Below are 130,868 nucleotides of genomic sequence, written 5' to 3' on the forward strand. Positions count from 1 at the left end.
TTTGGAGGGGGAAAAAAACCCTGAGGTTTAGAGGGAGAGTTTCTCTCCATGGCCCTACTTTCAATGCTGAGGTTTTGCCACGGGTTCGAAATCCACCCCTTTCCCCAAGCGTTTTAAAAAGAATTGATTGTGTTCGTTGTTGGTGATTGTTGGTCCTGTACTTTATGATTTCACGTTCTTGTGATGCTTTAGCAAGAACGTCAAAAATTGCTTTGCAGGATCAGGCCAGTGGCCCACAGATCCCAGTATCCTGTTCTCACAGTGGCCAGACAGGTACTCCAGTGAGAGATCCATATGAAGGTCTTGAGTGAGACAGGATGCCTCCACATTTGCGAGTCCCAACAGCTCGCATTCGGTGGAATATAGCTTCCGACAGGGCAGGGAGAACTCCACAGTTTAAGAAGGATGTTGACAAGCTGGACCGTGTGCAGAGGAGGGCTACAAAGAGGAAGAAGGGTCTGGAAACCAAGCCTTACGAGGAATGGTTGAGGAAATTGAGTTGGGTAAGCTTAGTAAAGAGGAGACCGAGAGGAGATATGATGTTGTTGTTTAGTTGTTTAGTTGCGTCCAACTCTCTGTGACCCCATGGACCAGAGCACGCCAGGCACTCCTATCTTCCCCTGCCTCCCGCAATTTGATCAGACTCATGTTGGTAGCTTTGAGAACACTGTCCAACCATCTCATCCTCTGTCGTCCCCTTCTCCTTGTGCCCTCCATCTTTCCCAACATCTGGGTCTTTTCCAGGGAGTCTTCTCTTCTCATGAGGTGGCCAAAGTCTTGGAGTGTCAGCTTCAGGATCTGTCCTTCCAGTGAGCACTCAGGGCTGATTTCCCTAAGGATGGATAGGTTTGATCTTCTTGCAGTCCATGGGACTCTCAAGAGTCTCCTCCAGCACCAGAATTCAAAAGCATCAATTCTTCGGCGATCAGCCTTCTTTATGGTCCAGCTCTCACTTCCATACATTACTACTGGGAAAACCATAGCTTTAACTATACGGACCTTTGTCGGCAAGGTGATGTCTCTGCTTTTTAAGATGCTGTCGAGGTTTGTCATCGCTTTTCTCCCAAGAAGCAGGCATCTTCTAATTTCATGACTGTTGTCACCATTTGCTCCCCTAGTGGGCATCTGGTCAGCCATAGTGAGATCAGGATATTGAACTAGATGGGCTATTGGCCTCATCCAGCGGGCATCTGGTCAGCCATGGTGAGATCAGGATATTGGACTAGATGGGCTATTGGCCTCATCCAGCGGGCATCTGGTCAGCCATGGTGAGATCAGGATATTGGACTAGATGGGCTATTGGCCTCATCCAGCGGTCAGCAGCTTCTGATGTTCTTATGGAACCTCCAGGTTCAGAGGCAGTCTATCTTGATCCCTAGGTTCTGAGAGGTATTTGTCCACCATGAGAACAGGAGGCTGGTCTGATGGACCCGCTTTGGCCTGATCCTGAAGGCTCTTCTTAATTTCTCTCTGCTTCCCATTTCTCCAAGCCCCAAGCTGTCTGGGTTTTGACACGGCTGTGATACATTTTTTAAAACTCCTCATGAAAATTCATCAGCGTTTTAGTGTGAATTTCTTCTAATCTGCACACGCTCCGATGCAATTTAGCCTCTTAAGGCACATTTTTACAAAGCAATCTTGCCTAATATGATGCACTTTTGTAGGTTATTTTCACTAAAAGAGGACTTCCAGCTGCGCATTCTTGGAAGCAGCAAAAAAGAAAAAGGAGTCTCTACTACAACTGTCCACTTGTCAGAGCTTTAGCCTTCTTTAAAATGTATTCGTCATATTTGTATTTTCAATTAACTTATGCAGGGGTCAGCAAACTTTTTCAGCAGGGGGCCGGTCCTCTGTCTCTCAGACCTTGTGGGGGGCCGGACTATATTTTAGGGGAAAAAATGAACCAATTCCTATGCCCCACAAATAACCCAGAGATGCATTTTGAATAAAAGGACACATTCTACTCATGGAAAAACACGCTGATTTCCGGACCATCTGCGGGTCGAGTTTAGAAGGCGATTGGGCCGCATCCAGCCCCTGGGCCTTAGTTTGGGGACCCCTGATCTTATGTGTAAATAGCCTTGACGGTGGTTTGGAAGGCACCTAACAGATCAATGGCAATAATAACAACTCCATCTTTATTATTTTAACATTTATTGCAGAAAATTTACACACTGCTTCATTGTTCAAAAACCTCAAAGTGGATTACAAAAAAGTAAAGCCATGGCATCACCAATAAGAGGAATTAATGACAATAATCTAAGACCCTTATATATAGTGAGAGGGTGGGGAGGGGTATTACTCAGAAGGGTGGTGGGAATGGGTTTTTGGCTGATGGGTGTGGGAAACCTGTTGACGACTGTTAACGACTGCAATTGGTCTTTCAGGAAAAAGCAATGGGTCATCTCAATTGCAGTCGTTAACAGTCGTCAACAGGTTTTCCACACCTATCAGCCAATCACCCATTAATAATAATAATAATAATAATAATAATAATAATAATTAATAACAATTTATTATTTGTACCCCACCCATTTGGCTGAGCTTCCCCAGCCACTCTGGGCGGCACCCAAACCAATGTTAAAACAATACAGCATTAGATATTAAAAACGTCCCTAAACAGGGCTGCCTTCAGGTGTCTCTTAAAAATAGGATAGCTGCTTATTTCCTTGACATCTGATAGAAGGATGTTCCACAGGATGGGTGCCACTACCGAGAAGGCCCTCTGCCTGGTTCCCTGTAACCTCACCTCTCGTAATGAGGGAACTACCAGAAGGCCCTCGGCGCTGGATCTCAGTGTCCGGGCTGAACGATGGGGATGGAAACGCTCCTTCAGGTATACAGGACCGAGGCCGTTTAGGGCTTCCCCTTTTCTTGCGAGGAATCCTATTCGGAATAAGGGAATTTCCCTTTAAAAAAGGGGAAAGTTGACAGCTATCCACCCGTTCCCACCCCCCTTCTGAGTAATACCCCTCCCCACTCTCTCAATAATAAGGGTCTGGTGACTTCTGTTTCAGTGTATCTGAAGAAGTGTGCATGCACACGAAAGCTGATACCAAGAACAAACTCAGTTGGTCTCTAAGGTGCTACTGCCCACCTGGCAGTTCGAAAGCACATCAAAGTGCAAGTAGATAAATAGGGACCGCTCCAGCGGGAAGGTAAACAGCGTTTCCGTGCGCTGCTCTGGTTTTGCCAGCAGCGGCTTAGTCATGCTGGCCACATGACTCGGAAGCTGTCTGCGGACAAACGCCGGCTCCCTTGGCCTATAAAGCGAGATGAGCGCCGCAACCCCAGAGTCGGACACGACTGGACCTGATGGTCAGGGGTCCCTTTACCTTTTACCTTTAAGGTGCTACTGGAAGGAATTTTTTTATTTTTCATTTTTGTTTAAGCTGCTATATAGACTTTTGAAATTTCCCACCCTGCAGCTCAAGACCACCACCCCCAAACATCATGCATACATCACAGAAGGAGGCGGTCTACAGCAGAAATCCTGTCTGCCAGGATACCTGATAATGGTCACTGATTGCTTTCCTTGGCAGCCTGGCCATTGTTTTGTGATGGTAAATACTTTAATTCCTGAATCCCGGTCACAGGCTCACCCTATTCATACACAAAGATGCCCTAAGCACAGGTAAGCAAAAGACAATGGAGAGGTTTTCCCATTTCCTTCCTCCTTGCAGAGGAATATTTGAGGTCAATTTGAGAGTCAAAATGACTTCAGGATTGCTCTCCTGTGGGGACTCGGATGGCGCTGTGGGTTAAACCACAGAGCCTAGGGCTTGCTGATCAGAAGGTCGGCGGTTCGAATCCCCATGACGGGGTGAGCTCCCATTGCTCGGTCCCTGCTCCTGCCCACCTAGCAGTTCAAAAGCACGTCAAAAGTGCAAGTAGATAAATAGGTACCGCTCCGGCGGGAAGGTAAACGGCGTTTCCGTGCGGTGCTCTGGTTCTCCAGAAGCGGCTTAGTCATGCTGGCCACATGACCTGGAAGCTGTACGCCGGCTCCCTCGGCCAGTAAAGCGAGATGAGCGCCGCAACCCCAGAGTCGGACACGACTGGAACAAAACAAACACGAACGAAGAGAAAAGAAAAAACCCATAGATTTCTCACTCACTAACCCAGCCCCCCACCCCACCCCCACCGCCTCGCATTCTCCTCCGCCCCCCCATTTCCCTCCATTCATTCCCCTCGCCTGGCGGGGTTGTTTTTTCTCTCCCCGCCCACCTCTTTAATCCTTTCTGTGTTGTGTTTGCCGGAGCGTGAGCTGCCTTTCTCTCCGGAATAGGAGGCGGGCGGGAGGGGGAGTGCCCAGAATGTAGCACTACGCACACCGACAACCGCTTTTCTCTCCCGACACCGGAGCTTTCTCCTCCCTCCTCATCGCGCTTTCCTCCTCCACCTCTCTGCAAAACTTACCTGGAGCAGGGAGGCAGCGGAACAGTTTTCAGACCAGATTCCTGGTTTTCTTCAGAGGGGTGGGATTCGTAGAAATGTAGAGTTGGGAAGGGATCCCCGGGGGTCATCTAGTCCAACCCCCTGCAATGCAGGAATCTGTTGCCCAACTTGGGGCTCGAACTCACGACCCTAAGAGTCTCCTGTTCTACCCCACAGGGGTAATGAGGGGTAGCGATTAGAGTCAGGATTCCTGCTTTTCTTCATTGGGGGGGGGGGTCATAGAATCACAGAATTGTAGAGTTGGGAAGGGACCCCCGGGGGTCATCTAGTCCAACCCCCTGCAATGCAGGAATCTGTTGCCCGACTCGGGACTCGAACCCACAACCCTGAGATTAAGAGTCTTCCGTCGTAACGAATGAGCTATGCTAGAGGGGTAGTCAAGAGCTACAGGGCAGAGGGAAGGTTGTGTTCTGAGCTTGGGGGCGGGCGGGTAAACTTCTTGAAAAGTGGTTTACAAAAAAGCATTAGACGTCAGGATTATTAGTAAAAGCAACACATTCAAATAATTATAAGTTAAAAGCCTCCAGTGAGTTGAAAACAAATCAGCATTCTCAATATCTGCGTGGGCTTGTCTAAACAGAGGTGTTTTAAGCAGACACTACAATGAGTTCAGTGAAGATTCCTGCCTGGTGTCAATAGGCAGGGAGTTCCAAAGGTCAAGTTATTACAAATGCGGATACGGTGTTAAGGGCTTTATATACGAATAGGAAAACCTTGAACTCGGCCCGGTATCAAATTGGCAACCAGGGAAGATCTCTGAGGACAGGCGCTATAAGCGGACAAGGTCTCTCTCCTGTCAGCAATCGTGCTGCAGCATTATGCGCTCACTGCAGCTCCCGGACCAAGCGCAAGGGAAGCCCCGCAGACAGCACATTGCGGGAATCCAGCCTCCGCGCACAGTGTGCCCCAGTTTATGCATTCTAGCGCACATCACTCGGCCTTAGAACCGGGTGGGAAGAGTTGGGGAGGGAGGATTTTGAAAGACTGGCTGCGTTTCGGTTGGTAAGGTGTTTCAGAAACAGGTTTGAACTGCGTTGAATTTCACCCCCTGTTTCACACACCATTGCTGTTGATTTGATGGTGCCTGAAAGGGCGGTGGGCTGAAATGGCAAAGTACCAGACTTGGGGTTCAAGTGGCTGTGCCCCTACTCCCAAGTAGACCACCCTAGGGCATGGGGAACCCTGCACCCCTTTCCCCTAGGTGACAAACAAGCCGGTATTGGCAAGAAGAGAGAGAAATATAGGTTTGTTGTTGTTGTTCAGTCGTTCAGTCATGTCCGACTCTTCGTGACCCCATGGACCAGAGCACGCCAGGCACGCCTATCCTTCACTGCCTCTCGCAGTTTGGCCAAACTCATGTTAGTAGCTTCAAGAACACTGTCCAACCATCTCATCCTCTGTCGTCCCCTTCTCCTTGTGCCCTCCATCTTTCCCAACATCAGGGTCTTTTCTAGGGATTCTTCTCTTCTCATGAGGTGGCCAAAGTACTGGAGCCTCAACTTCAGGATCTGTCCTTCTAGTGAGTACTCAAATATAGGTGGCCCCTTGCTAATGAGCTACCCGCTGCTTCTTCTTTGGCGATCCCTCGTAGCCAAGTAAGATTGTCTTCCATAAACACTGTTTTAACAGTGAGTCCGTAAGTGACTGTGAAGGCCAATTCTGGATCCACACGTCCTTCCACAGTGGGGACATGGGTTTCTGGGCGGGAGTTGATCACGGTGTGGATTTGCCAAGCGTGCCTCTTGGCACGTTTCTCCCTTGCGTCCTGAGTTCGAGTGTCTTCCAAGCCCAGGACACCTTTGGTAAAGGCTGTTCTCCAATTGGAGCGCTCGCAGGCCAGTGTTTCCCTGTTGTCAGTGTTTATACTACATTTTTAAAGATTTGCCTTGAGACAGTCTTCAGAATCATAGAATCCTAGAATCCTAGAGTTGGAAGAGACCCCAAGGGCCATCCAGTCCAACCCCCTGCCAAACAGGAAACACCATCAAAGCATTCCTGACAGATGGCTGTCAAGCCTCCGCTTCAAGACCTCCAAAGAAGGAGACTCCACCACACTCCTTGGCAGCAAATTCCACTGTCCAACAGCTCTTACTGTCAGGAAGTTCTTCCTAATGTTTAGGTGGAATCTTCTTTCTTGGAGTTTGAATCCATTGCCCCGTGTCCGCTTCTCTGGAGCAGCAGAAAACAACCTTTTTCCCTCCTCTATATGACATCCTTTTATACATTTGAACATGGCTATCATGTCACCCCTCAACCTTCTCTTCTCCAGGCTAAACATACCCAGCTCCCTAAGCCGTTCCTCCTAAGGCATCATTTCCAGGCCTTTGACCATTTTGGTTGCCCTCCTCTGGACACGTTCCAGCTTGTCAGTATCCTCCTTGAACTGTGGTGCCCAGAACTGGACACAGTATTCCAGGTGAGGTCTGACCAGAGCGGAATACAGTGGTACTATTACTTCCCTTGATCTAGATGCTATACTCCTATTGATGCAGCCCAGAATTGCATTGGCTTTTTTAGCTGCTGCATCACACTGTTGAATCATGTCAAGTTTATGGTCTACCAAGACTCCTAAATCCTTTTCACATATACTGCTCTCAAGCCAGGTGTCACCCATCCTGTACTTGTGCCTTTCATTTTTTTTGCCCAAGTGTAGTACTTTACATTTATCCCTGTTAAAATTCATCTTGTTTGCTTTGGCCCAGTTCTCTAATCTGTTAAGGTCATTTTGAAGTGTGATCCTGTCCTCTGGGGTATTAGCCACCCCTCCCAATTTGGTGTCATCTGCAAACTTGATCAGGATGCCCTCAAGCCCGTCATCCAAGTCATTGGATTAAACCTCTTTTGTTGACCACCAGCATTACGCTTTCCATTTTTAAGTTCGGAATAGAGTAGTCGCTTTGGAAGATGATAATCAGGCATCCGCACAACCCTACTGGGTTGTCGCTGGTGCAGCAGTACTCTCCATCATTGAAGGCTTAAAAAAACCAAGGTTGGATGGCCACCTGCCAAGGATTCTTCAGCTGTGACTCCTGCATTGTAGGGGGTTGGACTAGATGGCCCTTGGGGGTCCCTTCCAACCATTTTGGTCCCTTCCAACCCTTCCAACCATTTTTTTAATTCTAAGAAGGAGCCTGGCACTGCTCCATTTCCCAATGGGCTGTGGCCCAGGCCTGACTGAGCCCAGACTGGAAGACACCGCAGGAACTCAGTAGGGTTCTCCTTTTAATTATTATTGTCTCTCTCCTCCCCGCACCCCGTATCTCTGGCAAGGCAGCCCTTCAGCTCCGCAGGCTTAAGTGGCGCTGCCAGCCAAGCGCTTTCCGCTCAATTAACCCGCAGTTGAAACTCGTGCGCCGGAGACTTCATAAAAGGAGTAAATTATCCGTAGAAGGCTGTCAGTCTCCCCTCGCCGAGGGTAATTTCGGAGCGCAGAGATGGGCCGCCCGAGCGGTAGACCCAGGTCCACCTTCTCGCTGACCCGTCACCACGGCAGTGGGGAAATTGTCCTGGCAGCTTGATGGAGAGACGTTGGGTGGGAAGAATTGTAGAATTGTTGAACTGAAGAGTTGCGAGGGACCCCAGGGGTTCATCTAGTCCAACCCCCTGCAAGAGTGTGCGCGTGCATCTTGGCCTGATCCAGAATTTGGCCCAGAAACACACAAGACAGTCTAGAGGTGGCATGCTCAGGGCGAATTTCAAGCTTCCCAGAACTGTTGGAATATAGACTTATTCTCCGTTCCTGTTTTAAAGCCGTCTGGGTTGGAGGACATCCCTGCCCCCTGTGGGAGGGAATTCCACAGTTTAACTTTTTTTAAAGCTTTCTTTTATCCATCCTGAATCTTCCACCACTGAACTTCATGGAACATCTGTGAATTCCGGCGTTACGTGAGAAGGGAGATAGTTTTCCCAGATTTTACCTTTTGGGGCTCCATGATCACTGCAGATGGTGACAGCAGCCACGAAATTAGAAGACGCCTGCTTCTTGGGAGGAAAGCAATGACAAACCTAGACAGCATCTTAAAGAGCAGAGACATCACCTTGCCGACAAAGGTCCGTATAGTTAAAGCTATGGTTTTCCCAGTAGTAATGTACGGAAGTGAGAGCTGGACCATGAAGAAGGCTGATTGCCGAAGAATGGATGCTTTTGAATTCTGGTGCTGGAGGAGACTCTTGCGAGTCCCATGGACAGCAAGAAGATCAAACCTATCCATTCTGAAGGAAATCAGCCCTGAGTGCTCACTGGAAGGAAAGATCCTGAAGTTGAGGCTCCAGTACTTTGGCCACCTCATGAGAAGAGAAGACTCCCTGGAATAGACCCTGATGTTGGGGAAGATGGAGGGCACAAGGAGAAGGGGACGACAGAGGATGAGATGGCTGGACAGTGTTCTGACCAAACTGCGGGAGGCAGTGGAAGACAGGAGTGCCTGGCATGCTCTGGTGCATGGGGTCACGAAGAGTCGGACACGACTGAACGACTGAACAACAACAGACACTTCTATAATGTCCCCTCTTACCTTTCCTAAGCAGTCCTAATTGCTGCCACTTTCCCCCATAGGAAGCAGGACAAAGAGGGCGAGCTTCCCACCAGTCACTAGTTTAAAGGGACTAAGACACGCCCCTCCCAGACTGACCACATCGGTCGGCCTGCTTGAGACGCGGGAATAATCTACCAATCCCGCAGGGGCTGGGCTCAGCCCCTACGCGCGTGGTCGGGTTGTGACGCCCGCTGTGCTGGCCCCAAGGGTTTGTCCATGAAGCGAGGTCCAAATCCAGTCCTGGGTCTAGGGGTCCAAAGGAGGTCAATCCGGCAGGGAGCGAGGCAGGGAGCAGATCAAGGTCCAAGGCAGGTTCAGGCACAAGGTTGCAGGTTGAGCACACGCTTGCAACTAAGTTGCTCACGCAACTTGGGCTGGGTCTGGCTGGCTTTTATCTGGCCCTACGCTTAGGGCGGTCCCGATCCTCCGGAGACTCGCCTCTCCTCCGGGCCTGGAGGCGAGCACTCCTCCTGCAGACACTTAACTCCCTTCGCCTCTCTGCCCTGAGCCTCTGTAGCTCAGGAGAGGATGGTGGGTTACTGGACCCAGGGGATGCCTCAGCTTCCTCTGAAGAGGCTGGGAGTGGAGCACCTGCAGGCAATGGGTCCTCCCTCCCATCAGGAGCCAGAGCAGACTCTGCTGATGCCTGCACCTGGGGATCCAGCACAGGTGGGGATCCTTCAGGCTCAAGCCCTGGCCCCGGCTCAGCTGGTTCTGGAGGCGGGGAATCCCGTGCAGGCTGGGATCCCTCAGGTTCAGCATCAGAGTCTGACTCCCAGGCCATCACACCATCCCCCCTCCCAGGCCCCCCCCTCAACCGAGGGGCCGGACCAGGCTTGCTGGGGTAAGCTGCATGGAAATCACGGAGGCAGGCAGGTGCGTGGACGTTTTCCGCTGGTTCCCATGAACGATCCTCAGGCCCATACCCCTTCCAGTCGATGAGGTATTGGAGCTTCCCCCTGCGGTATCGTGAGTCGAGAATGCGTTCCACCTCGTACTCAGGCTCCCCCTCAACCAAAACTGGCTGCGGTCGTGGATTGTCTGGGTGGAACTCGTCGGGCGGGGCGACTGGACTAAGTAGGGACCGGTGGAACACTGGGTGAACCTTGAGCGATGGAGGTAACTGGAGGCGAAACGCCACCGGCGACACCTGCGCAGTGATGGTGAATGGGCCGGCAAACCGTGCATCCAGCTTTCGTGAGGGCCGAGAAGGATGCAGGTGACGGGTAGAGAGCCACACCCGATCGCCAACATGGAGTTCTGGCCCCTCCTGACGATGTCGGTCAGCCTGGGCCTTGTATGCGTCCTTGGCCTGGCGCAGTTGCTCCATCAATAATTGTTGCTGGGACTGAAGCTCCTGAAGCCAGTCCGTCACTGCGGGGACCGCGGAAGCTGGCAGCATGTCCGGGAACAAACGAGGATGGTAGCCGTAGGAGGCCTGGAACGGGGTCTGCTGGGTGGAGGCGTTCACTGCATTGTTGTAGGCGAACTCCGCCAATGGCAAGTGATCGACCCAGTCATCCTGCTGGAAACTGCAGTAACACCGGAGGTACTGCTCCAGCACCGCATTTGCCCGTTCCGTCTGGCCATCGGTCTGCGGGTGGTGGGCCGAAGATAGACAGACCTCCGTCCCAAGGGTCTGGTGCAGGGCTCGCCAGAAGTGGGATGTGAACTGGACGCCGCGGTCAGAAACCACACGCTCGGGCAGGCCATGCAGGCGGAAGATGTGCTGCAAGTACAGTTGAGCCGTTTCCTTAGCTGTGGGTATGGACGGGCAGGGGGCACAGTGCACCATCTTAGTGAAATGGTCCGTGAAAACCAGGAGGCAGGTACAGTGACGAGATGGGGGCAAGTCCACCACAAAGTCCAGCGAGACCGTGTGCCAGGGACGCGGTGGGACTGGTAATGGCTGGAGCAGACCGGGGGGTCGCCCGGTAGGACCCTTGGCCCGCCGGCAGACATCGCAACCAGCAACATAGCGTGCCACATCAGCCTTCAGGCGGGGCCACCAGAACTCCCGGCTTACCAGATGGGTGGTCCGGTACCGCCCAAAGTGCCCTGCTGCTGGGGCATCGTGGGACATCTGGAGAACCTCAGCCCGCAATGGTCCTGGTGGGATGTATAGACGACCCTGGTGCAGCAGTAGGCCCTGGTGCAGGGCCAGCCCCGGATATCGAGGGCATGACCCGTCAGACAGTTCCCGGAGCCGTTCCTGTGCCCAAGCGTCGACCCGTTGCTGTTCTCGCACCCGAGCCTGCAGCGGCTTGGCCTCCTGAGTGGCCAGGAATGCGGCTGGTGGTAAGATAGTCGTCGGTACTGCCTGCTGTACAGTGTCTGCGACGTCCTCAGGTTTCCGGGACAGGGCATCCGCTTTCCGGTTTTGGGAGCTAGGGATGTAGCGGATCCGGAACTGGAACCGGGAGAAAAACAGCGCCCACCGGATCTGCCTTTGGTTCAACTTGCGGGTGGTCTGGAGGTACTCCACATTCCGGTGGTCCGTTCTCACTTCCACCGGGTGTCGTGCCCCCTCAAGATGATGGCGCCAGACCTCAAAGGCCACCTTGATGGCCAGTAGTTCCCGCTCCCACACGGTATAGTTACGCTCCGCCGGAAGGAGCTGCCGGGAGTAGTAAGCGCAGGGTAACAGTGGCGCATCGGGTCCGTGTTGCTGAGACAGGATGGCACCGAGAGCCGTACTGGAGGCATCAGTCTCCACCACGAAGGGACGAGAGGGATCAGGATGCTGTAAAATCGGCGCCCTCTGGAAACAGGCTTTCAACCCCTGAAATGCCACTTCAGCCTCCTCATCCCAGGAGAAGGGTGTCTTGGGGCGCAGCAGTCGGGTTAATGGGGTGGTGCGATGAGCATAATCTGCAATGAAGGTCCGGTAATAGTTGGCGAACCCTAAGAACCGCTGTAAGTCCTTGCGGTTCCGGGGCGCTGCCCACTCTCGAACCGCAGCCACCTTCCCAGGGTCCATCTGCACCCCGTCAGGGGAGAGTCGGTGTCCAAGGAAGTCTACTGACCGCTGGTGGAACTCGCACTTGCTGAGCTTGGCGTACAGTCGGTGCTCCCGCAAGCGCTGCAACACGGACCGAACATGACTCTCGTGACGGGCTGGGTCACGGGAATAAACCAGAATATCATCTAGGTACACCACCACGTATTTGTCTAGCAAGTCCTGGAACACGTGGTTGATGTACCGTTGAAACACGGCGGGCGCGTTGCATAATCCGAACGGCATAACCAGGTATTCAAACTGCCCATACCGGGTCCCGAATGCAGTCTTCCACTCGTCCCCGGCACGGATCCGAATCAGGTTGTAGGCCCCTCGGAGGTCCAGTTTGGTGAACATCTGCGCCCCCTGCACCCGCTCCAGCAATTCTGCAATAAGGGGCAAGGGGTACCGGTCTGGGATGGTGATCTTATTCAGGGCCCGGTAGTCATGGCAGAGGCGAAGCTCCCCACACTTCTTCTTAACGAAGAGTACAGGAGCGGCAGTGGGTGAGGTAGAGGGCCTAATGAACCCGCGTTCCAGGTTCTTGCGAAGGAAGTCCTGCAAGGCTTCACGCTCTGGCTCCGAAAGAGAATATAAGCGGCTCACAGGCAGGGGCGCCCCAGGCTGTAGGTCTATGCCGCAGTCGAAGGACCGATGAGGCGGCAGCTTGTCTGCTCCCTGTTCCTCGAACACGTCTAAATAGTCCTGGTACACAGCAGGGAGCGTTGACAAAGCCTGACCCATGGGGGCAGCTGCTACTAACTCGGACTGAGCATGGGAACCCGGGTCTGGGAAGCGTACAGTCCGATTGACCCAGTCGATCTGAACATTGTGCGACTCCAGCCAGTCCATCCCAAGCACCAGGGGAAACCGGGGCATGGTGGCAATGTCCAGGGTTCGCACCTCCCGGTGCTGCTGGTAGCACAGGACCAAGGGCTGGGTCTCCCGAGTAACAGCGCCCGAGCGTAGGAGCCGTCCGTCAATTGCCTCCACCTGTACTGGTTCCGGCTTGTTCTGAAGCGGCACCTGATGCTGAGTGGCGAAGGCAGAGTCCATATAGGAGCGGGTTGCCCCCGAATCCACCAGAGCGTGGGTGAGAATCCAGGGCCCACCGGGGGGGTATAGACGCACCGGTATCATGAGGTGTTGCAATTCCACTGGTGAGGGCCCATCATGCGATGCTTGGGACCCCAGGTAGCCTGGGCCATCGGCTACTGGGGTTGGCCGTTTTCCCTGCGGCTGGCGTTTCTCAGGGCAGGTTCGGGCGTAGTGTCCACTCCCACCGCAGTAGAGACACAGGTTCCCCTCCCGACGCCGAGTCTTTTCCGAGGGGGAGAGGCAAGGCCGCGCTGCCCCGAGCTGCATCGGCTCCTCCAATGACTCAGCTCTGGCCACGGAACTGCAGGGAAGCACCGGCGCCGGGAGGCCGGAGTGCCGGCGGCCCCGGGCCTGGCGACGGTCCTCCAACCGATCGTCTATCTGCAGACTCCGTTGGATGAGGGCATCCAGTGTGGCAGGGCGATCCAACGTGGCCAGCTGATCCAGTATCTCGTCTGAAAGTCCCTCGAGATACTGGTCCCGCAGGGCAGAGTCGTTCCAGGTCAAGTCCTGCGCCAGCAGCCGAAATTCCGTGGCATAGGTGGCCACTGTGGACTTGCCCTGTTTCAACCGCCGAATTGCCCGATTGGCTTGACTCCCCTTCTGAGGGTTGGCGAACGTGGTTTCCAGATGATTGCAAAACCCCGTATAGTCTGTCAGCAAGGGGGAGTCTTGCCGGAGCAGCGGCAACGCCCACTTGGCCGCCTGGTCCTTCAGCAAGCTGATCAGGAAGTGCACCTTAGTGCGATCGTCAGGGAAATCCCGAGCTCGCCCCTGAATATACAGCTTGGCCTGGGCGAGAAACATGGGAAAGCTGGCTGGGGACCCATCAAATTTCTCTGGCAGGGCCACTGGGTACTTGCCAGGAGCTGGGGCGGCGGCCCCAGGAGCCAGTAAGGCATCCAAACGCTGCTGAAGCGCCGTAACCACATTGCTTAGCTGCTGCACGGTGTGGGTCAAGGCCTGGTTCTCCTGGGCCAATGCCACCAGCGCAGCCGCCTGGTCAGCCATGGCTACTAGTTCCTCCCGAACGCACCCCAGCGAAGGGGGAGTGCGGGTGTGGCGTGAGCAAACTGTGCTGGCCCCAAGGGTTTGTCCATGAAGCGAGGTCCAAATCCAGTCCTGGGTCTAGGGGTCCAAAGGAGGTCAATCCGGCAGGGAGCGAGGCAGGGAGCAGATCAAGGTCCAAGGCAGGTTCAGGCACAAGGTTGCAGGTTGAGCACACGCTTGCAACTAAGTTGCTCACGCAACTTGGGCTGGGTCTGGCTGGCTTTTATCTGGCCCTACGCTTAGGGCGGTCCCGATCCTCCGGAGACTCGCCTCTCCTCCGGGCCTGGAGGCGAGCACTCCTCCTGCAGACACTTAACTCCCTTCGCCTCTCTGCCCTGAGCCTCTGTAGCTCAGGAGAGGATGGTGGGTTACTGGACCCAGGGGATGCCTCAGCTTCCTCTGAAGAGGCTGGGAGTGGAGCACCTGCAGGCAATGGGTCCTCCCTCCCATCAGGAGCCAGAGCAGACTCTGCTGATGCCTGCACCTGGGGATCCAGCACAGGTGGGGATCCTTCAGGCTCAAGCCCTGGCCCCGGCTCAGCTGGTTCTGGAGGCGGGGAATCCCGTGCAGGCTGGGATCCCTCAGGTTCAGCATCAGAGTCTGACTCCCAGGCCATCACACCCGCAAATCCACCTCCTGCTGGTGCGGAAGTGGCCTTGCCCAAGATCCCTGTCTTGATGGATATACCTTTAGGATATACCGTGTTGTAAGAATTCTAAGGTGTCATAAGAAAAAATGAATGTTCGCAAGTGCGCGTGCACATACATGAGTACATAAAACTACATGTCTGAAATAGTTACAGGTAGGTAGCCGTGTTGGTCTGCCATAGTCAAAACTAAATTAAAAAATAAATAAAATTCCTTCCAGTAGCACCTTAGAGACCAACTAAGTTTGTTCTTGGTATGAGCTTTCATGTGCATGCACATTTCATCAGATACCAAGAAGAAGTGTGCATGCACACGAAAGCTCATACCAAGAACAAACTCAGTTGGTCTCTAAGGTGCTACTGGAAAGAATTTTTTATTTGGTCTCTAAGGTGTTACTGGAAAGAATTTTTTATTTTGGATTCAGCAATCCTGACGCCATATTGACTCTTAATGACCCCAAATATATCTCCACAGCCGGAAGTATCTTGGAAAAACCTTTCCCAAGAGCCCTTTTCACTTGCAAACCCTTCAAATCCTGTCTTGAGGGCATATTTTGTTTGTGAATAGAGTAGGTTTGTGAATTGGATTCAAGAACTAAGCTATTTCAGCATCTCAAAAGAGTAGCCCTGGCTTACCAGAAAATGCAATCATATCTTGACAGACAGGAAATAATAGGCTTGGCATATTTCAAAAAGTGGATGCATGAGGAATTCCCTAACTCACTGAGGGTCTGAAACCAGTTGGCTACCTTAATCTGGTTTACCTGGCCGGCTTCTAGGAGACACAGGTGAGAGCTGAGAGCTCACCTGTATCGGAATGAGGCTCCCAGCAGTGGCGTAGCAAGGTGGGGGCGTTGAGAGCGTTGCGCCCCCGTTCCAGCCTGGAGGGGGGTGACACTCGGCGCCACCCCCCCTGCAACTCCCATGCCGCCGCCCGGCACCCGACCCGTGCGGCGGCTGCTCACGCGGCAACTCCCTGCTCGCGCGCTGCAGCCGCCGCACAGACGGGTGCCACTCGCACCCGGCATCCGGGACGGACTGCACTCCATAGCATGCATGCGTTGTGATGTCATGATGCATGCGTTGTGATATCACAATGCATGTGCACTACGGAGCGGCACCCCACCCCCGTGCCCCCGTGTTTACCGCTCCGGCGGCAAAGCACCTCCGTACGCCACTGGCTCCCAGGGTTAGAATCCTTTCCCGCTGCTCGTCTAGTGGGGCAGTTGGAGGGCATGAAGTTTGGCCACAGCAAGATGGACTAGGCCTAGAAATCCAAGGTTCCATCTATATATATATATATATAAATGTTCCCATTGTGTGCGCAGCGGACACCGATGTTCTCCGTAACCGCTGGACCAAAGTGCATCAAATTAGTACAAAACATAACATGACCATCGAGGAAGGATCTGGCATAATAAAAAATTTTAAAAAACGCACCTGTCATGCCTAAAATATAGAATAAAGGCAAAAAATGGCGCGCCTATTATACCTCACCAGCAAAAGGAATGAAGACTCCAACAGCATCCAATAGAAAGGCAGATGGCCCGTCAACATCATCAGAACTGGCCAGAGCAACAATGCCTGTGCCCTCACCTAAAATGGCCGCCGCAGCTTCGCATGCTCCGAGAGGAAAAAAAAGAACACGGAGCAGGAGGCATGCCTGAGAGGTCGCACTGAGTAAGACCGGCTCTGAGGGGATTGTGTCGCTGGGGTGCGTGATTTTGGGACTGGGTGATTTTGGGACTGGGGTGGGGGGAGAATGCTCTTTAAGGTCACGAGTGCCCTCACCTAAAATGGCCGCCGCAGCTTCGCATGCCTGGTGTTTTTACATGAGTAGAATGTGTTCTTTTATGTAAAATGCATCTCTGGGTTATTTGTGGGGCATAGGAATTAGTTCATTCCCCCCCCCCAAAAAAATAGTCCGGCCTACCAAGAGCCAGTTTGGTGTAGTGGTTAGGAGCGGCAGACTCGTTATCTGGGGAACCGGGTTCGCGTCTCCGCTCCTCCACATGCAGCTGCTGGGTGACCTTGGGCTAGTCACACTTCTCTGAAGTCTCTCAGCCCCACTCACCTCACAGAGTGTTTGTTGTGGGGGAGGAAGGGAAAGGAGAATGTTAGCCGCTTTGAGACTCCTTTGGGTAGTGAAAAGCGGGATATCAAATCCAAACTCTTCTTCTTCTTCTTCTTCACATGGTCTGAGGGACAGTGGACCGGCCCAAGGCTGAAAAAGGTTGCTCTAAAGGGACAGGGAAGGATGAAAACAGGAGCTTCCAGAATACTCTCGGGGTCAGGAGAATTTTAAAAAGCAAATAAATAAATAAATAAATAAATAAACCCACAGCAACGCGTGGCCGGGCCAGCTAATATATATATATAATTTTTTAGCATCAGTGCTGTGCTCTCCTGCCCACAGAGGAACACTGAATGCATCACACCCCTTGACAAGTGATGTACGAAAGCTGTCTCCACACGCACCGCCGACCGGTGACTTTCTCACACCTTCCCCCGCCTCTGTGAGTCCGCAGGGAACACGATCGCTTCCGGGAGCCGAAGAAGAAGACCGCTGAGTCACCGGCGGTCATCGGGCTGAGTCGGCACAGAAGCTGGAAACTGGGGAGGGGGCGGCAAGCTGCTTGGGAGCCAAGGTTCGAGGGAGCGCAGATGGAGTCAGGCCGGTGAAAACAACGAGGAGGAAAGCAGAGAAGCTGGTTTATTTGTGGCGCCATGTAACACCCGTTCTTGCATTCGTAAGAGCTTCATCGTTTAATGTGGTAGCCCTTTGGAACTCCCTGCCTATTGATCTCAAGCCATTCTTGTTTAGACAAGCCTACCCAGATGCTTCGAAAGCTGAGGTCATATTAATCTGTCCCAAGTATCTTAACTTGTGTATGTTTTAAAGTTTGCAATCAAGCGGTGTATAACTTTTTAAAATGAAATAACTACAGGATTAAATAAAATTATGAAGTTGATCTCTTGCCCCATCCGTAGCATGCATATAAAAAGAAAGTGGCTTCCCCCCCAAAGAATCCTGGGAACTGTAGTTTGTCGAGGGTGCTGCTGGGAATTGTAGTTCTTTGAGGGGTAAACTGCGGTTCCCATAATTCTTTATGTGGGTGTGCGTGCTTTAAATGCACAGTGGGTGCCATCCGAGGAAGATTCAGGGCAGAGAAAAGAAAGCCCTTCTTCACCCTGCACAGAGTTAAACTATGGAACTCCCTGCCACAGGAAGTAGCGATGGCCACCAACTTGGATGGCGTTCAAAGAGGATGGGAGGGCTACCGATGGCTGCCAGCTATAATGGCTGTCCCCTGCCCTTCACACTCAGAGGCAGCAGTGCTCTGAATAGCAATTGCTGGAAACCGCAAGGGCTCTTGCGCTCAGATATTGCTCACAGGTGATCCATGCTGGGCATCTGGTTGGCCACTGTGAGAACAAGAACCTGGTCTTGATGGGCCAGACTCCTCTTACATTCTTGGGAATCATTTTGGACCCACAGCCGTCCATGGAGACGCAGGTCCGTTCTGTGTCCAGGGCAGCGGTCTCCCAGCTCCATCTGGTACGCAGGATGAGACCCTACTTGTCCACAGACTGTATCACCAGAGTGGTGCATGCTCTGGTTATCTCCCGCTTGGATTACTGCAATGCGCTCTACGTGGGGCTACCTTTGAAGGTGACACGGAAACTACAACTAATCCAGAATGCGGCAGCTAGACTGGGGACTGGGATCGGCCGCCAGAGGCGTAGGAAGCCTCTTGGACGCCCGGGGCGGCGTTGCCGGGCGGAGGCACCCCCTGGGGGTGGGGCGTCCTGACACATGCGTCGTGATGTCATGACGCATGCGTCAGTCCATCCTGCCGGTGCTGCTGTTCCAGCGACGACCCCCCTGAGCAAGCGCCGGTTCCTGGGGCTTCCCCGTCCCAAACGCGCGGGTCAGCCCCATAGCGGCGCCGGCAGGCGGACCCTGGACAGGCCGCAGGGCAGAGGGGCTTCGCTCCACGGCTTGCTTGGGTCCACCAGCGGGTCGGGGCTGGCCCAAGTGTCACCCCCCTCCCCTGGAACACGGGGCAGACTACCCCCACTGCCACCCCCTCGCGGCGCCCATGGCGGCCACCAAGATCCCATAATACTGGTCCTGAAAGACCTACATTGGCTCCCAGTAGATTTCCGAGCACAATTCAAAGTGTTGGTGCTGACCTTGAAAGCCCTAAACAGCCTCAGCCCAGTAGACCTGAAGGAGCGTCTCCACTCCCATCATTCTGCCCTGATACAGAGGTCCAGCGCCGAGGGTCTTCTGCTGGTTCCCTCACTGCGAGAAGCGAAGTTACAGGGAACCAGGCAGAGGGCCTTCTCAGTGGTGGCGCCCGCCCTGTGGAACGACCTCCCACCAGATGTCAAGGAAATGAACAACTATCTGATTTTTAGAAGACACCTGAAGGCAGCCCTGTTTAGGGAAGTTTTTAACGTTTGATGTTTAATTGTGTTTTTAATATTCTGTTGGGAGCAGCCCAGAATATTAAATACAGGATGGGTGACACCTGGCTTGAGAGCAGTACATGTGAAAAGGATCTAGGAGTCTTGGTAGACCATCAACTTGACATGAGTCAACAGTGTGATGCAGCAGCTAAAAAAGCCAATGCAATACTGTGTCCAGTTCTGGGTACCACAGTTCAAGAAGGATACGGACAAGCTGGAACGTGTCCAGAGGAGGGCAACCAAAAAGGTCCAAGGCCTGGAAACGATGCCTTATGAGGAACGGCTTAGGGAGCTGGGTATGTTTAGCCTGGAGAAGAGAAGGTTAAGGGGTGATCTGATAGCCATGCTCAAATATATAAAAGGATGTCATATAGAGCAGTGTTTTTCAACCTTTTTTGGGCAAAGGCACACTTGTTTCATGAAAAAAATCACGAGGCACACCACCATTAGAAAATGTTAAAAAATTTAACTCTGTGCCTATATTGACTATATAAAAAGTAATTCTCTTGAATAGGAATCAAATAAACACAAAGAAAGTATTTTATAATTACTTTATTATGAAATAGTAAGTAAACAGAAATATGAAAAATTATAGAATACTTTATTCAGTACGCAACCAGGGCCTGTTTGGCTGAACACAAAGCTGATATTCTGGCTGGAATTTTTCCCACGGCACACCAGGCAACATCTCGCGGCACACTAGTGTGCCGCGGAACAGTGGTTGAAAAACACTGATATAGAGGAGGGAGAAAGGTTGTTTTTCTGCTGCTCCAGAGAAGCGGACACAGGGCAATGGATTCAAACTACAAGAAAGAAGATTCCACCTAAACATTAGGAAGAACTTCCTGACAGTAAGAGCTGTTGGACAGTGGAATTTGCTACCAAGGAGTGTGGTGGAGTCTCCTTCTTTGGAGGTCTTGAAGCGGAGGCTTGACAGCCATCTGTCAGGAATGCTTTGATCTTGTTTCCTGCTTGGCAGGGGGTTGGACTGGATGGCCCTTGGGGTCTCTTCCAACTCTAGGATTCTAGGATTCTATGATTCTAAACCTAGCCAGATGGGCGGGGTAGAAATAATAAATGATGGTGATGGTGATGAACTTCCAGTTCCAGACGCAGTCTATCTGGGCTCCTAAGGTTCTTGGGGTATTTGGCCACAGTAAGAACAGGATGCTGGACAATATCTGCCATTGGCCTGATCCTGCAAGCTCTTCTGCTGTCATCTCAACTTTTGTTACGCTGACGAGAGTTTTGTCCAAATGATATGAAGGGCACCAGGAAGGTTAAACCTCTCTAAAGCAGGGATATCTTATGGAGTACAATCAGTGCCAACTTCAAATGCCCCTTTGCCTCAATTAAAGGCTCACATTAATAGCTGCTATTAGAAGGACCACAGATTTGGGTAATTGGTTTAATCTGCAGATTAATCCTTTCACGCTTGCGCTGATTAATCGTTTGGGGGCCGGTTTTAACGGGGTTCGTATTACGAAGCAAGGTGTTTTTTTCGTAAGGAACCTTAAAAGTGGCTTTCCCCTCTAATAACGGGCAATTTAGCTTATACGTTATAAATTCATCATCTCCAGAAGGAAGTGTGGGGGAGAAGTACCTTGATTGAGGTTTCGGTAATAAGCAAGTTTATTTACATTTAATAGATTAATTAATCAGTTAAAGAGCAGGCGATTAATCAAGGAAAACCTCCTTAATCAGCCGACAGCCCTAATTATGGCAAACATTGTTTCCATAGCGTTTTTTTAATTTGCAAAGGGCGTTAAAATCTCAAGGGAGGCGCCCTTGCCACCCGCTCCGTGGGGGATCCCTCTTCCCTTCCTGGGGCGGGGATGAGAGGAGATGATGCGGGAAATGTTTGTATCTCAGGATCTGAGAGGTGTCCCCCTCCTCTCTTGTCACACTCAGCGGGAACGCCAGGATACAAGAGCCAGCATCTGGGGAAAGGCACGCAAAGAGCATCAGATCTCATCTCCGTAATGTATGTGCAGGCAGGCCTGGGCATCAAGAGCCTCCTTGCTCACTAATGCCGAAATACCGGTACATTTTCCTTGCTTGCTTTTTAATTAAGTCCCTTATTTGCAGATGTAGTCCAGAAAGGGGTGTGTGTGTGTGGAATAAATAGATATATATGTTATGAGAATTATAAGGTCTAAGGTATAAAAGAGGGACGCGGGTGGCGCTGTGGTCTAAACCACAGAGCCTAGGGCTTGACGATCAGAAGGTCGGCGGCTCAAATCCCCGCAGTGACAGAGTGAGCTCCTGTTGCTTTGTCCCAGCTCCTGCCAACCTAGCAGTTCGAAAGCACACCAGCGCAGGTAGATAAATAGATACCGCTGTGGCGGGAAGGTAAACGGCGTTTCCGTGCACTCTGGTTTCCGTCATGGTCCTCCATGCGCCAGTAGCGGTTTAGTCATGCTGGCCACATGACCCGGAAAGGTGTCTGTGAACATGTGGGATGTGAAACACGGGAGCAGTCAAGTACAACGTCACTAGAGTGGATATAGAAAGGAAATGTCTGGTCCAGCAAGTCGGGAGTTCCTGTTTCTCCTGGGCTGGGACAGACTTCCTCTGCATATGACTGGAGGTGGGTGTGGCCTCACCTGTGTGCAGGTAACAAAAGAAAAGGGGCCAGACTCCATCTTCCCTCTTTTGACTTCGCTCCTCAAGAAAGCAACATCTGCTTAGCTAAAGATGCTCTCTTGGCCTCCAGCCAAGAGAGGATAAAAGGAGCTATCTCCCCTATGGAATAGTCTCCAACAAGTATGTTACTTTTTCTAAGTTAAAGTCTGCCTTCTGGGATCCTATTGTGAACAGGATGTCTGTAAGTAAACTTTTTTATACTTTTATAGAAGACTGTGTCGTGTCTTACCTTTTATTTATTTTTATAAGAATTTTTTTTATTAGTTTTATCAAAATACAACAATAACAAACAAATACATCATAACATACAATAAAGAGAACAACGCAAATAAAAAACGAACACTTAAAATTGAGTATGCCTAGCATCCTTTCTTCTCATTGTGGGTTGACTTCCTCACATCCTCCCTTCCTGCGTTCCTTGAACATCATCTTTAGTAATTTCTTTACATTGTCAGAGTCACTTTTTTGTTAACTTTAACCTCTGTTCTTATCTATTATCCTTGACATTATTTCAAACTATTATACACTCTAAATCTATCTTCTAAATCTACAGCCTAACTTAACTTTCAGCTTACTTCTAGTCTTTAATATTGCAATAATTTTTTAGGTACAATTTGAATTTCTTCCAATCTTCTTCCACCGCGTCGTCCTTCTGGTCACGAAGTTTCCCGGTCAGCTCAGCGAGTTCCATATAGTCCATTACTTTCACCTGCCATTCTTCTGTCGTTGGTAATTCCTCGGTCTTCCAGTTTTTAGCTATCAAGATTCTACCCGCAGCCGCGGCATAAATAAAGAACGTGCCTTACCTTTTAAGGTGGAATAAGGGGGAAATACCAGGACAGCATTATTACAGAGGTTTTAGCGAACCTGAGCAAGCATCCACTGTGTGTGTGTTTTAAAAGGGGAATGTAAACTCTGCTGATATTGCGGAACTTGTAAACACAAGTTGGAATAGGATATCTTTAAAAATGTATCCTCTCCTGCATCCCTGGACATTCCTACAGAACAAATGCCGGCTCCCTCGGCCTGAAAGTGAGATGAGCGCCGCAACCCCATAGTCGCCTTTGACTGGACTTACCGGTAACCACCCAGGGCTCCTTTACCTTTACCTTTGATTGACAAGCTGGGAGGTGTGCAGAGCAGGGCAGCCAAGATGATAAAAGGTCTGGAGACCAAGCCTTATGAGGAACAGTTGAAGGAGCTGGGTATGTTTCGCCTGGAGAAAAGGAGACCGAGAGGAGATATGAGAGCCATCATCCAATATTACAAGGGCTGTCCCCATGGGAGATGGAGCAAGCTTGTTTTCCGCTGCTCTGGAGGGTAGGACTCGAACCAAAGGCTTCAAGTTACAAGAAAGGAGATTCTGACTCAATGTTAGGAAGCACTTTCTGGTGGTCAAAGCTGTTCAACAGTGGAACGGTCTCCCTCAGGAGGTTGTGGGCTCTCCTTCCTTGGAGGTTTTTAAGCAGAGGTGAGATGGCCATCGGTCATGGATGCTTTAGCTGAGATTCCTGCATTGCAGGGTGACACCTGGCTTGAGAGCAGTACATGTGAAAAGGATCTAGGAGTCTTGGTAGACCACAAACTTGACATGAGTCAACAGTGTGATGCAGCAGCTTAAAAAGCCAATGCAATTCTGGGCTGCATCAATAGGAGTATAGCGTCTAGATCAAGGGAAGTAATATTATCACTGTGTTCCGCTCTGGTCAGACCTCACCTGGAATACTGTGTCCAGTTCTGGGCACCCCAGTTCAAGAAGGATACTGACAAGCTGGAACGTGTCCAGAGGAGGGCAACCAAAATGGTCCAAGGCCTGGAAACGATGCCTTATGAGGAACGGCTTAGGGAGCTGGGTATGTTTAGCCCGGAGAAGAGAAGGTTAAGGGGGGATATGATAGCCATGTTCAAATATATCAAAGGATGTCCTATAGAGGAGGGAGAAAGGTTGTTTTCTGCTGCTCCAGAGAAGCGGACACAGGGCAATGGATTCAAACTCCAAGAAAGAAGATTCCACCTAAACATTAGGAAGAACTTCCTGACGGTAAGAGCTGTTCGGCAGTGGAATTTGCTGCCAAGGAGTGTGGTGGAGTCTCCTTCTTTGGAGGTCTTTAAGCAGAGGCTTGACAGCCATCTGTCAGGAATGCTTTGATGGTGTTTCCTGCTTGGCAGGGGGTTGGACTGGATGGCCCTTGGGGTCTCTTCCAACTCTAGGATTCTATGATTCTAAATCCAGCGAATAAGTAACAAAATAATCTGCTCCCCTGTCTTACATTCATGAAAACACATGAGGTGGGGGGTTATTACTGCTTATCTACCAGGCACTGAAAAACATTTCTACAGCTTGAAACTCTTTGACATCAAACTGCCGTTTTAAACTCTGCTTGCTGCGTTTATTGTGAATGTCATTTTCCTTTCTTCTGGAAAAACTACATTGAAGTCATTCCTTTTTAAAAATAAATAAATAAAAGGGGCCTGTCTATCTAGAAATGCTTTTAACACACCCGGGGGTCCAAGCTGGCCTGGAGCCAGAACCTTGGCAACGTTTCCGCTGGACCAGAATCAAACCTGGAGAGCCAAACAGACAGACACATAGAAAACACACTCCCCCCCAAATCCGGGGTGTTCTTCGCAGGGCCGCGTGTGAAATTTCTAACTCCCAAAGCTCGCTGCTCCCATCCCGTACCAACAGGGCAGATCCTGTTGTGCTTAGTTGTGATTCCTGAGCTGCAGGTGGGGGGTTGGTCTTGATGACCTTTGGGTGCCCCTTCCAACTCTTCAATCCTGTGATTTCATGATCTCACAGAGTGTGATTGGGGATGGGTGCCTCCTCGCACCCCTAGGTGGCACCCGCTTCTATTGTTTCGTGCGCTCTCGCTCTCTCTCTCTTCCACGTCCCAACCTACATTCCCCGGCAGATATTTTTAAGGGGAGGAAAAGAAGACGCCATTGTCTATTAAGAGAGAGGTATTTGTGCTCAAACAATAATTGCTCCCTTGTTATCTCTCTAATTGCAGGCTGTCGGCCTGAGCTGGGCACAAAGTGTCTTCCTCGGGGGGGGGGGGCCTCAGCCTGCAACGTGCCTCCAGGGAGCCCATGCACTCGCCCCCCCTTCGCCCCCCTGCCGGGATGGATCTGGTGGTAGCAATTCTGCCCCCAGAATTGATTGTGTTATGAGAATTACAAGGTCTAAGATATAAAATAAATGATCATAAATGTACCAGGCGAACACATACATGAATGTCTGAAACAGTTCAGGAAAAACGGTCCTAAAGCCATTTAATTTGCAAATATTCCTCTTCAGTTTGGATAATAATAATAATAATAATAATAATAATAATAATAATAATATATTGTTTATACCCTGCCCATCTGGCTGGGCCTCCCCAGCCACTCTGGGCGGCTTCCAACACAATATTAAAATACAATAATTCATCAGATTTTAAAAGCTTCCCTAAACAGGGCTGCCTTCAGATGTCTTCTAAAAGTCTGGTAGTTGTTTTTCTCTTTGACAACTGGTGGGAGGGCGTTCCACAGGGCGGGTGCCACCACCGAGAAGGCCCTCTGCCTGGTTCCCTGTAGCTTTGCTTCTCGTAATGAGGGAACCGCCAGAAGGCCCTCGGAGCTGGACCTCAGTGTCCGGGCAAAATTATGGGGGATGGAAATGGGAAAAGCCTCTGCATTGTCTCTGCTCACAAATCCTGCCTGAAGGGCACTTTTGGGTATGAATAGGCTGAGCCTGTGACCTGGACTCAGGAATTAAGTTTTTACTATCACAAAAGAAAGATGGAGGGCACAAGGAGAAGGGGGCGACAGAGGACGAGATGGTTGGACAGTGTTCTCGAAGCGACTGGCATGAGTTTGGCCAAACTGCGAGAGGCAGTGAAGGATAGGCATGCCTGGCGTGCTCTGGTCCATGGGGTCACGAAGAGTCGGACACGACTGAACGACTGAACAACAACGTCACAAAAGAGTCTGACCAAACTGCGGGAGGCAGTGGAAGACAGGAGTGCCTGGCGTGCTCTGGTCCATGGGGTCACGAAAAGTCAGACATGACTAAACGACTAAACAACAAAAATCACAAAAGAATGGCCAGGCTGCCCAGGTAAAGCAATCAGTGACCATTGTCAGGTATCACGACAGACAGGATTTCTGCTGCAGACTGCCTCCTTCTGTGACGTATGTTTGATGTTTCAGGGGGTGGTCTTGGGCTACAGGGTGGGAAATTTCAAAAGTTTATATAAGGGCTTGCACCCCATTGTTCTGGGTTCCCCTCCCTCCTACCTGTAGTGAGTGGGGACCCTGTTGCAACAGTTCTTTTTATAAAGATCAGGCTTACTAACTGCTTTGCTTCTCAATATACTCTTGTTGGCCTCTGTTGTTTTCTTCTACCGATAGAGAACCTAAATAAGGACTCAATATGGGTTCTTGGGTACCCCATAAGGGATAAAGGAGCAGTTTTTTTCTTATAACAGATTGCAAATGAGATAATTTTAAGCGGGGAGAGGCTCGAAGGAGCTGGAGCCGACTCTTGGCGGCTCTTGACATCCAGAACCAAGCTTAAGGTTGTGCAGCCTTCAGAACTATGTCTAGTTTTACTCAATGGGCAGACGTGCTTTCGAACTGCTAGGTTGGCAGGAGCAGGGACCGAGTAACGGGAGCTCACCCCGTCGTGGGGATTTGAACTGCCGACCTTCTGATCGGCAAGTCCTAGGCTCTGTGGTTTAGATGGAGCCCTACTTGGTGCTAAAGGGGAGCAACCAGATGTTTCCAGCCCAGTGCTGAAGTCCCTGGGCCGTAGCTCAAAGGTAGAGCATCGGCTTTGCAAAAAGGAGATTCTGGGTTTTGACCACTGGCATCTCCGAGCAGAGCTGGGAGAAACTCCGTGTCTGAAACCTGGCTCAGGTACTGAAACAGCTCAGGACCGCAATACCTCCAGAACCGCCTCTCTCTATATGAACCACCCCAGATCCTGCAATCATCACCAGAGGCCCTTCTTCATGTGCTTCCCCCATGAGAGGTCCAGAAATCAACAACACAAGAACAGGGCCTTTTCTACGGTGGCTCCCCGTTTGTGGAATGCTCTCCCAAGGGTTGCTCGCCTGGCTCCTTCATCACATATCTTCAGGTGCCAGCCAAAAACATCCCTCTTATCCCAGGGCTTTGGCTGCTAAACAATCTAGGGCCTTTTAGAATCATAGAATTGTAGAGTTGGGACCCCAAGGGTCATCTAGTCCTACCCCCTGAAATGCAGGAATTTCAACATACATCTAATTTGAAGCCATACTCGAGCCTGCTTAGTTTTGCAAATATGCAAGCAGTTTTAAATGTGCTGGCAATTTTAAAATGTGGGAGGTGGGTATTTCCCCCCCCCTTTTGTGCTATACATTTTGCGATTTTATGTTTTAAACCGCCCTGTGATTGTCCAATCATTATATAAATTTAATAAATGATAATAATAACCCCGGAGAGCCACGGCCAGTCAACGTAGACTGTAGCTGGAACCAAGAACTGACTTGCTATAAGGTCGCTTCCTTTGTTCCTATCCAATCGTCCTTTTACTGGGGTTCATGAGGACTGGGACCTTAGCTCATTTTTTAGGGGCCATAGAAGACCTCCTTCAGCGCTAGTCACAAGAGCCAATGGTGGCCTAGCAGTGTCGGACTAGGGTCTGGGAGAGACCAGGGTTCGAATCCCCACCGAGCCAGGAAACACACTCTGCGCCGCCTCTCAGCCCGACCTCGCAGGGTTGTTGTTGCGAGGAATAAATGAAGGTGAGGGAAATAACCAGGTGTGCCAACATGAGCTCCCGGGAGGGAAAAGGTGGGGTACAAAGGCAGCTAATAAGCAAACCTATCGGCCAGCCGTTTGCCCCGAACCACGCAGCGTTGCTCCCGGCGACGTGGGCTCATCAATCACGCTTAGGGCTCCTTGCAAAGCAGAGTCGGTGCGCCGGAGACGGGAGTACATTAATCATCGGAAGCGGAGTGGCAGAGGTCCCCGGAGTTATTGTGCAGCACAGGATCCTCACAGAGGTGGGAAAAGAGAGAGAGAGAGACGGAGAGCTAAGGAGACAGGCGCCTGCAATGAGATCAGTCAGCTCGGGGAAGGAGAGAAGCAACAAGGCGTACGGGATTCGGGTTTTCTTCTTCCTCAGCTACAAGGAAAAAGGAGAGCGGGGTGTCTCTTTGGATCAGATCTCCAGAGCTGCATCTCATTAAATCCCTGGGATTACCCCCAGTACAAGGGGCACAAAAGTGGCGTGCCGCTTCACACCTTAATAATTCAGCACCGCACACCCCAACGTAACAGTATTACACAAGTCCTCACTTATTCTCGTACATTAGACACGCTTGTTCCGGGATGTGACATCCCGCAGAAGACAATGCACAACGTCGCAGACAACTCTTAAAAGTGTGCCGCACTCTGTATGTGTCGGTGAGCTTCAGAAGAGCCTGGCTGCTGGATCAGGCCAAGGGCCCGATTAGTCCAGCATCCTGTTCTCACAGTGGCCAGCCAGATGCCCATTATGGGAATCCCACAAGCAGGATCTGACCCCAAAAGCCGTCTCTCCCTTTTCTGTGCCTTCCAGAAACTGGCATTCAAAAGCGAGTAGCCATGGGCATGTTATGAGAATTATAAGGTCTAAGTCAGGGGTGTCAAACTCAAATTCATCGGGGGCCGCATCAGCAGTTTGGTCACCCTCAAAGGGCCGGTTTTATCTGTAGGACTATGTGTCCACTCCGTGCACTACGTCAATCATTTTAACTCGGGGTGAAAGGAGAGCACGGTGGCACTGGTGTAAATCATGGCCCTTCTGATAGGACTAGCATACACAAACCCATTAATTAGTAAACAAGCACCATGCCTACTGAATAGTCACCATGTGAGAAGACCCAGGCACAAAGCAATCTGTTACATGCAGGAGGGAAGCTGAAGGGCATTTTCATAAGTGATGCTATACAAGCCTTTTAAACCACTTCTGAAACCGAATGTGAGACACAAGCTTTAAATCGGATGTGCTTGTGACTTTCCAAGGTGACACAGGTTTCACACTGCAAAAAATGGTCTCGGTTGAGTGTGAACCAGCAGAATTGGGGGTGCAAGGGAACCCACGTGTGTGTGTGTGTGTGTGTGTGTGTGTGTCTTATTGGTTTGCTTTATTATGTATGTTGTGCTTTTTCATGTCGTGAACTATCCTGAGATCCAGGGGCAGCAAACAAATTTAACAAATAACAATAACAACCATAACAACCCCAAACTTTTTCCTCAGGGCAAACCCCGTCGACGCCCAGTAAACTCGCTCCCCATGCAACATGCATAGCTGTCAACTTTTCCCTTTTTTAAAGGGAAATTCCCTTATTCCGAATAGGATTCCTCGCAAGAAAAGGGAAAAGTTGACAGCTATGAACATGTGCACCATGCAGTGGTGTTGGGCGAGGGCAGGGCCGCCAGGGGTCTACCTCCCAAGGTTGTTGTGTTGAAGTTGAAGCAGCAGCAGCAAAAGCGCGCCATGGTGGGTGGACGAAAGAAAGAAGAGAGAGAAAAAAAGAAAGAAGGAAGGAATGGAGAGGAGAGGAGAGGAGAGGAGAGGAGAGGAAAGGAAGGAAGGCAGCTTCTTGGATCCATCCGGTCTTCAGCTCCATCTCCCCGGCCCTCACTCACCTCGTCGCCCCACTTGAGCACGTCCTTGTGCCTCTCGCCCACCGCCCGGTAGATGTGCAGGAACTGGAGGATGCCGTGTTTGCGCACGTGCTCCGCGTGGCGCTGTATCTTCTCCCAGCTCAACGGGGAGCCCTGCGACAGGAGCCCCATGGCCCCCCGAGGGAGCAGCACAAGGGCGCGCGGGGAAAGGGAGGAGAGCCGGCCGGCAACGCCAAGGAGAAAAGCTACCTCCAGGCGGTGGCGGTAGGAAAGAGGAGCAGGAAGGAGAAGGATCCTCCGCCGGTGGCGAAACAGGAGGAGGAGATCGGCGCCGGCTGCTACTTCTCTCTTCCTCCCCGCCGCGGCGCCACTTTCTCCGCAAGGCTCCCGGAGGGGAAGCGCCTGTGCCGGCTGCGGACGGAACAAGAGAGGCCAGCTGCGCGGCTGTGTGTGTGTGTGTAGATGCAGGGAGGGGGTGGTGCTGGTGACCGTCCCGGCAGCAGTGGGGCATGTGATCAGGGGGAAGGGGAAGGAGGTTGCTCTGTGTGCGCACGCCTGTGCGTGTGTGTTTGCGTGCGTGCAATGAGCGTGCGCGCCCTCCATCCCCGGTGCGGGTGGGCGGGCGCCGGGAGGGAGGGAGGTGCGCGCAGGCCACATGACGAGGTCTTGCGGGCCGGATTAGGCCCCCGGGCCTTGTGTTTGACACCTGTAGTCTAAGTTATAAAATGAATGTACATAAATTATTATAAATGTTCATAAAGTAAGAGCTGTTGGACAGTGGGATTTGCTGCCCAGGAGTGTGGTGGAGTCTCCTTCTTTAGAGGTCTTTAAGCGGAGGCTTGACAGCCATCTGTCAGGAATGCTTTGATGGTGTTTCCTGCTTGGCAGGGGGTTGGACTGGATGGCCCTTGGGGTCTCTTCCAACCCTAGGATTCTATGATGCTATGAAATGTACCAGGCAAACACATAAAGAAAAGGTAAAGGGACCCCTGACCATTAGGTCCAGTCGCGGACGACTCTGGGGTTGCGGCACTCATCTCGCTTTACTGGCCGAGGGAGCCGGCGTACAGCTTCCGGGTCAATATGGCCAGCATGACTAAGCCACTTCTGGAGAACCAGAGCAGCGCACGGAAACACCGTTTACCTTCCCGCTGGAACGGTACCTATTTATCTACTTGCACTTTGACGTGCTTTCGAACTGCTAGGTTGGCAGGAGCTGGGACTGAGCAACGGGAGCTCACCCCGTCACTGCGGGGATTCGAACCACCGACATTCTGATCAGCAAGCCCTAGGCTCTGTGGTTTAACCCACAGCGCCACCCGCATCCCCTAGGCAAACACATACATAAAGATATAATCCACGTGTCTGAAACAGTTCAGGAAAAACAGTCCTAAAGCCATTTTGACTCTTTCACTGACGTCAGATATTGGATGGAAATGGGAAAAGTCTCCCCATTGTCTCTGCGCTCACAAATCCTGCCTTAAGGGCACGTTTGGGTATGAATAGGCTGAGCCTGTGACCTGGACTCAGGAATTAAGTATTTTGTTGTTGTTGTTCAGTCGTTCAGTCGTGTCCGACTCTTCGTGACCCCATGGACCAGAGCACGCCAGGCACGCCTATCCTCCACCGCCTCCCGCAGTTTGGCCAAACTCATGTTAGTAGCTTCGAGAATACTGTCCAACCATCTCATCCTTTGTCGTCCCCTTCTCCTTGTGCCCTCCATCTTTCCCAACATCAGGGTCTTTTCCAGGGAGTCTTCTCTTCTCATGAGGTGGCCAAAGTACTGGAGCCTCAACTTCAGAATCTGTCCTTCTAGTGAGCACTCGGGGCCGATTTCCTTGAGAATGGATAGGTTTGATCTTCTTGCAGTCCATGGGACTCTCAAGAGTCTCCTCCAGCACCATAATTCAAAAGCATCAATATTAAGTATTTACCATCACAAAAGAATGGCCAGGCTGCCCAGGTAAACCTATTAACAGGTTTCCTGCCAGACAGGATTCTGCTATAGACTGCCCCTTCCGTGATGTATGTATGATCAGAAGGTTGGTGGTTTGAAAGTAGATAAATAGGGACCGCTGCAGTGGGAAGGTAAACAGCATTTCCATGCACTGCTCTGGTTTCGCCAGAAGCGGCTTAGTCACGCTGGCCACGTGACCCGGAAAAACTGTCTGCGGACAAATGTCAGCTCCCTCGGCCAGTAAAGCGAGATGAGCGCTGCAACCCCAAAGTCGTCCGTGACTTAACTATCAGGGGTCCTTTACCTTTACCTTTCTACCTTGAGCTGTTGTTCAGTCGTTCAGTCGTGTCCGACTCTTCATGACCCCATGGACCAGAGCACGCCAGGCACGCCTATCCTCCACTGCCTCCCGCAGTTTGGCCAAACTCATGTTAGTAGCTTCGAGAACACTGTCCCACCATCTCGTCCTCCGTCGTCCCCTTCTCCTTGTGCCCTCCATCTTTCCCAGCATCAGGGTCTTTTCTAGGGAGTCTTCTCTTCTCATGAGGTGGCCAAAGTACTAGAGCCTCAACTTCAGGATCTGTCCTTCCAGTGAGCACTCAGGGCTGATTTCCTTAAGTATGGAAAGGTTTGATCTTCTTGCAGTCCGTGGGACTCTCAAGAGTCTCCTCCAGCACCAGAATTCAAAAGCATCCATTCTTCGCCAATCAGTCTGTCTACCTTGAGTTACAGGGTGGCAATTTCAAATGTGTCTATAAGGGCTTGCAGACCAATGTTCTGGGTTCCTCCTCTCTCCTGCATGCAGTGAGTGAACACCCTGTTGCAACAGCTTTAATAAAGATCAGGCTTACTAGCTGCTTTGCTTCTCACTATTCTCTGGTTGGCCTCTGTTATTTTCTCCTACCAAGAGAAAACCTACATAAGGACTCTATACAGGCTCTTTGGTACCCCATAAGGAAAAAGGAGCAGTTTTTTCTTATAACAGGAATAATCAAGAGGGGGCAGGGGGGCAGCTCCCCTAGAGCCACAAAAATTATTGAAAAGCACTGTTGTTGTTTAGTTGTTTAGTTGTGTTCGACTCTTTGTGACCCCACGGACCAGAGCATGCCAGGGACTCCTGTCTTCCACTGCCTCCCGCAGTTTGGTCAGACTCATGTTGGTGTCTTCGAGAACACTGTCCAACCATCTCGTCCTCTGTCGTCCCCTTCTACTAGTGCCCTCCATCTTTCCCAACATCAGGGTCTCAAGAGTCTCCTCCAGCACCATAATTCAAAAGCATCCATTCTTCGGCGACCAGCCTTCTTTATGGTCCAGCTCTCACTTCCGTACATTACTACTGGGAAAACCATAGCTTTAACTATACGGACCTTTGTCGGCAAGGTGATGTCTCTGCTTTTTAAGATTGCTTTTCTCCCAAGAAGCAGGCGTCTTCTAATTTCGTGACTGCTGTCACCATCTGCAGTGATCATGGAACCCAAGAAAGTGAAATCTCTCACTGCCTCCATTTCTTCCCCTTCTATTTGCCAGGAGGTGATGGGACCAGTGGCCATGATCTTAGTTTTTTTTTATGATGACCTTCAGACCATATTTTGCGCTCTCCTCTTTCACCCTCATTAAAAGGTTCTTTAATTCCTCCTCACTTTCTGCCACTACCTCCTGCAGAGGAATATTTGAGGTAATTGGGAGAGTCAAAATGGCTTCAGGGTTGTTCTCCTGTACTATTTCAGGCACGTGGACTACATACTTATGGATGTGTTTGCCTTGTAAATTTATGAACATTCAATTTATATATTTGAGACCTTAAATTATTATAACAAGAGGTAATGCAGGTGGCGCTGTGGGTTAAACCACAGAGCCTAGGTCTTGCCTATCAGAAGGTCGGCAGTTCGAATCCCCGTGACAGGGTGAGCTCCCATTGCTCGGTCCCTGCTCCTGCCAACCTAGCAGTTCGAAAGCACGCCAAAAAAAGTGCAAGTAGATAAACAGGTACCGCTCCGTCGGGAAGGTAAACGGCGTTTCCGTGCGCTGCTCTGGTTCGCCAGAAGCGGCTTAGTCATGCTGGCCACATGACCCGGAAGCTGTACGCCGGCTCCCTCGGCCAGTAACGCGAGATGAGTGCCGCAACCCCAGAGTCGTCCGCGACTGGACTTAACGGTCAGGGGTCCCTTTGCCTTTACCTTTAATGCAGGAAGACCTGGGTTGCAAGTTAATGCAAGGAGAGTCCCGCCCCCTGGGCTCCCCCGAACAGTTCTCAAGTCTGCCCAGGGTAACCCAGCACACTAGTTCACAAACAATGCACTAGGTGCTAGTTGCAACATCCTAGGCCTGGCGCCCAGTGCGACAGAACCGGTTGCACTTCCCTGAATCCGCCTCCGATCCCCTTGATCTCCATGTTCTCCTCTCCTGCCTGGGATCAGAGGGAGATCCAGAGACTCCTTCCTCATGCCGGGACTAGTTGAAAGCTGCCCCTGGTTGACGGCACGGCTCCAGCTCCATCAATCGTCTCTGCCGCCCTCCTTCCTCGGTGACCTACTTTGGTTGGTGTTGACAACAACCGAGCACAGAGAAGCCAGCTGTGGATTGCCACACTCAGCAGAATGTCAGCCTGGGAGAAAGGTGTAGACATTGAGGGAGAGATGGACAGGGGGGGAGAAGCAGGCTGCCAAAGCTCCGCTGCCACCCCCTGCCGTCTCTGCCACCCAGATCATGTCGATTTATTCCAGAAAAAGAGGCTGGGCGCATCTTCGCTGTAATTAGGAAGGGGCTGTATATCATCTATATATATAAAAATGTATAAGGTGGATGTCACCTTTCTCCGTAACCGCTTGACCGATTCCGTTGAAATTTGGACACAACGTTCCATGGCCATATGGGAGTGTTTGTAAGTACTTACATCTGTCAGGAATGCTTTGATGGTGTTTCCTGCTTGGCCAGGGGGTTGGACTGGATGGCCCTTGGGGTCTCTTCCAACTCTAGGATTCTAGGATTCTACATTGTACAGATAGCACACCTTTCGCCGGCAAAAATGTGGTTTTATGCAAAACAATACAGCGCCCTCCAGTGGACGTCAAAACCACAGGCGTCATCTCCGACACCTTCACCCACGCCTCGAAAGCCAGGCTGGGCCCAAAAGGCGCCTCCGACACCGAGACAGGCCGCATCCAAAATATAGTCTACCCTCAAGTATTGTGATATTCTACAACTTTGAAATGTCACCTTCTCTTTCCTTTCTTTTCAATTCCACACACACGTGGCTAGGTACGGCAAGTAGAATCGTAGAATTGTAGAGTTGGAAGGGACCCTAATCCATCCCCCTGTAAGGCAGGAAAATGCAGCTGTCCCGTACGGAGATCGAACCTGCAACCTTGGCGTTCTCAGCACCAGGCTCTTAGCAACTGAGCTTGTTCCTGTTAAAGCGCAGTGCGGTCAGAACTTAACCCTGGACTTCCCTTTGAGTCGGGAGGACTGAGCCAGGGGACATACCCCATTTGCAGAGGGTGCTTCTGACCATGCGCAGTGTTCTTTCTGCCTCACCACGGCCTCCTCACAATACATCTGGGTTAAAAGCTCTAATAAACGGTAGCAGATACAGGCAAACCTCGGTTGTCGGACGTAATCCGTTCTGGAAGCCCATTCGGCTTCCGAAATGTTCACAGCATGATCCTGAAGGCAGGCTTTAGCTTGCAGTTACAGAAGCGTTGTGTGGTTTCATCCCATATAGGGATTGAGCCCATGTACTGCTGGCTGAGAGCCAGCAGACAGCAAGAACATCAAGATGGTATAAAGCGAAGAAGAAGGGAAGATGGCTGCGTGACCAGCCCTCTTATGGGGTCTCCCAGGGTCACACCTATGGGAATGTTTAGGGATGCAGGAGAGGATATATTATTATATCCTATTCCAACTTGTGTTAACAAGTCCTGGAACTTAGCAGAGTTTTACATTCCCTTTTTTAAAGAGGAAAGCTTGCTCAGGTTCACTAGAACCTCTATAATAAATGTCCTGGTATTTCCCCCTTTAATCCCTCTTAAAATAAGACATGACACAGTCTTCTATAAAAGCATATAAAGAGTTTACTTACATCTGTTCACAATTGGATCCCAGAAGGCAGACTTTTAGCTTAGAAAATACGATATATATTAGCAGACTATTCCTTAAGGGCGATAGCTCCTTGGAGGCCAAGAGAGCAGCTTGCCTATACACATGTTGTTTCGTTGAGAGACGGTCGGGAAAAGAGAAAGATGGTGGCCAGCCCGGTGCTTTTGTCTTCACCTGCACAGGTGAGGCCACACCCATCTCCAGTTACACAGAGGAAGCCCATCCCATCCCAGAATAAACAGGAAGTTCTGGCGGGCGGACTGAGACCCCCTTCATGTCCACTCTAGCAATGTTGTGTTTGACTGCTCCTGTGTTTTACATCCCACAACGCCCATGGGAGGATGCTCCAGACCAGGTGGGACAGGAAGTCCTCCTCCACTCTGGGCAAACAGGAAATGTTGGATTTTACTGCTTTCTGTGATGTTACAACCCACATTCCCATTGATTTCTATGCTGGCTGGCGTTGGTAGGAGTGGTAGCCCAAAACCTTTGGGTGGCACCAGGTTGGCTAAGACTGGTTCGGTTTAACGGCTGATCTACCTGAGAAGGACTCCCAGACTTGAGGCCAGAATCCTTTGTTCCCAGGAGCCTAAGGGCGCAGGATGTGGAGGTGGGTGGGCATGAACAGAAGGTGCATGGTTTGAGTAATGAATGCTGGAAGTGCAAACAAGTAGAAGGTACCTTCTATCACATGTGGTGGACGTGCCCAAAGGTAAAGGACTTCTGGGAGAAAATTTATAACGAACTTTAAAAAGTGTTGAAAAACACATTTACTAAGAAACCAGAGGCCTTTCTGCTGGGCATGACCAATCATGAGATGCCCAACAAAGACAGAATATTTTTTATGTATGCCACAAGAGCTGCTAGGATTTTAATTGCTAAAAGATGGAAAACTGAAGAGCTACCAACAGCCGAAGAATGGCAGATGAAGTTGATTGAGTATATGGAACTCGCAGAACTGACCGCGAAACTCCGAGACCAGAGGGAGGAGAAGGTGCAAGAGGATTGGAAGAAATTTAAAGAATATTTGAAACAACGTGAAAAGTTAGACGTTTGAATTGAAGTCAGAGGATATTATAGGCGATAGCAATAAAATGTTAGTTTAAAATAGGATATGAGAAGATAGAATTGTGATTTTGTGTATTTTTGTTAAGAATAAGGTTATAGATATAAGATGATAGATAAGGATTAAGATTAGCTGTAAAAGGAGAGTTAAAGTGGTTATAAAGTTACTACAGTATAATTGAAATGAACGCAGAAGAGAGGACGTGAGGAAGTCCCCCAAGCAAGGTTATAAATAAGATTTGAATAGTTAAATAGATGTTTGAATGTTAGGTTTGTTTTTTGGTTGTCTTAGTTGTGCTTTTATGTATTGTATTAGTTTTTTATTTTTTATTTTGTATTTTGTATGTATTTTTTGTATTTTGTTAAAATACCAAAAATTCCTAAGAAGAAGAAGAAGAAGAAGAAGAAGAAGAAGAAGAAGAAGAAGAAGAAGAAGAAGAAGAAGAAGGTGCTCCTTTCTGGGTGGGGTATGATCCAGGGTGGCCAACTGTTTGCCTCTCTGGACCTTGCTTCCAGTTGCAAAGGGCATCAGCCAGGAAGCCAGAGTTTTAAAAGGAAACTGGATAGGTAAGACCTGTAAAGATGCTCAATGTGTTTTGAAGACAAATTGCAGGCCGGAAGAAAAAAATGTTCTGTTTAGCCAGAGGGGAGGGGAAAGGAGAGAAGATTAAAGGGCGAATCTATGGGGAGCCTTTGAATATGTAAAGAGATGTGGGAAAGGAGGAGGAGAACCATTTTTTTCACCCCGTCCATTCAAGGCAGGGAAGGCAGCAATGGGCCTTATAATTGCTTTGGCAATAGATGATGCATTGAAATCTCCAGCCTTGGAGGTTTTTCAAAGAGGGGCACCTGGGCAGGACTGACAGAGGAGCAGGGCCGCCTTAGGCACTCCGGCCGCCGTGGTGCGGCGATCCCTCCGTCTTCCCGTTGCCCTGGGGAGTAGTGGTGGTGGTGGGCAGGCGGGGGGGAGGGTGGCGTCCAGGGTGTCCAGGGGAGAGCGTGGGGTGCGGGGTGGGGAGGTCCGGCGTGCCACCTTCGCGCCTCTCCGCCTCTGGGGCTGCTCCCTCCCGCGCTGGTCGCCCCTCGGAAGGGGGGCGGGCGAGCGGGGGATGAGGGGCGTGGCGCTGGAGCGGCACGGGACTCTGCGCGCCCTTCCGGCGCTCCAGTTGCGGCTCCCCGCGCGGGACAGGAGGGAGGGCAGCCGGCTCGCAGCCCGCCCGGGAATGGCACGGGCAGCAGCGGTGGCACCGCCGATGCGCGAGCGCCCGGCCGCCCATGGAGGCGGGGGCAGGTCAAGGAGGGTTGGGGAGGGGGGGACGCATGTCAATCCAGGTGGTGGCGGCGGAGCATGCGCCAGTAGGACCAATGGGTAAGACGGGGCTGCAGAGGAGTATAAGAACATTTAGAAGAATGCTTTGTCACTAGGGAGCGCTGAATTGGCATTGAAAGCAGCCAAGTCCTTTCCCTTGCGCATGCGCACTCCGTCCGGGCCAGCGTTGCTGCTCCCACGGCGACCTTGCGAGCGGCCGGCGGTTCGTGGGGCTGCCCAGCCCATGATGCTTTTTGCGCTCGGCGGCTCGCAAGGTCGCCGCGGGAGCAGCAACGCCGGCCCGGACGGAGTGCGCATGTGTGACATTCCGCACATGCGCACTCCGTCCAGGCCAGCAATGCTGCACCCGCAGCAACCTTACGAGCCACCGCCGCATGGATGGGGTGCCGGGTGGCGGGGCTCGGCTTGGGGAGTGGTGGGAGGGGCCTCCGAGTGTCACCCCCCCTTCCCCTGGAACCTGGGGCGGACCACCCCCATCACCCCCACCTTCCTACACCACTGCCCCCACCTTGGACCCCTGCTTGCTAGACTCTCCCCCCTTCCTCTCAACAGTCAAATACCCCTTCTCTGCCTTTTTTTTCAAAAAACATGAAAAGTTAGAGATCTGAAATTGGAATCAGTTGATATAATAGGCGATAGCAATATTATGTTAGTTTAAAATAGGACATAAGTAGGTAGAATTGAAATTTAGTATATTTTTTTGTTAAGAATAAGATTACAGATATAAGAAGATAGATAAGAAGTCAGATTAGTTGTTAAAGAAGAATGTAAAGTCGTTATAAAGTTACTACAGTATATTTGAAATGAACGCAGAAGAGAGAACGTGAGGAAGTCCCTTACCGGTAATTAAGATTTAAATAAGTATAGAATAATTAGATTAATGTATTTTTGTATTTTTTGTGAGGTTCTGTTTTTATTGTTGTTTAGTTAAGTTGTATTTGTGTATTTTTGTAGTGTTGTTTTGTAGCGTTTGTATTTTATGTTTTTATTCTTAAAATATAATAAATTCTTATTTAAAAAAACAAAAAAACAAATGCCCCTTCTCTGCCGTTCCGCTAATGTCAGCAGCACGCGCCTCGCAGACAGACAGACCCCTCGCCTCGCTGCCTGCTCTCCGCAGCGGCTGTCAGCGATGACCTTTTTCGCCACGCAAAGCACCGGGGGCCCTTGCCGCCTTTCGCACCAGCCCCCTGTCACAGCCACACCCTCTGGGTGAGGGGAGAAGAGAGGCTGGGGGGGGACGGAGGGGATGGATGAGTCAACGACAGGCTTCCCCAGCCTCTCTTTGGAAAGGGGGCCAGAAGGAGAGCGTTTGTCTGTGTCGAGGCAGCGGCTTACGCAGTGTGCAGCGGCCGTGAAAAGAAAGGCAAACTCCACGCTAGGGATCATTAGGGAAAGTATTGAAAATAAAACAGCCCGTATCATAACGCGGCCGTTATACAAATCCACGGCGCTGGTGGCCGCGTTCGGAGTACCGTGTACTCCAAACAAGAACCTCCATCTCCCAACCTCACAGAAGCCAAGGTCTGCAAAATCACGCAAGAGCCCTTTTCACAACTCGGCAAAATCCTCCCGAGAAGCCGCTGAGCTGCAGGGTTTGTCAGCCTGCATCAGCCTTCAGCTTGCCTTCAGCTCCCCGCTGGGACAACATCCACCTCCACCTGCTTCAAGCAGGAGAGAGCAACAGCAGGGCAAGACTCACTCGGAGCTCTCCGAGGTCCTGTTTCGCCAGGCCTCTGCAAGGGAGCTTAGGGAAATAAAAACACAAGAAGAGCTTGCAGGATTAGGCCAGTGGCCCATCCAGTCCATCATTCTGTTTTCACAGGGGCCAACCGGATGCCCCAATGGGAAGCCCACATTCAGGACTCGAACACAGGACTACTCTCGCCTAATTTGCCTGTATTGGGAAGCTCTTACTGCTTGCTGTTTTGTTATGCTTTCCTACGTTCGGTTGGAAGCCGCCCAGATGGGTGGGGGTACAAAACATAAAGTATCAGAACCATAGAATTTTAGAGTTGGGAAGACACCACAAGGGTCATCTAGTCCAACCCCCTGCAAAGCAGGAATCTTTTTTGTGCAACGTGGGGCTCAAACCCACGACCCTGAGATTAAGAGTCTCATGCTCTACCGATTGAGCTATTAATAATAATTCTTCTTCTTTGGCGATCCCTCGTTGCCGAGTAAGATTGTTTTCCATAAACACGGTTTTAACAGTGAGTCCGTAAGTGACTGTGGAGGCCAATTCTGGATCCACACGTCCCTCCACAGTGGGGACATTGGTTTCCGGGCGGGAGTTGATCACGGCGTGGATTTGCCAAGCGTGCCTTCCTCTTAGCACGTTTCTCCCTTGCGTCCTGAGTTCGAGTGTCTTCCAAGCCCATGACACCTTTGGTAAAGGCTGTTCTCCAACAGGAGCGCTCGCAGGCCAGTGTTTCCCAATTGTCGGTGTTTATACTACATTTTTTAAGATTTGCCTTGAGAGAGTCTTTAAACCTCTTTTGTTGACCACCAGCATTACGCTTTCCATTTTTAAGTTCGGAATAGAGTAGCTGCTTTGGAAGACGATAATCAGGCATCCGCACAACACGACCAGTCCAACGAAGTTGATGTTGAAGAATCGTTGCTTCAACACTGGTGATCTTTGCTTCATCCAGTACACTGATATTAGTTGGCCTAATGATGTGTAAAATTTTCCGGAGACACCGTTGATGGAACCTTTTGAGAAGTTGGAGATGGCGTTTGTAAGTGGTCCAATAAAAATACCGGTAACCGTCATCTAAAGCCATCCAGGTTAGTGGCCATCACTACCTCCTGTGGCAGTGAGTTCCACAGTTTAATTATGTACAGCATTAAGTGCTTTCTTCTCATGTTCAGCTCCCTTGGATGACCACCAGTTCCGGTGTCATGAGAGAGGGACTTTCTCCTTGTTGTGTATAACTTTATAGACTCCTACCAACCATGCCTTCAATCACCGTTTCTCTAACCCAAAAAGTCATAGAATCATAGAATCCTAGAGTTGGAAGAGACCCCAAGGGCCATCCAGTCCAACCCTCTGCCAAGCAGGAAACACCATCCAAGCATTCCTGACAGGCGGCTGTCAAGCCTCCGCTTCAAGACCTCCAAAGAAGGAGACTCCACCACACTCCTTGGCAGCAAATCCCACTGTCCAACAGCTCTCACTGTCAGGAAGTTCTTCCTCATGTTTAGGTGGAATCTTCTTTCTTGTAGTGTGAATCCATTGCCCCGTGTCCGCTTCTCTGGAGCAGCAGAAAACAACCTTTCTCCCTCCTCCTCTATATGACATCCTTTTATATATTTGAACATGGCTATCATATCACCCCTTAACCTTCTCTTCTCCAGGCTAAACATACCCAGCTCCCTAAGCCGTTCCTCATAAGGCATCGTTTCCAGGCCTTGGACCATTTTGGTTGCCCTCCTCTGGACACGTTCCAGCTTGTCAGTATCCTTCTTGAACTGTGGTGCCCAGAACTGGACACAGTATTCCAGGTGAGGTCTGACCAGAGCGGAATACAGTGGTACTATTACTTCCCTTGATCTAGATGCTACACTCCTATTGATGCAGCCCAGAATTGCATTGGCTTTTTTAGCTGCTGCATCACACTAAAGTCCAAAATGCTGCACACTTTCCTTGAAGACCAGTCGTTCCATCCCCTCCTGGTTACCTTTTCCTGAACTTTTCCCAACCTCTGCCGTCTCCAAGGGGGCTTGAAGCTGGACTGCAGCCCCTATGGCTTGAGCTCATGTCTCCGCCCTAGATTTTCCTTTGCCTCCACCAGCTGTTACCCCTCGCTTCCCCCGAGACCTTCAACTACCGGTACCCCTGATTTAAGAGCTGCGAGACCTCGAGGCAGATATTCCTAGCTCCGGATCTTTATCCGAGGAGAAGGTGGAGAATGACAGCTGCGTCCTAGCGAAGCTGTGAACGATGGAGAGTACCTGGCCTAGTTCTGGCACTCTGCGTATGGCTCCAAGCCACCATCAGGGAGCAGCGAACGGGCTGAAACCGATCCCCACGGGGCTCAGTCTCACACTTGGAGTGGGTTTTTCTTGTGGGGGGGGGTCATTGTCTGGCAACAGAAATCTCTGAGGCTTGTCTGTCACAAAGGCTGGAATCAGGTCTAGGATAAGCTTTGTGTGAGTCACGCCGACTCTTTGCCTTGCAAAGTCAGTTGAAGGTCTGTCTGATTTACTCTAGATTGGTACTCCACCTCCTGGCTCTTGTGGAGACCCTGAGCCAGGAAAAAAAATGCGTGTTTTCCCTCTGCTTTCAGTGTGAAAACAACCCTTCCTCCCCCCTCCTTGCTCCGGAGCAGGGCCTTACTCTGAGCCAGGACTCAGCAGACATGGCTTTCCTGGGCCTCTGAACATGTGCAGAGCATTTTCCCTCTAGACCTATGTCATTCACAACCGGTCCCAAGCCCCTCGCCTGCGTGACTGGCGATGGCCTACCTGTCAGGGCCGCCGGCAGGACAGCTAGCCAGCAATTCAGGCAAGATTCTGGGGTGCCTGTTTACACTTCGTCCCGTAAACATCTAGCCCAGCATCCTATTCTCTCAGTGGCCAATAGAATCGGGGAGTTGAGATAGACTGTCTCTGAACCTGGAGGTTCCATAAGAACAAAAGAAGTAAGTAAATAAGTAAATTTTTATTTATACTCTGCCTTCCCTGGCCATGTTAGGGTGGCTAACATCAAATATCAAATACATTAAAACACAATCAAACAATTGATTAAAATACAGCTTAAAAATTAGAATCAGGATAAAATTACAGTATTTTTCGCTCCATAAGACACACTTTTTCCCTCCTAAAAAGTAAGGGGAAATGTCTGTGCGTCTTATGGAGCGAATGGTGGTCCCTGGAGCTGAACTGCCCAGGGGCCAAAAGAGGATCATGCTTTTTATTTTACAAAGAGAAAAGGGGGTGTTGAAAGGACCCCGCTCAGCAGCTGATCAGCAAGAGATCGGGAGAGAGATAAGAGTCCCGGCTCCCTTTCAGCCCCGCCCTCCATTGTTGAATGTGCTGCAGAGGGAGGTTGTTTGTTTCCCCAGCGACATGGGACTGGCTGATTAGATTATCTGTCTGGAAACTGTAGAAAAGGCTCCCTTTCCTTTAGAAGCTGCAGAAATGTGAGTTGAACCCCATAAAAACAAGGCTTTTCCTCTTTGCTTTTCCCCCTTTGCAAAATGAGCTTTGCTTTTCCCCCTTTGTAAAAAAAGCTGCAAAACTTTTAGCTGATCCTCAAAAAAACAGGGTTTTCCCCTTTGCAAAAAAAGCTGCAAAACTTTTAGCTGATCCTCAAAAAAACAGGGCTTTTAGAGGAGGAAAACCAGAAAAAAACTGGGTTTCCTCCTCTAAAAACGAGGTGCGCCCTATGGTCCGGTGCACCCTATGGAGCGAAAAATATGGTAAATGACTGCCCACAAATTACAACCATAGGGGTTGGGAACCTCAAGTATTCATCAGGGCCAGCTATCCATGTTGGTCCCACATGAGCCGATAAAAGGGCCAAAGAGGTAACTTACAGGGTCCCATGGAGGGGGGTCAAACTGGGCCTGGCAGAACAGCTCCATCTTGCAGGGTCTGCAGAAGGATTTCAAGTCCCGCAAGGCCCTGGTCTCCTGCGATAGAACGTTCCACCAGGCTGGGGCCAAAGCCGAAAAGGCCCCGCTTAAGACCAGTTTAACCTCCTTGAGGCCTGGGACCTCCAAAATATTATTATTTGCAGACCGTAAGGTCCTCCGCGGGGCAAACCAGGAGAGGCGGTCCCATAAGTACGAGGGTCCTAGGCCGTAGAGGGCTTTAATGGTTAAAACCAGCACCTTAAACCTGACCCAGAAGAAGAGTCCATCTCCTTGGCAAAACCGCCTACAGAAATTTGGGCGCTGGGAGAAATTTTGCATCGATCTGCAGGCGGCGTTTTCGGGGGGACTTTAGAAGATCCGCGAAGAGGATGCAGAAATGTGGAGAAATACCGGGGAAATGAAAAACCCAAATTGGCAGACTCGCCCCTCGCCACGCCGTTATTGTAAGTTTTCCATGCAGCAGTAAACAGCACCTTTGGGGGAATTGGGGGGCGGGTTTTGGACAGACCATTTTCCAGCAAGGAAATGATGCTTTGCAGAGGGTGGGGAGTGATACCAGTTTTCTTTTCTTTTTATCATATTGAACTTTTATTAGATTTCAGAAATTTTAGCAAATCAAACTTCAAGTCTAATACACATTTCCCTTAACATTTTGACTTCCTTACCTCCATGGTGTTTCCTCTCCCTTTCTTTCTGCTTTCTTCTGTATCACACATAAATCTCATACCTACTGCAGTTAAAGTTGAAGTTTGATTTGCTAAAAATTGTTGTCGTTTCCCTTTCCTCTGCTTAAATTTTGAACCCTGCTCAAAGCTTCCTTTGGCTACAATCCTTCCTCAGATAGTCCCCTCTTCAATAAAAAGCTCGTCGTTTTGATCTCTATCAATTTCCCAATTTCCCCCATAGCCCATTAATTTTAAGATCCATTCTTCCTTGGTTGCAACTTCTCCTTCCTTGCATTTCTGCGCATATCGGATTCCGGCTGCTGTTGTTGCGCACATAAGGAGTTTGATCATCCTTTTTGGGGACGTTCACCCCTATTTCCCCCCCCCCCCCAAAAAACCCACAGGGATATTAAGGAGCGGTACCAGTTCTGACCCAGCTTTGGGGGCAAGCAGAACTTGGGCTGCTTTGGGTTGAGGAAGAGACGCAGGGCACCCCTACAGGTTATGCTATGACATGGATCGCATGGAAACGCAACCAATAACCCACGATGCTCCCATGCTCTATCGTTTTATCTTATTTCCTTCTTATCATATCTCTGCGCGCGATAAGGAAGCAAGGGAACGGAGATTAACATTCGGGCTCGACCCGCTGCACATTAATTACCATTTTCCAAAGCATTTGTTTGTTAAAGCGCGACGCTCATGCGTGCTGCGTTTGTGTTCTGTGCCTGCGCTGAAGCCGCACAGTGCTCCTGTCCACGTCTCTTTCCTCTGTCCCTTTTTGCTTTTGCAATTTCCTCCCTCCCCACCCCACCCCCTTGTAATTTTCAAACTTCGATAAAAATCATATGTGCAGGAGGGCCGGAATTAGCTGTCCCCCCCCCCTGTGACTTTGAAGAAGGGGCTATGGGATGGAGTGGCAAATGCTCAACAGCGATGGGGTTGAAGGCTGGCATGAGTGGTAAATGGCTACCGGAAGGAATTGTCTGATCTGACCTCTCCACTGCTTGGCCTGCATCATCCCCAGGACACAGATTTGGCCCCTAGTAATGTCAGTAGTAATGTACGGAAGTGAGAGATGGACCATAAAGAAGGCTGATTGCCGAAGAATGGATGCTTTTGAATTCTGGTGCTGGAGGAGACTCTTGAGAGTCCCATGGACTGCAAGAAGATCAAACCTATCCATTCTCAAGGAAATCGGCCCTGAGTGCTCACTGGAAGGACAGATCCTGAAGTTGAGGCTCCAATACTTTGGCCACCTCATGAGAAGAGAAGACTCCCTAGAAAAGACCCTGATGTTGGGAAAGATGGAGGGCACAAGGAGAAGGGGACGACAGAGGATGAGATGGTTGGACAGTGTTCTCAAAGCTACTAACATGAGTTTGGCCAAACTGCGGGAGGCAGTGAAGGATAGGCGTGTCTGGCGTGCACTGGTCCATGGGTCACGAAGAGTCGGACACGACTGAATGACTGAACAACAATGGCAGCAGAGCCTAGGGCTTGCCGATCAGAAGGTCGGCGGTTCGAATGCCCGCAGTGACGGGGAAAGAAAATGCTACAAGTCCTGGACGTGCATTGAAGCTTCTGTGTTGGAAGATTTGGGGCCAGGTGGCGCTGTGGGTTAAACCACAGAGTCTAGGGCTTGCTGATCAGAAGGTCGGTGGTTCAAATCCCCGCAGCGGAGCTCCCGTTGCTCGGTCCCTGCTCCTGCCAACCTAGCAGTTCGAAAGCACACCAGCGCAAGTAGAGAAATAGGGACCGCTCTGGCAGGAAGGTAAACGACATTTCCGTGCGCTGCTCTGGTTCGCCAGAAGCGGCTTAGTCATGCTGGCCACATGACCCGGAAGCTGTACGCCGGCTCCCTCGGCCAGTAAAGCGAGATGAGCACCGCAACCCCAGAGTCGTCCGCAACTAGACCTAACGGTCAGGGGTCCCTTTACCTTTACTTATGGCAGCCAGGGGACCTGTGGGGAAAGAGACGGCCTGCCCCCCCCCCCCCGTGCTCCCGCCTGGAGCCTAGGGCCATCTCAGTCCCGGCACCCCAGGGTGCTCCCTGGGAATCAGCTTCAGGTGGGCAGCGGGACGGACAGGAACCCCATGCCGGCAAACCAGCTGATTGCGGTTTTTAAACTAAGCCGGACTGTCAACCAGTTGCCACGGCAACCGGTGGCGGGCGGCATTGTTCTTAAAACTGAGACAAGTGTTAGGAAGCGGCGGGGCATGTTTCTGGGTTAGGGTTGGGGGGTGTTTTGGAAGGAAGGAGGGTAAATTGGGGCCCTCCTCGTCGGACACCCCCCCCCCTAAGAAAAGGGCCAGATTCTGCTATTCTGCAGAAATCCCATTTGCTCATCACAAGACCAGCAGATCAGAACCTCCCTGTCTGGGATCACCCAGAAATGTCAAACATCACTGGGGGGCAGCAGTGCCCCCCACAATCCCCTTCTGCGACGAATGACAGTGACTTCATGCCTGTTCCGGCTTTGTTTGCCCAGAGTTCAATGGCGAAACCTTCGCAGCACCTTGGAAAGCAGCCACCAAGGACTCTGAAGTAAAGGCGCTGTGCCTCTGAGCATGTACAGAGGCCTTTCCCCTGAACTAGGGGAAGGGATCTTTTCTGGAACAACAGAGGTCAGTTTGGTCACCAGCCACTTTGTGTCCGCCATCCAAGCAACCCAGAGGCATGAGCAGAATTCAAAGACACATCCTACGCAAAACCGGTAAAGGAAGGGACAAATCAGGACCAGCGAGGGGTGTGTGGCCTGAGGAGAGCCTCCTGAGGGCCAGACAGAGAAGGCAGGGGGCCACTTTCAGACCTCAGGCCCAAGCTTGCTACGTTTTTGTTGTTGTTCAGTCGTTCAGTCATGTCCGACTCTTCGTGACCCCATGGACCAGAGCACGCCAGGCACGCCTATCCTTCACTGCCTCTCGCAGTTTGGCCAAACTCGTGTTAGTAGCTTCGAGAACACTGTCCAACCATCTCATCCTCTGTCGTCCCCTTCTCCTTGTGCCCTCCATCTTTCCCAACATCAGGGTCTTTTCTAGGGAGTCTTCTCTTCTCATGAGGTGGCCAAAGTACTGGAGCCTCAACTTCAGGATCTGTCCTTCTAGTGAGCATTCAGGGCTGATTTCTTTGAGAATGGATAGGTTTGATCTTTTTGCAGTCCATGGGACTCTCAAGAGTCTCCTCCAGCACCATAATTCAAAAGCATCAATTCTTCGGCGATCAGCCTTCTTGATGGTCGAGCTCTCACTTCCGTACATTACTACTGGGAAGACCATAGCTTTAACTATACGGACCTTTGTCGGCAAGGTGATGTCTTTGCTTTTTAAGATGCTGTCTAGGTTTTTCATTGCTTTTTTTCTTGGCAGGGATACTGGAGTGGCTTGCCAGTTCCTACTCCAGGTGGATCACGTTTGGTCCAAACTCTCCACTATGACCTGTCCATCTTGACCTGTCCATAGCTTCCCTGAGTAATTCAAGCCCCTTCGCCACGACACAGCAGTGATCCATGAAGGGGACTATCATTTCATTTAATGCAAAACATTTAAAAATGTTTAATGCACCAATTTCCCACCTTTTTCTCCAAGGTGCTCCAGCTGGCGTACACAGCTCCCCCCTCGATTCACCCCTACAGCAACCCTGTGAGGTAGGTGAGGCTGACAGGCAGTTGCCCAGTGAGCTTCACCCAGGGGTAGCCCAGTGGCCAGGTGAGGATTTGAACCCTGGTCTCCCAGGCTCTGGTAGTCTGACATGCTCACCACTAAGAACATCCTGCTGGACTCTTCTTCCCGGGAGGGTTTAAAGCAGAGGTTGGATGGCCATCTCTCGTGGATGCTTTTGCTGAGATTCCTGCATTGCAGGGGGGTTGGACTAGATGACCCTTGGGGGTCCCTTCCAACTTTATGGTTCTATGGCCAGGCCAAGGGCCCACCAAGTTCAGCATCCTGTTCTCCCAGGGGCCAACCTGTGGGAAATGCTCAATCCAGGCCCGAGCGTATCTTGCAGCTTCCGTTCAGAAGCACCGCTGCCTCCAGCTGCAGTGAGTTCCACAATTCAGTTTTGTCCCACCCAAATCATAGAATCTTAAGGTTGGAAGGGAACCCAAGGCCCAGAGTCATCTAGTCCAACCCCCAGCAATGCAGGAATCTCAGCTAAAGAGATGTCCTTTCTTTTAGGTAAAGGTAAAGGGACCCCTGACCATCAGGTCCAGTTGTGTCCGACTCTGGGATTGCGGCACTCATCTCGCTCTATAGGCCGAGGGAGCCGGCGTTTGTCCACAGACAGCTTCCGGGTCATGTGGCCAGCATGACTAAGCCGCTTCTGGCAAACCAGAGCAGCGCACGGAAACGCCATTTACATTCCCGCTGGAGCGGTCCCTATTTATCTACTTGCACTTTTGATGTGATTTCAAACTGCTAGGCTGGCAGGAGCTGGGACCGAACAATGGGAACTCACCCCGTCGCGGGGATTCAAACCGCTGACCTTCTGATCGGCAAGCCCTAGGCTCTGTGGTTTGACCCACAGCACCACCTGGCCCCAGATCTTCCAACACAGAAGCTTCATTGCACATCCAGGACTTGTAGCATTTTCTTTCCCCTGTCCTGAGTCTTCTGAGTCTTGAGAGCAGTACATGTGAAAAGGATCTAGGAGCCTTGGTAGACCATAAACTTGACATGAGCCAACAGTGTGATGCAGTAGCTAAAAAAGCCAATGCACTTCTGGGCTGCATCAATAGGAGTATAGCATCTAGATCAAGGGAGGTAATAGTACCACTGTATTCCGCTCTGGTCAGACCTCACCTGGAATACTGTGTCCAGTTCTGGGCACCACAGTTCAAGAAGGATACTGACAAGCTGGAACGTGTCCAGAGGAGGGCAACCAAAATGGTCCAAGGCCTGGAAACGATGCCTTATGAGGAACGGCTTAGGGAGCTGGGTATGTTTAGCCTGGAGAAGAGAAGGTTAAGGGGTGATATGATAGCCATGTTCAAATATATCAAAGGATGTCATATAGAGGAGGGAGAAAGGTTGTTTTCTGCTGCTCCAGAGAAGCGGACACGGGGCAATGGATTCAAACCACAAGAAATAAGATTCCACCTAAACATTAGGAAGAACTTCATAACAGTGAGAGCTGTTGGGCAGTGGGATTTGCTGCCAAGGAGTGTGGCGGAGTCTCCTTCTTTGGAGGTCTTGAAGCGGAGGCTTGACAGCCATCTGTCAGGAATGCTTTGATGGTGTTTCCTGCTTGGCAGGGGGTTGGACTGGATGGCCCTTGGGGTCTCTTCCAACTCTAGGATTCTAGGATTCTATGAATCCGGAGCTGGGTGATGACGGCTTGATCCAAACCAATCACCCCCATCTTTTGGATACAGGATCTGGTGGGCCGTGGAGGAGGGTGTCCGAGTGGCTAGCAAGGGAAACAGGTTGTCTGGGCGGAGCTGGGAGAAAAATCTATTGCCTTTGGAAATTAAGTACTTCCTTGGCCTCCTCCCCATGTTTCATGCACATACACACAAATCTGTAGCAGATGGACTGGGGATAAGGTGGAGATATGGAGAGAGAAAGAGATGGGAGGGAAGGGGCTAACTCGGAAAGAACAGGAGACATTTATGATGGCTTTAGCCACCATCAGGAGCAAACCTGTTTCCATGGTGATGAGCCATCCATAGCCGGTGTGGTTTAAAAAAAAATGGGGGGGGGGAGTGAGAGAGGAGAGAGAGGGGGAAGAAAAACACATGTAGGTTTTGAAGACAAGGAGAATTGGGGAAGGAGGAGGGGGGGTTCCTAGGGCAGGGAGGCAGGGAGTGGATTACACACACACACACACACACACACACACACACACAGTGCATTTTCTGGGGGACACAGGGGGACACATACAAATTGGCCTCATTGAGGGGCAGTATTTTTATATGAGTAGGAAAATGAGAGTATCACTAAACAGTTTTTAAAGAAAAAAACACTGTGTCTGTCTGTCTCTCTGTGTGTGTGTGTGTGTGTGTGTGTGTGCACAACACTTTTGGGAGGAAAATAAAGGTAAAAAGTAATGGACCTCTGGGCGGTTAAGTCCAGTCAAAGGCGACTATGGGGTTGCGGCGCTCATCTCGCTTTACAGGCCGAGGGAGCCGGAGTTTGTCCGCAGACAGCTTTCCGGGTCATGTGGCCAGCATGACTAAGCCGCTTCTGCAGCCACCTCAACTGGGTCCCTGGACAGTGGTAGACATTAGAACCTCTCTCATTGGCCAGGAGGGGGAGTTGGATTGGGTCTGGCTGCAGATTGGCCAATAGCGGCTGGACCAAGGGGCAGGCACTCCTAGAATCAATCATAGCTGTCAAGTTTCGGATTTGAAAATAAGGGATCAGCACCCTCACCTGTCCCGGGGATAGTCTACAGTTCCCGGGGACAGTCTACAGTTCTTAGGGACAATCCACGCTGCGGTAATCCCCCCTCCAGGCTACAAATTAATTTGCACCAGGAAAGAGCTCCCAGGAAAGAGAAATCAGGGCAGAGAAAAGAAAGCACTTATTCATGCAGCACACGGTTAACTTCTGGAACTCCCTGCCACAGGGAGCAGCGATGGCCACCCACTTGGATGGTTTTAGAAAAGGATTAGGCAAATTCATGGAGGAGGAGAGGACCACTGATGGCCTCTGGCCAGGTTGGCTCTGCTCTGCCTCCAGTTAGGGGCAGCAATGCTGAATCAGAGCACCCGTTGCCGAGAAACATTCGTCTATTTTATCTTCTTCTTCTTTATATGTCTGTCTGTCTGTCTGATTGTTATTAGGTATTTATATTCCACCTTTTTCTCCAAGGAGCTCCCTGGTCCTAGTCCTCATTTAATCCCCACAACAGTCCTGTGAGGTAGGCAGGCAGGCAGGGCTGAGAAAGGCAGAGACCCAAGGAGTATCTCTGGACTCCAACTCTCCTTCCCGGAAATAAGGGAAATTTAAGGGATATCAACAATAAGGGATAGCAGCGGGAAAGGGCTTGGAATAAGGGAGTTTCCCGCAAAAAAAGGGAGACTTGACAGCTATCATAGAATCATGGATGCTTCAGCTGAGATTCCTGCATCCCAGGGGGCTGGACTAGATGACCCTAGGTGTACCTACCAACTATACAATTCTATGATTATGAGCCTCCGCCTGCCCATCCAAGAGAACGGGGTATCCCATTAAAGGGATCCTGGAGGAGGTGCTCCCAGTCTCCCACACTGACAATTTGACTCCTGCACCCAGGGGTCAGCAAACTTTTTCAGCAGGGGGCCAGTCCCCTGTCCCTCAGACCTTATGGGGGGGCCGGACTTTATTTTGAAAAAGAAAATGAACGAATTCCTATGCCCCACAAATAACCCAGAGATGCATTTTAGATAAAAAGACACATTCTACTCATGTAAAAACATGCTGATTCCTGGACCGTCCGTCGTGGGCTGGATTTAGAAGGGGATTGGGCTGGATCCGGCCCCCGGGCCTTCGTTTGCCTACCCGTGGCTGAACCCAACGCCTGAGCCAGAGCCACTTACATCTGCAATCAATAATGTTGTAGCCTAATCTGAACCAAAACGATCGTGGTCACGAGTGACCATTTAACGCTGGTGGGGGGGTCACGGCGCCTGGACATGCAATTTCACCCCCGCGCGAGCGAATCAGGACAGATGCTCAATAAAGAGGCTGCCTGGAGGAGCCACTGGACATTAACCAATTTTTCTCTCCGATTCATAGAATTCATGAATTTTAACAGGGAGAATTGCAAAGTACTACACTTGGGCAAAAAAAAATGAAAGGCACAAATACAGGATGGGTGACACCTGGCTTGAGAGCAGTACATGTGAAAAGGATCTAGGAGTCTTGGTAGACCATAAACTTGACATGAGTCAACAGTGTGATGCAGCAGCTAAAAAAGCCAATGCAATTCTGGGCTGCATCAATAGGAGTATAGCATCTAGATCAAGGGAAGTAATAGTACCACTGTATTCCGCTCTGGTCAGACCTCACCTGGAATACTGTGTCCAGTTCTGGGCACCCCAGTTCAAGAAGGATACTGACAAGCTGGAACGTGTCCAGAGGAGGGCAACCAAAATGGTCCAAGGCCGGAAACGATGCCCTAGGAGGAACGGCTTAGGGAGCTGGGTATGTTTAGCCTGGAGAAGAGAAGGTTAAGGGGGGATATGATAGCCATGTTCAAATATATAAAAGGATGTCCTATAGAGGAGGGAGAAAGGTTGTTTTCTGCTGCTCCAGAGAAGCGGACACGGGGCAATGGATTCAAACTACAAGAAAGAAGATTCCACCTAAACATGAGGAAGAACTTCCTGACAGTAAGAGCTGTTGGACAGTGGGATTTGCTGCCAAGGAGTGTGGTGGAGTCTCCTTCTTTGGAGGTCTTGAAGCGGAGGCTTGACAGCCATCTGTCAGGAATGCTTGGATGGGGTTTCCTGCTTGGCAGGGGGTTGGACTGGATGGCCCTGGGGGTCTCTTCCAACTCTAGGATTCTATGACTCTATTACCCCCCCCCCATGGTCATCTAGTCCAACCCCTGCAATGCAGGACCGACAGCAAATTCCTTTTATCTGCAGCCCGGTGTGGTTGTCTCCTCCTGCTGTAATCGTTGTGCAGATGACTGTCTTGTTTGTAACGATGACGCTTGTGTTCCTATCAGCATCCGCCGCCCGCCCCCCTCTCATAAAAACGTTTGGTTGTATGTCATCTACCTTCACAGATGGAGAGGTTGGACCAGCTATCTTAATTGAATCACTCTCTCAGAAAGGCTTTGTTTTCGCTGGGGATGAGGAACGAAGGGTTAAGCTGAAGCGATTCACGGGAGAAGTGGATTCTGAACAAGGCAGGATTCCGCTTGCGTGCCTTATTTGCATCCGTATGTTCAGATCTCTTAATCTTCTGATTTGCAAGATTGCTTGCCTTCTCTCTCTCTCACACACACACATACTCTCGCAGACATATATATATATATCTAGCATTAATTCCACACCTCCACATCTTCAAGTGTGTGTGTGCATTCCCAGGCTTTGCAAGAATCTCATTTTTCATGAATGCGTGTAAAATGCACTGGCTGGAACTCTTCTCGAAGTGTGGGGTGCGTTCCAGGTGCTTAGGAATCTACCTGCACACACCTGAGTCCCTAAATTGGGGGAGGAGGGAAGCGGCAGCTCAGGTGCAACAGAAAACAAGCTTGCTCCAGCTTCCTTGAGACAGCCCTTTGGATATCTGAGTGAGGAGGGCTATTCTGTCAGTCACGATGGGGCTGGGATATTAAAATGCAGAACCGCACGTGCAGAACAGAGTTTTTCTTTCTTTCTTTCTTTCCAGCTGCAGTGCTAAGAACAGAATAAGAGCCTGCTGGATCAGGCCCATGGCCCATCTAGTCCAGCATCCTGTTCCCACAGTGGACACACCAGATGCCTCAATGGGAAACCCGCAAGCAGGATTCGAACACAAGAGCAACTGGGAAGGCAGAACACAGCCATTGGGGCTAGTAGCCTTTGATAGCCCTCTCCTCCACGAACAGGTAAACTTCTCTCTGTCTGCCTGCTTCATTGTCCAATATATCAGGAATATAAGAAGCAGAACGGGATAAGTCGGAAAAAAGGGAAATGTTAAGTACAGACCCTCCAAGTGTCCCTGTTTTCCAGGGACGGTCCCAGATTTACAGATGCCGCCCCAGTTTCTGATTTGATCCAGGAACATCCTGCTTTTCCTTGGGACTTCCCTATTTTTATCGGAGAAATGTTGGAGTTATGTGATCCACCTGAGCCAAGGAGATAAATAACTATACAACCTTCAGAAAACATCTGAAGGCAGCCCTGCAGAGGGAAGCTTTTTAAAAAAAATGTTTAATGTTTGATTATGTGTTTAATGTTTGATTATGTGGGTTAAACCACAGAGCCTAGGGCTTGCTGATCAGGTCAGCGGTTCAAATCCCCGCGGCGGGGTGAGCTCCCGTTGCTCGGTCCCAGCTCCTGCCAACCTAGCAGTTCGAAAGCACACCAGTGCAAGTAGATAAATAGGTACCGCTCCGGCGGGAAGGTAAACGGCGTTTCCGTGTGCTGCTCTGGTTCGCCAGAAGCGGCTTAGTCCTGCTGGCCACATGACCCGGAAGCTGTACGCCAGCTCCCTCAGCCAGTAAAGCGCGATGAGCGCCGCAACCCCAGAGTCGGACACGACTGGACTTAATGGTCAGGGGTCCCTTTACCTTTTATGTGTTTATATATGTTGGAAGCAAGCCAGTCAGATGGCTAGGGTATAAATAATACAAATTATTATTATTATTATTATTATTATTATTATTATTATTATTATTATTATTATTATTAATTACCGGATAAACGTTGCAGGGTATGCAACCACACAGCTGGCTAATGTCCCATCTCTCCAGATGAGCATTAAGCCCAACGTCTCGAATGACCCAGCCACACCACTGCCTTAGCCCCCCCGCCCCGCAGAACCAGATGCAATAGAAGAGTAATCCTAATATAAATTGAAAATAATAATAATAATAATCACAATAATAGCATTCCTTGTTCCATATCCTTCCAGTAGGCCTGAGCCACGCTGAAAGCTTTCCTTTTTAGAAAGGGATCTCTGGCACCCCTCCTCCTCCTCCTCTAGGCATTAGCTCCTGCAGCTAGCAAAATAAATAAATAAATCTCCCTTAATTCCCTTTTTTTTTTCTCCCTCCACGTTGACAAACAGCAATCCTATTCAACACAAAACCCAGCCCCTTTTCCCTGCAAAGCCATGGGCTGGATAACCATGCCCCCTGCTGCCCGCAGGCCGGAGCTGCAAGTCCCCGGTTCCCTTCTGCGGATAGAGGCGGCTCTGTTTTCTGCCTGCCTTTGCTGGGAGAACAAAATTTAAAAAATTCTTCATCTGAAGAAGTGTGCATGCACACGAAAGCTCATACCAAGAACAAACTCAGTTGGTCTCTAAGGTGCTACTGGAAAGAATTTTTTATTTTGTTTTGACTACGGCAGACCAACACGGCTACCCACCTGTAACTTTGCTGGGAGAGAAGGTGAGGCCTGCCCTTTTAGATCTCTCCAAGGAATCTTTGGCTTGGCTGAACTCTGAAAGCTGCAGCATATAACTCCTGCGCTCAAGGATCTGCGCTGCCTGCCGGTTTGCTACCGAACCCAGTTCAGGGTGTTATCACTAGTATATGAAACCCAGAACAACTTGGGACCAGCTGACCTGTGAAATTCTCTGGCCCCAAAAATATTCTTCTTCTTTGGCGACCCCTCGTAGCCGAGTAAGATTGTCTTCCATGAACACGGATTTTAACAACGAGTCTGTAAGTGACTGTGGAGGCCAATTCTGGATCCACACGTCCTTCCACAGTGGGGACATTGGTTTCCGGGCGGGAGTTGATCACGGTGTGGATTTGCCAAGCGTGCCTTCCTCTTAGCACGTTTCCCCCTTGCGTCCTGAGTTCGAGTGTCTTCAAAACCCATGACGCCTTTGGTAAAGGCTGTTCTCCAACTGGAGCGCTCGCAGGCCAGTGTTTCCCAATTGGTGGTGTTTATACTATATATATTTTTAGTTACAGGTAGGTAGCCGTGTTGGTCTGCCATAGTCAAAACAAAATAAAAAATAAAAAAATCCTTCCAGTAGCACCTTAGAGACCAACTAAGTTTGTTCTTGGTATGAGCTTTCGTGTGCATGCACACTTAGATTTGCCTTGAGAGAGTCTTTAAACCTCTTTTTGTTAACCACCAGCATTACGCTTTCCATTTTTAAGTTCAGATATAAGTGTGTGTGTTTATATATGTTTTATTTGATGTAATTGATTTAATTGGGGAAATAATAAAAATTTACATGGGGGGAAAAAAAGAGAACAGGAGGCTGGACTAGGTGGGCCCGATCCAGCAAGCTCTTCTGATGTTCTTAAGCAGGAGCTGAGTGCAATAGCACTCTTCCCCCAACTTGTGATTTCCAGGAATTGGCATTTCAGAAGCTTAAATGCTTCTTACAGGTTATGGGGTGCTGAGACTGATGTATGCAGTCACCCCAGATTGCTGTTCCTATTGGTGGGTTGTATCTTCTCTCCCCATCATAGGTGCCAACTCCCTGGGTGCCCGAGGACCCACAAAATTCCCCATGAAGGGGCCAGGCACCCACAAATTTTGGTGCCAGGGCCATGAACGCTGCATGGCACCCACGGCCCCGGGCACCCACGGTCGCGGTGCCAAGCTGGCACTCCTGCTCCCCGTTACTGTCTATTTTAAAGGAAATTTTTACTGTATCCCACCCTGAAGGACAAATAAGAATTAGAAAATACGTGCTCTGAAGAGGTTACAAATGTTCAGAAGTGTCAAGTTGCCCGATGGTTGCACCGTGTAAATCAAACATGCCCCCTCCTTTTGGCCCCACAGAGCAACCGAACCATCCAATAACCCGACTGTCATCTTCGCGAGGGTATGAGGCTCATCGGATCTGCCGCTCTCCATGGTTCACATGGTTTGACATAAAGACTTCACACGACATGACAGTGACTTGATACAAGTTGACATTGCCAGGGATAAATTAATGGAAGAGTTCCTCGCAGGGTGGGTTGGGGGGGGGGGAATGAGAAAAGAAGGATTTTGGTGGACTTCCAAGGAAGCTGGATGTTGGAAGATGCGGGGCAGATAAAAGGAAGGGCGTCCGCAAAGTTAAACTCGCTCCCCCAGGAGGCAGTGATGGCCCCCCAACTAGGATGAATTTAAAAGGCAAATTCGTGGAGGAGAGGGCTATCGATGGCTACTTGCTGTGATAGCTGTGCTCTGTTGCTGGAGACCACAGATGGGGAGAGGGCCCTCGCACTCGGATCCTGCTTGCAGGTTTCCCACAGGCATCTGGTTGGCCACAGTGAGAACAGGATGCTGGACTAGATGGGCCATTGTCCAGATCCTGCAAGCTCTTCGTACGGTCTTCTTTTCATTTTCTTTGTCCCTAAATTGGCAGCTGAGGTGCCAGGATAAGGGTCCAGATTGCCCCGAGGCCCTGCAGCTCGTATACAGAATCCGGCATTGACACAGGCAGTTGCACAGATCCTTCTGTGAAAAGGATCTAGGAGTCTTGGTAGACCACAAACTTGACATGAGTCAACAATGTGATGCAGCAGCTAAAAAAGCCAATGCAATTCTGGGCTGCATCAATAGGAGTATAGTGCCTAGATCAAGGGAAGTAATAGTACCACTGTATTCCGCTATGGTCAGACCTCACCTGGAATACTGTGTCCAGTTCTGGGCACCCCAGTTCCAGAAGGATACTGACAAGCTGGAACGTGTCCAGAAGAGGGCAACCAAAATGGTCCAAGGCCTGGAAACGATGCCTTAGGAGGAACGGCTTAGGGAGCTGGGAATGTTTAGCCTGGAGAAGAGAAGGTTAAGGGGGGATATGATAGCCATGTTCAAATATATCAAAGGATGTCACATAGAGGAGGGAGAAAGGTTGTTTTCTGCTGTTCCAGAGAAGCGGACACGGGGGGGCAATGGATTCAAACTACAAGGAAGAAGATTCCACCCAAACATTAGGAAGAACTTCCTGACAGTAAGAGCTGTTGGACAGTGGGATTTGCTGCCAAGGAGTGTGGTGGAGTCTCCTTCTTTGGAGGTCTTTAAGCGGAGGCTTGACAGCGATCTGTCAGGAATGCTTGGATGGTGTTTCCTGCTTGGCAGGGGGTTGGACTGGATGGCCCTTGGGGTCTCTTCCAACTCAATGACTCTATGACAGTGTTTTTCAACCTTTTTTGGGCAAAGGCACACTTGTTTCATGAAAAAAATCACGAGGCACACCACCATTAGAAAATGTTAAAAATTTTAACTCTGTGCCTATATTGACTATATATAAAGTAATTCTCTTGAATTTGTCAATTTTTCCCACGGCAACATCTCGCAGCACACTAGTGTGCCGCGGAACAGTGGTTGAAAAACACTGGTCTATGATTCTATGATTCCCAGCTTTTAGCAACCCAAATGGCTTTCAGAAGCTGTGCTCCATGTCTCCGAGGTCTTCTTTCCCTCGGGCGAAGGCGGTAAAGCTTGTGAACAGCGTGCAAGTATCCAGACCCAGTTTCCTGCTGGAGCAAGTCGTCAGCTCAGGTCCTCACCCAACGGCTGATCGGCCAGACCGCAGATCAATGTTACTTGCACACAATCATACCCACCCCACCCCCCTTTCTCCTCTTCCATCCTTTTGTCCTTCGGAGAGCAAACCTCTCAGCAAAAAGCACTACCCATGGCAGTCTGCTTAATCGCCTCCCAGATTAATTTGGCGGGTAGATGGAGGGAAGCTCGTTCCATCTATATAAACGAAGCAATAATTACCCCCCGATCTCTGGAGGATATGAATCCCTCGGGGGGCCATCGCTCTCCCTCGTGGAGGTCTCCAGGGGGTGATATATCTCCGAAATGCTGTGTTTCGCTGCCAGGGACAATCCGTCTCCCATCTTTTGGGGGGTAGTAATAGCACTACAGTGGTTTAATATCTCTCACCAGTCTCATATTTCTCCTTAAAATCTTTCTCCTTCGACTCATCTTCTTTGCTCTCTTCCCTTCTCACCCCCCCCCCCCCGATCCTCTCCTCATTTCCAGGAGAAACTGGTGGCCTGGTCCGCCGCGCATCCTCGGTGCAGTGGTCAATGAGATGTCCCTCGGAAGCTTTTGAGCAGCGCACGGTTCCTTAACGAAAGGGAATGTGTGTCTAAACTTAGCCATCAAGGTTAATGGCCATTGAGAGACCTTGGCACCTCTATGAATAGGCCCAATCTACGCTTGTTGCCACAGCCACATCTTGCAGCGATGAATTCCCTGAATTAATGGCGCATGAAATAAAAGAAAGTGTTTTCCTTTTTATTTGTCCTATCGGCTTTCGGCTTCACGGCACGACTGGAAGGTGTCGCCAAGATAGAATCATAGACAATCCTAGAATCCTAGAGTTGGAAGAGACCCCCAAGGGCCATCCAGTCCAACCCCTTGCCAAGCAGGAAACACCATCAAAGCATTCCTGACAGATGGCTGTCAAGCCTCCGCTTCAAGACCTCCAAAGAAGGAGACTCCACCACACTCCTTGGCAGCAAATCCCACTGTCCAACAGCTCTTACTGTCAGGAAGTTCTTCCTAATGTTTAGGTGGAATCTTCTTTCTTGTAGTTTGAATCCATTGCCCCGTGTCCGCTTCTCTGGAGCAGCAGAAAACAACCTTTCTCCCTCCTCTATAGGACATCCTTTTATATATTTGAACATGGCTATCATATCACCCTTTAACCTTCTCTTCTCCAGGCTAAACATACCCAGCTCCCTAAGCCGTTCCTCATAAGGCATCGTTTCCAGGCCTTGGACCATTTTGCTAAGCAGGCATAAGGTGCAGGGAGCAGGATGAGACCTGGGACTGAGAGCTATGGGTAAGTCCCACAAGACTAAGAAAGAGGGAAGCAGGCAAGCGGAGGGAGCCCTTCCAGGTTTGGAGCCAGACGGAGCAGGCTCAGGCAGAATGGATGGCTGCCTAGCCAAGTCTAACCAAGAAGAAGTTATTGGAAATAGCACCTTTAGGGGCCCAGAGCAGCTGGGGGGTGACTGGAGGGGGGAGGATCATGCAGGGCAGAAAGGCTTTCACACACCCCTCAACGCAGCCCTGATCCAGATCAGATGGTCCAAGCAGCCACTTTTTCAGGTGGTGGGGAGGAACTGGGACAGTTCAAAGCATGCTTTTTTAAAAGGTATGTTTAAAATGTAGTTGTTCTTTCAGTTGCCTTTTTCTGGACCTACTTTGCGTCATCAGATCTTGCAGTTTGGGCGAATTAGGTTGGAATGATTACTTCCAGTTTCTGGGGTTCAAAGGCTTTATTCATGCAGGAACTATTTACCAGAATGAGTGGAGATGACATCTTCTCCAGAGAGAACAGCAAACATAATGGCTCCTGTTTTAGGGTTGAAGCTAGCTTAGATAGAGAGGTTACAAGCGAGAGCTGGCTAGATTACTAGACAAAATCATGCCCTCTGGTGGTTTAAAGTAACACATGAATTAACCACAAAGTCACGAGAAGGAGATGTATTTGCTTTTTCCCAGCACTTTGGCCATGCAGTCACCTAATTTAGCCGCTGTGAGGACAATCACACAACACAAACTGATATGTGTAGGACCATTTCATTACACAGCTTCTAAAAAGCACTTTCTGTCTTACCACTGCACGGGGCAGAAAATACATCAAGTAAGACAGAGATTTGGGTGGGTGGCGATAAGGTGGCGCCTTAGCGCTGTAGCAACTGCTTTGATGCTTCTGTAACGATGTGGCAAGCCTGTGGTGAAATCCTCTCAGCAGGTGTGCAGCTTCTGCCGCCACAGCCCTTCTGCAATTTGAAAAGCTGCACTTGCGGAAACCATCCATCTCCCCAGCTATTCGAGACGTGAGACCTCATATTGAAATCCTGGCGACCCCTGATATAATAGAACTTGACAGGAAACATCTGGCTGTCCCACCCGGCACCCATCTGATGGACAGAAGGCGCCACCAGGTGGCGAAAGGTTGCACTGTAGTGGGGGAGAAACGCAAGCTACATTTAAAATGCATTTGAGGCACATGGCTCCGCCCCAAAGGATCCTGGGAAGTGTAGTTTATTAAGAGTGCTGTGAACTGCAGCTCTAAGGGGTCAGCTGCGATTCTTTAGGGGAAGCCATGACTGTTATAAATAATGTGCTTTAATGTGTGGTGTGCACATGAACAAAACGAGATAAACCTGCCAGTATTATGTGGGAGGCATTCAGTTGCATACCAAAAATTTAGGTACGTGCAATGGATTAAAGTGCTCATACCTAATTTTTTTTTAAAATGCACTAAAAGTGTAAGCTGAATGACTGGTGAACAGGGAAACATATAACCTCCACACAAGCAAGTAAGGATGCAACGAAGACAAATGCTCATTGTTGTATAACCTCCCTGCGAGGAAATCAGAACAAATGCTCAATCGAAAACCAGGCATTGTCCAACCCCTGGGTAAGCTTTGTGCAAGCAAATCAGCATAAATGCTCAATGATCCTGGAGGAGCCCCAAGGGTAGCTAGCGGCCAGATGTCCACCCCCCCCCCAAAAAAAGATCACAATTCAAGCATAAAGAACACAGGCTCAGCGCAATGAAAGAAGGAAAGAAGAATTAGGTCCAATGGCTTTATTTCATTTTAATTTCTCTGCAGGGGAAAGCCAGTGGCTCTGGTCACGGAGACAGTAGGTCAGCGACATTCCCCTCTATTCCACATACACCCACTGTGCAGTGCAGTGGTATCTCTAGGGTGAAATGGGGTGGGGGGTGGGGGAGTTAGACTACAGGGCCTGCTATGAGTGGGGAGTTTACTGAAGGTCCAGCCCTCCAGGATTACCCTACCAATCAGCGGAAAAAGGCCAGGCGCTCTTTGAGCCATTGCTCCGTCAGGTCGTCTGTGGACCGAATCTCAAAGACCTGGGGGGGGGGGGGGGAACAGAGCATCAGTCAGGTGGAGAAGGCGGTCTGCCTAGGCTGAGAATGTGGCCAAGCCTCCTTCCCTGCCTTTCCCATGTAGCTAAGGAGCTGGCTGAGGCAGAGTAGGGACATAATTCTACCTTACACCCAGTCCGACCATTGGTCTAACTCAGTAATGTCAATGCTGAGTAACAGCGGCTTTTCCGGGCTTCAGACAGAGGTCTCCATCCCAGTCCTACTCAGAGAAGCTGGGAGCTGAACCTGGGCCTGTGATTTCTGCATTACAGGGGGGTGGGGTTGGACTAGATGACCCTCGGGAGTCCCTTCTAGCTCTACAATTCTATGTTTCTACGACTTCTGCATGCAAAGCAGATACTGGGCTAAGGTACTTCCCTGTGATGGTTTTATTATTTAATATATTGCACATTTTGAAAGACGTGGCAGTCTCTCTCTCCTCGGCTTTGGGGGTTTGCCTAGGACAGGGGTCGGCAACCTTTTTCAGCCGTCCCTCAGACCATGTGGTGAGTCGGACTATATTTTGAAGGGGAAAATGAACGAATTCCTATGCCCCACAAATAACCCAGAGATGCATTTTAAATAAAAGCACACATTCTACACATGTAAAGACACGCTGATTCCCGGAACGTCTGCGGGCCGGATTTAGAAGGCGACTGGGTCAGATCCGGCCCCCGGGTCTTAGTTTGCCTACGCCTGATCTAGTAATTGAACCCCGGTTCTGGCACCCAAAACAAGAATCATAGAATCCTAGTGTTGGAAGAGACCCCAAGGGCCATCCAGTCCAACCCCCTGCCAAGCAGGAAACACCATCCAAGCATTCCTGACAGATGGCTGTCAAGCCTCCGCTTCAAGACCTCCAAAGAAGGAGACTCCACCACACTCCTTGGCAGCAAATTCCACTGTCCAACAGCTCTTACTGTCAGGAGGTTCTTCCTAATGTTTAGGTGGAATCTTCTTTCTTGTAGTTTGAATCCATTGCCCTGTGTCCGCTTCTCTGGAGCAGCAGAAAACAACCTTTCTCCCTCCTCTATAGGACATCCTTTTATATATTTGAACATGGCTATCATATCACCCCTTAACCTTCTCTTCTCCAGGCTAAACATACCCAGCTCCCTAAGCCGTTCCTCATAAGGCATCGTTTCCAGGCCTTGGACCATTTTGGTTGCCCTCCTCTGGACTTGTTCCAGCTTGTCAGTATCCTTCTTGAACTGTGGTGCCCAGAACTGGACACAGTATTCCAGGTGAGGTCTGACCAGAGCGGAATACAGTGGTACTATTAGTTCCCTTGATCTAGATGCTATACTCCTATTGATGCAGCCCAGAACTGCATTGGTCTCGCTGCCCAAGACCAAAAAGCCACATATAGGCATGGGGGTATGGGAAAAGGAATACGTAAGAGAGAAAGCACAGTTGCCTCATCCTCTTCCACATCGCCTGGGGGTTTAAGGTTACATGCATGTTCTCCGGGTTGCGCCAGGCAACCAGGCTGCTGTCTAGAATCCCAAGAGGCCAGGGAGGGGGGTGTTTCTGGCAGCAAGAGAGGCCAAAAACAATGCCAAGACGATCAGGGACAAAACCAGAGGTAAGATGTGTGTCTGGAATACCTTGGTGAGCTCAGCTGCCTGCACCAGCCTGTTTTTGCTCCCGGCATACATCATCTGCTGCTCCGGCTTGCACCCTGGGATAGGAAAGGAGAGGGCAGATCCTTTAGTTGCAATTACTGTTCATTATCTCCTTGACAATGGGCTGTGTGTGATCCACAGCAGGTCAGGGAGTTAAGGACTGGCTGAGGTGGAGAGAGGCGGACTTCCCCAAGGCCACAAAACAAGTTCCTGCTATGGCTACGATGTTGGGACTTGAACCCAAGGCACTGCCTTATCTCTCTGCAACAGAAGTGGGATTTGTTGGGTTTTTCCACCAGTGGGGTGTGGGGGAAAAAAGCTAACAAATGATTAGCATTCAATCATTCAAATCACATCTTTTTATAGCACTTTGGAATGTTCAAAGACATTGGCCGTGTTCACATCGTACATTTGAAGCACCATTATACAACTTTAAACAGGCATGATTTCCCCCAGAGAATTTCTGAGAGCTGTAGTTTCTTTTTGAGGGTGCCAAGAGGAGCCCCCTGTTGTCCTCCCAGAACTGCAATTCTGTTCCCTGCAAAGAAGGGTTAAGTATTAAACCGCTCTGGGAACTTTAACTCTGGGATGGAAATCGGGGTCTCCTGACAACTCTCCGTGCCGATGGTTTTGCAATATGGCATGGTTTTATTTCAAAATGAAGAAGCCCGTGGCCGTATGGTCCATCCTGTTTGTTCCAAGGTGTGGACTTTGCGAAAGTATGTTTAGGTAGATGGATGCTCTTTATCTTTGTGTTTCTCGTGGACTACAACAAACTAGGAAGCGAGGGAACCTATGACCATAGAACCATAGAGTTGGAAAGGACCATGAGGATGATGTAGTCCAACCCCCCCGCAACGCAGGAATCTTTTGCCCAGTGCGGGGCTCGAACCCATGACTGAGCTATCCCTTCGTTGTCTCATTCCTTTAATTTTTCATTTGGCAAACCTGCACGTGAATTCTTAAATTTAAGGAAATGCCCACTCACGTGAGAAATATGGCCATTGCTTCTTCACCTCCTCCTGCTCAACCTCATGTTACATATTTTTTTAGTGCATTCCCCCCCCCCAAGGTTTCCTATTGTTTCTGTGTAAAAGTTTCCCCTTTTCGTCCTAACTTACAAATTTTAGTAACAACTTTTATTAAAAATGCATGGTGTGAACACGGCCATTGTCACAGTAATGCCAGTAGCTTCCCCCAACCTGGCACCGTCCAGAACCTTTTGGGTTACAATGCCCATCAGCTTGGCTGTTGTTACGGGGTGGCCCAGGGGCCTGAGACCTGGCCCTCTGGCGCTGCACCAACTCAGAACCGAACCCTACAGGCCCCCCTGCCACCGCCCTCAAAGCTTCGCATTTGTTCTCGGCAGACACCAAGCTCAACTCTTTGGACAGGAAGCCGAGAATCCCACCCCCTGGTCACCCTCAGTTGAGGAAGTCGCTGGTTCTCACCGACTGGGCTGGAGAAGATGAAGCAGAGAGGGTATGAGACCCGGCCATCATCGTGGACGTATTTATAGCTGTAAACTACAAATGTAAACACACACAGACACAGTCAAGGAAGCAACTGGGTGTCTCATGGCAAGGTAGATATTGGGGGAGGACATAGCTGTCAAGTATCCCGTATTGGCCAGGATTCCCCCGTTTTTACACGTGTTTCCCGCTCCTCTCCCGGATGCCTCAAAAACCCGTATATTCCCGGGTTGTGTGGAGGTGGAGGAGGGCTGGGAATGCCCGGGGGGAGGAGAGACAAGCCGTCGGTGCTTCCCTCGGCTGCAAGCGGAGCAGGAGAGTCAGGAGAGCGAACGAGAAGCTGCTAGGGGGAGCGCTCCGTCGGCAGCCCGGCCAAGCGCTCTCTCTCTCTCTCTCCTCCCTGGCTGGCTGCTGCACCGGAACCGGCAGCGCTTCCAGGGGCCGGGCGCGCCTCTCACCCGGCGGGTGGGTGGGCTGGCCTGCTTCGCCCTCCTCTGCTCGCCGGAGGGACTGCTTGCTTGCCTGCCTGCCTGCCCGCCCTGCTCGGCAGGGTGGAGAGAAAGAGCATCGGCACCATGCGCTAACCAAGTGAGCTATCCTCTGGTTCCGGTTTGAGCCTGGAGGCACGGGGCTGCTAGCTGCCTGCACCGTCCCTCGGGGCCTTCCGGACTGTCTGCTCCGCCCACTTTTGCTTCTGGCTCCGCCCACCACTGCCGTGGTGAGGCTGCTAATCCCTTATTTTCAGATCCGAAAGTTGACAGCTATGGGGGAGGAACTGGACCAGCTTGTCTCCAACTGGCAAAGGGGCGGAAGAGAGCTTCCTCTGTGGTGACACCTTAGGCTCTGGAGCTCCCTGAATGCGGAAACCCACAAATCTCATTCCCCAATGTTTTCTTTTTGCTCTCTCTCCTTTTCCCAGTAGGAACTGGGCTACTTCCTGTCCTAAGAATGTAGCATAATGGCCCGTCTAATCCAGCACCCTGTTCTCAGCGTGGTCACCTGTGGGAATCCAGGGAGCAGAGCATGAGCGCAAGAGCAACTCTCCCCTCCTGTGGTTCCCAGCAACTGGTCTTCAGAGGCCTTGCCACCTCCGACTCTGGAGGCAGAGCAGAGCCATCGCAGCTAGTAGCTGCTGACAGCCCAGTCGTAAAAGGTTTGTGTCCATACCATGTGTGAAAAAGGCCCCAAGTCACCCAGGACTGGCCTTTTGGTTCCTGCTCCAGCTGCATGTGAATTATATCATGCAACCACGCTGGGAATACTGTGTTCTGGTCGCCTCGCCTCAAACAGGGCATTATGCTTTTGAATGCGAAAGGAATCGCATTTGTCCCTCATCCCATCCATCACAGAACCTTCTGGCAGAAAATTCTATAAATTAACTAGGCTTCCGATTGCCTGTCCCGAAATCCGTTGGGAACCCTTTCTCTGGCCACCTCAAAACTATAGCTGAGTATGGAAATGTGTATGGCCCAAATCAGGTTGCCCCCCCCCCCCAAACACACTCAAACAACACTAGGATATCGAGGCTGGCGTTCTGGCAGTTCGCTCCTCAGCTCCTCTGGAGAGATGTCCTAAAGAAGACCACAAAAAGAGGCATCAGTTTTGTAGACGAGGGTCTTCCCAAGGGGAGCAGCTGCGTAGGAAGGGATGTTTGCAATTTGGAAAGTGATGGGCAAATTGAATAGTTTAGGATGAGTGAGTGATTAACAGGAAGGGAAATAAACTCCCCACAAGCCTATCAGGGTGAATGTCAATCAGCCCAAGGCCTGGTTGAAGCAAGACACTTCAGCCTGGCGCCTAAAGATATGTAATGATGGCGCCAGGTGAGCCTCCATGGGGAGAACACTCCACAAGCAGGGAGCCACCGCTGAAAAGGCCCCTTCTCATTTTACCACCCTCCAGACCTGTTTTGGAGGCACACGAAGAAGGGGCTCAGATGATGATTGCAGGGTATGGGGTTGGTTCACATAAGGAAAGGCAGTTCTTGAAGCATTGCAGTCCTGAGTCGTTTAAGGCCTTATAGATCAAAACCAGCACTTTTAATCGGGCCCAGAAACTAATCAGCAGCCAGGGCAGTCGGAGCCAGGATCGGTGTGATATGCTCAGTCCATCTTGCCCCAGTGAGCAACCAGGCTGCCACATTCTGCACTAGCTGAAGTTTCCGAACTCTTCAGAAGCAGCCCCCAAGTATAATGCATCGCAGGAATCTAACCTAGAGCATAGACTACAGAAGTTGGGCTATCCCCATCCAGATAAGGGCGCAGACGGGCCACCAGCTGAAGCTGATGGAAGGCACTCCACGCCACTGAGGCCACCTGAGCCTCAAGTGACAGCAATGGATCCAGAAGGACCCGCAAGTTACATACCCACTCCTTCAGAGGAAAATAAATAAATAAATAAATCCTTCCAGTAGCACCTTAGAGACCAACTAAGTTTGTTCTTGGTATGAGCTTTCGTGTGCATGCACACTTTTTCAGACACTTCTCCATGCACACTTTATCCTGTATGTGCCCACCTGAGCTCTTTGATCCATGTAGGAGTGCCAGCTTAGCCCCACAACTGTGGGTGCCTGGGGCCGTGGGTGCCATGTAGAGCACATGGCCCTGGCACCCAAATTTGTGGGTGTCTGGCCCCTTCATGGGGAATTTGTGAGTGCTCAGGCACTCAGGGCCCCAGGGAGTTGGCACCTATGGATCCGAGGAACTGGCACTGTTACAAGTGTTACATAATACTCATTCTGCACTTCTAATACATTGATATTTTAGTGTGGCACCCACACTTTGGAAGGCACCAGGCAGGTGCCTTCGCTGTACTCATTTTGGCGCCTGCCAAAACAGGTGCCAAACAATTAAACATTTTTTGTTTAAGCAAGCCTATCCGGACAAAGAGAATGCTGGCGTTTGTTTTAATCTGGCTTTTACCTTATTGCTGATTTCAATTCTGTTTGGAATGGTTCAAATAGTGGTTTTTAACTATTTGTTACTGATAATTTTATTGCTTTAATCTTTCTGTCAGCACCTCTTTGAGGTTTTATTACAATCAAGTGCATATAAACCCTTCGGAGACAATAAGATACTTAAGGATGAATGCTGAATAAATAGGTCATCTGGAAAAGCCCAGGGGGGTAGTGTTCAATGAGCTTTGCAGAAGAGTAGGGATCTGAATCCAGGTCTATGCAGTACAACATCTCCTCCGCCATTGCTCTCTGGCTATTCCCTAAAACAAAATAAAAAATAAAAAAAATCCTTCCAGTAGCACCTTAGAGACCAACTAAGTTTGTTCAAAGAAGGCTGATCGCCGTAGAATTGATGCTTTTGAATTATGGTGCTGGAGGAGACTCTTGAGAGTCCCGTGGACTGCAAGAAGATCAAACCTATCCATTCTCAAAGAAATCAGCCCTGAGTACTCACTAGAAGGACAGATCCTGAAGTTGAGGCTCCAGTACTTTGGCCACCTCATGAGAAGAGAAGAATCCCTAGAAAAGACCCTGATGTTGGGAAAGATGGAGGGCACAAGGAGAAGGGGACGACAGAGGATGAGATGGTTGGACAGTGTTCTTGAAGCTACTAACATGAGTTTGGCCAAACTGCGAGAGGCAGTGAAGGATAGGCGTGCCTGGCGTACTCTGGTCCATGGGGTCACGAAGAGTCGGACACGACTGAACAACAACAACAAGTTTGTTCTTGGTATGAGCTTTTGTGAAGAAGTGTGCATGCACACGAAAGCTCATACCAAGAACAAACTAAGTTGGTCTCTAAGGTGCTACTTGGAAGGAATTTTTTATTTTGTTTTGACTATGGCAGACCAACACGGTTACCTACCTGTAACTGGCTATTCCCTGTCAAGGGTGGAGCTCGGAAGCTTTGCCTGTGCGCAGGTTGAAAGGTGTGTGCAGGTGACAGGTGACATTCCAATGTCTTGCATCGAATGCCAAGGGTGGCACTCTGCTCAGCCCTTGCTCCCACCCAGCATTCCAGGCAGCTGCAACCGGATTCCTCCCCCCCCCCTCCCCGTGATGCTGAAATTTGCTTGTCACTTCTGACATTGCACAAAGGTGTATGGCTCAGTGGTGGCTGAGAGGTTTCTGTCCTCTATCTGGGTGTATGGAAGGGGAATGGTCCCGCAAGGTGTCCTCAGTGGGTTTGAAACTGGGCTTAGGGATTGGAGGAAAAGGAAGGAGCATGCCCCGCCTTCCTCACCGAAGACTGCCGCTTCCCACTGCCTTTTTCATCTGTGCTGCTAAAGGGAGGAAGGGCTCACAAGTTCTTTTCATCTGAATTAGCCCATTATCTAATCCTCTTTGCTGCAGCCAAGCAGGCACCACAAGCCCTGTAATGAACTGGCAAAGGAGCAGAATTAAGCAGAGCTTGCTGCCACATTTGCACAAACAAGATGGCTGGAAGGATCGACAGCCTTCCTGTTCAAGACTGCTGTGTCCTTTGATGCAGCAGAGTCTTGGGCACCATGTACCAATGGGAAGAAATTGAAGCAGGTGGCACAAGGAGGCGACTGGAAGTCCTCTTGTTAAAGGTGCAGAAGCTGGCCCTCCTTCACCAGCCTTGTGAATAATCCTATGCATGCACACTCAGAAATCCCATTGAATTCAATTTATTTCCAGATAAATGCATATACCGGTAGCAGGGATGGGGAAACCTGTGGCCCTCCTGATGTTTGCAGGGCTACATCTCCCACCACCCCCAACCCCAGCTGTGCTAACTGGGGCTGGTAGGCATTTAAGCCCAGCACATTCTAGAGAGCAACAGGTTCCACACTCCTGATGTGTGAGATTGCAGACTATGGTGCTCAAGAGCAGCGAGAGGGAGGGCAAGGCTGGAAGGTGGATGTAAAGGAGCCTGAAAAGCTAAGGGAAAAGTCACTTGTTGGTGGCCTGTTGATTGAGCTTTATTCATCCTTATTTGTTCACACAAAGGGTGCAGGAAGGTTTAATGAAGTTGGCTATTGTTACGGAAATTATGGGGGGGTCACCTAAGCAAAGTCTCCTCCTGAGTAAACTCATTTGGGGTATGGAGTGATGCCCATCTCTCTGCCATGATGCAGTAGGCGAGAGACCACTTACACAGGGAGATGCCTCAGCAGGTAATCTCTGGGTGCTTCAGGAAGCCACTGGGCTAATATCCCTCAGCTGGAATCCCATTGTTCTCTCCCAGATAAGTGCTCAAGGTATCCTTGCCAATACTTAACACCCATTCACATTGGCTCAGGGCTATCTCCCTGATATTGCTGTTTCCCCCATATGCTAATCTTGTTTTTCCTGTTTTTCCTATATGTCAGTCATGCATAACCCTTCCCTTTCGTGATGTAGTGATGATGTAGTAATGATGTTTCCAAACTGTATTCTGGGATATGATAGGAGTTTTAAAAAGTTCTTGTAACGCTGCTCTGGGTGTGCAGTTTGACTGTAACCTATTGCACAATAAACCCCGTCTTGTCCTTGCTCCAGTGGCTGGACGTCTTTTATTTAACTCCGCAGAAACCAGTGGGCTTATCCCTAAGGGCCAGGTGGCTGGGCAGTTCCACACCTGGGATTTTCCGTTACACTATTTATTGAGTGGTTGTTCTGATTTGTTTGTGGGGCAAGTATAGCTGCACCAAGCAATTGTTATCCCACGCAATTCTCTTTAACTTTCCTTATCGCAAAAAGTCTGGTTTGGGGGCCGAGGGGGAGGGATGGAGTTGGCTGTGCAAAGGTGCCAAGTCAACTGTAATTGAGCACCCTGGTTTTGTCATGACGTCACAGGATCCTACCCCAAAACAGCAACCATCTGGAAGCCCAGCAGGCACAAAAACTACGTGATGTAAACTGAGAACGGCACACTAATTAACATTTGGACAAACTCACCCTCCAGTCCGTTGTTTTCAGCAAACTGTGGCTCTAGGGTCACCTAACAAGCTGACTCTGTTTAGAAGCTTGCATTCCCAGGATACGACCATCCTGGATTATTTCAGAGGAATGTTATTATGCATCAGTTCCTGTCTGGAAAGTGTGTGCATCTGGGCTTCCATTTTGACAAGCAAAGCTTGCCAGTCGTTTCATATTTTAAGAAATGGGAAGAGAGCTTCCCTTGAAACACCCACCGCTAGTTTTTCTGCTTCCCTAAAACTCAGCGGAGTGGATATTCCGCGCTGCCATTTGATTAACATTTCGCTAACGCGTGTGAGGGTTCTTGCATAACGTGTTGAATTAAATATGAAAGCAAATGACGCCATCAGCACATCGCTCCCCTGAGATATTAAACTTGATCTGAAATTCAATTTGCTTTTAACCCAGCCTCGTAATTTGTAATGTACCGACAAAATTTATGTCAGGAATGCAGGAAGGTGGAATGGAGGAGCTGATGCAATTTCTTTGGGGGAAAGGGGGATGTCGCTCCATGTCAGATTCCAGGCAGTTGCTGGAAGAGTTGGGAATTCAGTGGCTGTCGCAGGCTGAAGTGAAGTGAAGTGAAAAGCAAGTGTGTGCACACACACATGTATCTGTGAGAGAACCGGTTGATTACATTTCCACTCCCCTGCAATATAAAAAAGCAGGGTTCTGCTTCTGCACTGTCTTTGCTTAGTGTTCAGCATCCCTGCTTTCCACCTCCTCCCAACAACAAGACTATGATTGGGCAGAGGAGCTTGTTCAAGCTTTACATTTGTCTGTAGTGGAGACAATTGCGCTTTTCTCCAGGGGGAAAAAAAACCCACTCTGTAATGCCTTCACTCTATAGTCACAACAAAGTCTGCAGCTCAATCACTTACTGGCTTTTTGGGGGGGGGGAATCTGCTGTTTTTATACGGCTTACGAACACTGCAGGTAAACGATTAGATAAGTGTTGCGATGAAATCTGAAGCCCACAGTCAGAATCTAACTGACACTTGGTAGCTAGGGAGAACTTTCCTCAGTCCGTGTAAGCCTGCGTGTGACCTCGGAGGGTTGCTTAACCTTTCCCTGCACTGTGCGCTTGGCAGGGGGTTGGACTGGATGGCCCTTGTGGTCTCTTCCAACTCTATGATTCTATATATGAGTCACCTGGAGCCATTTGCTCTGGTCTGCACGGCAGAACACCTGCCATGTACACCAGCCTTCCTCAACCCGGTGCCTTCCAGATGTTTCGGACCACAACTCCCATCAGCCTCAGCCAGCACACTGAAGTCCAAAATGTTTGGACTCTGGAAGGCACCAGGTTGGGGAAGGCTGCACACATATACCGTATTATCCTGAATATAAGCCGCATCCCCCCCCCCAAAAAAAATTCTGACCATGAAAAGTTAAAGTGCAGCTTATATTTGCGACCTTACAGTATGCAGCCAAGAGCACAGGGCAAACAGCGCCAGGAGTGTGGAGCAGTGAGGAAGGGAGTGGCTTATATTTGGGGGGGGGTTCCCCCTTTCCCCCCCTCCCTCTTCAATTTTAAAGGTGCGGCTCATATACGGGCCAATACGGTATTAAAACACCTTTGTGTTGCTTCAAGCTGAAGCCTATCAGCCTTCTTTTGCAGCTTCTGAATTTGAGTTACAGGTGGGTAGCCGTGTTGGTCTGCCATAGTCGAAACAAAATAGAAAATTCTGAAGAAGTGTGCATGCACACGAAAGCTCATACCAAGAACAAACTCAGTTGGTCTCTAAGGTGCTACTGGAAAGAATTTTCTATTTTGTTCTGAATTTGAATGTGGGGTACTTTTTAAAACTTGACCTGAATCAGGGTGCTTTAAAAAAAAAAAAAGCAGGAGGAATTATTCTCATTTTAAATAGAAAAAAGAAGTGGAAAGGTTTTACATACCTGAAATTCTTCCTCCAGCACCACCAGTTGACTGTCTTTGTCTACCTTCACTAAGGAGAGAGGAGACAAAAACCTAGTAAGGGGATTTCACCTCCCTTGTTAGAAAGATCCACCTTGCATGCAGAGGTTCCTTGGAGAACCACTGCCAATCACTGTAGAAAATACTGAGATAGATGGACATAAGAGAAGCCTGCTGGATCAGACTGTAAACGGAAAATCCCAGGTGTGGAATTGCCCAGGCACCTGGCCCTTGGGGATAAGCCCACTGGTTTCTGCGGAGTTAAATAAAAGAAGTCCAGCCACTGGAGCAAGGACAAGACAGGGTTTATTATTGCGCAATACGTTACAGTCAAAACTGCACACCCAGAGCAGCGTTGCAAGAACTTTTAAAAACTCCTATCATATCCCAGAATACAGTTTGGAAACATCATCACTACATCACGAAACGGAAGGGTTATACATGATTGACATATAGGAAAGACAAGATTAGCATATGGGGAAAACAGAGCAACATCAGGGAGATAGCCCTGAGCAGATGTGAATGGGTGTTAAGTATTGGCAAGGATACCTTGAGCACTTATCTGGGAGAGAACAATGGGATTCCAGCTGAGGGATATTAGCCCAGTGGCTTCCTGAAGCACCCAGAGATTACCTGCTGAGGCATTTCCCTGTGCACATGGTCTCTCACCTACTGGATCATGGCGGAGAGATGGGTTCCCTTAAGGGCATCACTCCATACCCCAATGAGTTTGCTCGGGAGGAGACTTTGCTTGGGTGACCCCCCCCCCCATAATTTCCGCAACAAGGCCAAGGACCCATCTAGTTACACAGGCCAAGCCAGATTCACATTATGGAAAACCCGCAAGCAGGATTTGAGCACAAGAGCCCTCTCCCCTCCCCTCCTGTGGTTTCCAGGAATCGGGGGACTCAGAAGCATTGCTGCCTGCAGCTGGAGGCAGAGCACAGCCACCTTGGATAATAGCCACATACATCATTCTCCTCCATGAATTTGTCCAATCCTCTTTTAAAGCCATCTAGATTGGTGGCTAAGGACGCGGGTGGCGCTGTGGTCTAAACCACTGAGCCTCTTGGGCTTGCCGATCAGAAGGTCGGCGGTTCGAATCCCCGCAATGACGGGGTGAGCTCCCGTTGCTCGGTCCCGGCTCCTGCCAACCCAGCAGTTCAAAAGCACGCCAAAAAGTGCAAGTAGATAAATAGGTACCACTCTGGCGGGAAGGCAAACGGCGTTTCCGTGAGCTGCTCTGGTTTCGGTGTTCTGTTGCGCCAGAAGCGGCTTAGTCATGCTGGCCACATGACCCGGAAAAACTGTCTGTGGACAAACGCCGGCTCCCTCGGCCTGTAAAGCGAGATGAGCGCCGCAACCCCAGAGTCATCTGCGACTGGACTTAACTGTCAGGGGTCCTTTACCTTTACCTTTATAGTTTGGTGGCCGTCAGTGCCTCCTGTGGGAGGGAGTTGCACTGTTTAACTACCGGTATACGCTGCGTGAAGGAAGATTGAAGGACTTTCTCTCATCTGTCCTGAAATCTGTCTGATGGCCTGACTTGGTATGAGGCAGCGTCCTATATCCTTATGTTCCCGTGATACTGGTGCGTCTTTGCTGCTGCTTAGTGAAAAGTTGTTTGTTTTTCTCCAGCTTCCAGAGGCCATAGGTTAGACTGTTTTGTGCCTTGAGTCTGTTCTGCATTATAGCACTCATCTTTTGTGGTTTCGTTATTGATATTTTAATTGTGTCCCGTGAATTTTTAATGATTTTGTTTTATTTGTTGGTATGGAAACTGCTTTGAGGTCACTTGGTGATTTAAAGCATTATACAAGAGCACTAGCAGGATGTGGGTGGCGCTGTCAGCAAGATCAGAAGGTCGGCGGTTCAAATCCCTGTGACGGGGTGAGCTCCCGTTGCTCGGTCCCTGCTCCTGCCAACCTAGCAGTTTGAAAGCACGTCAAAGTGCAAGTAGATAAATAGGTACCGCTCCGGCAGGAAGGTAAACAGCATTTCCGTGCTCTGCTCTGGTTCGCCAGAAGCGGCTTAGTCATGCTGGCCACATGATCCGGAAGCTGTACACCGGCTCCCTCAGCCTATAGAGTGAGGTGAGCGCCACAACCCTAGAGTCGTCCGCGACTGGACCTAATGGTCAGGGGTCCCTTTACCTTTACAAGAGCACTAAATAAATAAATACATCAAAGCCAAGCCCAAGCTCCCTCGCCTTCACAAATTACTCGGCTCCCCATTGCGGGGCAGGTGGTGGTGTTGGGGAGTTGTGAGCCAGAGAACTGCTGGTGAGACTGAAACGGCCCTTAAGTCAGTGGCCTAATGGTGCGCAGAAGGACTACAGCCAACAGCTCTGTTCCCACCCCCTTCCGGTTTATCAGAGTGACACCGGATTAACTGCAGTTAAGGGTTGCCTACGCAGCTGCCAACAGAAGTTCAATCAGCATCAAAGCCGCTTTAATTCAAGGTGCCCAGATCCACCAGCACATTTCAAGCTGGTATGCCTCAGGCTTCTCAGGTTAGAAAAGACAAACACCACATTGTCAGAGAACTGAGTTCATTTCTGTTTTCTTTTTTAAAGCATTCCCTGATTCAAGCATTCACAGAGGCTTGAAATGCATCAGTATTTAGGTACCACTTTGTACTAAGCTATTTACGATGCCTGCTTAGGAGACTGCCGTCCTTGTGAGATGTGGGGCAACCCATCTGCTTTTGCACTGAGTGGGGAAGAGCTGTAGCTCAGTAGTAGGGCATCTGCTGTGTATGCAGAAGATCCCAATTTTTATTCATTTATTTACTTAGGAGTATTTATACTCCGCCAATCGCGTTTCCAAGTAGTGCTGGGAGAGAACACTGCCAGAAAGCCAGAAGAGCCGTTGTCACTCAGTTTAGACAGCTGTCAGCTAGCTGACCATGCTAGGTGGTCTGATTCCAGCTTCCTATGTTCCTATGGCAGGTGTGCCAAGCCACAATACCATAGCCCCCAATCTTAGGGGGGGAAAATAGGGAGGTGGCATACAGGATAGTAAACTCACTCATTATGGCTGCATTGTTAGTCTCCTTCCGGAACCGGAACTTCTTCAGTTTCTCCTTCAGCTCTGGGTCCACGTCACACACAACCAGAGAATCTGACTGCAATGGAAAAAGCAATGTGGGTTTTCTCCTCCAATCAAGCAGGCCATTCTCCTTGTCATTTCATTGCCCTGAAGACCATGGCATAGTCTCATCTACTCTGGAACTAATTGTGGGAAATTGCAATCAAACTTAGCCATGCATGCCTGCTAGTCAGTGCATGAAGGGGTTAAGGCAATAGAGCTGCATTTCCTAGACTGGGTTGAGGAAGGAAGTGAAGCCTCCTCTTCCTGTTCATTTCTCACCCTCTCTGCACAATGTAACTGAGCAAGGATCATAGAATCATAGAGTTGGAAGAGACCCCAAGGGCCATCCAGTCCAACCCCCTGCCAAGCAGGAAACACCATCAAAGCATGCCTGACAGATGGCTGTCAAGCCTCCGCTTCAAGACCTCCAAAGAAGGAGACTCCACCACACTCCTGGGCAGCAAATTCCACTGTTGAACAGCTCTTACTGTCAGGAAGTTCTTCCTAATGTTTAGGTGGAATCTTCTTTCTTGTAGTTTGAATCCATTGCTCAAGGAAGACATGCGTAAGCAAGCTCCAAGCTTAGAGCATGTGTCTGAAGCTATCTTTTTGTATTTTCTACCCAACAGTATTCTGCCTGTGTCTTTCCTGCTGCTGCTTAGATAAATGCACGAATATGATCTTTGTAATGTTTTGTTAGTAAAACATTTTAAACTTACTTAACAGTGTGGTCTGTTCATTGCAAGAGAGGCAGAAAGAGGGAAGCACTTTGCAAAAGGGCTAAAAGACTTATGCAAAAAGTTTAACAGCCTACAGTCCTAACACTTCACAGTGCTGCTTAACTGTGTGAGTTTAAGCTTTGCTACTGAGGGTTCTCTCTGCTGGAGAGAGGCACCCAGCTGATTCTTTTGTTTTTTACCCCCCCCCCCCACATTTGTGTCATAGGGATTCATATTTTCTTCCCATACTTATTCTGTGTTGGTTTGTTTGGATTACTCAGCTTTCCCAGCTCCCCCTGCAAAACACTTGCTTAAAAGCACTTGCAAAACACAGTTTGGTGCCACAGTGGAGAAACCTCTGAGTCTCTCTATTAGAGCTTCAGGATGGTCTCCAAGCCAAAGCTCTCTGCAAGGCCCTGCAACCTGTCCACCCATATCTCAGCTCACTTCTTCACAAACGGCCTCTTATAACAGAAAACTATCCCAAACAGAAACTTGTCCTAACTCTTCTCAAGCACTTTGAGAGAAGGTCTCGCCCTTCGGCAGCTCTTCCCATTGCTGAAGGGGTCTTACAAGGCTCAGCACCTTTTCTCATAATCCACAATCTATATTTTTTTGCTATTGTTTTAAGTGCGTTCATTCTTATATCAAACACCACGCCCGTCGCCACACCAGAATGTCCCTTCATTTTGAAAGGTTGATCTGCCACTCAGGCTTGCACACACACCACACAGGAAGCTCATGTCTGCCAACTGTCGAGATGTGGCTTCCAACTTGGGCCAAGCCACAACAACTCCCTCTGCCAAAGCTTCAAGGACGGAGGCAGCATTTTGGATCAAGACAAGGCTAGAAACACTAGATTTTGGAAATCTTCTTTGCATAATAACAAGGAGGAAGGGCTGAGTGGCAAGGAAAGAGGTCAGATAGATTTTCTACAAGTAAACTTTCAAAGTAGCTCAACACAAGTGTGGCGCAGAATCTACCCACCACCCACTACCCACTGTTTCCAACCCACGCTAAGAATTGTTTCAGCTAACCATTCTGTCTTAGGTCTCTCCAGCCTTATCTCCGTGTCAGCTGAAATGCTGCAGCTCTGGGTTCAGCCACTCGCCCTTCTGACAGGATGTGCAGGTCTCTGTGCTCTTGCTTGAGTTAGGACACGCTCTGCTCAACATCAGCACTTGCGAAACACCGCCAGGCACACACTCTTGACAGCTGCAAAGGAAAGACCGCTGGGGCGGAAGTCGTTGTTGGTGGTAGGGAGGAGCCCAGAGAGAAGTAAAAGGTTTCCATTCGCAGTTACGAAAGGGGGAGCCACAGGCAGAGTACAAGAGAGATGGCACCGATCCTAGAGGGTTCAGGATCAGACTCAAAGCAGGCTGGGCCTTTCAACAGAAGGACAGAAACAAGCCCGAAAGTAGGCATGAACAGGGGGATTCAGTTACCAGCCTAATAACATCCAAATGTTAGCTTTGGTACTAACACCTAATTGTACATTGGTGATGACTTCTCTCCAGGTAACTGGCACTGAGATTACTGAAAAGTGATGGTTGCTCATAACACATGTCACCCGCACCTACAGTTCTCGAACCGTGATGGAGTGACGACTTCTTGAATAAGAGAGAGACACAAATCTTGATGAATCTACTGGCGCATGGGACCTGGAATAGAATCGTAGAATTGGAAGGGGCACAAAGAGTCATCTAGTCTAACTGTCTGCAATGCAGGAATGTCAGCTAAGGCATCCATGATAGATGGCTATCCAACCTCTGCTTAGAAACCTCCAAGGAAGGAGAGCCCACAACCACCCAAGGGGGACTGTTCTGCTGTCAATTTGAAGCCATTGGTTCGAGTCCTACCCTCCAGAGCAGGAGAAAACAAGCTTGTTCCCTCTTCCATGTGACAGCTCTTTGACAAATATTTGAAGATGGCTATAATATCTGCTCTGAGTCTTCTCTTTCCCAGGCGAAACATACCCAGGTCCTTCAACCGTTCCTCATAAGGCTCGTTTTCCAGATCCTTAATCATCTTTGTTGCTCTCCTCTGCACACGTTCCTGTTGTCAACATCCTTCTTAAATTGTGGTGCACAGAACTGGACACAGTAATCCAGATGTGTTCTGACCAAGGCAGAACAGAGTGATGTGGGGATTCTTTGCTGACGCCAAACTGAACGGCCAAATAAAAGACTTTAAAAGCAAAAATGAAAATAAAACTACTGAGACTGCAGTCTGGAGGGAAACGGCTTTAGCTGCCCTGCGTGGATGGTTTCACTTTCGCTTTGCCTAGGCTTGTCACGCAACGTTCTTCTCACTGGGCTTTTCCACGCGTTCTCCACCACTAATTTAACTAACTCCAAGCAGGGAGCGGCAGCCTTTTATTGAGGATAATAAGCAACGTCATCATCAATACATCAACCAATAACAACTCTGTTGCTGCCCTAAATTGGGCGGGAAGCAGATTAACTGAAATACAAAATTGGAGCCTTTTTGCCCTGTGGATTGATCCAGACAGTAAATTGCCTGCTGGATCTTACTTTCACTTTCCCTTCCAGAGTGGAAGGATACAGTAAACATAAGCATAAATAAACATAAATAAAACATATTCCCACAGAGTGATACTATGACTTCCCTTGATCTGAACACTAGATTTCTGTTTATCTAGAATTGCATTAGCTTTTTTGCTGCTGCATCACACTGTTGACTCTTGTTAGTCTACTTGGAGTCTACTAAGACCACTAGAGCCCCTCAATTACTTCTTGCAAGTCATTTATAAAGATGCTGAAAATCAAGAGGCCTCGGACAGTACCCTGCAACACTTGTCACTTCTTTCCAGGAAGACAAGAAATCATTGGTGAGCACTCTTTGGGTTCACTCAGTCAACCAGCTACCATTCCACCTAACAATAAAATCACGTAGCCCATATTTTACTAGCTTCTCCGCGAGAATATAATGGGAGGCATTGCTGAAAGAAGAAGTGTGCATGCACACGAAAGCTCATACCAGGAACAAATTTAGTTGGTCTCTAAGGTGCTACTGGAAATAATTTTTTATTTTATTTTGTATTGCTGAAAACCTTACTATAATCAAGATACATTACATCCACTGCATTCCCCTGGTCCACTAAGCTTGTAACTCTACCGGGGGGGGGGGGGGGAGAAATAAATATTACTGTGGTGTGACTTGTTTTTGAGAAGCCCATGCTAGTGAGGAGGAATTAAAGAACCTTTTAATGAGGGTGAAAGAGGAGAGTCCCATCACCTCCTGGCAAATAGAAGGGGAAGAAATGGAGGCAGTGAGAGATTTCACTTTCTTGGGTTCAACGATCACTGCAGATGGTGACAGCAGTCATGAAATTAAAAGATGCCTGCTTCTTGGGAGGAAAGCAATGACAAACCTAGACAGCATCTTCAAAAGCAGAGACATCCCCTTGCCGACAAAGGTCCGTATAGTCAAAGCTATGGTTTTCCCAGTAGTAATGTATGGAAGTGAGAGCTGGACCATAAAGAAGACTGATCACCGAAGAATGGATGCTTTTGAATTATGTTGCTGGAGGAGACTCTTGAGAGTCCCATGGACTGCAAAAAGATCAAACGTATTCATCCTTAAAGAAATCAGCCCTGAGTGCTCACTGGAAGGGCAGATCCTGAAGCTGAGGCTCCAGTACTTTGGCCACCTCATGAGAAGAGAAGACTCCCTGGAAAAGACCCTGATGTTGGGAAAGATGGAGGGCACAAGGAGAAGGGGGTGACCGAGGACGAGATGGATGGACAGTGTTCTCGAAGCGACTGGCATGAGTTTGGCCAAACTGTGAGAGGCAGTGAAGGATAGGCGTGCCTGGCGTGCTCTGGTCCATGGGGTCACGAAGAATCGGACACGACTGAACGACTGAACAACAACAACATGCTAGTTCTTATCACAGCATCTTTTTCTAAGTGCTCACAGACCGATTGTTTGATTTTTCTGTGCTAGGACCTTTCCTGGTATTGATGTTAAGCTGACAGGTCTGTAGCTGCCTGGGTCTTCTCCCCCCGCCCCATACACTTTTTGGAAATGGAAACAACATTTGCCCACCTCCAATCCAAATGCCGGATCACCTCATTTGCCTCCTGAGAAATCTCTATGTGGGACAAGAAGCTACAGTTAGAACTGGATATGGAACAACTGATTGGTTCAAAATTGGGAAAGGAGTACGACAAGGCTGTATATTGTCTCCCTGCTTATTTAACTTATATGCAGAATACATCATGCGAAAGGCTGGACTGGATGAATCCCCAACCGGAATTAAGATTGCCGAAAAAAATATCAACAACCTCAGATATGCTGATGATACTACCTTGATGGCAGAAAGTGAGGAGGAATTGAAGAACCTTTTAATGAGGGTGAAAGAAGAGAGCGCAAAATATGGTCTGAAGCTCAACATCAAAAAAACTAAGATCATGGCCACTGGTCCCATCACCTCCTGGCAAATAGAAGGGGAAGAAATGGAGGCAGTGAGAGATTTCACTTTCTTGGGTTCCATGATCACTGCAGATGGTGACAGCAGTCACGAAATCAGAAGACGCCTGCTTCTTGGGAGAAAAGCAATGACAAACCTAGACAGCATCTTAAAAAGCAAAGACATCACCTTGCCGACAAAAGTACGTATAGTTAAAGCTATGGTTTTCCCAGTAGTAATGTACGGAAGTGAGAGCTGGACCATAAAGAAGGCTGATCGCCGTAGAATTGATGCTTTTGAATTATGGTGCTGGAGGAGACTCTTGAGAGTCCCGTGGACTGCAAGAAGATCAAACCTATCCATTCTCAAAGAAATCAGCCCTGAGTACTCACTAGAAGGACAGATCCTGAAGTTGAGGCTCCAGTACTTTGGCCACCTCATGAGAAGAGAAGAATCCCTAGAAAAGACCCTGATGTTGGGAAAGATGGAGGGCACAAGGAGAAGGGGACGACAGAGGATGAGATGGTTGGACAGTGTTCTTGAAGCTACTAACATGAGTTTGGCCAAACTGCGAGAGGCAGTGAAGGATAGGCGTGCCTGGCGTGCTCTGGTCCATGGGGTCACGAAGAGTCGGACACGACTGAACGACTGAACAACAACAATCCAAATTCTCCAAGAATTCTTAAAGATTATAGACAGAAGCTATGAGATGACATTTGCAAGCTCCTTTGGTACCTTCATATGGCCCTGGAGATCTGAATTCTAGCAAATAAGCTAGGTGTTCCCTTACTACCTCTTGGACTGCATCTCTCTCTCTCTCTCTTGGCATAATTTATTCTATTATCACCTAGTTGGGCACTGATTTTCTTCTGGGTGAAGACAGAAACGAAATTAGGTGTTGAGCAGTTCCTCCTCTCTGTTGCCTAACAGAAAATTTCCATCTTCATGCAGAGAACCTACTAGTTGCATGGTCTTCCTCTTGCTTCAGACATAGCCAGGGTGGAAAACAACAACAATTTTCTTATTATTATTAACCTCTTTTGCAAGCCTGGGCTCGTTCTGAGCTTTAGTCCACTTGTTATATTCTCTCTCTTTAATCATTTTTATTAAATTTTCCACTTTAACAAACCAATCAAATCACATTAAATGTTCCAAATTATACATAAACATAAAAAACAGTCCAAATATTCTGCCAAATTATAATTTTTGCTCTTCCCATGCTTCAGACTTGGAGGGCTCTGATCAACATCAAATTTCTTTTGCATTCCATAGTCATTTCCGATGATTCCCCTAGTTCTTTCTGATGTTATCCTTCATCTTTCTTTCCCACCTGTTATAGTCTCAGGGTGCGCCATGGCTGCTAAATAACCGGCTTCCATTAAAGGACGCAGACTTTGGAAACACCCTTGATTCCCACTTCTTAGGTCACAGAATCATAAAACAGCAGAGTTGGAAGGGATCCCGAAGGTCATCCAGTCCAACCCCCTGCAATGCAGGAATCTCAAATTGATCATCATGGCAGATGGATAGCCAGAGTGGCTGGGGAACCCCAGCCAGATGGGTGAGGTATAAATAATAAAATAATAATAATAATAACAATAATAATAATCCAACCTTTGCTTAAAAACCTCCAAGGAAGGAGAGACCATGCTACTGTCAAACAGGGAATTTTTGAGATCCTTGGCAAATGAGAATTGTGGGGGTTTTTTATATGATGACATATAAGGATTAAGAATAGTGGAGAAAGAAGAATTAAAAAATGTTATAAAGTTACTATAGTATATTTAAAATGAACACAGAAGAGAGGTGAGGAAGTCCCAAAATAAGGTTATGAATAAGATAAGTATAGTTAAATAAATGTTTGTTAGTTAGGTTTTGTATTTGTATTTTGGTTGTATTGTAGTGTATTGTGGTAGTGTTTTGTTTTGTATTTTGTACTTTGTAGTTTGTATGTTTATTTTTTTGTATTTTTAAAATTAATAAATTCTTATAAAAAAGAGAATTGTTGTGTTTTTTTACACATCCCTCTTGGCTCGTTGTGGACATAGAATCACAGAATTCTATTTTTTTCCCCTTTCCTTTTATTTTATTTCAGACTGTGTTTTTATTGCATTTCAAAATATTAACAAACACGGGAAAGGGAAAAGGACAAGTGTCTTAGGCATATAAAAGCTGAAGCAAATGAAAGTTATAAGGATCTAAGAGCTCATCCGGAAAATAAAGACTGTATATAAAAATCTATTTTAAGTATTAGGAGCTGAGCAGTGTATAGTACTAATAGCAAGCAAGCCGTAATAGACTTTTCCATTAATGTTGACGTGTTTCGCTTTATTGTATTGTTTCCTTTCTGTGTTACAGGAAACGGACTGTGGGAAATAAAATGAAATTAAAAACTATCCTGTCTATACATGCCAAACTTTGCCATAAACTTGGGGGGGGGGGGTAATTTCAGTTCCATGTGCTTCATTCTTTGTATATACAGTAAAACCATGTCATATATCATGGAAATTATCACGTTTCTTTCATTGTTGTTGTTGTTTTGGCCCTTGAGACATTTTTTAATTTGTGTGATTTTTTTTCCAGTTAAGGCCATTCGCCCAACTATGAAGTTTGTGGGGGAAAGTTACGATTCTTCAAGGGAGCAAACTCTTTATGTGACAGAATGCCTAGTTTTTACTCATTATTTTAACGGAGAAATGCATTTTATTCTGTTTTATGCCATACATATAAACTTGTGTTCCTTTACAAACTATGCTGTCGGCCCACTTGTGGAAAATTTTCGCATTTCTGGTTATGACTGGGATATATGAACAGGTTTTATTTCCTTGGAGGGCAAGTTTCTTCTTTATTTTCAGGAGGAGAAAAAAGACGAATAAGTTTATGTCAGGTAACACTTGGTCTCTCAGAACCCATAACTATTATTTCATTTATTTTTTCAATATATAAATTGAACACACGCACGGGGACGTAGCGCTTGATACACTATTGATCGGAATACGGGCCTAAAATGTATTGTTTATCGGACCGAGTATATACATATTGTGAGGGGCGGTTTAAATTCCTCGGAGAATTGAAAGCGAGGGAATGTCGTTGCCTGAGGAGACGCTTTGGGCGGGAAAAGAGAGCGGAGGGGGAGGGGCCCTGGCTCTGACGAAAGCTGGAGCGTTCCCTCGGAGGCCACGCCTCCGCCCCTTCCCGCCTCCCGCCATCTCATTGGCGGCTCGGGAGCTCAAAGCCCGCCTTCCCCCGCCGCTCACTGGAGGCGATTGGCGGTGGAAAAAGTGTGGGGCGTGGTTCTGATCTCTCTCCCCCCTCGGATTAAGGGGTTGGAAAGCTCCGCTCTCCTATTGGGGGGCGGTGGAAGTTCATGCTCCCCGCCCGACCCTCTCTGAAGAAGCCGCTCACTGGCTCGGGCAGCTGTCCGTTGGCGCTTGACGCGCGGCAGACCTAGCCAATGGAGAGGCGAGGGAGGTGGGGAGGAGGTGACGTAGCGGGGCGACGGCGCCGCGGACTGGAGCGGGGGGAAGAGGGGACGGGGGACGGAGGGCGGGTCCGGCGCGCGCGTGCGCGTGCGTGCTGACGTCGCCGTGCGTTGTGACGTCGCGCGCCGCCCTCTGGAGTGTGTGGTATCTGGCGCTGTGCGTGTGTTTGCGCCGGCCCTGCCTGCCTGCCTCCCTCTGCCTCTCCCTGGAGGGGCCGCAGTGGGCCGCAGCGACGGTGAGTGAGGCGCCGGGGAGCGGTGGGGAGGACGACGGAGGGAGAGAGGGGCCTGAGGGGGGGAGCCGCGGCCCTCTCGCCCTCCCCCACCCTCGCCCCCTCCCCCCTCCCCGCCTGGCGGGCCCCTCCCCCTCCCCAGTGGCCCTCAGTAGGTGAAGGAGGCCCCGCCCCTAGTGGGAGGGGCCGGGCAGCGGACACGCCCCTTCCCACGCCACCCACCCCTTTGAGCCTCCCCCCCACCCCCCCCACCAGTATAAAGATGTAGTTGGTGATATAGAGATAGACACACTTTAGGGGGGCTGGGAGGGGCCTCCCCCCTCCTTCTCACACTCCAGCCCCTGCTCCCCTTTGCCCCCACATATAGAGGTATTCATGTGCAATTTTGGTGGGGTGGGGTGGGGGTGGGTACTGAGCCCCAGTTTCCCCACTTGCCCACCCCATCACATTCCAGCCCCAGCTCTCCATCACCCCCACCCACCCCTTTCCCAAATTAAGGTGTAAATCCTCCTCCCCTTTGCCCCCACACATAAAGGTATTCATGCGCAATTTTGGTTGGGGTGGGGTGGGTACTGAGCCCCCGTTTCCCCTCCCCCCCACTTGCCCACCCCATCACATTCCAGCCCCTGCTCCCCATCACCCCCACCCACCCCTTCCCCAAATTAAGGTGTTGAAGCCTCCTCCCCTTTGCCCCCACATATAGAGGTATTCATGTGCCATTTGGGTGGGGTGGGGGTGGCTACTGAGCCCCAGTTTCCCCACTTGCCCACCCCATCACATTCCAGCCCCTGCTCCCCATCACCCCCACCCACCCCTTTCCCAAATTAAGGTGTAAATCCTCCTCCCCTTTGCCCCCACACATGGAGGTATTCATGCGCAATTTTGGTGGGGTGGGGGTGGGTACTGAGCCCCCGTTTCCCCACTTGCCCACCCCATCACATTCCAGCCCCAGCTCCCCATCACCCCCACCCACCCCTTTCCCAAATTAAAGTGTTGATGCCTCTTCTCTTTGTAAACCCCCAGTATAGAGATATGCATGTATGTGATACACACTTTGGGGGGGGGGGCTGAGCCCCTGTTCTCCATCCTTGCCTCTCACCCACCCCTCACATTCCATCTCCTGTTGCACACCCTTTTCATCAAATTCATCCTCACCCCTTTCCCCAATGTAATATATTTAATACTCTTTTCTCTCCCCCCCCCCAATTTTAAAGCTGGGTTTAAGAGAGGGCTGGACATATCTGGGTGGAGGTGGGGATCATACCGTAGAATTGTTGAGTTGGAAGGGACCGCGAGGGTCATCTTGTCTAACCCCCACAATGCAGGAATCTGTTGCCCATTGTTGGGCTCAAACCCATGGCCTTGAAATTAAGAGTCCCATGTTCTACCGACTGAGGTATTTCAACATCCAAGGACCTGTGATGGGTAAGGGAAGTATTCTGTGCTCAGGGTTCAGTGCATTCCAACAGACCGGATCCTGGAGATCGGCAGTTTTGGGCTGGCGATGGTGGCGTTGCTTTCAGGCCCTGCTTCCTGAGGGATGCTGGGCTAGGTGTACCTTTTGCTCTGATCTAGCTGTGTTCTTGTGCTTTCTCCTCCATTGTTTGTATTCCATCTCTTAGGAGTTCTGGAGTCATAGAAATTGAAGGGAGGACCTTGACGGGCTCTAGCCCTGCTCCTCGCCCAGTGCTGCTTAAAATCTAGCGCTAGGGCATCTCCCAACAGCTGGATGTCGTTTCCATCTCTCTTGATCTCAATTTGTGGTGTCCGTTCTTAGCTCCGCCCCAGCCCCAATACAGTGGCACCTCGGGTTACATACGCTTCAGGTTACAGACTCCGCTAACCCAGAAATAACGCTTCAGGTTAAGAACTTTGCTTCAGGATATGAACAGAAATTGTGCTCTGGCGGCGCAGCAGGAGGCCCCATTAGCTAAAGTGGTGCTTCAGGTTAAGAACAGTTTCAGGTTAAGAACAGACCTCCGGAACGAATTTAAGTATGTAACCAGAGGTACTACTGTACTGGGTGTTTTGTTTTAGGTGAGACTGAATACCCTCCTTCCTTCCCAATCTAGATCATCCATCCTTCCCCCCCACCCATTCCATCTTCAGTTACACCTTTTGACCAGAAGTCAACATTCCCCTCTTTAAATCTAGGCTTTTTCCTCACACACATTTTTCTCCCCAAAGCCCAGGAGTTGTGCTGATAATCATTATGAGCCCCTTGCACTTAAAATCCCTTCTTTCTACAGTAAGTAACATTTAAGGCTCCCTCACTTGGTTTGGGCATTAACTATTAATCCAGTTATCCAGCCAATGATACGCTTATCTAGTGCCGTACCTCTCTCCCGGCCCAGGAACTTTCCACGTTCAGCAAGCCTCCTCCCCACCTCCAGAAGCAGCTTCCCTTGTCTTCTCTCATCTGGAACACAGCGTGGAAGGATCTTAAAAATGCCCTTTATCATTTTCTGCTCTCCTCGCCACTCCTTAGACCAAATGGGCACATCATAATGAAGCAGCTGCGCCCATTGTTCACCTAAGGGTCTTATTGGGAAATTTCTTCCCAGGTCAGTTTGTTTCCTGAGAGTTTTGAAAGGCTTTCCCAAGAGAGCCGGAATATTCTTACGCCTCGGTACAGGTTTAGACTGTTGCAGCAAAATGTATGTTCAGACTGCTTCCTGATGATCCCAGTCCGAAAGCTTGTGTTCTCCCCTCCACCCTTCAATAGATGAAAGCTCATTGGTTCCTTTTATGACACCTGTAAGGTGGTTGGAAAGATGTGTATAGAAATCCCAGTTTTCCTCTGGGCAGTTAGATAAATGGATGCTCTGACTTAGGCTGGATGGCGACCCTTCAACTCCTCGGAGGAGACAATGTGTGCTATTGGTGCAGAACTTGAGCATCTCTCTGCAAGAATTGAACACATTGGGGGTGGGATTTGGCAGGCTTATTGGTACCTTGTGGTAGTTGCACATTTATCTCTTCCTGGTCACATCACCCTGGTGGGCTTGGTGTAAATTTCTGGCTCACTTTCTGTTTGAGTCTTTTACTTTCTGAATTACAATGCTCAACTTATTTCGGCCATTTGTTCTGAATGGTTTCTAGGAGAGCTTTCTATTTGTGTTGCTAAATCAATAAACTACAATGCTGGTCTCTCTATATAGAAGTGGGAAGCTGTTTTGCCCTGCCTGGAGGAGATAAACTGATGGCAACACCTGAGGTGTGAAATATTAACTCCTGAAATAATCACTTAACTTCTCTCCCAACACATCTCACTGCTCTCTTTGTATACCTTGGGATCACAGGTGGAAAGGGTTTGTGTATGGAAGAAAGTCTCTCTCTATCTCACTCTCTTTTAAACTGTACTGTAATTGTGCTTTTTTGAACATTTATCTTTGGGTCTTCAAGTTAATGTTGCAAAGAGGGAACTTTAATGACTGGTATGACCAGGCCAGTGTTTCCCAAACTATTGGTGATGGGTGCACTTTTTTTTTCTTGATTGAAAATTTTAGCTGTGCTTCTTCCTTTCACACATGTTACAAGTAAACCTTTGGAAGAACCTTGTCTGCGATTGTGGGAGTTACTGGTGACAGTACAAACGATTAACACTAAGCATGATATATGCTGGCAACCCTATTGTTGAAAGTTTCTTGCCTTATTGGTTGGTTGAAGCTTGTGGTTCCCTCCTTTGTGTTTTTTCCTCAGGCTTCCTATCTTGCATTTAACACTCTGTAACCAGATTTGTCAGGACAAGAGATAAGAAGGCTGAGATTCTGCCATTCTTCTGCCTGGCTAGAAACTGCAACCAGAGAGCAAAAGCAGATTAAGAAATTTGGAAGGAGAGGTCATCTGTTACTGTCATGCTCTATATCACTAGTAACGTGGTCCCAAATTCTGTGGTCCATGACAGCTGTGGATATTTAAGGGCCTGGTCAAAACACTTTATTTGGGGAAAAGCTTATCTGACTCGAAATATATTTTGTGATGCGCCACTGTTGAGTGTCCTTAGATTATAAAATGACCCATAAATCTTATTCTGAACTGTCTATTGGAAACTTGTTCTGGACCCAGTTTTAAGGTGGGTGTGTCTTTTACCTGGCTTGCAAACTGATTTAAATCACTAGTCAGTAAGGCTCAGGGTGGATTTAAATAAATAAAAAAATCCACCCTGAGCCTTAATGACTAGTGATTTAAATCGTGATTTAAATCAGTTTGATTTCAATCAAATCCACCCTGCCAAGAAGACCCAACTAGTGCAAAGGGAGTAAACTTTTCACTTCACAATTGGCTGTTGTTGTTTTTTTAACTCCTGGGAGTTTTGCAAGGGGGTTGGAAAGAGACGATGTAGGCGCTGAGGGCTATCATCCAGTTTGTCGTTCCATGAGCTGCTTTGCAGGTTCATTACATGACAGGCTGGGATTGGCAAGCTTGTTTATCTTCTGGGCTTTCCATTCACTTGTGCTTCCTCTGCACACTTCAGCTGTGAAGCCGTTTGCTTGCATGCGCTACCATAGAGAGTAATTGGCTTGTGTGTCTGTATATCAGTATTGGGCTAGGCTCGGGCAAAGCTTTTTGTTCACCTGGGCACTGGTAACTTTGTGGGGAGGATACCCCAGAGTTCTTTATGAATTTGCACAATGGCTAATTGTTTAAATTTATTGTATGTTTTATGTATTATTGCTGTAAACCGCTTTGATATTTTTCTTTACCTGATAAAGTGGTATATAAATTTTAAAAAACAGACTTTGATTCCTAAAGGACAGGTAGGTAGGTAATAATTTAATAGTGATAATTTTATTATGTGCCTGTTGCCCACCGGACTGGATTGCCCCAGCCACTCTGGAAATCATCTGGAAAGGGTCACGTGAACAGATAAAGGCTTGTCCACACTTTTCCTTGACCCATATTTTGATCATATTGTGTACCGATTAATTCCTCCGGGTCCAAGAGCTTTTCTCGTTGTTCCACGGCTGTGCCTTGTGAAAGTTCAGTCTTACCTGCTGAATTGAAGTTTGGCTAAGCAGAACTGCTTTTTTCGGATTTTCCACGGGCCTGATAAGATCCGATTCAGATCAGATTTTTGCAAGGCACAGCTACAGAACAACAAGAAAAACTCTCAGACCCAGGGAAATGAATAAATCCACGACAGTCAAAACACAGGTCAAGCAAGAGTGTGGATGAGCCCTAATTCAGGGTGGACCTTATTACTCTGTTTTTGTGTGGGCTCCTTTCTGGCTGAGCAATATGTGAAAACTAAAGCTAGCCAAACTGTGGATAGTAAAGCAGGGAGAGTCATCAAGGATTCAGAGATTCTCCCTTCCAAGGCCAGTGTTCTTTCTTCCTAATGAGCCGTTTACCTTCACTGTTTTAGCACAATTTTGGTCAGCTAGAAGTGTGCCAATACAGACATGACTCCTCCTCTCAAGTCCCACCTGTTACTTTGTTCAAGGGCTGTAGTGTCGCTGGCCTCCCCATGCTCGAAATGGCCTCCCCACGCATCCTCCTGAGCCCTGAAACCTCATTTTGAATCGGGCCTTTTGCATTCTGGTTTTAAATTCCTTTTTGTAGCTCTTGGCAGTCCTGTTTCCCACGTTTTGATTTCTCAGCTGTGAGAACCAGGGACATGCTGGCCTTTTAAGATACCCGGATGTTTCAGGATCAGGGGCAGGTAGCCACAGGCCGCATAGGCTGCACCCTACTGCCTCCATTCAGTGGGTTTCCAGTTTGTTGGGGTAGCAGACTTCAGTTTCAGCATTATCCCTTTGGGATTCAGAGAGAAGAGCTGCCACCAGCGCCCCCTTGGATTCTTTGAAGAACATTTGTGTTGCGTAGCTGGGTTACTAGGATGGGGCTATAATGTTCAGAGTTCTAGCCCCAGATTCCTTATGCAGCTGAAACATCTTACAAACCAAAAGCAAACTCCTAGTACAGGCAGCGACCATTTTGCGTGGGGTGGGGGTCTGTCCCTGGCCCCAATTCTGCCCTCTTCCAGGTCCAAAAGGATGCTTTGGTGAACGTGCATCTATTGGACGCGCCTAAAATAGTCACCGCCTGCAGCGTCTACAGGTCGCTCTACAGGAGTGGCTCCCAGTTGATGGTCTGCAGACTCCAGGGTATCCGTGCCACCATTCACATGGCAAAACCTACCATAGAGATGCCAACATTTTCAAAAGTAAGGGGTCCATGGCTTGGCTTTTGAACAACGGGCGGTCCACAGTGCTTAGCTAATCTGGAACCACTGCTCTACAGGGTTGTGGCTCGGGCGGAAATTGGATGCTAAAGCCATCCCCATGGTTACTAATCATGATGGCTAATGCAAATGACCTCCAGGACCAGGGGGAGAACATGCCATTTGCTGGGAGTTGCAGATGAGAGTGCTGTTGCACCCAGGTCCTCCTTGTGGGCTTCCCTTTGGAGTTCCTGGGTGGTGGCTGCCAGAACAGGATGTTGAACTAGATAGACCTTTCAATCTGATCCACCAAAACCCCTCTTATGTTCATTAAGCGTGGGGCTGTTGCCATCATATCATGTGTTCAGAAACTTTGGGGGTTTCCGAACCCTGTCTGACTTGCAGAGCCGGTCAGAGCCCTGGTTGAGTGTTGATAATGTTTTCCCTCTCGGCAGACGGTGCCTGCAACAACAACAACAAAAATAATAATAATTTTATTATTCATACCCCACCCATCTGGCTGGGTTTCCCCAGCCACTCTGTGAGACTTACGGCACATTAAAAAAAATGTAGAACATTAGACATTAAAATTTTCCTGATACGGGGTTGCCTTCAGGTGTCTTCTAAAAGTCAGGTTGTTGTTTATTTCCTTGATGGGAGGGTGTTCCACAGGGAGGGCGCCACTGCCGAGAAGGCCCTCTGCCTGGTTCCCTGTAACCTCACTTGTCACAGGGAGGGAACTGCCAGAATGCCCTCAGAGCTGGAACTCAGTGTCCATCCAGGCTGAGCGATGGGGGTGGAGACGCCAACCTTCAGGTATACCTGGCCGAGGCCGTTGAGGGCTGCAAAGTAGTATTAGGCTTCAGCTTCATTCTCTTTCTCTTGGGCTGCGTTCCAACCCCACAACCCACTGCACCGGGTTTGGACGAGGCAGAGGTCTCTCTGGGCCAAAAGAAGCTCCATCGGCCAGGGCCGGACATTTCTCCACAAGAGGCAAAACAGAAAATGGCACCCACCACCGCTTGCCAGCATTTCCCTGAGCCAGTAGCACCCAAAGCAGCAAGCACAGGAGGCGACGAGCAGCGCGCTCCTCTGAGTTGTCCCCAGCCTGCCACCTGAGGCAACTGCCTAATCACGGCTAATGGGCGGGCCGGCCCTGGCACCAGGAGATGAGGCCAGCGCCACTCCCCCAATACAGAACCCTTTGTTCAGAAGCATGGCTGGATGAAAGTGATGCCGGCAGAATCCCCACTGGTGGTAGCCTCCTCCACTGCCATCAGCAGAAAGCCCTCACGCAGGCTGCTCGTTCGAACCCCACCACCTCCACTTGATGGCATCAGGATGTGCCAGCTCCAAGGTGTCACAGCACAGAGGAGAGTTCAACGTGCCTTGCTCCCTGACCAGCGTCCGGATGGCGCTGCCAGCTGTTGGCACAGCCCCTTGCCCAGCTTTGGGTCTCTACCTGTAGACCCGAGCGACTCCCTCCACATTACGTAGCTGTGGGTGGCATTTGATGTGTCTCCTTCCTCCTCTGAAGGTATAATTAGGGCCAGCTGCCTTGCTGCTTCTCCAGACTTCTCCTGGTGGCTTCTTGGGGGCTGGCATTTGCTTTGGTTAGCTCTAATTATAGTGTCCAGAGGATAGAGGGATCCAGACAGCCATTTCCTCAGTCTCTCTCTCTCTCTTTTAAAGACAGATGCTCTCTCTTTATATAAGGGCTTTAATAGAAACAGGCTTCTCTGTCGAAGAGTTCACAACTGTTTAAACCCGAGGCAGTGCCCAGACGGCGGGGAAAGCCGTGCTGTGCTCATGGATGCAGCATTTTGTGTCCGTGCCAGTTAGTTTTTAGGAAATTCGTTGGGTTTTTGTGCTTGTGCTTTTTATCGTTCGAAAGGCAGGTAATAAAATTATCCGTAATTGGTTCTTTCCTCTGCACTGATAAGCAGGAGGAGTCTACTAACGGAGCTTTTATCCTGACATTCTTTTGAATTCCCAGGCATTCAGTTATGTAATAGGTGAGGGGTTTTGGTGGGGGGGGGTGGGAGTTGCATGTGTCTTTGAGGTAACCCATGCTTTTCATCTTGCTTCTGACTCCTTTCAAGTCACTTTCAGGTGCTGTTGTTTCTTGCCTCGGGTGCTCAAGTTGTATGGCTCCTGCAGTATCATCAAATTATATATATAGAATGATGGCGGAGGGGGTCTCTGCTCTGAGGATCTTTGAGTTTAAACTTCCATGGTACAGGTGGAATGACACGGGAGAGGCATCATTTCTATAGGATTAGTGTGCACAAGTGGTTGGGTGTGAGGGGCTACTATTGTTTGGCTTTCCCTTTGTTGCCATCAAAGACGGCTGCGTATCCTTGGTCAGCGCCAGCCTTGACTTAACTGGTCTGCCAGTCCTGCTCAGAGGTCTCCAAAAGCTCTTCTCTGGGAAAGAGCAGTACAGGGGTGAAAAGTGCCCCAGTCAAACCGAAGCAAATGCTTTGTGATCGTGGCCTAGGTTGGCATTCCTGGATTAGAAGGGTCCAAGAAGCGATTCTAAACCATAATTCCTGCATTGCAGGGGGGTGGGCTAGATGACCCTTGGGGTGCCTTCCAACTCTTCTGTGATTCTGTGAAAGGGACTCCACACTCTTGAATTCGCCGTCGTCATCACTCTGCATTTTGTAGTTCAAAATGTTGAGCCGCTTCTGAATTTGAACTCTGGTCCACCAGACCCAGGTCTAACATTTCCGTGAGCCTGTATTTTTGTTGAACCAACTACTACGCCATCCTTCAATATAAATATTCTCAGGGAGCCTTTCACGATAATTTTAAAAAAAGTATTGTTTTAAAAACAAATGCAAATGGGCCTGGGTGTCACCACATTGTGTTGATAGATGGGAGTTTTGGAAAGCAGCAAATTGCATGGGGTTCTGTTTGCCCAGCATAATTTTGTAGGGTACAGACCAATATGGAGGGATGCAAAGAGATCTTCATCCTTGACTCTCGTTCTCTCTTGCAGGGGGGTTCTGAGACATCCTGCTGAAGTGGAATAATCCCCAAGGAACCCAAAGACCTTCGGAACAGCAAAGCCTCCCTTTCCATGCCATTCTGCTTCTCTGCTAACGGGAAAGTCGGTGTTCTGGTTTGTGGCCTTCTGCCGAGCCTCCAGACTTGAGCTTGAAACCATGTGAGGGGTCCTTCCCCCCCACCCCACCCCAACCCCTGGTGCTTCCTTGACCCCATTGTGGGTGAGTTGCCGCCGAGCCTGAGGTGCCAGCCACCATGATGTTCCGGGACCAGGTGGGCATCCTTGCTGGCTGGTTCAAAGGTTGGAATGAATGTGAGCAGACGGTGGCCCTGCTGTCTCTCCTCAAGCGTATCTCTCGCACTCAAGCCCGCTTTCTGCAGCTGTGCCTGGAGCACTCGTTGGCAGATTGCACAGAGATCCACGTTCTGGAGTCAGAGGCCAACAGTGCAGGTAAGTCCCCCTCTGGAGCTTATGCCAAATGGATTCAGGCCATATGCTTACGTGGCAATATTGCCACGGTTCCTTAATTGGGTTCGGCTCGCTCTGGTCGCTCACCTCCAAAAGGGTTTTGTAGAGTTGGAAAAGGTTCAGAAAAGGGCACCCAAAATGATTGACGGGCAGGGCAATGAAGAAAGGTGTTGCCAACCAGATGAGAAGTTACGCGCTAAACCAGGTGTCCAGGCATCTCTGCTTTCTCGCAAAAGGCCGGTTACCTGTCACAAAACATGCCTGGCTAATTTCTAACACTTATAGAATCATAGAGTTGGAAGAGACCACAAGGGCCACCCAGTCCAACCCCCTGCCAAGCAGGAAACACCATCAAAGCATTCCTGACAGATGGCTGTTAAGCCTCTGCTTAAAGACCTCCAAAGAAGGAGACTCCACCACACTCCTTGGTAGCAAATTCCACTGTCCAACAGCTCTCACTGTCAGGAAGTTCTTCCGAATGTTTAGGTGGAATCTTCTTTCTTGTAGTTTGAATCCATTGCCCCGTGTCCACTTCTCTGGAGCAGCAGAAAACAACCTTTCTCCCTCCTCTAGATGACATCCTTTTATATATTTGAACATGGCTATCATATCACCCCTTAACCTTCTCTTCTCCAGGCTAAACATACCCAGCTCCCTAAGCCGTTCCTCATAAGGCATCGTTTCCAGGCCTTGGACCATTTTGGTTGCCCTCTTCTGGACACCTTCCAGCTTGTCAGTATCCTTCTTGAACTGGGGTGCCCAGAACTGGACACAGTATTCCAGGTGAGGTCTGACCAGAGCAGAATATCACCTGGTATTCATGTGAGCACAGCTCCAGTTAGCTGTGGTGTCTCATAGCTGCTGTTAAGCAGATTCACAAAGAAGAGGTCCAATTCTTCTACAAAATTCCCCATGGCTAATGGCCGTTTTGAAGCAGCAAATTCGATAGATTAATTGTGTGCTAAGAGTACAGCACTTCTGCCAGTCGCTTTTTATTGGGTGACTCGGCTTTCTGATACTAAAGGAGGAGATAAAAATTATGTTTCCATTCCTTATTCATGAAGCTCGTGTGATTCATCCCCTCGCACCACTTCGCGCACTGTGATAGATGGAAGACCCGCATTGGCCCAGAGCATATGGTTTAGCTGCAGCTAATTCCGGCTCTGTGAGTGGGCCTCTCTGGTACACATGTTTGCAAATGCACGTTCTCCCTGATTCACACTTTGCATTTAAGTGCTCGCCTAAAAATTGCAAATGGGTCAAGGAGCCCCCACCCCACCTCAGTTTACTCGTGACTGAATACTGAGGAAAAATAGAACACCTATAACTAATCTCGGATAACTTGCAGATTAGAAGTGCATAATGCATGCACTTTGGGGGGCCGATCAGCCTGTGGCATCTACCTCCTCTTGCCGAACGCTTGATAAGGACCAAGTGTCCTCACAAGTTCAGCTGGATCTTGCTAAGCTGCGAGAACTCCATGCCACTCATTTAAGCTCCATTCCCCAAGCACACGCACCCCCTTACCACCCCCACCCTTGCAACTAACACACACAGAGAGCCAGTGTGGTGTAGTGGTTAAGAGTGGTAGACTCGTAATCTGGGGAACCGGGTTCGTGTCTCCACTCCTCCACATGCAGCTGCTGGGTGACCTTGGGCTAGTCACACTTCTCTGAAGTCTCTCAGCCCCACTCACCCCACAGAGTGTTTGTTGTGGGGGAGGAAGGGAAAAGGAGAATGTTAGCCGCTTTGAGACTCCTTCGGGTAGTGATAAAGCGGGATATCAAATCCAAACTCTTCTTCTTCTTCTCCCTTTTATCTGTGAGGCAAAATGCAATTCCTACAGCGCTCTAATAATAGTGTAGCCCAAGCTTAAGGCGAAAGGGAGAAATGAGGTTGAATTCACTGAATCTCTTTCAGAGGCTGCTGACATAAAGCCAGGAGACAATTCGGAGCACCCTCAATCAACCTTCTCCTTCCCCCCACCCCACAAGATAAAGCCCTCCAGATGCTTTGGACTACAACTCCCAGCAGCCCCAGCCAGGTGGCTGCTGGGAGCTGTAGTCGGAAACATTTGGAGGTCTTCAACTTGGGGAAGGTGGTCCTAAGAATCCTGCAAGTTCTGAAAATCTCAGAAGCCTGCTCCAAAGTAACCGAGAGCAGGGCTTTTACTGTAGCTGCTCCTGTTCCGTGGAACGGCATCTCCGTCTACACCAGGCATCCCCAAACTCGGCCCTCCCGGTGTTTTGGCCTGGAAACGATGCCTTATGAGGAACGGCTTAGGGAGCTGGGTATGTTTAGCCTGGAGAAGAGAAGGTTAAGTGGGGATATGATAGCCATGTTCAAATATATAAAAGGATGTCATCTAGAGGAGGGAGAAAGGTTGTTTTCTGCAGCTCCAGAGAAGCAGACACGGAGCAATGGATTCAAACTACAAGAAAGAAGATTCCACCTAAACATTAGGAAGAACTTCCTGACAGTGAGAGCTGTTCGGCAGTGGAATTTGCTACCAAGGAGTGTGGTGGAGTCTCCTTCTTTGGAGGTCTTTAAGCAGAGGCTTGACAGCCATCTGTCAGGAATGCTTTGATGGTGTTTCCTGCTTGGCAGGGGGTTGGACTGGATGGCCCTTGGGTTCTCTTCCAACTCTATGATTCTATGATTCTAGGCTTACACTGGAGTGCATAGAAGTGGCTCGTCATTGTTGTTTATTGAATTTATACACCGCCCTATACCAGCAGGTCTCAGGCGGTTCACAGGCTAAAATCTGAATATAAAACTACAAAATACACACTCAATTCATTTCTAGGAAATGATATATAATGAAATGAAAAGGATGTTTAAAATAAACTTTGTAAAAAAACAAAACAAAACCAGAAGCTTTTCTTTTGGGAATTAATAGGGACTGAACTACCTAAAATGTATAGAAACTATAGAAACTTGCAGAAACTTATTCATGTATGTAACTACAGCGGCAAGAATGTTAATCGCCCCAAAATGGAAAGAAGCAGAAGTCCCCGTAAAGGAAGAATGGATACAAAAACTTACGGAATATGCAGAAATGGCGAAAGTTGCTGGAAAATCCAGATAACAGTTTTTTAAAAAAATAAAAGAATGGAAATGGTTTATTGAATATTTACAGATAAATTAGAAACAGATAGAAACATTGACAGGGTTATTGTAACAACCTTCAATTTTATAAGAGTATATATTTAAAGAAGACGAATAAATGAGTAAATTAAGTTAATGTGGATATGCAGGAGATAATAAAAACAAGTTTAAGGAGCCGCAGAAAGAGGGGGGTGGAAGTCAAGTTTTGAAAGGTCAGAAATAGTAAAAGGTATAAAACCAGCGAAGTGTGTAAACTTGAAAAGTATAAATAAATAAATGAAATGGAACAAAGCACACATTCAAAATAAAAACACATTTTAAGAGGGCATAGGATGTCAATCAAATCAACCGAAATCCATCAGTCATCCCCAGCAGCACCAGATATTCTCTTGACCTGCCCCTTTCTCTCACCCCAACAGCTGTCATCAGTCAGTGGCACCAAGAGCCCAAGGACAAAGTCGTCTCCCTGCTCCTCTCTCACCTGCCTCTCCTCCAGCCTGGCAACACGGACGCCAAGTCCGAGTACATGAAGCTCTTGCAGAAGGTGCTGGCCTACTCCATCGAGAGCAACCTCTTCATCGAGGAGAGCCGGCAGCTCCTCTCCTACGCCCTCATCCACCCGGCCACCACGCTGGACGACCGCAACTCCCTGGCCCTGTGGCTCAACCACCTCGAGGAGCGCCTCTCCAGCGGCTACTCCGGCCAGAGCAGGGGGCGGCCCGACACGGCCTACCACTCGCGCCAGGGCTCGGACGAGTGGCAGGGCCCCGTGGACACGGGTCTCGGGGACCTGGGGCACGGCTGGCAGGAGAAGCCGCCCCGGGAAAATGGCCACATGTCCTTCCATTCCTCCGGCTCCGTGCCGTCGGCCATCAACAGTATCGGGAGCAACGCAAACACAGGTGCGGAAGGCGGGGCGGAGGGGTGAGGAGGGTCTGTGAAACAGGCGCCATCTTGCTTGGGAGGGTGAAGGTGGGGGAGTTTTCCTGCAGGGAGGAGGGGATCCTCAAATGGGTTGACCCTCTCGCTTGCTCCCCTAGGTCCTTCTGCAAATACAGGTGAAACTCGAAAAATTAGAATGTCGTGGAAAAGTCCATTTATGTAAGCAATTATTTTCATTAGCTACTGGAGTTTAATATATGAGATAGACTCATGACATGCAAAGCGAGATATGTCAAGCCTTTGCTTGTTATAATTGTGATGATTATGGCGTACAGCTGATGAAAACCCCGAAGTTGAGATTGTTAATTTGGGGTTCTCATCAGCTGTACGCCATAATCATCACAATTATAACAAAGGCTTGACATATCTCGCTTTGCATGTCATGAGTCTATCTCATGTATTAGTTTCACCTTTTAAGTTGAATTACTGAAAGAAATGAACCTCTCCACGATATTCTAATTTTTCAAGTTTCACCTGTAAATTAAAATGTAAAATCTATGTCTTGGGACATAGAATACCTTCCCTGTTCACCACAGCTGTTCCCTCAGGAGCAACCTTTCTGGAAGAATATCTCTCCTGCTCTAAAAGCTTGCCCCTGGAAGGAGTTAGCCAATTCTGATTAGCTTGGAAATTAACCAAAGTATTTCCCAATTTTTGGTGAAATGGCTTGGAAATAAACTGAGCTTACCTATCTCGAGCCAGAGGGAGCTCTCTCATCTCTGGGAGGAACCTGTCTGTTGATATCAAAAGCTGTGTGTCTTGCTTTCCGATTCTCATGCCAGAGCTAAGAAAACATTTCAGATTTGTAGGCACGGCAAAGGACTGTGTGAAACATCTTTGGTCGGGTGATCCTTGAGGCCTAGTCAGCCAGTTGGGTTGTTCCAGTTCCTTGCCTGAATATTATTAATATTATTATTATTATTATTAGTCACTTGTTTTGCCATGTCAACGCAAAGCAACTTACCAGAAAAGAAAATACATTAAAACATTCCACCTACTCTAAAAGGCCATAGGCAGTTTAAAACCAAAGGCCTGGTTTAAAAGTAATGAATTTGCCTGGTGCCTGAATACATTATTATTATTATTATTATTATTATTATTATTATTATTATTATTATTATTATTATTATTATTTCCCACTCATCTGGGTGGCTTCCAACAGATATGAAAACACAATAAAACATCAGACATTAAAAACTTCCCTATGCAGGTCTGCCTTCAGATGTCTTCTGAAAGACGTATAGTTGTTTATCTCTGACATCTGACAGGAGGGCATTCCACAGGGCGGCACCACTGCCGAGAAGGCCCTCTGCCTGGTTCCCCGTAGCCTCACCTCAGTGCCCAGGCTGGATGATGGGGGTGGAGACACTCCTTCAGGTATACAGGGCCAAAGCCGCTTAGGGCTTTAAAAGTCAGCACCAACACTTTGAATTGTGCTCGATATACATTGATGGTGCCAGGTGAGCTTCCCTGGGGAGAGCGTTCCACAAATGGGGGGGGGGGCCACCACTGAAAAGCTGTTGCCACCCTCCGAATCTCCCGTATAGGGGGCACACCTCAGAAGACGAATCGGTGCATTCCTGCTCAAACTTCCTTCCGGTCAGGTTCACCGAATGAACCTACATTCTGGGTAGTACAGCCACTCGACAGGTTCAGAATTTGTAACTTCGCCCTGAAATCTCTCCTAAGCTGCTTAAGCCTTCCTGGTGATTTCGCGGCCCGAGTGGGGGGGCCATTGCCGGCAGGTCCTAACTGTCTCTTCCTCCTTCCAGCTCTCCCCTGCCAAATCCACCCCAGCCCGCTGAAGCGCTCCATGTCCCTCATCCCCACCAGCCAGCAGGTCCCCAGCGAGTGGATGAGCGTGGACGAGATGGGCGCCCGGCCAGCCTTCATCTCCGGCGGGGAGCATGCTCCCCTCTCGCCCCAGAGCAGCGTGGCCTCATCGGGCAGCGAGCAGACGGAGGAGCAGTCTGGCAGCCGAAACACCTTCCAGGAGGACGGCAGCGGCATGAAAGGTAGCTGGGGAGGGCGAGGGTGCGGCTGGACTCGACGGCCACTTTGGTGGACTGCAGTTTTGTCCTCCCGGTCTCAAAGATGAACGCCGGTCCCCAAACCGCAGGAAACCCAGTTCTACCAAATTGGCTTGATTTGATTTACTATTTGTATTCCGCTTTTCCAGCAGCAAATGTTGAGCTCAAAGCGGCTCACAACAATCACCGTAGCATTAAAAACATTGCAGCCCCTGTGATATCAAACACAGAAACACATAAAAAGCTTGTTTTCTGCTGCTCCAGAGAAGTGGACACAGAGCAATGGATTCAAACTACAAGAAAGAAGATTCCACCTAAACATGAGGAAGAACTTCCTGACAGTGAGAGCTGTTCGGCAGTGGAATTTGCTGCCAAGGAGTGTGGTGGAGTCTCCTTCTTTGGAGGTCTTTAAGCGGAGGCTTGACAGCCATCTGTCAGGAATGCTTTGATGGTGTTTCCTGCTTGGCAGGGGGTTGGACTGAATGGCCCTGGTGGTCTCTTCCAACTCTAGGATTCTATGAAATGCCCATCCTCTTCACTCTCTCTTGGCTTGCCATGTTCTCATGCCCAGGAAGCTCTGGTTTCTCTTCAGATCGTATAAATCTTTCGCCTTTTACTAAAGGAAGCTCAGGAGGATGCACTTGCCTGGCCTGTACATTTGTGTGTGGGAGAGTTAAATACAGACACACCTCTTGCCAGTTCAGCCCCAGCTTGAGGCAGCTGAGTCTGCAGCAGCCATTAGAGACTTGATGATCCCAATGGGAGTCACAAACATATGCTAGCTTGGCCCCTCCGGTAGACCCTGTTACCTGGGAAACGTCCTTGTGTTTAAAAAGACACTGCTGTGCCAATAGACATAGTGCAGTGGTCCTTACCAAGGGCGGTAAGAACACTCCCCATTCTGAGGTGTCTCATTGCTGGGACAGTTTCCTGGCCCTCGGTTTTTTACTACTCTTCAGCTGTGCTGGACAGCCTTCCCCAACTTGTTGCCCTTCAGGTGTCTCGTCATCCCTGACGATTGGCCATGCAGGATGAGGCCGGTGGGAGTTTATTCTACTCCTCCTCTCAGAAGGGAGATCAAGATGTCTTTCAGCACAATCAAACACCCCACCAAAAAAGACCTTAAAATATTTTTAAAACATTTCAGTTTTCAATCAGCATAAAACGCATGGTTTTATTAAGACGCATGGTTCAGGCAACTTCACTTCTGTTGCGCCGCAAGGGCCTGACCAAATACAGTTTGCCTAGATTCCGCACTCGGTGACATGGGTTCGCTCACAAGGCTGCCCCCAAAGGTGTCTTACCTCTCGACCACTCTCCACAGATGTCCCCTCGTGGCTGAAGAGTCTTCGCCTCCACAAATATGCAGCCCTCTTCTCCCAGATGACCTATGAGGAGATGATGACCCTCACAGAGCAACACCTGGAGTCGCAGGTACTGCACAAGGTGCTTAAACCAGAGTCCTGGGGGCAGCTGGGGGGGGTGACTGCTTTGCAAGCGGGGGGGGGGGGACTGTGGAAAGAAAGCATGTCTAGAGTTGATCCTGTGCCACCAGGCCATTGAAAGACCTCTTACCAGGGGCCCTTTTGGTTTCTGAGAAGCTATTATTACTATTACTCTGCTTTTACAATGACATACGCCGGGTTTTTATTTCATACAAAATCCTTTAAATGAATCCCTATGCCTTAAATGCCTTGTAGAAGATATGGACCCTGAGATTACCCTGAAAGTAGCTAAATACTGTGTAGCAGCCATAAAGCTCAGAGAACAAGCGGTGTTAACGCTATGAATAGGACCCTAAATGGCAATTTTTAGGCCATATTTTAATGCCCCAATTCTAATCTATATATTTTAAATGCTGCTGTATACGTATATATACACGTGTATGATTTTTGTTGTGCAAATTTTAATGTATTATTTTGTATTATTGATTTAGTAAGTTGGTCTGTGACCGTAAAAAATAAATTCATTCATTATTATTACTATTATTTATAAAATTTGTATAACTCCCTATACCCACAGGTCTCTCGGCGGTTCGCAACACTATCCGCATGCCTTTAAGCCTTTCCTTACAACTTTGAGGACTACCACCCCCAAAGGAAGTAGTAGTAGTAATTTTATTACGACCATTGGTCCATATCAAAACAACAATAACAATACATCATGTAACATTTGAACCGATACAATTTAAAACAGTTTTCCAAATTAAAACAGCCTATATATATATATATATATATACACACAAAATTTCAAGTTGGATAAGACAGTTGTATTCAATAAAATTCATTCGTCCATCTGAAACTTAATTTAGACTCTATCAAATAAAATATAATTTTACAGCTAAGTTCTGGTTCCCATTAATGGTTATTTGGTTTAGCTGAGCTATCAAAATCATAAAGTGATCCATTTCTCTTCTTTTGAAATAAGGAAGGCTTAGAGGTTTGGGAGTTTTTAATGCAACATGACATTGTTATGCTCACGCATGCTTAGAGCTTCTGTGGCTGTTTTGTAAAGGCGGACATCGCTTGAGACCGTCCGTTCTTGGCGGTGCTGCTGTGCATTTCCAAACACGTTTCTTCCTCCGAGGGCTGGGCAGCAGCTGCCTCTGCTGGTGGGTATTTCAGCTGTCCCTCTTTTCCCCTGACCAGAACGTCACCAAAGGAGCGAGGCACAAAATTGCCTTGAGCATCCAGAAGCTGCGGGAAAGGCAGAGCGTCCTGAAGTCTCTGGAGAAGGTAAGAGAGCCTCTGTCGGGCAGCTGAAGGTGAAGGCTTTGCTGCTGGGAGGCAGGGCTGGGCTTCCGAGGGTCTCGTAAATTTAACAGTACCAGTAACTCACAGCCGATGCACATTTTAACCCGCGTGATTTCAACTTGATGCGGTTGAAATCGCGCAGATTTACAGGTGAAACTCGGAAAATTAGAATAGCGTGGAAAAGTCCATTTATGTAAGCAATTGTTTTCATTAGCTACTGGAGTTTAATATATGAGATAGACTCATGACATGCAAAGCGAGATATGTCAAGCGTTCATTTGTTATAATTGTGATGATTATGGCGTACAGCTGATGAAAACCCCAAATTAACAATTTCAACTTTGGGGTTTTCATCAGCTGCACGCCATAATCATCACAATTATAACAAGCAAAGGCTTGACATATCTCGCTTTGCATGTCATGAGTCTATCTCATATATTAGTTTCACCTTTTAAGTTGAATTACTGAAGGAAATGAACCTTTCCACGATATTCTAATTTTTCAAGTTTCACCTGTAAATGCATGGAAGGCGGAGAGCTCAAAAGCTGTTTTTGCACAGGGTTTTCCCTTAATAGCTCTGTCCTGCTTGTGCACCAGCTCCAGAAGGTAGAGATGCTCTTATGGGGCACTTCCAAGGCGGTGGTCCCGCCTGTATGTGCCATCCCCAGAACGCAACCCTCTCATAGGATGCGAGTTTCCTGTATTAAATGGAACAGAATTGTCATTTGAGTATCCAGAAGCTGTGGGAAAGACAGGGTGTCTAAAATAGGAGCCAAGTGCATCCAAAATCTGATTCAGAATAACAGTGTAACTAAATCATCATCATCATCAGTGTTTTTTACGGGGGTACGCAGGGATACGCGTACCCCTCAACATTCTGTGAACCTAAGTTTGGCCTCATTGAGGGGGCAGTATTTCAATATGAGTAGGAAAATGAGAGCACCCCTAAGCATTATTTTAAGAAAAAAAGCACTAATAATAGTAATAATAATAATAATAATAGTCTTTGGGTGGTTCACAACACAAAGTCACAATATATGAAGCACAAAATACATAATAAAAATTAGTCAAAGCTCAAACTACATATTAAAAATAATGAAAACATATTAAAAAATAATAAAAACAATTAACAATACGGATGTGTGCACACTAATAAACAATATGCTTCCCAACGAAAGTCCCTAAACAATACTCTAGTCCACAAGTACAAAAATCCAAATTAACTTAGGCAAAAGCTCATTTTCCTAAATGCTTCTAGCCGCGCCGCCCCCGCCAAGTCGTGAGCTGCCGAAACATTCCCCTCTTCAACCTCTCCTTTTTCTCTCCTCCTTCTCCTCCCCCCCCCCCGCCCCCCGCAGGACATCTTGGAAGGTGGGAACTTGTGGAACGCCCTCCAGGAACTGCAGCAGATCATCATCACCCCCATCAAGGCCTTCCACGCCCTGCAGGCCATGGCAACGTCCAAGGAGGGCCAGCAGCAGCTGCCGGCGGAGCAGCGCGGAGCCACCAAGCTGTGCCTGGACAAGAGCGGCAACCCTTCCGAGGACAAGGACCCGGCCACCGACACCTTCCTGCCCCCGACAGGCTCCCCTTGCGATGGGGAGTCGGGGGCGGCACCCATCGCCGAGGGGGACATCGCAGGGCAGTTCACCCGGGTGATGGGCAAAGGTGAGGGCTCCGGACTGCCACCAGGTCTGAAGCAGTAGGATTTGCGGCGCCCACTGAACCCTCTCAACACCTCATGGTTCCTCTTAGGTTTATGGCTAGGGTTGGTTTTTTGAAATGGTCGGGTCTCTGTGCTAACACTGCTTTAGTCCATCGGCCTGCATGGCCTCCTGCCCCAGGGCCCCCGAAGTTAAAATGGATATGCATACCCCTCCCGTTTCCAAAGACCAAGGGGGCCACCACCTGTGCGATGGGCGGGTGATCTGAAACTTAGCAGCAGGGCTTATGTGGGTGCAGGAAGCCAGCAGCAGCAAATGATGGAGAGAAAATGAAGAGGCATATATCCAAAGATGGATGTAAGATATAGAAGGGTGATGGTAGCTATGAGAAGAGGGTAAAGTGCCGTACTTTTCTGTGTATAATACGAGGTTCCCCCCCCCACCATCGCTCCCACGGCAAGGACCCCATGAGGAGTCTCGCCGCGGCATTCTGCACCCGCTGGAGTTTCTGAGTCAGTCTCAAGGGCAGCCCCACGTAGAGTGAGTTACAGTAATCAAGCGTGGAGGTGACTGTTGCGTGGATCACTGGACCTTTTCCTGACTGCAGTATCCTGATTGAGGCGAGGCGACCGCAGCCGCACACAGTTTTCCAGTTGCGGTTGCCCCGTAGACCTGTGTAACGGCGTTACGACAGCGGCAGTTTTATTTCCGGTTCCTTTCTTCCACTTTTCCCCTGCAGTGTGTACGCAGTTGCTGGTCTCCCGACCGGACGAAGAGAACATCACCAGCTACCTTCAGCTGATAGAGAAGTGCCTGATTCACGAGGTAGGCATTAGGCTTCCCAGGGAGGTTTAGCGCCCCGTGTCTGCCTGCTCTTCCCATCCCAGCTCACGCCTGCCCTCCTGTGCCCTCTCTCCAGGCATTCACAGAGACGCAGAAGAAAAGGCTCCTGTCCTGGAAGCAGCAGGTGCTAAAGTTGCTCCGGACGTTTCCCAGGAAGGCCGTGCTGGACATGCAAGGTTACCGTCCGCAGAAAGGGTAAGTTTCGGCAGGAGCAAGGTGCTCAAGGGACAGGATTAGGCCAGGAGGGTCCAGGGTTAGGCAGGGCAACCTCCTGCCATGGAGGGTTCTAAGGTTGGAAGCTAGGGTTTTACGCGGCTCTGTTATTATTATTTTTAAAAAAGGTAAAGGACCCCTGACAGTTAAGTCCAGTCGCAAATAACTCTGGGATTGTGGCACTCATCTCGCTTTACTGGCCGAGAGAGCCGACGTTTGTCCGCAGGCAGTTTTTCCGGGTCATGTGGCCAGCATGACTAAGCCGCTTCTGACAAAACCAGAGCAGCGCACAGAAATGCCGTTTACCTCCCCGCCGGAGTGGTACCTGTTTACCTACTTGCACTTTGACCGAACAATGGGAGCTCACCCCATCACGGGGATTCGAACCACCGACCTTCCGATCGGCAAGCCCAAGAGGCTCTGTGGTTTAGACCACAGCGCCACCCATGTCCCATTATTATCTTGTTGTTCAGTAGTGTCCGACTTTTCGTGACCCCATGGACCAGAGCACGCCAGGCACACCTATCTTTCAATGCCTATCATTATTATCTTACTATTTACTAAATTTATTATTTGCTCTTTCTTGCCAAAGGCAACTCAAAACAGCTTGCACGCAAACAAGAGAGAAGCAAACATAGTTAGATTTTTTTAAAAACCCATTAAAATAATATATTTAAAAAACACAAGAGGGAAAGAGGAAAGTTTTGCCTAGTGCCTAAACATGTACGTATAACGATGGCGCCTGGGAAGCCTCCCTGGGGAGAGCATTTGACAGATAAGGGGCCACTACAGAAAAGGCCCCGTTCTCATGTTGCCACCTGCTGGACCTCGCACATAGGAGGCACATGAAGAAGGGCCTCAGATGAGGACCTCAGGGTCCAGGTAGGTTCATATCTTGACATATATCAAGAAACGTACTGGTGACTGGCAGGTTCCCACTGTCTGCAGATTGACAAGTCACTTTTTCTTTGCCATCCTTGTTACCGTGGAATACTTTCGTTTTCTTGATTGTGTCTGGATCGAACCTGTCTCTGGACTTCATTAGCTGTCTCTGCGTTCCAATACAATATGAAGCTATGCGTTGTGGATTTTTACCAGCAAGTTGCCCAGTGTTTGGGTTGCTTTTTGAGGTTTTATTTGCCAATTATTTTTATTGATATTACAAATCATTGCCAAATTAATTCAATTCAATACAGTTTCTGCAAAATGGGCTCCCCACTCTTCTTATACGTCCAATATGAACCCCTGTTGCTGCTTATATTCTCAATTAATCTCTAGTTACCACTCGGTTTTTGGTTTTGACTCTATGTAAAACATTTTGATGGCCTAATGAAACTTTTAAAATAATACTTTTTTTAAAAAAAGCTGGGGCTGCAAGGGCTCAGTGGTGCCTGACTGTGACTAAGAGAGCAGGTTTCTGGATTGAAGCAGCTGGCATGAAGGGGAGGGAGTCTGCCTCGGGGGTAGTGTGTGTGCGGCAGGCTCCAGATTGAACCCCCTGGCACCTCCAGGTGCTTGGAAATAACATTCTCCACTTGAGAGACCCTGGGGATCTGCTGCCAGTCAGAGTTGACAGTAGGAGCCTTGCTGAACTGGTAGTCTGACTCTGTATAAGTTATCTTCATGTAACCCATCAGGAATTTTATTTTTAAAAACTGTTTCTTGCATGGCACTTTTATATGCCTGTTGTCTTTGTCCATGGAGTTTTCATGGCAGGGATACTGGAGTGGCTTGCCAGTTCCTGCTGCAGGTGGATCACATTTAGTCAAAACTCTCCACTATGACCGGTCCATCTTGGGCAGCCCTGCATGGCACAGCTCATAGCTTCCCTGAGTTATTCAAGCCCCTTCGCCACAACAAGGCAGTGCTCCATGAAGGAGGATCTGTTGTTGGCCCTAGCTATCAGCTGGAATTTAGAAGTAGACTACCTTTGCGACATCACCTTGCCAACAAAGGTCCGTATAGTTAAAGCTATGGTTTTCCCAGTAGTGATGTATGGAAGTGAGAGCTGGACCATAAAGAAGGCTGATCGCCGAAGAATGGATGCTTTTGAATTATGGTGCTGGAGGAGACTCTTGAGAGTCCCATGGACTACAAGAAGATCAAACCTATCCATTCTCAAGGAAATCAGCCCTGAGTGCTCACTGGAAGGACAGATCCTGAAGCTGAGGCTCCAGTACTTTGGCCACCTCATGAGAAGACTCCCTGGAAAAGACACTGATGTTGGGAAAGATGGAGGGCACAAGGAGAAGGGGACGACAGAGGACGAGATGGTTGGACAGTGTTCTCGAAGTGACTGGCATGAGTCTGAGCAAACTGCAGGAGGCAGTGGAAGACAGGAGTGCCTGGCGTGCTCTGGTCCATGGGGTCACGAAGAGTCGGACACGACTGAACGACTAAACAACAACCTGCATGGCACCTTTGGGAAGGGCCAAAGTGGAATAGGAATGTACCGTACAATCATAGAATTGCAGAGTTGGTGGGGACCCAAGAGGTAAACCTGCAATGCATATGAAACATGCCACTGACCTGGAAAGTCATCAGCTTCTGCTCAGAAGAGCAACACTTACCTTTAGTGCCTTGCGAGCAGCTGAGGTACTAACTGCTATTATGACAAAGCACACCTTTCTTTTGCGTGCTGATGAAAACAGAGCCACAACACTGCCAGAGCTGTCTTGGAAGCAGCTGCTTAAGTTCGGGAAATGCTTAAAAGGGTTGGAGCATTGTTGCTTAATGAATTCGCTGAAACAATACAGATGACTTCCCACCTTGCCTGAAAAGGAGGGGCAGCACCTTGTCAAATTATTCCTTTCATGCTTAAGGGAAACTGTCGTCGATTAAGTCAGCATCCCATGAAAGCAATCCCCTGTTGCGGAGTTGGCAATATGTAAATTTGAACTGTCTGGCTCTTTAACAGTTTTGATCAAAGCCATTGATCGGTTGACGACCCTATTCAAAGCACCGGAGAGTAGCTTGCGTGGGCTTGCTTTCTGCTGTCTCCTGTGGTTTTCCTTTTGCACGGGTTGTGTGTGTCTGGTCTGTGCGAGGAGAGGGGGAAGCCTTTGTGCCGGGGAGAAGACCTCGGGAACACCAGGCTCCCCCTTTTGAGAAGGTTTCCGGGTTTAAGTCAGACTCCAGCAGCAGAACTCCATCGCCCCTTCCCGTCAGGTGATGCGGGCCCCTGAAATACGTTCAGCTCCATTCAGGTGAGACGTAGTGACTATCATGCAACTCCTGCGGGAGGGTTGCAGCCAGAGGGACATCCAAGGTGGCTTCTTCAGGCCACGCAGGTGCTTCTTCACACCCAGATAAGAGAGCCTGTTGAAGCAGAGGAGCAAAGAAAGCGGCCTTATACTGAGTCAGGCCATTCATCTAGCTCAGTATTGTCCACACTGACTGGCAGTGGTTCTCCAGCGTTTCAGGCAAGGGAGTCTCTCCCAGACTGTCTCGCCAGAGTGGTGCAAGCTCTGGTTATTTCCTGCTTCGACTACTGCAATGTGCTCTACGTGGGGCTGCCTTTGAAGGTGACCCGGAAACTGCAACTCATCCAGAATGCGGCAGCTAGACTGGGGACTGGGGGCGGCCGCCGAGACCATATAACACCGGCCCTGAAAGACCTACATTGGCTCCCAGCACGTTTCCAAGCACAACTCAAAGTGTTGGTACTGACCTTGAAAGCCCTAAACGGCCTCAAAGGCCCAGTAGACCTGAAGGAGCGTCTCCACCCCCATCGTTCAACCCGGACACTGAGGTCCAGCTCCGAGGTCCTCCTGGCGGTTCCCTCCCTGCGAGAAGCGAAGTTACAGGGAACCAGGCAGAGGGCCTTCTCGGTAGTGGCACCAGCCCTGTGGAACGCCCTCCCATCAGATGTCAAGGAGATAAACAACTATCTGACTTTTAGAAGACATCTGGAGGCAGCCCTATTATAGGGAAGTTTTTAATGTTTGATGTTTAATCGTGTTTTTAATGTTCTTTTGGGAGCAGCCCAGAATGGCTAGGGAAACCCAGCCGGATGGGCGGGGTATAAATAATAAATTATTTTATTTTATTACTATCCCAGGCCTACCGGAAGCGGTTGGCAGGGATTGAACCCATGTCCTTCTGCATGCAAGGCAGATGCTCTACCTCTGAGCTATGGCCCTTCCCCAGGGTGCCCTGGGCTGCTTTATACTACACCAGTGGTTCCCAAAGTGGGTGGTACATCCATACATAATTTTGTTTGTATGCCTCCTTTCCTTAGACAAAACCATGCTCAAGGCAGCTTACAGCATGAACAAGATTTACCGCATATAATCAAGTATAAGCCGACTTTTCCAGCACATTTTTTTGTGCTGAAAAAAGCCCCCCCCCCCCGGCTTATACTCGACTGAGGCGGGCGGCGGAGGAGGAACGAGCAGCCTGAAAGCAGCCCTTTTGGGCTTTTCCTTCCTCCTCCGCCGGTTTGTGGTGTGGGGTGAACCGGCTTATACTCGAGTCAGTAAGTTTTCCGCGTTTTTTGGGGGGGTGAAATTAGGTGCCTCTGCTTATATTCGGGTCGGCTTATACTCGAGTATATGCGGCACATAATTGCGAACCTGGCAAAAGCGCTCCTAAACAATAAACGAAACATCAAAAGGTATACAAACAAATTCCACATAAATAGTAGTTAGAGTTGAAATACAGATACAAAGAAATAATGTTATCAAAAACAGCAGCAACTGGCTCCCCAACAAAAACCCCAACCCAAGAGAGTGTGTTCAGCAGCCTCAGCTTTTGTAGCTGGAGTCAGTCAGGGCCCTGCCATCTTAGGCCGGCAAGGCAGGGAGGAACTAGAGGTACAAATGACTGTCGGATTTGAAGTTTTTATCACTGGATCAGGTCCATCAGTTTTGTTGAATTAATTAAACTAAATGGTTTGAATCAGGTATTGAATAAATGTGCAATTAATGGTTAGCGTTTTGAATTTTATTGTGTTATTATCAGTGGGTCATTTGAACCGCTGTTCCGAATGATGCTCTTTCTAGGGTGGGGTAGGGGGCACTCGGGGTGGTTTTCTGGAACCAAGGGGGCTAGTGGCCAGAAAACGTTTGGGGACCACTAGAGCTAAGGTAAGGGTGGCCAGCCTGCGGCCTGGGTTTGGGTCACAGAAGCCTTATTGTGAAATGCTACCCGTATTCACAAGTGGTCGTACTTATCAACGGGACTGACTTCTCTCTCTCTCTCTCTCTTTCCCCATCCCCACCCCGCTTTGGTACTCTTCTAGATGGGCCTTTGGTTCCAATTCGCTCCCCATAGCTGGATCTGTGGGGGTGGGGGTGGCCCGCAGAGGACAGCGGCAGTTCCAGATGCCCCCCCGCGCCATTCCTCCCAGCCGCCTGGGGATCCTGAGCCCTGTGGGGATCGGCGGAGTCTCCCCTCGGCATGCTCTCACCAGCCCGAACCTTGGGAGCCAAGGGCGGCAGGTAAGAAAGGGATGGGAGGGAGGGAGGGTTCCTTTTATAGCTCTGGGCTATAGTAACAGGAGGGGCACGGGTGGCGCTGTGGGTTAAACCACAGAGCCTAGGGCTTGCCGATCAGAAGGTCAGCGGTTCAAATCCCCGCGACGGGGTGAGCTCCCGTTGCTCGGGCCCTGCTCCTGCCCACCTACCAGTTCAAAAGCATGTCAAAGTGCAAGTAGATAAATAGGTACCGCTCCAGCGGAGAAGTAAACGGCGTTTCCGTGCGCTGCTCTGGTTCGCCAGAAGCGGCTTTGTCATGCTGGCCACATGACCCGGAAGCTGTACGCCGGCTCCATCGGCCAGTAACGTGAGATGAGTGCCACAACCCCAGAGTCGGACACGACTGGACCCAATGGTCAGGGGTCCCTTTATCTTTACCTTTAAGGCATAGCTGTCAACTTTCCCTTTTTTTGGGAAATTCCCTTATTCCAGCGCTGTTTCCCACTGCAAAAAAAAGGGAAGGTTGACAGCTATGCTTTAAGGTAATAATATAATAATAATAATAATTTTATTTATACCCCGCCCTTCCCAGCCAGAGAACCGGGCTCAGGGCGGCTAACAGGATGCCTCTGAAAGGCAGCGTCGCCAACTCTCTGTTAACCCAAGAGGGCTCCTTCAGAAGGGGGCATTCTAAGCCGCCTTACTGGTGCTGCTTAAACTGAAGTGTGTTTTTTTTTTAAAAGAAAAAACTTTATTTAAATTCAAGCTTTACATTTTCAAAAGATTACATAAACAGAACACACATCATACCCCCACATTTACCTTCACTACCTTTCCCCCCCACCCTCACTAGTTCCCCCCCTCCCCCACTATTGCTTCTCAACCTTCCCATTACAGCATGTATCTATCATTTTCCTTTATCCCAATTATTTGAGCCTTTACCATTCTGCCAAGAGATCGGCTTTCTCGACGTACAATTTTATATAATCCTTAAATAACTTCCAATTTCTCTCTCTCTCCATCTCACTTATCCCTTTTTAATTCCTCATATTTTGATGCCAAATTATAATATGTCAGCATTTTTAATTGCCATTCCTCTTTATCTGGTACTCTTTGTGATTTCCAATTTTTAGCTATTAATAGCCTAGCTGAAACGGTAGCATACATAATTATAAGTCTATCCTTTGCCTGGATATCCCTGCCCACCATACCTAAGAGGAATGTCTCTGTTTTTTTTCTTAAATGGATATTTGATCTTTTTCTTTAGTTCTTTGTATACCATCTCCCAGAACGCTTTGATTTCTTTGCAGTACCACCACATGTGCGTGTACGTGCCTATTTCTTTTTTACATCGCCAACATTGATTATTTATGTTCTTACACATTTTGGCCAGCTTAACTGGTGTCAGATGCCGTCTGTATTGCATCTTTAATATGTTTTCTTTTATATCATAGTTCGGTGTCAAGTGGCTATCCCTCCTCCATAAATTTTCCCAATTTTCCAACATAATTGGTTTGGGTGTGTTTTGAAAACGGGATTTCTTACCAGGGACATGCAGCTTGCCGTGTTGTGGGAATAATCTTACAGGGACATAAGCAGTGAGCAAAAAGTGCGGAGTTGCCTTTTGCTGACAGCACCTTGCGAAAAAGATGTTTGTGGAAGGAAGGTCTCGACTGTGTTGTACTCCGGTGCAGCCCCAGGGGCTTGGCTGACAGCCTATCGCAGGGGTAGCCAGCCAAGTGCCCTCCAGGTATTTTGGACTACAACTTGCCTCCTTCCTGTCTGTGGCCCCGCGGGCGGCAGGTGTAGCCCCAGACACCTAGAGGGCACCAGGTTGCCGAAGGCTGCGTTGTGGAGACGAGGGAGATGGAGCAGCCCCCATATTAGCATCGCTGCAGATTCTGTGCGGACGGCAGCTTCACATAAGAGCGGAAGAAGTTCCCAGCGGGGTCAGCACCCTGGTCTCGCAGTGGCCAGACGGGCGCCCCAAACAGAAACCTGCAGGCGAGACTACTTGGGACATGCCAGGCTTCAGCCCTCTCCCTCGTCTCCATGGCGGTAACTCAGGGGTGGTTTTTGGTGTGTGTGTGTGTGTGTGTGTGTGTGTTTTGTTTCTCAGGTTTGCCCCCCCCCCCCAATGTTTAAATCAAATTCTCTTTCCCCCTCCAAGAACCTGTGGTTTGCCAACCCCGGGGGCAGCAACAGCATGCCAGGCCAGAGTCGCAGTTCTGTCCAGCGGACCCATTCGCTCCCCGTCCACACATCCCCCCAGGCCATCCTCATGTTCCCACAGGGTGAGTCAGCCAGCTTCTTAGCTTCAGTGTCAGGAAGGGAGGGGGGGGGAAGGGGGCACTTGTTTGGCCATTTGGTTCTTCTCAGAAAAATTTAGCCGCAAACTAAACAGGCACAGCGCTGGAACGCAGGCAATGAGTGCCACTGGGCGCGTGCAGAGTGCTTTTTTCCTTGCTTCTGTGTAACTACCGGCGGCTCATAGAGCAGCTGCTGCAGGATCTCACTGCAGGACTTAAACCTTTGTGGAGACGAGGGGGAGCTCTGTCCCAGCAAGACTGGATACCTCAGTCGGGGTCGAGCGTGAGACTCATAATCACAGGGTTGTGGGTTCAAACCCCGCGTTGGGCAAGATTTCTGCATTGCCGGGGGTTGTGCTAGATGACCCTCGGGGTCCCTTCCAGCTGTACGACTCTTTGATTCTATGAACCTGGGCCAGAATGGGCAGTGACCGCCTGCGATTGTGTTCCCTCCCCCCTAGATTGCCAGCTCCCTGGAACAGACCTGGAGATCAACCCTACGCTGGAGTCCCTGTGTCTCAGCATGACGGAGCACGCACTGGGCGGTGAGGGGCTTATTTTACTTTAATTCATTTATTCACTGCATTTGTGGCTAGGCTGAGAGGCAGAGACTGGCCCCTAAGGTCACCCAGTGAGGGCTTCATGGCCAAGGGGGAGTGGGATTCGAACGCTGGTCTCCCAGACTCCGTTCCAATACTCTAACCGCTGCGCCACACCGGCTCCTGCTTTTGTTACATCCAGATTCTCGCCTTTCCTTTTACATAGTTTGAGACAGTTAATATTGAAATCCTTTAGAAATATTAAAAGCAAAACAAAACGTCAAACATTAAAAATCAAGTCATACAGATATTTATCTCCCCTGACATGATGGGAAGGCATTCCACAGGGCGGGTGCCATCACCGAGAAGGCCCTCTGCCTGGTTCCCTGTAACTTCGCTTCTCTCAGGGAGGGAACCACCAGAATAAAATAATAATAATAATAATAATAATAATAATAATAATAATAATAATCTAATAATAATGTATTATTTATACCCCACCCATCTGGCTGGGTTTCCCAAGCCACTCTGGGCAGCTCCCAACCGAATATTAAAAACACAATACAGCATTAAACATTAAACACATTAAACACCTCCCTAAACAGGGCTGCCTTCAGATGTCTCTTTTAAAAGTAAAATAGTCGCTTGTTGCCTTGACATCTGAAGGGAGGGCATTTCACGGAGCCACTACCGAGAAGGCCCTCTGCCTGGTTCCCTGTAACCTCAATTCTTGCAGGGAGGGAACTGCCAGAAGGCCCTCGGAGCTGGACCTCAGTGTCCGGGCTGAACGATGGGGGTGGAGATCCTCCTTCAGGTCTACTGGGCCTTTGAGGCCGTTTCGGGCTTTCAAGGTCAGCACCAACACTTTGAATTGTGCTCGGAAACTAGGATCCAGCATACTTTTCCACCTATTCCTCCACCTGCTATAACTGGTGCCAGTTCTGGGCACCACAGTTCAAGAAGGATACTGACAAGCTGGAACGTGTCCAGAGGAGGGCAACCAAAATGGTCCAAGGCCTGAAAACGATGCCTTATGAGGAACGGCTTAGGGAGCTGGGTATGTTTAGCCTGGAGAAGAGAAGGTTAAGGGGGGATAGGATAGCCATGTTCAAATATATAAAAGGATGTCATCTAAAGGAGGGAGAAAGGTTGTTTTCTGCTGCTCCAGAGAAGCGGACACGGGCAATGGATTCAAACTCCAAGAAAGAAGATTCCACCTAAACATTAGGAAGAACTTCCTGACAGTAAGAGCTGTTGGACAGTGGGATTTGCTGCCAAGGAGTGTGGTGGAGTCTCCTTCTTTGGAGGTCTTGAAGCGGAGGCTTGACAGCCACCTGTCAGGAATGCTTTGATGGTGTTTCCTGCTTGGCAGGGGGTTGGACTGGATGGCCCTGGTGGTCTCCTCCAACTCTAGGATTCTATACTTTTCCATCTATTCCTCCACCTGCTATAATTCTGCGTTCTCTCTTTCTCTCTCTCTGCAGATGGCACTGACAAGACTTCCACCATTTGAAAGAAGCTGCATCTGCTGATGTTCCTGAGAAGCTTTAGGGTGGCTGTTTATTTTTTTCCCCCTTCCCCACCCCTTGGTTTTTGTTTTTTGTTTTTTTGTTATAAGCCCCTCATCTCCCAGGGGTGTGTTTGCTGTGGGGGTGGGCGAACCCCTTCCCCCACGAAACCACCTCCAGCAGTTCCCAGCCGCCGGAGGGGAGATGGGGGGGGAAGAAAAATCTGTCACTACAATCTCACCGTCTTATTGTGTTCTAATATTTCCCCCCCCCTACTTTTTTATTATTATTATAACTTCAACTATTGGTTTTTAATACGTCGACGTGCACAAGGGGGCAGGTGGGCAGGAGGATCCTAGAGGTTTAACTGGCAGGAGGCGGAGGAGGCTGAATTTGGGTCATGTCGCCCCCCCCATCCCCTTTGGGGGTTTTCTCGTTTTCTCTTATCCCGCCCCTCTCCGACCGCCTCTCCTTCCTCCTCCTCCTCCTCCTCCTTCCTCTCCTCCTCTTGAAACAGACCAGCCAAGGTGATGATGAGCAGGAAAGACTGGCCCTCTCCCGCTATCTGGATTTGGGGTGTTTCTGATGCCCGCCCCCATCAGCCGCCAGGACACGGGAGGGGCATCGTGGGGTTACCTGGGCGAGCTGGTTTCCGTCTGAGCTAACCCAGCGGACAGCTTTCCGTACCTGGCATTGGAGGAGGAGGAGGAGGAAGAGGAAGAGGAGGAGGAGGAGGAAGAGTCTTGCTGGGGAGGGAGGGAAGGCATTGGTGCTGCAGGTGACTGACACAATTGTTTTAAGTGCCTCTAATACTCCCCACCCCTTTACCGAGAGCAGGTGGAGGAGGGCAGGATGCAGCGGGGGGGTGGCACAGCCCCACACCTGAGTGCTCAGCATGAACTTTGCAGGCTTGTCCCTGGTTCTTTTATACATACATACATATAAATATATATATAGATATATAATTGAAACGATGTCCGTATGCTACCTCTTAGGGCGGCCTTCCCCGGACCCAAGTGCCCTCTCTCGACGCGTTTTTTTTTTCTTTCCCTCCGGCCGATGCGAGTTGTCGTCCGAAACGGGTCGAGGGGCTCACTTGGTTGGAGAAGACGGTCTTTGGGGAACTGGGCAGGAGTAGCAGTTGGCAGTTGAGGAGAGACGTCTGGCCCGCCCCACCGCCACCCCTAGATTGAGAGCGCCGCGGCCCCTTTGGGTGCTGGGGTTTTGAACCCCTTCGGCCGCCGCCTCTTGGGTGCGCAGAGCATTGGTTGGGGAGCCGGGAGCCGGACCTAGTTGCGTTGAAGCAGTTCAAGTGGGTTTGGGGGAATCAGTCGTCAGTTTCGTGGTTTAGGATCAAAGTTCTTTTCTCGGGTTCAGCTGCTGTGGGTTCCTCGTGTCCGATGCAAGGCGAATTTTCTCTTCTCCCTCCGATAATCGCAAGGCGGGGGGACGTCGGAAGGCTGGTGGAGGAGAAGGGGGAGAAGGAGCAGTTCTGTTGGCAGGTCTCGGAAGCCCGGCCGTTAATTTTCCTAACATTCTTCAATGGTTTGGGGGGTGCACAGTTGTCTGTCTGTCTTCCCTGAGACGGGGTGTATGTGGGGGCAGAAAGATTGAGTTGGTCACAGCAAAAGTCCCTGACCAATGGGGGGGGGGACTACCGCCCCAGCTTCTGCGGCGGTTTTTCTGGTGCTTACGAGTGACTGGTGGCACTCCTGGGTGCAGGCAGTTGGGTTCACGGTGCTGATGAATTTGCAGGAGCCAAGCGGAGATCCTCCCCCCGGGACCCGGGAGGCAATTGGCGGCCAAGGGATCCGAGAGATCCACGCCGCCACCCCCTCCAGCAGGGTTGGGGAGCAGAAAGACCTCCCGGGCAGGAATCCAAACGGGACCAGGCGGCTTCTCCTTTTTAACTCCAGGCGGGCGGAGGGCTTCTCTGTGCTGGCATTTACACACACACACACACACACACACACACACTACAGGCGGGCTTCCAGACCTCCCGCCACCAGCCCTTTGGGTCAGCGTTCTGCATCGGAATGGGTGGGGGGATGGGGGGGGTTTACAGCATCGCACTGGCTCTTCTTTTTTTAAAAAAAGTCAGAAAATGACTAATGGGAGGGCCGGGCGAGACCTTTCCGTGCAGGCGGAGGGTGAAACAGACGTCCTAAGCGTTTTCAAGAGCCCGCATCCATGCTTGGCGCTGAGAGGGGGGTTAGGCTCTTCCAAGGTGCAGGATACCCGGGGGGGGGGCGGTTCTGCGGGAGGGTCGCCTTGCTAGTTTCCCTTGCGCCCCGACTTTGTGCGTGTGCATGCGGGTTGGGTGTGTGAGTGTGCCTTTCTCCCCCAGCCGCTGTTTTTCGCATGATGGGCAAAAAAAAACAACACAAACCCCATCCCTTTCCCCGTCCTCCAAAACCTGACCTCGGCAGGCTCTTAGGTACAGAGGACCTTCCATCGTTCTCCTCTTCTTCTCCCCTCTCTCTCGCCCTCCGAGAACTGTTTTAAATATTGGAAAAAAGGCCTTTCCCTTCCCCTCCCCTCCCCCCATAAAAGTATACCGAACAGTAGCATACAGGAAAAACCCAGAAAGGCAGACCCGAGAGAACTATTTCTTTAAAAAAAAAAAAAAATTAGAGAAACAAGGTTCCTGTTTCAGATAGAAATGTTATTTTAGATACATTTTATTATGAATAACTTTTGTTATGACTATGGCTGGTAACCATGAATACGTTATTTAAAAAAAAAAAAACCACAAAATGTTTTACAAAAAAAAAAAATCCGAATTCTGACTTTAGATTGCTTGGTTGGACTCCTTTACCGCTTTCCCCCCTTCTTCCAGTTTTTTGCTTTGTAAAAGGCATACAGAATTTAAGTATTAGCCCTTTTTTATTAACCTCTATGATAAAGCTGTGCTTATTTTGTATTAATTTCTTTTAAAACGTTTGGGTTTTTTTAAATTTTGGTTTGGGTTTGGGTTTTCTTTTGTGGGGAGGGTGGCGGGTCGACATGGGGAGGCGGGGGGGTGGTGGGCTCCTGAATTTCTTCTTACGGGTAGCAGGACTATCAAAGCCTTTTTCACCGACCAGGGGGTGAAGGGTTAAAAACCTTTGCAGTTGAGTCCATGTCAACGGGGGACCCAAGCACCGTTTTGCACCCATGGAAGTGGCCGGGGAGGGGGGCAAACACACCTTCCTCCTTAAAGACCCCTCGGGAGAACCTCTGGCCAGAGGCAACTCTCCTGAAGGCTCGCGGCCCTGATCCGCACAACTCCTATTTGTTCATAGTCAACGGACCTCATGGAAATCGTGGGATTGGACGCGACCTCAAACCCCCTGTAAATTGCGAGGTCTTCCTGCTTGGTTGCGTCCTAGAGCAGGGGTCAGCAAACTTTTTTCAGCAGGGGGCCGGTCCACTGTCCCTCAGACCTTGTGGGGGGCCGGAATATATTTTGGAAAAAAAAATGAACGAATTTCTGTGCCCCACAAATAACCCAGAGATGCATTTTAAATAAAAGCACACATTCTACTCATGTAAAAACACCAGGCAGGCCCCACAAATAAGCCAGAGATGCATTTTAAATAAAAGGACACATTCTATTCATGTTAATTCCCGCTGATTCCCGGGCCGGATTGAGAAGGCGATTGGGCCGCACCTGGCCCCTGGGCCCTAGTTTGCCTACCCATGTTGTAGAAGGAAGACGGACTTGAGTGAACTGGCTGGATTTCCCCCCTTCGTTCTCGGCAGCCATGCCTCCTCACAAGGGGGCAAAACCCAGCCAAAGGGACTCTCGGCGTTTCCTTCCGCACTCTTGGTTTGAGCAGCAAATGTTCCAAGGAACCTTCTCGTTCGGTTGTTGGGGGTGAAGCGTCCTCAAACCTAGCAGGTGTCTTAGTGGGATCAGGCACAAAACACCAATCACAGAATTGCAGAGATCGAAGGGACCTCTAGAGCAGGGGTCAGCAAACTTTTTCAGCAGGGGGCCGGTCCACCGTCCCTCAGACCTTGTGGTGGGCCGGACCATATTTTGAAAAAAAAAGAATGAACGAATTCCTACGTCCCACAAATAACCCAGAGATGCATTTTAAATAAAAGCACACATTCTACTCATGTAAAAACATGCTGATTCCCGAACTGTCCGCAGGCAGCATTGAGAAGGCGATTGGGCCGGATCCGGCCCCCAGGCCTTAGTTTGGGGACCCCTGCCCTAGAGTCATCCAGTCCACCCGCTGCAATGCAGGAATCAAATAATCCAGCCTCTGCTTTAAAAACCTCCAACGGAGGAGAGTCCTCCTTCTGAGAAATCCGCTCCACTGTTACCTAATCGGAATCTCCTTCCTTGCCGCTTGAATCCACTGGTTTGGGTCCTCCCCTCTGGAGCAGAAGAGAACAAAACAGCTCTGTCAGCAGAATCGTAATCTCAGGGTTGTGGGTTCAAGCCCCATGCTAAGCAGAGATTCCTGCATTGCAGGGGGTTGGACTGGATGACCCTCGTGGTCCCTTCCAACCCTGATTCTATCCTAAGCTTCCTCCATGTGACAGGCCTTCAGATGTGTGGAGGTGGCTCTCACATCCGCTCTCAGCCTTCTCCAGGCTCTCCATCCTCGCCCGCAACGCCCAGGGGCAAAGGGTTCTTGGGTGCGCATTTGATTCACCTGTGACAGCCGTGAGCCTGGCAGCTTCTGGGCTTCCTCCGGACCGGGTGCTGATCCAGAGCCCCACGGTAACCCAACTCTTCTCATCCTCCCCCTGGCACTTCACGGCGCCCTCAAATGCTTGCTTGCCCGGCGAGGTCTTTTCAAAGGAACGAGCCTGCCACAGACACGTGGGGCGGGAGAGCCACAGCTCAGCGGCGGAGCATCGGACCAGCTTGCAGAAGGCTCCAGATTCAGTCCACGACAGCGCCTCCAGTTAAGAGTCGATGAGAGATTCCCGGCTTGAAATTCTACTGCCGATCAGTGTAAACAGTGCTGAGCTGGCTGGGCCAAGGCTCCGACTCAGTGTAAGGCAAGCACAAGAGCCCATGCGCCAAACTGTGCACCAAGCCTGCGCCCTCCACCTCCCACCATTGCTCCAAAGGCAGCTCCGGCAGCCACCGTGCCTTCTGGCATGCTCTCCCGTTTTCCACCCCGGCACCCCTTTGTAAGCCCCTCGACCAGTTCCCTTCCGTGTGTCTCTGCCGGCCGCTGCCCCCCACCCAGATGTTTAGGACTGCAGCCGGTGGCGTTTCTTGGGGTTGGTAGTGTCTAAAACAGCCGCGGAGCTGGAACCAACAGTTCCAGCATCCATTTCGAGTGCCTTTTCCCTGCAAGGTGCTATGTCGTAGCTTTGGCACTGTCTATGGAACTCCCTCCCACAGTGATGGGCACCAACTTGATGTGGGTGGCGCTGTGGGTTAAACCACAGAGCCTGGGGCTTGCTGATCAGAAGGTCGACAGTTCGAATCTAGGAGTCTTGGTAGACCACAAACTTGACATGAGTCAACAGTGTGATGCAGCAGCTAAAAAAGCCAATGCAATTCTGGGCTGCATCAATAGGAGTATAGCGCCTAGATCAAGGGAAGTAATAGTACCACTGTATTCCGCTCTGGTCAGACCTCACCTGGAATACTGTGTCCAGTTCTGGGCACCCCAGTTCAAGAAGGATACTGACAAGCTGGAACGTGTCCAGAGGAGGGCAACCAAAATGGTCCAAGGCCTGGAAACGATGCCTTATGAGGAACGGCTTAGGGAGCTGGGTATGTTTAGCCTGGAGAAGAGAAGGTTAAGGGGGGATATGATAGCCATGTTCAAATATATCAAAGGATGTCATATAGAGGAGGGAGAAAGGTTGTTTTCTGCTGCTCCAGAGAAGTGGACACGGGGCAATGGATTTAAACTACAAGACAGAAGATTCCACCTAAACATTAGGAAGAACTTCCCGACAGTAAGAGCTGTTGGACAGTGGGATTTGCTGCCAAGGAGTGTGGTGGAGTCTCCTTCTTTGGAGGTCTTGAAGCGGAGGCTTGACAGCCACCTGTCAGGAATGCTTTGATGGTGTTTCCTGCTTGGCAGGGGGTTGGACTGGATGGCCCTTGGGGTCTCTTCCAACTCTAGGATTCTATGAATCCCCGCGACGGGGTGAGCTCCTGTTGCTCGGTCCCAGCTCCTGCCCACCTAGCAGTTCGAAAGCGTGTCAAAGTGCAAGTAGATAAATAGGCGGGAAGGTAAACGGCGTTTCCGTGCGCTGCTCTGGTTCGCCAGAAGCGGCTTAGTCATGCTGGCCACACGACCCGGAAGCTGTACGCCGGCTCCCTCGGCCAGTAAAGCGAGATGAGCGCCGCAACCCCAGAGTCAGACACGACTGGACCTAACGGTCAGGGGTACCTTTACCTTTATGAAACTCCTTCCCACAGTGATCGGCGCCAACTTGAACGACTTTAAATGAGAATTGAACAAATTCATGCAGAGGGCCATCAGTTGCTATTAGCCAGGATGGTTCTGCTCTGCCTGCACAGTCGGAGGCAGCCATGCTTCTGAGTACCAGTTGCTGGAAACAACAGGAGGGGAGAATCGCTCTTGGGCTCGGATCCTGCTTGCAGGTTTCCCAGAAGCGGCATCTGGTCGCCCGCCGTGGGAACAGGATGCCGGACTGGATGGGCCGTTGACCTGATTGTGCATTGGCGAGCACAGGCTCTCTTGTTTCCTGAGTGCATACACTTCCTTGAGACCCAGGGATCTGAATCACCCGCATCTCCCTCCCTGCACCGTTCCCAGGATGCGAGGCTAGGGGAAGAGTCAATTGCAAGTAGGCGTAGACAAAAAAAGAAAGCTGTTTAATAAGACACACATACACACACACACACACACACACACACACAATGAGACAGACGGCGACGGCGGCAGTAGAGGCGTGCAAGACCTACAGGTGAAACTCGAAAAATTAGAATATCGTGGAAAGGTTCATTTCTTTCAGTAATTCAACTTAAAAGGTGAAACTAATAGATGAGATAGACTCATGGCATGCAAAGCGAGATATGTCAAGCCTCTACAAAATAAAATAAAAAATTCCTTCCAGTAGCACCTTAGAGACCAACTAAGTTTGTTCTTGGTATGAGCTTTCGTGTGCATGCACACTTCTTCGGATACACTGAAACAGAAGTCACCAGACCCTTATATATAGTGAGAGAGCGAGGAGGGGTATTACTCAGAAGGGGGGTGGTAATGGGGGATCGGCTGATAGGTGTGGTAAACCTGTTGGTGACTGTTAACGACTGCAATTGGTCTTACAGGAAAAAGCAAGGGGTGAGACAACTAAAGATAGCTTTAACATGTATAATGAGATAAGAATCCAATGTCTTTGTTCAGACCAGGTCTCTCCGTGGTTTTAAGTTTGGTAATGAGTTGCAATTCAGCAACTTCTCTTTCCAGTCTATTTCTGAAATTCCTTTGTATTAAGACAGCTACTTTGAGATCTTGTGTAGAATGTCCTGGGAGACTGAAGTGTTCTACTGGTTTCTCTGTCTTGTGATTCCCGATATCAGATTTATGTCCATTTATCCTTTGGCGTAGGGTTTGGCCTGCTTGTCCAATATAGACCTTTCAGCCACTCACCCATTCCCACCCCCCTTCTGAGTAATACCCCTCCCCACCCTCTCACTATATATAAGGGTCTGGTGACTTCTGTTTCAGTGTATCTGAAGAAGTGTGCATGCACACGAAAGCTCATACCAAGAACAAACTTAGTTGGTTTCTAAGGTGCTACTGGAAGGAATTTTTTATTTTATTTTGTTTGGACTATGGCAGACCAACACGGCTACCTACCTGTAACTGGAACTATGTCAAACCTCTATTTGTTATAATTGTGATGATTATGGCCTACAGCTGACGAGAACCCCAAATTAACAATTTCAACTTTGTGGTTTTCGTCAGCTGTGCGCCATAATCATCACAATTATAACAAGCAAAGGCTTGACGTATCTCGCATTGCATGTCATGAGTCTATCTCATATATCAAACTCCAGTAGCTAATGAAAACAATTGCTTACATAAATGGACTTTTCCACGATATTCTAATTTTTCGAGTTTCACCTGTAGATTTCATACAACCTGCCCCTCCACCCCAAAAAAATACCACCTGGGCAGTTCATTCTTCCAAAAGCATCACCACTCAGCTGATCCGCATTGGCAGGAGGAAACGTCCGCTGGAAAAGTGGCTGGATTTGCCAAAAGCTGCTGCCTTGGCCCTGCAAAGCTGACCTGAGAGTAGCTGGCAGTTTCCGTCCTTCCTCAAGAGTTCCTCAGCCCCTCTCGCGTTGGGGGCAAAGGCAGCAGCCCAGGATTCAGGCTTGGGGGGGTGGATTAAAGACAAGTCGAGAGGAAATAAGAGAGTCTGTCTCGGTCCACTCCCCTCCTGCGTGAAATTTGTTCCATAGCCTGTCTTGGAAGAAGCAACTCGTGTTTATAAAGTTTTGTGCTTTTTTAATTCAACCCCCCCAATGGTCGCTGACTCGCCCCACCCGGTTCCCATTCGGCAGTGGTGTGAGCTCAGGAATAAGTGCGCGCGTAAGACAACTGGGTCACAAGAGCCGTAGATCTGGAAGGGACCCCCCCGAGGGTCATGTAGTCCAACCCGCAGCAACGCAGGAACCGCAGCCGAAGTATCTCCTCCCTGGGGGAAGAGGAGGTGAGGGCACTCTGCGTGCAACTGGAAGTTTCTCGAAAGGCAAAGGTTGCGCCCAGGACCCGGTTAATGCACTTGACAGACACATAAACACTTGGTGGAGTAGGAAATGGCAAAGGGACTGTGTCCTGGGCCAGTGCCAAAGCGGCACCCAAACTGGGGGCAGGGTGGGTGGGTGCTTGGGCCAGAACAGGCCGGCGGGGGGTTGGGGGAGAGGTAGGGGTCCTCAAGCTGGCAGAACACCTGCTTTGCCTGCAGAAGGTTCAATCCCAAACGGCACCTTTGTGTCCAGCTCAGAGCGTCCCCTGCCCGAAACCCCAGCCCAGCCATTGCTGCCAGTCAGTGTAGACTCTATAAGGCTGCTTCCAAGGTCCCTTCCAAGCTGTTGGCAGCGGCGCCACCAAAGTCCTGCTTCTCCAGATACAAGATACAAGTCCTCCCCGCAGATTCCCAGACCATCTCTCGAGAGCGAGCCGCGCAATTCGGCAGCGGGAACGGAACCTGGTTCTCCGAGGAAAGCGCCCACGTTTGCAGCCCTACAGCAGGATGGATCGAAATGTTCGCTAGGGGGCAGCGGGGACTGAAGTATCGGGAGTAAAACGGGAGCGAGAGAGGGAGAGAGCTTAACCAGCTGGAGATGGGAGCCACGGGCTCCCCGGTCAGCTCCACCAGGCGTCCAGCCTCCGGACGCGAACCCTCTGCTTGTAGTGGTACTCCTTGAGATACGCCTTGAGGGTGCTGGGGATGGGGAGGCGCCCGATGCCGTCGTAGGTGGTGCAGCAGGTGACGACGGCGCGGCAGAGGTGCTGCAGCCCGAAGGGGAAGGTCCGGTTGACGGGGACGGAGAGCAGCGGCTCGAAGAACATGCACACGCTGGGGTCCTTGTAGTGCTCCAGGAGGCCGGTCACGGTGGGCGCGTGGAAGACGCTGGGGTCGTGCACGTCGAAGCTGAAGTTGTGGTTCCACTGCTCGATGCGGGCGTGCAGGGAGCGGCCGTAGCGGCGGAAGCTGACCGAGAACAGGTAGTCCTCCTGCGCCGAGTCCCGCAGCAGGAACGTCCCCTCGGGCTTCCCGTCCAGCAGGGCCTCCGCTTCATAGCGGTCCATCACGCCCCAGTAGCAGGGCAGGTGCGTCAGCTGCAGCAAGTCGGGAACCAGGCAGTGGATGTAGTCGATCTGGGTGTGGATGCGCACGTCGGGCGGCAGCCCCGCGGCGCAGGAAGAGGAGCCCGCGGCCTCCTCCTCTTCCTCCTCCTCCTCTTCCTCCTCGTCCGCAGCCGCCAGCGCCGCCCATCCGGCGCCGGCCAGCTCGCTCATGCCGTGCGCCAGCTTGGGCCCCAGCTTGTAGAGGGGGTTGTTGACCTGCGCCGTCACCTCGAAGGTGTGGATCAGGGCGTCCGGGGGCGGCTCGACCCCCTGCTCGATGCTGATGCGCCGGCGCTCCCGCAGGCGGTCGTCCTCGTCGTCGGAGCGCGGCGCGGCCAGGGCCTCTTGCTCGGAGACGGGCGCCGTGTGCTGCTTGATGAGGTTCCAGGTGCGCGCCAGCTCCGAGCCGGGAGGGAAGGGGCAGGTGTCGAGCATCAGCTCCCGCAGGTGGATCTTGCGCTGCGCGGAGAGGTCCAGCGAGCGGGTGGCGCTCTTGAGAGGGAAGCACTGCCCCACGGCCGCCTGCAGCTTCTGGCGCAAGGAGCGGCCCACCCCTTTGCCGACGGGCTCCGGGGACCCCGAGGAGCCGCCTCCGTCCGCTTCCGGCGGCGAAAGGCTCTGCCTCTCCAGGGATCGGCTCGCTCGGGCTCTCCAGCGGGCGGCGGGGCGGGCGCCGGGACCCGCATCTTGCTTGGCTTTTGGCCGGGCGCCACCCTCCTGCGACATGGCCCCACGTAGGGAGGAGCTAGAGGGGCGGAGCATCTTGCAGGCGCACAGAGAGGTGGACACGGGTGCGCCAGCGGAAGCACATGGTGGCGGTGGCGGCGTGGGAAGCGGGACCTGGGCAAGGGAAGAGAGAGCCGGTGTTAGAAACTCGGGTAATCTAGGCAACAATGGCTCCTTAAACCTAGGTCACAGTCACCACAACACCACAAATGTCTATTCGCCAGGGGGTTGGACTAGATGACCCCCAGGACCCCTTCCAATGCTACGATTCTGTGATGTTGTGCTCTCAACTACATTGCCCGACTGTCGCTCACTCTTACAACAGTTCACGTCTCCCAGTAAGCAAGAAGGAGAAACACACAGTGGAACTGGAAATGGCATTAACCATGGACTATGACAGAGGTTTTGAAACCTCCACGTGGTTGTAACTGAACCTGTGCCAGTAGCGATATGCGCCTGAGGAATTTCGGGCGCTGGAGAGGTCCTAAGGTCATCGGTGCCACATTAAATCAGCTAGGACCCCTATTTGATTGATAGATTTGATTGGTTGACCTCCACCATAAGGTCTCGAGGTACATGAAGACAACGTGCAACCAACTCGAGGGTGGAAAAGCCAGGGTAAAAAAAGGTGTGCTTTCAGCATCCTCTGGAAGCTGTGCAATGAAGGTACCAGGTGCATCTCTGTTGGGGAGGGAGTCCCACAGCTTAGGGGCCACCACAGAGAAGGCCATCTCCCACTGGGCCACCCAGCGAGTCTCGTAGGGCAAAGGAACTACCAAGAGGGCCCCCTCTGCCCATCTCGGCCCCCAAAAGGATCTGTAGGGAAGGAGACGGCCTTTCAGCTGTTTGGGGGTTTTCAACACCTTGAATCATGCACAGAAATAAACTGGAAAGCAGCATGGCTGTTTTAAGATGGGGTGTGTGTGTGTAAAAGAGAGAGAGAGAGAGAGATCTAAGTGGATCCTTGTCTCCATAACCAAGACACCACCACCCACCAGGCCCAGAGGGGAACGAGGGGGCAGGTTGCCCCACGCAGAGGGGGACTGTGAAAAACACCCACCCAAAAAGCTGCAAGGATGCGGTTTTCTTAAACCATGTTTCCCATTTGGCTGCGACTCAGCGGAAAGGCCCCCGAAACTAGCAGGGCTCCAGTTAGGCCAGAACTGGGCAACTAAGGGCCCTCCAGATGATAAATGAAAGTGCTAGTTAAACGGTGGAACTCGCTGCTGCAGGAAGCAAAGATGGCTTCCAATTTGGGCAGCTTAAAAAAAAGAACTGGCATCTGGACAAAGGCATGTCTCCACAGTTGGAGGCAGCAACACTTCTGAATACCGGTTGCCGGAAGGCACAGGAGGGGCGAGTTGATCTCGCACTTGGGTCCCGCTGGCAAGTTTCCACTGCACGGTGCTGGATTACCAAATAGGCAGAATAGGCCCCGGCCTATGGAAGGGACCGCAACAACGGATCAAAAGATATGATCTTGGAATTGGTCCGTTAAAATGGGTTGGCTGGTTAAATAAAAAACGTATTAGGAAACAATTTGCAAGCCGCCCACCCCCACCCCCGAGATTTTAACTGCCTGGGGGCCTCATAGAATAGAATCATAGAATCCTATAGAGTTGGAAGAGACCCCAAGGGCCATCCAGTCCAACCCCCTGCCAAGCAGGAAACACCATCCAAGCATTCCTGACAGATGGCTGTCAAGCCTCCGCTTCAAGACCTCCAAAGAAGGAGACTCCACCACACTCCTTGGCAGCCAATTCCACTGTCCAACAGCTCTTACTGTCAGGAAGTTCTTCCTCATGTTTAGGTGGAATCTTCTTTCTTGTAGTTTGAATCCATTGCTCCGTGTCCGCTTCTCTGGAGCAGCAGAAAACAACCTTTCTCCCTCCTCTATATGACATCCTTTGATATATTTGAACATGGCTATCCTATCACCCCTTAAACTTCTCTTCTCCAGGCTAAACATACCCAGCTCCCTAAGCCGTTCCGCATAAGGCATCATTTCCAGGCCTTGGACCATTTTGGTTGCCCTCTTCTGGACACGTTCCAGCTTGTCAGTATCCTTCTTGAACTGGGGTGCCCAGAACTGGACACAGTATTCCAGGTGAGGTCTGACCAGAGCAGAATACAGTGGTACTATTACTTCCCTTGATCTAGACGCTATACTCCTATTGAATTGCATTGGCTTTTTTAGCTGCTGCATCACACTGTTGACTCATGTCAAGTTTATGGTCTACCAAGACTTTAATCCAGCACTGCCACTGTGAAAAGAGGGTGCTGGACTAAATGGGCCGCTGGCTTGATCCTGCAGGGCTCTTGTTAACAACGTTGGGTTCTAGCTCCCATCAGGACTCTGACTTGGGGGAGTCCCTACCCAAAGCTAGCATGCCAACTAGCTGAAAGGAGGGTGGTGTGACTGCCTTAGCCCACAGCTGCGCCTCACTGGAGTCCTTCGCACATGCAAATAGAAACTCACCTCTCCCCCTCTCACTCTCTCCTGCCCCACAATTCGTTTCCCCTCCGCTCAAGCTTATTTCAGCACTGGCCCCTCCCTGCCCCAAAAGGTCAGTATTGCATAGTGGCTGGGTCTTCAAATGATGTTGTACTACAATGCCCATCATCCCTGACCGCTGGTCCTGCCAGCTAGGGATGATGGGAGTTGTAGTCCCAAGACCAGCTGGGGACCTACGTTTGAGAAACATGGGGCTAGGCTCGCAGGGGTCAGCAAACTTTTTCAGCGGGGGCCGGTCCACTGTCCCTCAGACCTTGGGGGGGGGGCTAAACTATATTTTTGGAAAGAAAATTAATGAATGAATTCCTATGACCCACAAATAACCCAGAGATGCATTTTAAATAAAAGGACACATTCTACTTATGTAAAAACATATTTATTCCTGGACCATCCGCAGGCCAGATTTAGAAGGCGATTGGGCCAGATCCGGCTACCGGGGCCTCAGTTTGCCTACCCATGAGCTAGGCTAGAGTGTCTGAAGAAGTGTGCATGCACACGAAAGCTTATACCCAGAACAAACTTCGTTGGTCTCTAAGGTGCTACTGGAAGGAATTTATTATATTTATTTCGATGGGACTAGAGCAGCCATGTCCAACAGGTAGATTGTGATCTACTGGTAGATCACTGGACGTCTGTGGTAGATCACCGGTAGATCAGTGGCTCCCCCAAAGAAGCTAAAAAACTTTGTCTCCCCTAAAAAAAACCTCAACATCCTTGCCCTGCAGCCCCTAAAATGACCTAAACCACCAAAAATAGCTAAAAACAGCTCAATGTCACTAAAGAATCCTAGAATCCTAGAATCCTAGAGTTGGAAGAGACCCCAAGGGCCATCCAGTCCAACCCCCTGCCAAGCAGGAAACACCATCCAAGCATTCCTGACAGACGGCTGTCAAGCCTCCGCTTCAAGACCTCCAAAGAAGGAGACTCCACCACACTCCCTGGCAGCAAATTCCGCTCAACAAGTTTTATGTAAACCCCCCAAAACAGGACTTTCCTTCCTAAAAAAAAAAAGCTCAACGACTTTGACCTGAACCCCCCAAAAGGGGGGTAGGTGACAGCCAGTTTTTAACTCTGTGACTAGATCGCAGTCTCTTGGGAGTTGGCCGTCCCTGGACTAGAGTATCGGACTAGGGCCTGGGAGAGCCACGAAACTCACTGGGCGTGACTTTGGGGGCCAGCCGCTTCTCCTCCACCTCACCTACCTCGCAGGGTCGTCGTCGTGGGGTTAAACGAAGGAGGGGGAGAACCAGGTACGATGCCTCCTCGGAGGAAAGGTAAGAGTACAAATGCAACAAACAGACGAAATCCCTCTGCTGCCCATCGCGGCCCCCCTACTCCCCCACCAGACCATCCCATCTCGGGGTGAGCTTACGGTTGCAAATGGGGTTCCTTGCGCTGCCCGGCTCATCCATTAACCAGGTGCTGGAAGCAGACAGGTGCGGGGGGGGGTCCTCTCTCCTTCGTGGCACGGAGCACCTGAGCAGGACAGAAAGAACACCACGGTTTGGGAACAAAGAGACAGCAACAGGTGGAAGTGCCCCCCCCAATACTCCATTTATAGACCACCTTTCTGCCCTTTATTTCTTAGGTTTTCGGGGGGGGGGCCTTACAACAATCCTGGGAGTTAGGTTGAGGTGAGTGAGAGCAGGTGGCCAAATGGAACCCCCGGGAGCCTTCAGGAGTTTTGGAGCTTGCTTTCTAGGTCTGCTAGGAAAGGCAAGTAACACAGGAGAGGAGGATAAATGAACTCAGGTGCTGCTTTAGATATAACCAGAAGAGGATTATTTGAAATTATTTGCCACCTTTTCTTCCAAGGACCACAAGGAGAGCAAACACGGTTCTCCCATTGACTGGCACTCAAAATCTACCAGGGAGCTTCATGGCCAATGGGGGGGATTTGAACCCAGGCTCCTCCAAAACTTTAACCATACCTGTCAACTTTTCCCTTTTCTTGCGAGGAATCCTATTCGGAATAAGTGAATTTCCCTTTTAAAAAAGGGGGGAAATTGACAGCTATGACTTTCACCTCCATGCCACATAGGGCTCTTAACTCCTTTCTTTAGGGTACCTGAGTGAGGCTGGGGGAGTCAGCTTACCTGTGGGCCTCTGGGCGTGTGCAGAGCGCCGGGTCCCCTCTCTCCGCAGCTGGGACCGGCGCTTCAAATGCAGCAGTGAGGCTTGGCGCAGGGCGCCCCAGAGGCGCACCCCGAAACCCGACGCGCCTTCCCTGCTCACACACCGCATTCCTCATCTCCACCTCACCGCTGCA

At 49.7% G+C, this 130,868-nt stretch overlaps 3 protein-coding genes across 4 annotated transcripts; 1 reads left to right on the forward strand and 2 right to left on the reverse strand.

Moving 5' to 3' along the window:
- Positions 1–61,558: 61,558 nt before the first annotated feature.
- GMFG (glia maturation factor gamma) lies at positions 61,559–77,877 on the reverse strand. The gene is made up of 7 exons (XM_033158598.1): positions 77,471–77,877; positions 75,652–75,748; positions 72,604–72,653; positions 66,342–66,391; positions 64,800–64,882; positions 63,331–63,404; positions 61,559–61,708 (listed from the first exon to the last, which is right to left on the reverse strand). Exons 1-7 carry the CDS (start codon positions 77,471–77,473, stop codon positions 61,637–61,639), a joined length of 429 nt encoding a protein of 142 aa, XP_033014489.1. The 5' UTR covers positions 77,474–77,877; the 3' UTR covers positions 61,559–61,636.
- A 6,606-nt stretch (positions 77,878–84,483) lies between these two features.
- SAMD4B (sterile alpha motif domain containing 4B) lies at positions 84,484–115,591 on the forward strand. 2 transcript variants are annotated; one of them, XM_033158599.1, is made up of 13 exons: positions 84,484–84,585; positions 93,753–94,211; positions 97,757–98,239; positions 100,052–100,294; positions 101,634–101,755; positions 102,958–103,044; positions 104,421–104,730; positions 105,466–105,551; positions 105,646–105,764; positions 111,025–111,223; positions 113,370–113,493; positions 113,970–114,053; positions 115,532–115,591. In XM_033158599.1, exons 2-13 carry the CDS (start codon positions 94,016–94,018, stop codon positions 115,558–115,560), a joined length of 2,082 nt encoding a protein of 693 aa, XP_033014490.1. In that variant the 5' UTR covers positions 84,484–84,585; positions 93,753–94,015; the 3' UTR covers positions 115,561–115,591. The 2 variants fall into 2 exon arrangements, with proteins under 2 accessions (XP_033014490.1, XP_033014491.1); XM_033158600.1 differs by having other exon boundaries at positions 101,634–101,743.
- A 9,211-nt stretch (positions 115,592–124,802) lies between these two features.
- On the reverse strand, positions 124,803–126,173 carry LOC117051887 (suppressor of cytokine signaling 5-like). Its single transcript, XM_033158602.1, has one exon. The coding sequence runs from the start codon at positions 126,118–126,120 to the stop codon at positions 124,873–124,875; it is 1,248 nt and encodes a 415-aa protein (XP_033014493.1). The 5' UTR covers positions 126,121–126,173; the 3' UTR covers positions 124,803–124,872.
- Between the last annotated feature and the right edge of the window lie 4,695 nt (positions 126,174–130,868).

The sequence above is a fragment of the Lacerta agilis genome, chromosome 8 (genome assembly GCF_009819535.1).
Source record: "Lacerta agilis isolate rLacAgi1 chromosome 8, rLacAgi1.pri, whole genome shotgun sequence".
Taxonomy (NCBI): domain Eukaryota; kingdom Metazoa; phylum Chordata; class Lepidosauria; order Squamata; family Lacertidae; genus Lacerta; species Lacerta agilis.

What these genes read in the sequence shown, in the direction of transcription:
- SAMD4B (XM_033158599.1), top strand. Translation starts at nt 94,016, where the DNA reads ATGATGTTCCGGGACCAGGTGGGCATCCTTGCTGGCTGGTTCAAAGGT. An exon ending in CGGGAGCAACGCAAACACAG is followed by an intron (nt 98,240 to 100,051) that starts GTGCGGAAGGCG and finishes TCCTCCTTCCAG; the next exon opens with CTCTCCCCTGCCAAATCCAC. An exon ending in TCCTGAAGTCTCTGGAGAAG is followed by an intron (nt 103,045 to 104,420) that starts GTAAGAGAGCCT and finishes CGCCCCCCGCAG; the next exon opens with GACATCTTGGAAGGTGGGAA.
- LOC117051887 (XM_033158602.1), bottom strand. Translation starts at nt 126,120, where the DNA reads ATGCTCCGCCCCTCTAGCTCCTCCCTACGTGGGGCCATGTCGCAGGAG.
- GMFG (XM_033158598.1), bottom strand. An exon ending in TAACAATGCAGCCATAATGA is followed by an intron (nt 72,654 to 75,651) that starts GTGAGTTTACTA and finishes CTCTCTCCTTAG; the next exon opens with TGAAGGTAGACAAAGACAGT. An exon ending in TGCTGGAGGAAGAATTTCAG is followed by an intron (nt 66,392 to 72,603) that starts GTATGTAAAACC and finishes GGTCTTCTTTAG; the next exon opens with GACATCTCTCCAGAGGAGCT.